The 131,064-nt window shown below is 40.1% G+C and overlaps 5 protein-coding genes across 15 annotated transcripts in view; 4 read left to right on the top strand and 1 right to left on the bottom strand.

Moving 5' to 3' along the window:
* Window positions 1-3,336, bottom strand: part of nfatc3a (nuclear factor of activated T cells 3a) — a 58,670-nt gene extending 55,334 nt beyond the window's left edge. The window contains exon 1 of the mRNA XM_005934564.3: window positions 2,724-3,336. Within this exon, the coding sequence (XP_005934626.1) occupies window positions 2,724-2,814 (91 nt within the window). The 5' untranslated portion in view covers window positions 2,815-3,336. The remainder of the gene's footprint in view (window positions 1-2,723) is intronic.
* Window positions 3,337-10,598: 7,262 nt separating this feature from the next.
* Window positions 10,599-12,677, top strand: ddx28 (DEAD (Asp-Glu-Ala-Asp) box polypeptide 28). Its single transcript, XM_005934563.3, has one exon. It carries the CDS (start codon window positions 10,776-10,778, stop codon window positions 12,459-12,461), a length of 1,686 nt encoding a protein of 561 aa, XP_005934625.1. The 5' UTR covers window positions 10,599-10,775; the 3' UTR covers window positions 12,462-12,677.
* A 2,333-nt stretch (window positions 12,678-15,010) lies between these two features.
* Window positions 15,011-112,083, top strand: tln2a (talin 2a). 4 transcript variants are annotated; one of them, XM_005934561.2, is made up of 59 exons: window positions 15,011-15,173; window positions 40,954-41,001; window positions 60,300-60,471; window positions 61,308-61,405; window positions 63,604-63,733; window positions 63,895-64,047; window positions 65,410-65,552; window positions 65,886-66,013; window positions 66,170-66,233; window positions 66,343-66,447; window positions 68,687-68,842; window positions 69,650-69,751; window positions 70,170-70,246; window positions 70,962-71,142; window positions 71,292-71,405; window positions 71,543-71,651; window positions 72,423-72,631; window positions 73,580-73,678; window positions 74,231-74,398; window positions 76,809-76,943; window positions 77,030-77,189; window positions 81,310-81,476; window positions 83,652-83,780; window positions 84,486-84,599; window positions 84,748-84,861; window positions 85,297-85,431; window positions 85,695-85,823; window positions 85,995-86,097; window positions 86,832-87,040; window positions 88,165-88,284; window positions 88,769-88,966; window positions 89,155-89,294; window positions 89,954-90,047; window positions 90,223-90,312; window positions 90,412-90,534; window positions 90,641-90,784; window positions 91,617-91,778; window positions 92,032-92,172; window positions 92,285-92,466; window positions 93,656-93,788; window positions 94,358-94,459; window positions 95,031-95,201; window positions 97,153-97,299; window positions 99,063-99,164; window positions 99,737-99,856; window positions 100,383-100,529; window positions 101,283-101,449; window positions 102,156-102,339; window positions 102,513-102,638; window positions 103,804-103,920; window positions 104,154-104,339; window positions 104,637-104,744; window positions 104,936-105,041; window positions 105,274-105,279; window positions 105,665-105,789; window positions 109,439-109,627; window positions 109,724-109,906; window positions 110,151-110,276; window positions 110,832-112,083. In XM_005934561.2, exons 3-59 carry the CDS (start codon window positions 60,336-60,338, stop codon window positions 110,958-110,960), a joined length of 7,635 nt encoding a protein of 2,544 aa, XP_005934623.1. In that variant the 5' UTR covers window positions 15,011-15,173; window positions 40,954-41,001; window positions 60,300-60,335; the 3' UTR covers window positions 110,961-112,083. The 4 variants fall into 4 exon arrangements, with proteins under 4 accessions (XP_005934623.1, XP_014193029.1, XP_014193027.1 ...); XM_014337541.2 differs by lacking the exon at window positions 15,011-15,173 and adding an exon at window positions 15,196-15,516; XM_014337542.2 differs by lacking the exon at window positions 15,011-15,173 and adding an exon at window positions 15,533-16,003.
* A 6,652-nt stretch (window positions 112,084-118,735) lies between these two features.
* LOC102299092 (tropomyosin alpha-1 chain) lies at window positions 118,736-129,666 on the top strand. Of its 8 annotated transcripts, XM_005934553.3 has the most exons (10): window positions 118,736-119,052; window positions 119,863-119,988; window positions 122,008-122,141; window positions 123,190-123,307; window positions 123,456-123,526; window positions 123,607-123,682; window positions 123,801-123,863; window positions 124,100-124,169; window positions 124,784-124,862; window positions 125,242-125,457. In XM_005934553.3, the coding sequence occupies exons 1-10, from the start codon at window positions 118,939-118,941 to the stop codon at window positions 125,243-125,245; spliced, it is 855 nt and encodes a 284-aa protein (XP_005934615.1). In that variant the 5' UTR covers window positions 118,736-118,938; the 3' UTR covers window positions 125,246-125,457. The 8 variants fall into 8 exon arrangements, with proteins under 8 accessions (XP_005934615.1, XP_005934616.1, XP_005934617.1 ...); XM_005934554.3 differs by lacking the exons at window positions 124,784-124,862; window positions 125,242-125,457 and adding an exon at window positions 128,991-129,661; XM_005934555.3 differs by lacking the exons at window positions 124,784-124,862; window positions 125,242-125,457 and adding an exon at window positions 126,872-128,953.
* A 592-nt stretch (window positions 129,667-130,258) lies between these two features.
* Window positions 130,259-131,064, top strand: part of fbxo22 (F-box protein 22) — a 7,411-nt gene continuing 6,605 nt past the window's right edge. The window contains exons 1-2 of the mRNA XM_005934551.3: window positions 130,259-130,464; window positions 130,736-130,868. Of these exons, the coding sequence (XP_005934613.1) occupies window positions 130,334-130,464; window positions 130,736-130,868 (264 nt within the window). The 5' untranslated portion in view covers window positions 130,259-130,333. The remainder of the gene's footprint in view (window positions 130,465-130,735; window positions 130,869-131,064) is intronic.

Raw genomic sequence — 131,064 nt, 5'->3', positions numbered from 1 at the left:
CCCCCCCCTCCCAACCCCATTTTTGGCCAAATCATACAGTCCAGACCAGATTAAAACCACTTGCACAGTGGTGCTTTTATTCCTACGCTTATTCCAAATGCAGTTTTTCCCCTCACACCATCTCCAAATCGAACTCCCCCCATTTTTCCCCCAAATCAAAGGAAAAATGTATTTAAGACTGCACGAGCCAAACCCTCATGGACTCATTACTTTGCCCAAGTTTCAGGCTGAACTCAAATGTGCAAGCACAACAGAAAAACCAGAAAAAACATAAATTAGCAGATTTATAGCCATCTCATAACCTTATTACATCACTTGCTCTACCTTTAAACCTCCATTTTATATGTAAATGTCCTTTTATTAACCATATAAGTAATCCATACTCAAAACTACATCAGCATGTGTCACTACACAAGTGCCAAAGCACTTTTTAGCAATATCAGATAACTGCAAATGCCACATTTGTTGGTATGTGTTTTGCTTTTTAGTTTATTTGATATTTTATTCTTCTCAAGCTATTGTAATTATTTAAAAATCCACAAATCGGGAGTTCTTTCTGTTCAGCATTGGTAAAAACATTATTCTCTCTTGGCTAGTGGTGTGACACCCTCTTGCCATTTTCCCGCTGCCAGCTGATCCTTGAAATCTTTTCTGGTACTTTGCTGCCTCAACCAAAAACAACCAAATATACAAATGGAAAAATCTGCTCTTCTGAATTCCATTAGATTACAGAAAACAACTACAGAGGGGCACAAAATGAAAACATGCAATAATCGGGCAATTTATTGTCTCAGTACATTTAGTATATTCCCATTTTACTTGTGACCTGTATATCTTAATATTTAGCAAATTTTGCAAGATAGTTATCAACTACTATGCACTGCTTCAAAGCAAAAAAATTCTCTGCTGATAGAAATCAAAGTTAGCTTGTCAGGTTTATTTCCTCTTTTTTAAGGCAATAATAATACAATAATACAAGTTGTACTACTAGATAATAAGCTTTTCAGTTGACCCATGAGTAATATATACCTAAAAGTTTAAATTAATCAAAAATGTCTGTCCCACCAGAAACAAATTCATTCCATGTACAATTATTTTCATTATTTTCTACTGCTAATCAATACAATTATGATCATATGTAATTTATTACTAATGAACAAGGCCACTGCATGAGCTATTTAATTCACCGCTTCTCTATGGGATATTTATGTCCAAGAAAGTTGGATGAAAGAAAAAAAAAAAAAGGTGTCCTCCAAGATTTGTGCTTTTTGTTAGGCATTACCTTTGCAAGCAGCAGTAAAAGAAAGAGAGTGAGGTTTTTGTTTATATTCAAATCCAAAGAATGCACTGGACACACCTGAGATCACAAGACTATTGTTTTTAACTTTCTTTTTTACCTTGCCCTGGATGTAAAAAAAAACACATGAGGAAAAAGAGGATTTTAGGAAAATGTCCTTAAATACTATCACCATGAAGCATCAATTAAAAAAAAAAAATTATCCAACATTTGTGACAACAACAACAGCTGTGATGTATGACCACAAACAGCAAACTAATTGATACACCATGAGTGTAAAAATTTCCCCGAAGCTTCGTCTTGCAACCTGTTAAACATGTGACTTTCACATATTTAAATTTGCATGTATTAGCTAGGGGCTTGTTTCAAAATATTTTTACTCCCAGAGACCCAGTATGGAATCACGTTTGTACCAAACAGGAAAACATAAGTAGTCTCCATGCCATGAGGTGATAAACGGTCCAAACAAAGTTCTTCCTGGAATTTGTCAAGTTACAAAGCTGAGGGCCACCTCATCTCTGTGTATGCCCTGTCTGCAAAAATTTATCTGCAAAGGTAGTGTTTGTATTGACTAAAGTTTGTCCCAAACTGAAACTGAAAATAAATTTTAAAATATTAAAGAAATTATTTTCACAATTTCTTCATAATTTATTTGCAAATTACAAATCTGTATAAGTTTCAAATAATTACTTTAGGTCTTTGAAGCGCACTAAGTGGACAACATAACGTCTTTGCACTTTGTATTTGAAATTTTTAATTACTGATAATGCATGTGACTAAATAACAATAATAACAACAATAATAATAAAAAGTATTTCATAATAATTGTTTGCATCAAAGCAAGATGCAGTCAGTTATTTTTCTGGATAAGCTTGCACTTCCTTCTCATTTTATCTGTAAACAATGAGTTAATAAAAGTTTTGACAACATTACCATGTGCTACTTTTGTGGATATGTACCTAGTGACATTCAAGGTGTATGACTCTCTCAGTTATACTTCACTTAAAACATAGGAACTAAGCCATAAGGCTCCCCCAGCCACCCCAGATTTCAGAGGCGGTTAACAGTTCACAGACTGTCTGTTGCAAAAAGAAAATGTAGGAGACATTTGCAAGTTCGAACTTTCGCTGTTAAATCAACCAAGGGCAATAAGAGCACTCCTGCTAACCTGCTATGTTAGCATGACAAGCTAATGACAGCTGGTGGTGTGTGTACGAGCTTGGTATAGAAAAGGCATGTAATATTTGAAAAGCTCCATTTGAGAGAGAAAAAACATTACAGATTGTATGGTATGAGGCTGCAGCTGAAAGACGGCGGGGTAACTGAAAGTAGCAGTAGATACTGACTAACTTATGTTACACGACAAGTGCCTTAAGTTTACTACTAGTATAAAACATACCACTGGGAACAGTGGAAACCCACTGACCTGCAGGGCCTAACGGTTGTTGCTGCCCTTCCTCTCCGAATATCAGTCTGAAGTCCAGCTCCTCATTCCCGGGGCAGTTTGCAGTAGTCATCGGGTTTGACAGCTCGGGTTTTACCCCGCCACTCGACCGTCGACCGCTGGAGCAATTTACGCTATATCCTAAAGTGTCACAACATTTACCGACTGCCACGGCGGACGCCAAACTTCAACTTTTTGTTCATTGAATTCGCGAGCTTTCTTCCCCCCACCCCCCGCCTCCTCCTTCGTCTGACAAATCCAAAAAAAAAAAATGCAGGTCGCTGGTCTCCTCTTCCTCCCCGGCAGTTAACGAGTGCAATTCTGGCTTCAACTTCAGAGAAAGTCGGCTGCCCCCCTCCGTCTCTACTCGTCTCACTACTTCTCTCTGTCTCCCGACCTTTCGTCAGCGGCAAAGAAGCGCTTCCCCGCGGTTAATGTTCGGTGTGGAACCGATGAACTGTCACAATAAAGTCGCCGTTCATCTACCGTTCTCTCTGTTTCCCTCTCTCTCCTCCTATCTGTTCTTGTATCTCTCCACGGAGGTCCTATCCCAACTTTTACTAACCCCGCGTGACAAGGCAGTTCCAGCGGTGACGTCAGCAGACACAACACAACACAGGGCACGCGCACGCAAGCACACACATACACACATCTCCTTGGCTGCTATAAGCCCATAGCAGCCCAATAAATAGTTATGAAATTACTAACCTGTTTGAAATACCGAAAATATATTGCCATTTTTAATTTATTTTTCTATTTTGTTTACACGTTTATTCATAATTTAACAGTTCTCTTTGCTCTTTGTTTTTGGTGAGATCTACTTATACATGTGCTGCCTTTTAAAAGGTGCTATGTAAAAAAAATGGGTAGTTGGAGTAAATTAAAGCTTCAGCCCACTCGTTTTATGATCTGTAATGCATGTGCTTAATTGTTCTTAATTGTTGTCAACATTAATTTTCATGGGAGTCGTTCATCATTATTTTCTTTGCCTTCTAAAACCAAATATACAAGCTGATGCTTGATGATATGCACATAACAGTGGAGAGATTTATCTAAAATTCAAAAATATTTACATTTTCGAACATGCACAAATTTGAAGCGGAATGTACTGTCCCTACTGACCTTGTAACAACTGGGTCTTGCAGCCACTTTGCTCTTTTTAATTGGTCCTTCAGTCTCTTCCAACCGCTACCCATTACATTACATCAATTGCACCTGCCCCCAGCCCTCCCTCTTTGTGTGGTTCTAATCCAAGCCAGGATGGGTAAGTAAGTATAATGACATCCTGCACTTTTTACCTTTAGATCCCTCGAGCCTGTCAGTACTGAAGCCCATTAATTTCTAATCAGCCAATTTAGGCTTGTGAATGGGCTATACAAAGAGGCAGACAACTTGATCGCTGCTTGTGCTGTGATTTTGCATGTAGATGGTGCTGACTGAATAGCAACTCTAACACAGATTTTTTGTTTGTTTGTTTGTTTGTTTCCGGAAGCTGTTTTATTCTATCCCCTTATCTACAGAGCCAAGAGAAGTGTTTCTCACTGGTATTTCCCAGCCTTTTTGATGGCTCTAACAGTTCATTTGGACACTGCTTTGCTCTTGGTGGGACTTGGTGGATTTTCATACTATAACACTGTAATAAGAATGCATCAAAAGAAAAGTGGTTGAAAAGGCAAGCATGGCCACTCAAAGAGAAATTATTTAGATAGGTGTTTTGTTAATGTACATCCAAATGAATGGTTTTCCTTAATGACTTAATGTCTCATTTAGTATTTAAATCACAATGTAATTCTGACTCTTTCTCACTAAAGACGAGGTAAGAGTAGATCTGCGGCTAGAATAAAGCCATAGTAAATCCATCTTTATATGGGCTGCTCCATTACCTTTAACCCTTGTGCTCTAACCCATCAATCTTTTCAGGATAATCTTTATTGGGTAAGTCACACAGAGGTTGGCATACTCTAAAACTTTAATGGGCTGCTGCTGCTTTGATGATATTTCTGGTATTTATATTAGCATTTAGGTATTTCCTGCTTTCACTCTTCTAGAAATATTTGTGCAAACCAGTTATACACAAATCTTTCTCATCTCTTGATAAAATAGGCAACAGTGGGGCGTATTCACATCTGCATTGTCACCCCTCCTACACACACACACACACACACACACACACACACACACACACACACACACACACACACACACACACACATCTGCAGCTGATCAAGAAATTACTGCAAGTTTTTAATGTTTCACCAAAGGTTTTTGCAACACTGATAAGCATAGTTATAAAGCACTTTTTTATTGCATGCATTACTGCTAGGGCACTTTTTATGATCAAGTTGCACTAAAGAGTAAATAAGACAATACATTATTGTTTGTGAGAGAAAAAAATCAAGATGGACATTTCTGAAATCTAAGCAGTTGCCAGGACAAAAAAGAGTCTTTATATTTTAAAAAACTGCTTCAGCAGCAGAACTTTTTGCTATAATTCGCCCCATCCTTCTGCATATGCAGCAGTCAACACCGTCTTATTTTTCTGACACAGACACACATATACCTATGCAAGAAGCATGTGGGCGTTCAGACAAGCACTCAGTTCTCAAATGCATCTGAAAACATCAATATCACATTTCCTGTGGTCTTTATTTCCAAGCAAAAGCACAAAATTCAACCCTTTTCTTATTATTTGACATTTTATGAAGCGTTGTCTGTAGGCAGGTGTTCTACTTAGTTTTCTACATCTGGAGGATTACAGAGTCCTCCAGAGTTCCAAATATACATTTTAAAATGTTTTTCTAAATCTTTTCACCTATTAATGTCATGCCACTTTTGCAAAGTACTTGTTAAATTATACAAATGCACAGAAAGAGAACAAATACCTGTCTCTCATAGATGCATATTGACTTAAATAAAATTACCGTAAAACTATGCCACATTCTTGTAAGTAAATTGCATTATAGATTACATTATGCATAGAAGTCACCATATGAATCTTAAGGCTTTTTCAAACTTTATCTTATCGCCTTACCACTGAAAAGAGGAACCAAGCATATTTAAAACAAACACCACATATCGTTGTTGCAGCAGTTTGTTTAGAATGATTTTTAGTAGCAGGGTTAAGAAAACAACCTGCCTTAAAAATGTAAATTAAAATTATAGTTGTATCTGACTCAATTACAAATACAACTAGGGAACTGGCTATAAAACAGAATGAGGAAGGAATGAAAAAAAGGCTTTGGCTGAAATTGATCCACGTGTATATTAGTATAATAATATTGTAGTTATAAATTATAGAATTATTATATTATCATGTTGCAATTATATAACTTGAATGAACTTTCTCCTGTGCAGAAGTCATGTCTCCAGGCCCACCCGTCTCTAATTCAGGTTACCTGCATCTCTTATCGTCGCAGATGACCTTTGAAGGGAGAAGATAAAGAAAACAAATTGTGTAGGAGGCTGTAGATGTGGTTTGTGATATTATGTTCTTGTAAAGAAAGTTATGAAGGAAAAAAAAGCAGCATCTGCCCCCACACTGGTCCTGTTTCAGAGGTGTCATTCTTTCAAGGATTGGAGTTTGCACACACTGCAGAAATGCAATGCAGCACCATGGCAGCATGTGCAATGTTCACAAAATGTCAGTGAATATCAAACTGTGTGCAACTCCATATCTGCATGTCAGCTGATAAGATTTTAAAAGCTCATGATAATGAAAGTAGTAAAAGAGAAATAAGAAACTATCTATGCTGTCAAATGTCTGAATGCAGTTAATTCTGTGTGCAAATTATACCTTTATTTTTTGTGGGGTAGATTTACAGACTAGCAGCAATATTTACCATGCAGAAAAGGTGTCTGTGTGATGCATATAGTTTACAAAACGAACAGTAATGCAGACACATTATGCTTTTGTTTGTATATGTCTATGTGAAAGAAATGGACAGACTTGAAAAACAGTGCAAGCCTTTACTGACATTTCTCCGATTAGGATTTTGGTTGGTGTGAAATCTACCTTGAAGTTGTATACTGCCCTCTTTTGGTCAATCTCTGGAACTGAATGTTGATGTCTAATACTTGAATAATTCAACAAACACGGATTGGTCATAAAGCCTTGTATGAATAGGGGACTCACGCTATTTAAAATTTGCCCTGCAGTGTTATGCTTAATTAAATAAATTCAAATGAAGTAGTACATAGACTAATACATCGTCAACTCAGCTCTTTCCTACTTTGGGTACAGCACACAGGGATTCCTACTGCCAGAGCATTTGTTTGGCCAACATGTGACAGAGTCTCTAATACTGAAAGAGTGTGTGATGTTCTGAAGCTACACTAAATCAATGAATGAGCTGATTCGTTCAGCACATGCTGAGGGTAGCTGATATACAATCAATGCTAGATCTGACAGCAGCACTGATGCAGACAGCTGATTTTTTTCACCCCTGATGTATAAATACCTTTGTCCTTTGCATAAAATAATATGCTGTGTGGGAAGATACAAAGTCCCTTATCAAAACACAGTCATAAGAGTATTTCCATTAAACAACTGAAGAGAGGCAGAGTAAAATGGCAGTAAAGCTGCTTGTTCCCCCTGTTTGGACCCTCTCTAGATGCATGCCTATGGAGATTAGTCTCCTTTTTTATAAGCTTGCACACCAGTGTTGAAGCAACAATGAATTATCCCCCTCAAGGAACTGGGCACCAGCAGGATCTACAACAGTCATACCTCTTGTGATGATATTGACAATTAAAATGTTGGAGCAAAAGCCCAACAAGAACACATCTCAGCCACGTTTTAGGTAAAAGGTTAGGCTCTAATGATTTCATTAAACTTGTGTTTAAAATCTTAAAGAAATCAGTAAATTACAACATAATCTTGGCCTCTTTTGGGTTCAGTAACGCAAACCAAAGGTGTTATTAGGTGTGTCTGTTCAACTGTCAACATGGTAGTTGATGACAGATGTTCTGGTCTGAGTACTTCAGAAAAATGCTGATTTACTGTGATTTTTCCCCACACAGTTATCTCTGAAGTTTACAGAGAATGGTGGAAAAAAGAGAAAATATCCAGTGAGTGTCAGTGAAAATGCCTTGTTGATGCCAGAGGAAAATTGCCAGACTGCTTTGAGGCAGGCAATAGTAACCTCCAATAATCAGCTGTTACAATGCAGATATGAAGAAGAACATCTCTGAGCACACAACAGTCTTGTCAAATCCTGATGTAGATGGCCTTCAGCAGCAGAAGACCATACCAAATGCCCCACACAGGGAAAACTGGACCATAGAAAATTGGATTTATTGGTTTGATGATGTTGCTAACCATGTCCACTCTTTTATGATCACAGTGTGCCCATCTAGCAGGATAGGGTTTCTATGTCCCACAGGTCAGATCCTCTCAAACTGGTTGCTTGAACATGACATGGACACATGAACACACATGAACAATAAACGTACGACTGTCCCCACCACTAACTCATGACCCTACGCTGTGTTCACTGCATCATTCCATGTTTTGGCACTGATCACCACCTGCACTCATGTATATATCTTTCTACGTAGCACTTTTAATTCTTATTCTCATGTATATATCTCATGTATATCTCATGCATATATCTTTCTACGTAGCACTTTTAATTCTTATTCTTACTTTTATTTTTTCATGTCTATTTAAGCGCAATTTATGACAGCATGTTTGCACTGAAGCACCGCAGCAATTTCCTAATGTTGTAAACCTGCTCAACATTTGGCAATAAAACCCTTTCTGATTCTGATTCTGATGACAGTGAGTTCACTGTACTCAGATCTCAGTCCAGTAGAGGACCACTGTGATTTGGTGGAACAGGAGATTCCCATCATGGATATGCAAATGACACTGCAGCAGCTGCATAGAGCTATCATGTCAATAAGAACCAACAGGCCAAAAGTTTCAACCACCTTGTTTAAGCTGTGCCATAAAATTAATTAAAGCCATTCTGAAGGCAAAAGCAGGCCCCACCCAGTGGTATCTTATGCATGTGTCATTGTACTGTTCTTTCTGTATGTTCTTGTTCAGCATGTAATTTTTTGTGTTGCATAATTGTAGGATTTTGTTTCTTACCGTGCCTGTGCCTAAGGTTATAAATGGTTTGATGCATGACATCAGTCTTGCTACATACTTGTCCTTCCACAAATAACCCATACCTTTTCTTGTCTTTTTCTTATAATGTAATGGTGGAAAAGTCAGGGGCGATCGTGGCTCAAGAGTTGGGTGTTCGTCTTGTAATCGGAAGGTTGCCGGTTCGAGCCCCGGCTCGGACAGTCTCGGTCGTTGTGTCCTTGGGCAAGACACTTCACCTACCGCCTACTGGTGTTGGCCAGAGGGGCCGATGGCGCAATATGGCAGCCTCGCCTCTGTCAGTCTGCCCCAGGGCAGCTGTGGCTACAACTGTAGCTTGCCTTCACCAGTGTATGAATGTGAGAGTGAATGAATAGTGGAATTGTAAAGCGCTTTGAGGGCCCTGAAAAGCGCTATATAAATGCAATCCATTATCATTATTGGATGTTGTCCAAAATAAAAACAATGTTGGATAACACCTCCCACCCACTCCATGACATGCTGGTCAGTCACAGGAGCACGTTCAGTGAGAGACTGAGATTACCGAAAAGCACCACTGAACGACACAGGAAATCTTTCCTGCCTGTGGCCATCTCCCTGTACAACGCATCCACTTAACACACTGTTTACTGCTACAACTACACGTTTCTTTTTCAGCTATTTATTAATAAGTGACTTTATATGTATATATTCTTAGTTAGCGTATTGTCTGTCTTGTTAATGTTCGTTTATAATGGAGCACTGTAACAAAAAAATAATTTCCCGCAGGGATCAATAAAGTATTCTGATTCTGATTATTATTATTAATGTAGTGCTAAGGCTACAACTTCTACAAATGGTATTTGTTGTTTGGTGAAGGGGATTGAGGAGAACTCAAAGTCATGTGGACTGTTATTGACAGTCACTGCTGAGTCAATGACAGTGTGCTTTCTCACCCTAGAGTAATCTATTACAGTTTCTTACATTACCATATACAGCAGGCTGTGCTGAATGCCCAAGCCAGGCAACAGATGAATGAGTTACCATTGTAACAGCCCTATGATGAATACAACTTCAAAGTGGATGCACTAATCAGGTAGAATTCTTTTCTTGGGACCCTCGATTGACTTTGTTTAATAAATGTATTCTTTTATAATGCCAGTGTGTATCTTTAAATATAATCATACCTTTAAAAATTCATTATGTTTTCTTTCCGCTCTTGCCAATTATCTCACCCTTCCTTTTTCTTCTGCATAACCAGTTCTTGGTGATTAAAGGCCAGAGCCTATTCTAGGAAGGATACACGCTAGACAGGCTGTCTGTCACAGGGCTAACACGGAGAAAGAGACAAGCTTATGGCTATCCTGAATTACAAGTTAACCTAACTCACGTGTGTCTTTGAAAGGCTGGATTACCCTGATAGAAGGCGAACGACCATAGGGGGAAACTGCAGACTCCAGACAGAGAGGCCCAGCCATTGTTTTTGAACCCAGCACCTTTTTCCTCTGAGACAACAGTGCAAACCACCACCCCACCGACTGCAAACGTTCACATCACACAAGTAGATATGATAAATATAAAATGCTAAAAAAAAAAAAATAGTGATGGCATGTTAATATAGGACGTGTAATATTATAATAAATAATAATAAATCTCTCGTAAGCTACATTTCTGTCTTTTTGGTTAAAATTTAGCTCAAACAATCAAACAACAAAACACACGAGTTGAATCAGGATTCGGCTTTTCTGTACACCTCGTCACGCCACGCCCACTGACATCATCAGCACTCGCCGGGAAAGCATGGCGACATGACTGTGTAGTATATAAATTTCTGCGCCTTTTGGACCTTTATATTGTCTTTTGTGGAATTACAGTGAATTTAATGGGCTTGATTTCCAATTTTTTTATGGTTCAGTTTTGCTGCTTTTTCCCGTCAACACTTGCGAGCCGGTTAAGTATTTAAAATGCAGGCTGTGAAGGTCGCCCATCTGGCTTTGGTAGCGTCCAGAGCTCTCGGATCAAGAAGATTGTGTTGCTGTGAGCTTTTTAAAGCGTCGGCTTGGCTTCGATCTCTCGGTCAGAGTCGCTTCTGTCAGACTGGAGGAGAGACCGCGGTCATTCGTGTTCCCCGGTACCTGCAGAGACGCGTTGAAAACGTGAAGGAAATTCGAAGCAAAAGCAAGATCAACACCATCAAAGCTGGAAAGCTCCTCATCCAGAGCAAGAACCCAGCTCTGAACCAGTCTGCCGGATACATTCTGGGAAAATTCGAGCAGCCTTCTCTTTGCTCTAAAGGATGGAAACATAACAAATCATTCGGTGACTATTTCAGCATCAACAACGTCAGGGCTGTTGCACCTTACGTTGCTGAAAACGGGAATGAGGACGCTGGACAGAAACCGCTAGCCACTTTTAATAATCTCCACATCTGCAAGGAGCTGGTGGAGACTTTAGAGACTCTCAGTATTAAACATCCCACCACTGTGCAGCTGCAGACCATCCCCAAAGTCATGAGAGGTCACAATGTACTCTGTGCTGCTGAGACTGGCAGTGGGAAGACGCTGAGTTATCTCCTACCTGTTATTCACAGACTGCAGGCTGATAGGGAGTCTGAAAGTTACTCTGAGAGTGCACACAAGATATGCACTGTGGTTCTTGTGCCTTCAAGAGAGCTGGCAGAGCAAGTGGCAGCTGTGTCCAGGACTCTGTGTGCGCCATTTGGTTTCGTTACAAGGACCGTTGGAGGAGGACGAGGTGTGGGACACATCAAGACAGTCTTCAGGAGGGATCATCCGGATATTTTAGTGGCTACGCCAGGTGCTCTGGTCAAGGCCCTGCGGAGGAGTTGTCTGGATTTGAGTGAGCTGGGGTTCTTTGTGGTCGATGAGGCTGACACAATGTTCGACCCCAGCTTTTCTGACATGCTGGAGAACATCCTGCTTCACGTCAACGTTGCTAGTGATCCCAAGGAAACACGTGGCCTGGGTCACAAAGCACAGCTCCTCGTGGTTGGGGCAACCTTCCCAGGTGGTGTGGGCGACGTGCTCAGCAAGGTGACAGATCTTGGAAAAATAGTTATTATTAGGAGCAAGATGCTGCACTTTCTTATGCCCCATGTTAAACAGACATTCCTGAAGGTAAAAGGTGCCGACAAGATCCTAGAGCTCCACCAAGCTCTGAAGCTGCTGCAGCAAGACAGAGGTGGAGGCGCAGTTCTGGTGTTCAGCAACAAGTCTTCCACCGTCAACTGGGTTGGATACTCGCTTGAAGAGATGGGGGTAAAGCATGCACGTCTCCAAGGGGAGATGCCTGCTGCTGTGCGTGCAGGAATCTTCCATTCCTTCCAGAAGGGCAACGTAGACGTGCTGATATGCACGGACATTGCCTCACGTGGCCTGGACACATCCAGAGTGCGCTTGGTGGTCAACTACGACTTCCCAGAATCCCACACGGACTATATCCACCGAGCAGGCAGAGTAGGGAGAGCAGGTGGTGTAGAGGATGGGGAGGTGCTCAGCTTTGTCACCCATCCCTGGGATGTGGAGCTGGTGCAGAAGATTGAGACAGCTGCACGCAGGAGATTGAGCTTGCCAGGCATGGAGTCCGACATACATGAACCAAAGCCCATAATGTTAAATGAAATGGAGTAGATGGTTTTGTGTGTTTGTGATTTAAATGCAAAACATGGAACAGAATAGATTTTAAGGAATGGTTATTTGAAACTAAACTGCAGTCAGAACCTATAAAGCTCACGTTTAAGAATGATTTGTGTGTGCTTCACATCTAAATGTATTTTTCTGCCATGTACAAAATATTGTCAACACCTTTATCTTTTGATTAAAGATGTTCTGCTTGTACAGATACAACATTTGTTGGGTATATTTCTGTTAACTGATGCAGTTTTTTTTCAAAATGATTTCACCTCAAAGTAAAACCTAATAGCATATTCCTCCTGTGCAGTTGCATTTACTAACATGAAGAAGCATAAAAGATTATTGGCTGTCCAAGTCTGGATTGGAAAGCGTCTAATTTTTGAATCTATGTTCAATCTTTCTTTAGGAGCAGCAACAGTTTTGATAGGTTTGTCACGAATCTTATGTTGCAGACTTAAACCTCCTCAAAACATCTAAAAAACCAAAACTTTTAGTTATTACCTCATTAAAAAGTTTTAAAATCTGTAAGAGCAATAAATTGGAGTTCGTGTTGCCCTCGTTTATGTATTGCATGTATTCTGCCACAAGGTGGCGGCATTTGGCTGATATTTGTTTGTAGAGGGTTTAAAGGTGATTACATGTGCAGGGGAAGGATTTATGCATTTCTTTATTTTGCTTTCTGCTCATTGCAATTAACTCGGCACAGTGTAAATAGCATATTATGTGCCCACCTAGTAGTTTGTGTGCTGTGGCTCCCTGCATGTTGTTTTGTGGTATAGATGTAGCTCATCAAACTAAAGCAGTAATCAAAGTGTTACAGCCGAATAGCTCTTATTGTGGTAGGTCTGCAGTACTTGAAAGGATTTCCCCCTCCTCTTTCATGTCTATGAGTACTTGTTGAAAGCAAAATGAAAAATTGCAGGCTTTTATTTTGTAATGCTCATTAATGTGCCTGGTGATTTAAGCTGGAGTCGTTGTGGAAGTATTGAGATTACAGGGGCAGACGGACCTCAGCGTGAGGCAGACAGAGTTAACGGCACTGAGGGTATCAAGGGGCTTCCATGAGAATGTTTGGTATTTAGCTGTAGTTGTCCTGCTCCAGCTGGGGTCGATATCTTTGAGCTTTCCCCCCCACGTAGGTTCACATTTCACCCCAGTTTGCCCTGACAACAAGAACCCGATATCCACTTACAACATGTGGAACAACTGCTGCCGATCCCTCAACTTATATTCTTGTTCAGTTTTAACCCAAGTGGCCCCTGTAAAGTAAAACACCTAAATACTGTGTAGAGTTTCCTTTATTTGTCTCGCTCCCACATAGTTTGCTGGGTCCCATTTCCCAAATGGCTTAAATCAGTGGTTTAAATCCATCATTTAAATCATGGAGCACATAGAGCTCCATTTGACCACTTTGATTAAGTGGGTTGAACTGGTAAAACATAATAACACACATAACTGATTGTTTTTACATTATTTCCCAGTTCTAAAGCCGTTAAGCAGTTCAGTTGGTTATTAAAAAGAAACTTACTGGCACAGCTCCTCACTTTAGTGGCGTGGCAGGCCGTGGGTGATGTGAATGTCAGTAAGAAGGCTGACAAACATTGATGATTCAGAACTGTGGCCTGGATGAAATTAGCAGTTCAGACATCCACTTTCATGACGTTGACTTAATACATAGTTCTTCATTTATTACTATTGTGACATATGTGCAGCTGTCTTCTGGGGCTTTGGGGGAACTTCACTGAGTTTAAGACAATAACTCAGTCAAGGTCAAAGGGACTGTGTGTATATAACCTGAGAGGTGATGGAGACAGTCTAAGATGCATTCTAGAAAATGTGCCAGTCCTATAAGCTCAAGCTCAATTTATTCTATCTGCTGATTTTCAGTTCAGTGTTCAGTCAAAAAAAAGTTTTTTGTTTTTTTTTAGTGTTTCCTGATATGGAAATTTGGCTCATATGGTGCAGTTTTGTACATCAGTATCAACATCTGCATATTTGTCTGCTGGAGAGAGAAAGTTTCTCTCAGTCACTGGTGTATGAACATGTTTTTGTGACCCTACAAGTGGTTTAGAGATCTTTTGCTGTCCACTATACTGCTTAGTCAGTCAGATATTTCCATTTTTTCAGTGTGGGAAGAAGCAGTAGCATTAAATATGAGAATTATCAACTAGGTACATTTCCTTCTGTGTTATAAAATCAAAGCTGAATATTTTTTCCCAAGCCCTGGACTTTCAAAATATTTGAGCAGGTGGTGATTTTTGCGTGTCTTTTTTCTTCTTCTTTTCTTTTCTTTTCTTTTCTTTTTAGTTTCTGGTTTTAGCACATCAATGCTCGTCTGTTACTAAAAAGAAGAAGAAAAAAAACAGGAAGAAAAAGAACCGTGTGAAACTAACACTACATCACCGAACCCGATCCATTTTGTAGTTTAACTGGGTACAGATATGACCAAACGGACTACAAAACGCTTGGGCCATTAATAATGACGCATTTCCTTTTTGCCCCACCGTAGGATTATCCCCCCCCCGTCCCCTCCCCTCCCCATTTACGCACACACATACACACGGTACCTCTGCTGCTCACACACTGTTGGCCACTTGGAAATTTCCCCTCAACGCGCAGGATATTTTAGTGCTGAGGAGCGGGGCTGCCGGCTAATGTGCATCTTCTCAGGGCTGACTTGCCTGAAATGCCCCAGCAGAGGATTTGAAGGTAGGTTTACACCCCCCCCCCCCTTGTAATCGGTTTAATCTGGTGACCATCTCCCCCCCTGGCAGCAGCAGATCTGCCTGACCTCTCCGACCAAGCTTTTTAATCAAACTGCATGCTGTGTGTGAGCGTGAGAGTCCCAGCCCCTCTCTCTCTGCTCTGTGACTGCGCTGCATTTTTTTTGAATGGATCTGCGGTCTTTCAGTCGCCGTGATGCTCATTTGAATTAACGAAACTTGTGGGGGTCTCTAATTGCTGACTTTTGTGGTTGCATCGCGTCGTTTTTTTGCTTTTTCTTTCTTGGGCGACTTGTACAGACCACATGGTTGCAGCAGGGGGTCGCCCGGTGAGTTTGGTTTTCTGTCTCTTATCTTTCCGTTTTCCCTTCTTTTGGCCTTTGAAGCCGCAGGATCGAGCGTGCGGTGAGTGCGGAGTCTAAAGAGTTCACGGACCGGCTGGTATACTAACTTGCATTGCACTGGCCGGAGAAAACCAACCTCCGCCATGTTTCCATGTCAGTCAAGCTGCCTCTCGTACGAGCAGGCAATTGTTTCCAACTTTTTAAATCATTGTTTTTCACGCGCTTGCGTCGGAAACGCACGCGTTAAAGGCTGCAACCTGTACGACGCCAGTTACAATCGCCCAATATCACATGGCTTGCAGGAGGAGGGGAGCACCTATGTTTGAGTTGTAGGCGTTATTGCCACCTTTTATCCGTGGCTGAGTGCACGTGATTGCCATTCTTCTGGCTAACCTGTGATGGAAAATGCGAACCGCGACATCTTGGAGTAATGTATGGCTCCACCACTGCAGCAGGTTGTATGGACTAAATGGTGAGGATGAGTGGCTCAGCTGCCACACCCCTTCATAGAAAGACGAGGCTGGTTATGTTTTTACACTGATCACATGTTGTTGTTGTTGTTGTTGTTATTAGTATAGCAGGGAATTTGGTGATGTCTTAAATGTCTCCTCTTGTTCGGCGTGGGACTGAGCTGGGAGATCACCTGTGTGTGTGTATGCTAAGTTTGTGTGTGAGGAAGGATCAGTGCAGGCCATCGCTGCTAGTATTAGAATGAATGGACCTATCAGCAGCCTGGGAATTTCAGTGAGCCTGGTGTGTAGACTGTGACAGTTCTCATGAGATCGCTGGCCAGGTATGGAGGAAGAGTTGCCTGTAATGCAAAAGTACTCTCCTGAACCCCCCCCCCCCCCCCCCCCCCCCCCCCCCCCCCCCCCCCCCTCCTGAACCCCCCTTCATACGCGCACACACACCTCCTTTGGATCCCCCCACACTTCCCTTGAATTCCTCCACCCCCAAAAGCTGCCCAGACCTTGGCTTGTCAGAAGAAGACACATGACCTTATTGGCTGCAGGCTTGAGCGTGTGTGTAGTGCCTCGGGAGAATGCTCTCCTGTGACTGTTCTTTTAGGTATGTTGAACATGAGTCTGAGCGTTGAGATCCGGCTGACAGTAAGGACAGCGTACCCTGTGGGGAATGCTCGGCAGATATCGGGTGTTTGCCCAGAAATCTATAGTTAATAAAGAGGCTTCAGCAAAAGAGAATGTCATCGCTCCACCTCAAGTTGCCCTTTGTTAAAATCTGTCCTTTCAAAATGGCAGCTCTCGTCTAATGAGCCCAGCTTCTGTTTTCGCGTGCTTATCATTTATTCTTCTGTACATCTCTGAAAATGTCATTCTCCCGAGCCCCCGTACCTAGCTGTTACTGTCTGCCGTCGCCGCTGCTTGGTATGCAGCTCTGGCACCGGCGACGACACCGATCATTTATTAAACTGGCCAAACTCACTCTGGCTTCCTTGACATAAAAGCAGCAATCAACAGCGTTTTCATTACATTAGCAACCGTGCTGACCTTTTGGAGAGTGTGTTTATGCATCCATTAGACTGTTAGTAGTTTTTCAAAGCGGAGTCCTGCACAAAAGCCCTTTTTATTTTTCTTTCTTTCTGTTTTTTCCCCCCAGTGTAACTGTTCAGTTATTTGGTGCTGAAGTCAATGGAGATGGAGTGAGAATTGCAGAGATGTTCTTGATGAAGTATTTCAATCTGCATTTCAAAGTATCACACTTTTTTTTTTTTTTTTTAAAGATTTCTCACATTAATAAATGCTGTATGTATAGGTTTAGCAGAAGTTTACAGCTGGAAGATTGCATGGATTGTGATAATCATTTAGCTTGTCGATATCTGTTGGGGATTTTAACTTTCAATGGAAATGTGCTCCTGGCTTCAAGTCCAATCTGTGGGGTTACTCATCAGCTGCACATGGCTAGTTTATTGATTTTTCTCATTGTTCTGCATGAAATCGGGCCTCTGCTGTCACCTCTGACCACAGAGAGGAAGTAATGAGCAAACTGTAATGACACTTTAATGACACTGATAATGCAGCGGATTAGTTTGCGGTTGCCATGCTCAGCCAGATATTTCTGCTGTGCTCTGTTGGCAGGGGGAAAAGGAACATACAGAAAGTGTTATTTTCATGGTCAGGGTCAGCAGTGTTGTTGTGTACAGCAAGCAAGTTCAAGTTTTCTATTGAGATTTTCTTTGAGAGACTGCAAGAGGGGGGAAAAAACACTCTGCTTGTGAACTGTTTACCCTTTAAAAAAGTATTTTATGCAAAAGCTGCAAAGTGAACAGACTATTTGTAATGCAGGTGGAGGGAAAACAGTGAAAGTTGTGCAACGAAAGCTACATTCATCAAACGTAATACAGCTTAGGTTCAAAATTCTGAAGCAGCAGCTATCCCTTGATGCTCGTTCCAGAGTCGCTCTGAGGTAAACCAGCTCTGGTTGCTTTTAATGCTGCACTGACCTCGTGAAGCTCTGTCTCTACTCTTTGTTTGTTTCCCAGGGCAGCTCCCAGCTGGTCACCTGGAATTAATTTTGTTGTTTTGTTTTTTTAACGTGGCTCTCAGGGCCTGAAACAAATGTTTGGAGCTGGTTGCCAGATTGGTAACTAAGAATTGCTGTTTGGCTGAGAAAGCTGGCAAAGATAATTGGTGTAGTTTAAACTGTTTGAGTGACAATGTTCTTGTGTGGGTATGCAATTATAGATGATCATTGTATGAATTACTTGTCAGGGTGAAAAGGGGAGTGATGACCTCAAGCATGCCTAATCACATTTGCAGTTTGACTCATGTCACATTGATGCTGTTGATTTGTTTAACGATGACATTAAAGCTTTTACTCCTGAGCATGCACTGAGCAGGCTTAGTCAGAATAGTCTCATCTATGTTCAGCGTTGGATACACGGCGCCTGCTTGCCCTTGTTTAGGGACGTCTTGTTGGGCTATTTTACATCACCTGTTCCTCTCTTTTGCTACTTTGTTAGTTCAGCCTCTGAACAACTAGACTAGCAGACTTGTTTTATCAGTCGTGAATGGTTGATGGTCTAACTTTCCGTCGCTTAAATCAGGTTTTTGTTTGACTTCAGCATGTCAGTATGTGTGGTGGGTCTCTTTGTTGAAACTAACATTTTGACATTTATCTTTGTCCTTTATGTTCTTCAGCCTCAGTGATGGAAAAAAGCATAGCTGTAACTTTGGATTCAGCTAATGAATCTTTTCAATCCATGGGTGCAAACGTGCTCTTAAATATAATCCTTGAGATTTATTTAAAAAGAGTGTTTTGTTTTTGTTAAGCAAAAGCTATTCAGTGGTTTATACTCCCTACATACCTTTCTTTGAAGCTCTTTGCACTGTTACTGGTGGAGTCCAACATTCCTGCCTTGTATTCTAACAACCTGTGTATGCATAACTGCAGTGTGAGTTTGCATGGCTGCTCTGTAAGCAAATAAATCAGTTCTTCTGCTGTGTTTATGACAAATTAAATACTCGAGGAGCGCTTGCAGCCCACATTAAACCCCACCTGATGCTGTTGTGTAAATCAAAGTGTTAAATCAGATAGGCCTGACCCAGTGACAAGATTTACAACTTTAATGTTTCATGTCAGCTCACAGAGTTCATCTGAAAAGGCTCTGTAGGGCCATTTTCATGGAGGCAAGAGCTTCAACATGGCCGTATGGCTGACCTGCACACAGTAGAGGCAGAAGTGTCTGTTCCATTGTTATATTTCTTGTTCTGCGGTTCTGGCTACAACTGCAGAATTCCCTCTATGTATAATAATTATATAATAATTTTCAGTTCAATTTAAATCAGTTTTTTTATGTGCTAAATAACAACAGCCGCCACCTTAAGGCGCTTTATATTTTAAAATAATGAACCCAAAATAATAAATAAATAAATACAATTTTATTTATATAGCACCTTTCTAGACAGAATCACAAAGTGCTGCACATAAGATAAGGAGTCATAAATTTTCTTTTTCTTTTTTTTAAAAGGGGAAAAAAAAGAAAAGACATAGGGCTGTAGCAGATCAGAGGTGTAGGCTGGTGCCAGTCCGTGCACAGCTCTGTAAGTCAAGACCAGGATCTTAAAATGGACTCTAAATTCAACAGGAAGCAGTGGAGATGAGATAGCAACGGTGTCACATGTGAATACTTAGAGGATTTTGTCAAAAGCCTAGCTGCAGACGATCCAGAGAACCTTTGCTTAGACACATAAACAGCGAGTTACAATAGTCCAAGCACGAGGAAATAAATGCATGTATAGCAATCTCCAGTTCAGAGCGAGATAAAATCGGGCTTAGCTTAGCCACATTTCTTAAATGATAAACACAAGACCGAACCAGAGATTTCACATGACCATCCAATGTGAGGCTACGTCCACACGTACCCGGGTGTTTTTGAACACGCAGATTTTTCTATGCGTTTGCACCTTTTGTCCACACGTAAATGGCGTTTTTGGTCACTGAAAACGAAGATATTTAAAAACTCCGGCCAGGGTGGATATTTTTGAAAACGCAGTTTTTGTATTTACGTGTGGACGAGGAAAACGGAAAAAACGCAGCGTCAAAGATGTGCGCCTTTTTTTTTTTTTTTGACGTCACACTGTGCGCCACGTTATTGGCCAACATTTCTACACGGTTAGGAATATATCATCACCTGTTGCTTTGGCATGTTCCTAGCAGCGTTTTCCTTCATTACTGCGTTTACGTGTGGACAGAATTATTTTTTAAAACGAAAACGGAAAATCTCCGTGGAATGTAAGCGTTTTGGGCCGTATCAATCAGGACGCACAACTCTGTGAAAACGACTGAAAACGCTAGTGTAGACGCGGAGCGTTTTCGGACAAAAAAAACGTTTTCAAATCTACCCGGGCTAGTGTGGACGTAGCCCGAGAGAGGACCAAGAGCTTTCACTATCTGCGATAAAAATCTGCCAGGAGCACATACGAGGACTTCGGTTTGCCCCTTGTTGAGTTGGAGGAAATTTTCAGCCATCCAACGTTCTAACAACCTGTGTTAGAACCGAGAAAATCTCAACAATCAGACAATCAGCAATTACTTGGCAACAGTGCAAAGGAAAAACTCCTTTTTTTAACAGGAATAAACCTCTAGCAGAACCAGGGTCAGGGATGCACATGACCGATCAGGGTGAGAGGAGGAAGGCAGGATAATAGACACTGTGGATGATTAAATGCAGAGTGGTGTATGAACATCACTGTTCAGTGGGAAACCCCCAGTAGCCTAGTCCTGCTGCAGAGTAACCTGGGTAGGATTCAGGGTCACCTGGTCCAGCCCTAACTATATGCTTTAGCAAACAGTAAAGTTTGAAGCCTAATCTTAAAAATATAGAGAGAGTCTGTCTCCATAATCCAAACTAGGAGCCATCCTATAAACCACATGTAAGCCGCATTCTGAGAGCAAAGTGCTTTGTTGGGGTGATGTGGTACTATGTAGTCTTTAAGATAAGACGGGCCTGACTATTCAAGACCTTGTATGTGAGGAGAAGGAGTTTGATTCTGGATTTAACAGGGAGAGGCAGAAAGATTCAAATACAAAGGGTTCTTTCTTTCAAACTTCAGTTTGTACAATTAAATGTCTCACATGCTGGGAAGAAAAAAACTGTGAATATTTTGGTGTTCTTTATGCCAGGATCTGACTGGAGACATTTTTAATGAGTGTCTGGCCCAGTTCAAGTTAACAAAATCAGAGAATTTTACAGTTTGTTGTGCCCAACCTAGGCATGCATGGCCTTAAACACAAGAGTGAAATCACAAGATTCCCATCAGAGAGGCTCCCTGTGCCTGCGTCCTTCTCATGTGCACTTTTTGGATAGTGTCAGATAGAGAAACGATTGGATAACTTTCGATTATTCTTCATTTATGAGGTAAGAACTGGCAGCAAGTGATTGGCTCATAACATATCGAAGTCTCAGTGCCAGGCTTTTTAATTCTTTAAAATGTCTGTGGGGGGGAAAAAAAGAATATTGTATTGCGACATTAAAAAATGAACAGTGTAACGATTAATGCCCAGATATTAAAGAATACTACCAGTTGAACAAGCAAACAAGTGCACTGATTGTGATGTGTAACTTTAGGATGATGGTTACAGTTGGATGGATGCAGCAGAGGCTGCCTTCTTGGCACATCGTATCTACTTTCTGTTTTTTCCCACCTCCCACTGAGTTCTCGTTTGCCTGCCTCCCACTCACTTCACCATCCCATGTAGATTGCATCACAAATAGAAGCCAGTACCGTGACTGCCCACTGGTAACATGAAGAGCTATTTCTGCACAACTAGCCTTTCCTAATTGATTAGTTTTAAATACTCAGCATGACTCAAGGGCAGGACATGTTCACTGTGTGTGCGCGCCGAGGGGGTGGTGGTTTCTGTTTTGTCTAAAATTAAACATGAAGTATGTTTTAGGAGGAGCAAGCAGTCTGTCTGAGCAACTGTTGCCCTGCAGCAGGCTCCATATGTGGCTCTGTACATTCTTTGATACGAGGCGGACGACCCTCAGTCTGGTTTAAAAATACAAAATTTTGGTCATGCCTTGCAGTTTAGAGCAGCGGTAGCCAGTATGGTTGTCATAGAGACGAGAGATGGAAACTCATGCTGCTTACTACGACAACAGGGTTTTAAACTGGAACAAATGAGTGCTATTGTGCCCAGAAATACATTTATATTTTGTCCCGAATCATACTTTCTAGCATTAAAGCATCTAATGCGGGCTTTTAACACAGGATATTCTTATTTGGCAACAGAGGAGCTGAGAATTTACTGTCCTGCCAAATTGATTTGTCAAATGTTCCACACCTGAAAGAACAGAGCTTCCAACCTCGACGCAGCAGTTATCTATCTCTGTCAAAACTAGAGATGGTCGATCCTTCAGCTGGAACACAGACGTTCTTATGCTGTCTGACAATCGCGTTCATAAATTCAGGAAATAATACCGTGTTGAATATGATGTAGCGCTCTCAAGGTGAAGTGTGGCAAAGTAATCCTGTTTCAGTTTAATACTTTGAAATGAACACCAGTCATTGCTGAATTCCAGTGCTGTTTTTTTGCTTTAAGTGCTTGTGATGGGGCTGTGTTGCAAGCTTTTGGATTATAATAATGAACTTTGGTTTTAGTGTGCATCTATTATGTTAATGAGCGCGACTGGTTGTCTGTCTCTGTGTGTTAGCCCTGCGACTGGATGGATGGATGTTTTTATCTCTTTATAAACCTATTTGTGCTGGCCTCCGCAATAGTCCCAGGTTTCCATGTGGTGCTTCGGGAAAATAACTTGCCTGCCCCAGGGTAGCTGTTCTGCTTGTAATCTAAACTCACTATGATGAAACACATGTCCTTTTAAGCTACATAAACATCTGTAAGACAGATCAGTGTTTCTTGGAACAAATCCAGGTTCTCTTTAAAACATCAGCTTGCAGTTTCAGGGCTTTTGGACAAAGTCAACCATCATCTCAATTTTTGGATGAAAGAGTATCTGCTCTGAAATGTGTTTCAGGTTACAGCTGAGCTCTTCAGCTATTACTGGTCTGCATCTCTGGCAGAAATCCATGCTGCCGTAGTTGCCACCTCGAGGCTCATGCCTCTTAGTCACCAGGGCAGAAATGAAACCTAATCAGGTGTGTGGTACTCCTAGTTCACTGCAAACAGTGTAGATTGGCTGTTTTGTACAAAACCACATGTGGCCAGCCACCCTTGTGAACCATGTTAGTATGTAACATGCTGTAATTTTCACATTTCTCTTCAGCAAATCTTACATTGCTTTAGGCAGTAAAATTCAATCTTCATTTACCCTCCTCTTCTCTCTGCTTGGGGGTTGTTTGATTTGGCTGAAGTAACCAGAAAACGTAGTAGTTGCCTAAAGGTTGCAGGATCTTGTCTGTTAAATAGAGAATGTAATAGAGTCAGTCTGCAGTAGAAATTAAACTATGCAGCTATCTCTGTGCTACAGCAGTGGTTTAACTTCATGAATCGACTAATGAATCTTTGAAGTCGGGAGTTGTACATGCGATGATGAATTTCTCAGAACTCTTTCAGATTATAGGGATTCTCTAAATGTTGTCTTTCTTAGTAATTGTTTTCTGATTACACATCTTATGCCTGTTTCTCTTGAATAACTTGCATGTAATAATTTAAACACTGAAAAACTCCAACTGCTGGTCAGTAAAGAGAATATTGGGCATTTACTACTTCACACTAGAAGTCTCGGTCTACTTATCAAAGGTTGTTGTCCTGTCTCTTTTAACCAACCCAAAACTTCAGATGCCAGACCATTGTCCAACAAAAAGAGCAAGAGTTTTGCTGTGGTGTAAGAAGACAACAGCATAAAGAAAGGAAAAATGTACTGCTGTGGTGGTATGCGAGCAGTATTTCCAGAATCCATTGGGAATCTAGCGAATCCACTGCCAGAAAATTAAAAATTGTGGATGAGCACATCATGATTTGATTGCTCTGCCAATGAAAACCTCAGACCCACCCTTCTATTTTAAAGATGAGGACATGTTTCTTCTGTCGCTTTGAAGCCGCCTGGGCAGCTGGGGAATAACGTCACGACGAAGTCATGGACAAATGGTGTTCTCGTTACTCGACATGAATGTTGTTTGTTGACAAATTTCAACATTCGTGTCACTCATCAAATTATTTCTGTCGCTGTGACGTAGCGCTTCGTGAAAAATAATCCTACTCTGGAATTCCCCCTGGAAGCTGTTGTGGAGCAGCTTGGAGCTTTGTTGCACAGGGGTGAGTTTTCATTCTGGGAGTACTGGAAATGTATTCCACCATCACCCGTTAGCTCCTCCCTAGCCCTCCTGCAGCCTGGGGAGGCTATTCTTGGTTTTCCCATAAGTATAAATTCTTGCTCTAAATGCTTTTCATGGGGAGTCACCTCTCTATATAAGGCCGCCCTACTGGCAGAGGGACCGAAATGGCTTCAGTGTTGCAGAGCAGAAAGAGCAAATGGTCTGGACGTGAAAATCATGAACTATGACAGTAAAACTTCACATCATTTACCTTTAACGGATCACATCAGACGTGGCTGTTTTTCTTTAGTGATGGTGAAAGGTGTATGTTTGTAGGCTGGGCACCTTTTCCAATGTAACATAATATAACATAAAATGAAACACCATATGTTCATGCAGATTTTCCCATATTAATTACTACATGGTCGCAGGCAGGCCTTAATGCTTTAAAACCATTATAGTTGCTATAAAAGAGAACTTTGAAAATCTTTGATAAAGGGCTTTGATAAAGTGTTGTTAAATGCATTTGTCTTATTTAGCCTTACATGGCTCCTTCACCACTTAGTTTATTACTATCAGTCCAAATAGAAATCAAATTACAAGGCGTTTGACTAGAAAGAACTGGATTATTCCTTTGAGCTTCTGTAGGTCAGTCTGCATTTTCTATAAAGGCTCCAAAACAGCTCCCATCAGTATCAGAGAGCAGAACACATACATTTTTAAACATCAGTTAAACACATGGTTGATTGCTAATGTGTTTTGTCAGCACTGAGTTGACTTTATCCTCTTGTTACCAACATGCCTCTCTTTAGTATGTTTATCCTTTCTTTGTCTTTTCCTTTTTTATCTTTGCAAAGTTTATGTTGTAGTATAGGTTATTTTTAAAATCTGGATGATGGGACGATGAGGTGTCTTGCTGAGGCTTCTCTCTAGCTGAATCCTTTTCTAACCTGGCCACTGCGGCCGGCATGTTGACTCATATTTGTGTCTAGAGTTGGTTGCTGGCCACTTTGGGTCACTGTGGTTTGGTTCTTTGTTTTAACTTCATGTTATTTTGTATACAAACCGAGTCCCAGCTATGTCAAAGGCATTTGCATCATCCTGTATTTTTTGCCACGATTTGCCTTATAGATTTGTTGATGTTAGTATGTTGTGGTAATTATGTTTACTGTCACTTGATATGCCAGTTGGAACCACCATCCTGCACCCTCCTGGTTCACATTAGCCCTAGACCTAACCTCTTCATCTAAAAAAAATACTACAATGAATGCTATTTTTATTTTTTAAATGTCTTGTAATATCATAAGTTTTGTGAATCCTTTATCAAGTTTAATTGTGTTGTGAAAATCCGATATTCTGCAAGTCCTTTTTTGTAAAATCTGACTGGAGGCATATTTTGTGTTCGAACATTATACTAATATTCTTTTATAATTTTTTCCCTTCTTTGCTTTCCTCTTGGTATAATGCTTTTCCCCCCCAGATACTTTTGCATAGTATGTGTCTCACTTTGCACCCCTCACAAACTTATCCAACCTGACGCTGCAAAATTCTGCAGATGGATGGCACCAGAAATAGCACTTTAAGTGGCTGTTAATGTATGAGTGTTACACAATCGCACTGTCAGTGCTCCTTTGCCCTTGGCCGAAGCCTTTCTGTCTGGAACAGGCTTGTGCTTCCCACCTCCCTGCAAACCTCTGATGTTGCATGTGGATGTTGTAGACTTTGAAAAGAGCTATATAAGGGAAACCATCCTTTGTTTATTAGTTAAAGGAGAGCACACGGGAGCGCTGCCAGGCCACTCGGTGTAGAAAATGGGGACAGTAAGAAGAAGACAAAACACCACTCAAACAGAGTGTGCTTTGCTATGTGGAGTTGTAAACATTGCCCCCCCCCCCCTCTTTTTTTTTTTTTTTTTTTTGGGCAGTGAAACGATTCAGGCAGCTGGCTTACATTACATGTGGAGAGCTCAGTGTTAATCAAGTGGCTTAAAATAGGATTTTATATGTGCAATGGGTTATGGACAGTGCACACTAATGCAGCTAGCCCCCAAGAATACCGTGGTAACATTAGCTGCCACTGACTGAGTATAGTCTGCTGGCTGCAGACGTCTCTTCTTCTGCTACAGTTTCATTGCATTTTTAAAAGTGTAATCAACAAATAAGATATGTCATATTAACATGTTACAATTTAACTCTAGGCTGCTAAATGTACTACCTGCATATGTTGAAATGTTATTCAGGCAGGAATGTCTGGAGATGCGTTTTTTTTTTTCCATTGATCCGAAGTCAAAAGTTGCTGTCGGCTTTGCGTAATCACTGCTACACCTTTAGCCTCTAAGTAACTGTATGTATGTGCACTACATGAATTGCATGTGATTCCACAAGGTCTTGACTTCATCTTGGCATTATTCTTGGTGGAGAATAAATGAAAACCATGAGATTTGATGCTTCATAATCACCGCATGCTTAATTTCAGAGGCCACTGTTTGCAAACAGCGGTATAATCACTCGTGGTCCTGGTTTGAATTTAATTTAGATAATCCAGTGTCAGTATTTTCTGCTTTGCCAATTTAAAATAAGATTGTTCCTAGTAATCTTCTGAGCTTAAAGTTGTTGCGCACTGTCTTTCATATCTACATGTCTGTGGGGAGCTTGTTCTCCAGCTGGCAAAGAGACAAATGCTCCATTGTCAGATTCCTCTATTTAGATGGACTCAGGCATTTTGTCTTTTGGAGTTGGGGTAGAATGCCAGCCTTGTCCTCAGTTGGGTTACTTATCTCCCCAGTGCAGAGCACACCCCCAGGGAAATTACTTGGGAGGCTTCCTCGCCCACTCCTTCAACTCTTTGACAACATGATTGAATGATGTCTCTCTTCAGGGTTTCTGCCAGAAAAAAGTTGTTGGACTCAGCTGAGTCTTGTCTTATTGGGGTTTTTAAGACTCATCATATCAGTGAATGCAGCATGCTTCTGTCTTATGCACTCTGCACACAGAGGCGGTCAGTTAAGGGATAAATTATTATAACAAGACATATACATACATATCAGATATAATATCTCTATAGTGTTATACTTCACAATGTTTGAGTCACACTGGCAGCTTTGCACATATAATCTTTCGCATACACAAAGGTTTTCCGCAGTTACTGTAGCACAGTCCACCTGGCATAGACGCAGGCTGCGTGGTACAAACAGAAAAACAGAACTGCGTAGGCTACGTATCGCTCTACTACTTATTCTGAGATGACTCAGTGTTGCTGATAAGACAGAAAAAGAGAGACCTGGAACCTGCTTCAGCATAAAGAGAAAGTAAGGCCTCAGTCACATAGAGGCACCGTGGCAACCTCTGATTAATAGGGAAATATGTGTATTCCCCAACTGGTTGGCGAGTGGTTCCTCCTCTCCTCAGGTTAATTTGATTGCAATGGTGTTACTGCATAAAAAGTCTCCCTGTGATTGCTTTGGTTGCTAGTAGATTGCGAGTTGCCCATAGTTTGCATGGCTAAGCGGTAGTGAAACTGAAAACCGGAAATGGAGACAATTTGTCTTCAAAGTAAAGGTTTTGCCAATTTGTCACTGGATAGTCATTTTTCCCTGTCAGCTGGAGGTTGCCAGGGGGTCACTGACCAGTTCTGTGGGCTTCAGTGATTGGGGCATAACATATAACAGCGGCAGTGCACCAAAATAGTGATCCTCATTTACATACACTAGTACTTTATTCAAAAATATAAACTAGATGTATATGAGCTGAACAACTGAAGCTAAAAGTTGTTTTAAAAACTAACTTTTAAGTTTTATAAGATTTAAATTTAAAGTCATCTTACAGTGATATATTTGGACCACATCAAGTAAAAATATAGAGAGAGGAGTGAGGTGAAAAATTAGAATGGCATGATTTGTTTTTATTTTTTAAAGGTCATCTTTATTGTAGGGGGTGGGGTGTTGAGTAAGGAAGCGCATGGGTTCCCTCTGATAAAATCTTCTTGATTTTGATCTCTCATACTACAAGCAGCAGTCTGTTCAATAGGCATTTCATAAATCTGGGCTCCGCTAGTCTCCTCAGCTTTATTTTGCTCAAATATTCTTTATTTTCATAAGGTTGGTCAGATAGCAGGTGGAAATTTGTTGCTGGCCGCTGTCAAGGAAAATGTTCATGCAGGGGCTCAGTCTGGATTTTGAACTGGCGACAGGCACTGCTACCATGCTGGGTTTATATGCCAGTTACAAGTGGCAGATGGGATTTTTTTGATCTGTTTTCCAAGATATCAAGTGCAGCTTGTTCCTTGATTAGAGTTTTGTTAAGTGTGTTGCCAAGCCTTATTTTTAATGCAGCTGTGTGAGCAGGTGAATACTCGCAAGAAACCTGGGACCCTTGCGTACTTCGGACTGCCATGCATTCCAATGATTTTCTTCACCTTGCATGGATTTACTAAGGCAGGCTGTGTTCACCTGAAACAGACATTTTTTTTTTTCTTTTTATTGGAGGGAATTTCCTTTTTAATACACAGATGGTCACTGAGACGAACAGTCTGGTACTACTTGCATTTTTATGGAGAGACAAGAACAAAAATGCACTTTTCTGTCCATTAAAATGGCTGCAATACATATTTCTATATTAACAATAAGAGACTGATAATGAGTCTACAGAGAATTATAAAATGACTGGATTTTTCCTAAGCTACATGTCGTTTTTACCAAAACCACTCCATACTATGCAGCACAAAACAGCAGGAGGAAAGTTAGCAACTACCTTGTGAACAAAGTGGAATACGTAGGAGCTAAAGGGAGATATTTCCCTTAGAAGTTGATCAACACTAATAACAGATCTGTCACAAGCACGGTTTGAATGGCATTGTCACCATGGCTGCTAATTCCTGTACTTGTGGTATGTTGCGCATGCTTTGACTTTTAGTTCCAGGTTCAAAGGAAACTTCAAAAACCCTTCCTTTAGGTTAAAGAGGCTTTTCTATCCACACCATACAAAGTACAAACATTGGACTTTTCTCATATTTCAATTCTGACGCTGGTCCATTAACATCAGAGAGCATAAAAGACAGTTCGTGTACTTAAGGCAGACAGACCTATCAGAGGATATGAATGAAATTCCCCCACGAGTATAGCCTAAACTTGATTTTTACAAAACATGAGCTGAAGTCAAATTTTTTTGCTTCCAGCAATTTCCACCCATTCTCCTACACTAGTAATAATCAAGTGATTAATGTTAGTTATTAATGTTATTAATGTTATTTTTTCCTGTTAATGAAACAAGGCCAGCTTACATTATTTATGGGACACCTGTATCATTACTGTAAGACTGGACCATAACTATTGTGACGCCCAATCATTAAACTAACAATTTAAGGCAACATGTTTCCTGATAACTCTGAAAGCAGATTTTATGGTACCATATAAGGCTGTGATTAGATAAATTATCTTTACAGTGGAACAGACTATTTAACCTTATATCAGCAACCCAGACTGCAGATTTGGAATAATAATTAGCAGTGAATTATTTATGCTGCTATTATGTTGAAGGACTTCCGTCGTCACAGATGTTTGGACCTTCTAATCTCACGGCCGAGCTCAAGGTTAAACTTCCATCACCTCTAAAACACTGTGGTAGGGATTGTATAAGTTGCTTAAATATGGATGTCGGGACTTGAAATGTTCATAATTGTCACATTGACCATATTTTATTTTTCCCGATTTGCCCCAGATCTCATCTAATAAAAACAAACAAACAAAAACCCTTTGTATCTGTCATTAATGTCATCAACTCCTCCGGGTATGTAACATGCTAAGAATTCATAGTGCTGGTTGCCTCCTTCCCTCCTGTCTCTTCCTTTGGTCTGGTTGTGGTATTCCTGCTGAAAGATAAGCTGTCCTGGAATCAGCCCCAGTCTGCTGACCTCGCAGGAAACAGTAGCCCCCCACAACCCCCCCTAACGGTTTCTCTCTTTATCTCACCTTTTCTTTTTCTTTTTTTTCTTTTTTTCCCCCCATTCGAATCTAACCCTCTCTTAATTCTTACAGCCCTATCTCTTCCCAAGCCTGTGGTTAGCGAGCATGTCAACACCTCAGCCCCGACCCAGCCACATGGATGAAATAACACAGGTTGGGCTCGCTAGGCTGTAAATCAGCACAGACATCTGGTAAACGGATGAAGTGTGGTGCATAGAGGGCCGGGATATTCACACTGCCTGTGTGACATTTTGAATTTTTAGCATTGTGTTTGTCTGGGTATCTAAAAAATTGACTCCTCTTGCATGATTTGTGATGACAGGAAATGGGTCACCGTGCCTTAACTTAGCTTGAGTTTAGTATTACTGTCACTTGCGTAGAAAACATAATACGATGAACAACCCTGCCGAGATGCTTCCTACACCACTAGAATTGTAGTGTTACTACAATGCTAAATGAGGTACTTAAGGACGATTTCCTCTTCATTTATACTTCTGTGCTTTTATACTACAAATGCTGTGAGTGCTGTAGCCAGCATTTTGTTCCATCTGTTAATTTTAATTATTTTTACATACATTAGATTATTACACTAATTAGATAATGACTTTGCATGTCGTTTTGACACAGGTGTAGTTTAGCCTATAAATCAGTTTCTAATATATTAAATGGCTGACCAAGACCTGGTTGTCAGCGTGGATTGGATAATGGATAATGTGTTCAATAATACCAAGAAGAAATTTGACACCAGTTAGATTTTAACTACAACGATTTGGTCTGTAAGCTCAAGATGGTTTAAATATGATAGAGCAACACTGATATGCTAGCTGAATGACATCAGCAGTAGGGCTGGGCCATATCATACCGTTCACGGTAATACCGGTATAATGTTAGGCAACGATAAGAAAATGAAATATCGCGATAGAATTTGGGTAAAACGCGCATGTGCAGGGCCTTTTTTTTTTTTTCATACGCACATGGTGGAAAAAGCATGGCTGCAACTTCAGTGGTGTGGAACTGGTTTAGCTTTCGTCCGTCAGATACACAACAAAGCACTATTTTTGGTAGCGCATGCACCGTGTCTTTTGGAAAATACGGCACACTTAAAATCAATCCTTTGATTTTTCTGAAAAGCGACAGTGGCCCTTATAATCCCGTGTGCCTTATGTATGAATTCTGGTTGTGTTTACTGACCTCGAAACGATTTTATGTGGTACACGGCACTCGAAGATCTGTCAAATGTTTTAGTACGACTTTGCTAAGCTACGAACCCACACCGCTTGATGGATTGTCGAAGCATTACGGCTATCGTAGGCAGGAGCCTCGAGGAGTGATACGTACTGTGCTTCAACATAATATTACCATATTGTGTGTATAACCTCTTTTTAAGTTTTGTAGATATTATACATATGTCGGCCAATTTCCACTGGAAATGCCTTTTGGTTCAACTGTCAGCAAGGAATTTGCATTTGCACTGTTAAATTTTTATATGACTTTAATGCACATAAAAGCTGCTTGTTTAAGTGAAAATTCATTGATGTTTTTTTGTTTTTTGCACTAATAAAGTTGTGGAGTTGTAAAGTATTTTGTCTATTGTCAATGATATCGTCAGTTATATCGTTATCGCAAATTGTATGTATGTCATGATAAATATTTTTGGTCATATCGCCCTGCTCTAATGTGAGTAATGTGGATATTGTATTTTAAAAACAAAGGTCAGGTCATTAGAATTAAATGCAGTCTTTGTTATAATTCCTCTGTCTTGAAACGATGGGATCTTAAAATCGAGAAGCATGTGTGCACGAGTGTGTGCACGCTCACCACCTTGTCTGCTTTCTGTTGCCAGAAACTCTCCAAACAATTCATAGCATTTAATGTAGTATGAGGTGAATTGGGAGCGGCTCTTGCCTTCTCCTAACAATAGAACTGACAAGCAAGAGGTCAGGCTTTCACTTTGCAGACGGCTCTGAAAAACTGGGCTTGGAGTAGCTGAATTGTTCACCCACAATAGGCAGTCGGAGGCCTGTAAGTCACTTTACCTCCCATGTCATGTTTTTCTTCTCCTTTGCTGTGCCTGGGCCTCAGAGCAGCCAGCAGACTGCTTTTTAATTGGTTTTCCTGCCTGTTTGTCGGCTTACCTGCCAGGAACTGTTATCACATCCACTTGTCCTGAAATTGCTGCATACACTTTTTTTGGGGGGTGGGGGTGGAGTTTGCTTTAAGAAAGTGTCACGCCTGGGGGGGAAAAAAAAACCCACTTCGAAAACCTTGACTGCAAATGCAGGTAATGAAAAAGATGAAGGGTGGCTCAGCGGTACTTTTGCTGGTTTAAACATGTCGATCCATATATTGTAGCTCATGGCCGTATTGCTTTTTGAAGGCCAAAGTGACTAGAGCTACAGCAGGAGACCGTTAAGTGTCTGTTTGCAGCTGTCCATCCAATGAGCGGATTAGAGGACTCCCATATCTGTGCGGCTGAGATGCAAAAGAAGATTAGGTCAGCAGCTCATGAGGAAGGTTGGACCATCCTAATCTGCAAGACTGCCAGACTGAGACATGGCTTTTTAAACCGGTGATTTCTTGTACCTTGTAAATAATGTACTGACCCTGGCGGCCATGTCGGTGAGCACATTTAAAGCCCGAGAGGACCAAAAGGAAAAAGAAGCCAACTATTCTGTGGTGTAATACAGCAGTCCCCAACCTTTTTTGCGCCACGAACCGGTTTGTGCCCGACAACATTTTCATGGACCGGCCTTTAAGGTGTCGCGGATAAATACAACAAAATAAAACTAGTACCTGTACCGAAAAAAAAATAAGATTTATTCATAACACACGTGAAAAGACTCAGGAAAACCTGCACGAAATGATATCGTCGTGTTGGTGTTGTTCCCAGATCAACATTGCAAGTGACCAATCAGAATGTTGTGACGTCATACTTTTGCGACTTGGGAAAAACGCCGTAAAACAAAAAACTGTACTTAAGCTGCGAGAAACCGCCTCTGTCCGCCGATCAACGGACCCTGACCCTAACCCTTTAATAAACGTAAGCAGAATTGATATTGTCCTTGCAACATTGGAATTTCATAAATGCACGAATGGCTTGGCGCGCCAAAGAATAACGTCACAACAATGTGATTGGTCACTTGCAATGTTGATCCTGAAACAACATTTACTATGTTATTCCAGGAACAACACCAACACGACGATATCAGATCATCCGGAGAACAGAGTTAACGAAAAAAAAAAAAACGATAACAAAATAACGCTAAAAACCGTGAAAACCATACATTTCACACCCGAGTCTCACTCTCGTGGCCCAGTACCAAATGACTCACGGACCGGGTCCGTGGCCCAAGGGTTGGGGACCGATGGTGTAATGTGTCAAAATAAAAAGCTCCCTCCAATCAAGGCACTCATCGATTACATTTTCTCAAGTAACTTCTGTAGCTTTCTTACTAGATTTGATGTTCACGCAGCACTGTTGGTACTGTTTTGAGCCTTTATCAGCTGTTCTGGCACATATAAGAGCTTTATTATTATTTTGCCAGCAGTGAGTGGCAACATTTTTACCGTGTATTGACCAAAGTTACAATGGATAGTAGCTCTAGATTAGTCCAGTGGTGAAGCTTTGCTATACCAAAGCAATTGGTGTTTTTCCCATCAAGATGTTAGCTCCAAAAATGCAGTACAGGATTGTGCAAAGTGATCAGAAGGTGTAACCAGAGTACAGGATGTATCACACCCTGCCAAGGAGTGCAAAAGTATGATTAGAATCAAGCTGCTCAGCTATGCTGTGACTGCTTAGCAGCTGGTATCTTTATGTCCAGCAAAACCTGCTTGAAACACTGGACCAAGGCCCAGATTTTTACCTCTGAAACTTGGTGAGCTTCTTCAGAAACCATTTTCAAGACAGATGGATAGCAAAAAAAAAGAAGGAAAAAAAAAAGTTATGACATGGTATTTATGTCGATTTAATACTGATATTATTTTTCTGCCAATTTGATTTGTGCATTTGCATTATCTAATGTTAAATGTTGCACTAAGACTTTTGTTTGACGGCTGCTCTGTTCTGTTTTATGATGGTGAAAAAGGAAGGATCTTGTTGTCTTGGCCAGTCTTTAATGTTTCAGCTTTTTCAGGGAATTCTTTTTAGGGCAGATTTACTTCTAGGGATGGATGATGGTTAATAAACAAGTGAAATGTGAAGTGAATGTAATTAACAAGAAAACTTTGTACATCCATCCATGTTTTTTTTTCTTTTTTTTTTTTTCTTCCTCTGCTCCAATTCAGGGTCACGGGGTGCTGGAGCCTATTCTGGCTAAAACAGGGCAAGAGGCTGTGTACAACCTGGACAGGTTGCCAGTTTGTTGCAGGGCTAACACAGACACCATTCACACTCACATTCACACCTTTGGGTAATTTAGAATCACCTATTAACCTAACCCGACTGACTGCATGTCTGTGGGCTGCAGATATGGTGAGAACATGCCAGCGCCACAAAGAAAGGGCCTGGCCAGATGGTGGATTCGAACCCAGGACCTTCTTGCAGTGAGGCAACAGTGCTAACCACGGCACCTGAAGATGTGCTTCATAAATGTATAAATGTATAATTTTATGATTTGTACATTCACATTATTTGAGTAGTTTTAGTTTCTTTCTGCTTCTTTTTGATAGTTTTCCTCAGGTGTGTGTGCTTTTGTCATTTCAGTTCTTATTGTTTGGCAGCTGCTCACAGAAACTTGGCAGCAGGAACTTTAAATAGGAGTATTTCATTGCACTATTGTTGGTGGATGTAGCTTTCGAAAAGCAATTACACAAATGATATTTAGATTTATTTTTAGTATATAGAGAGCAACTCGGATTTCCAGTTTGTGTTGTCTTTTACTTTTGCCTATTTTGCCTCTTGTCTAAATACACTTTAGCTTCATGGGGATAAATATCTTTCTGAGTGGATAAAGTTGAGTTTTAATAGCAACTAATTGCAGATTCTTTTTTGTCTTTTTCCCCTTTTTAGGGGGTCATTTTACATGTTTTGTCAGAAATCCTGTGAAACCCTTATTTCATAACGGGGTTTCCAGTGTTCAGCCAGAGAATAATGGCGGCCTCTCCCAAGCTAAAACAAAACCAACCAGTGTAAATCACAAATGTAAACACATTTTTGGCACTCTGCTCCCCCCCCCCCCCCCCCCACTCGGCCGGGGTGGTTTTGATTCCATTCATGGAACTGGGAGTCGGCTGAACACCGACGAGAATCTGTGTAATTGAATTAGTAGCCGTGCCTACCCTCCACCCGCACCCCCCATCCTCACCACTCCCCACTATCTGGAAAGGCAGAGCTAATCAGTGAGAATCTCTGCCCTCCCCAGAGAGGGTTGAATGGTTGCCTTGTATAGAAGAGAGATGAGAGAGGGTCTGGTGTGTGTGTCTCAGTTTTTGTCTAATTGTGGTTGTGCAGAGACTGTCTATACGTAGACCAGATTAAATGGTGTGTCTGGAGACCGGGCTTCTGACCTCCTAACCCCTGTGTAACAACTGTGTGTATGTGTGCTTGCATATGATGCAAAGCACCAGCTGTTCCCCAGATGTCATGCCAAAGAATTAAGAGGGGGGGAAAAACTCCAAACTGAAGGAAGAGTGATAAGGCCCTGTATTTATTATTATGTTTAATTTCCTAGTGAAAATGTCTTTATTCTTATAGGGGGCATGCACTGTGTTGCACCAGATGTCTTACATAATTTAATATAAGCATTTCTGCCACTGTATTACAAGTCTGGGCCTAAATTGACCACCTGGTAGGCCAAAGCACTAGGGGACTCCCCCCCCCCTCCCCCTCCTTCTCCTATATACCACAGCTCCAACTGTTGGGTTAGATAATATGTTATTAGCATGATTTTAAACAATGGCTTGTTTGAACTTAAACTGCTTTTGCCTCTTCATCTCATATCCATCACTTTTAATTCACCTCTGTCTGTCTGTCTCTCACATCACGCTGTACAGAGATAGATCTGTATTATTTTAAAAAAGGAGCTGAAGGTTTTTTTGTGGCACTTTTGAGGTCGGCAAGCAGGATACAGAGGAAATAACAGCAGATAAAAGTAGAAGCTATGAATTTCTTTAATCTATTACTGCCATTAGTTTTTTGTTTTTTTCTCCCCCTATTAGATTCATTCATAAATGTTTTCTTATCATTATCTGTCCAGGGTTTTCAGGTTAGGGACTAGTCTTTGATTTTTCTTTCAAGCAAAGCTCCCTAGTTTCTTTTTCATGGTGGGATCGAACTGTAAGCTACAAAACTTTGTTCCTTTTCAGCATTATGTTAATGGAACGCACGTCAGCAGAACAGTATGATTTGTGTTTATAAAGACTGGCATGCAGAGAAAACCAGTGCAGGTACAGGAAGAACATGCACCTTTTGCAAAGAAAGGCTTTAGAGAGCCATGCGATTCAAACGTCGAACCTTCTAACCACTGAATCACTAAATGTTTTTTGCTCTGGTTGATATTAGTGAAACGCGAGCTGGCATTTGCACCGAAAGGTCACGTTATCTGCTTCACACAGGTGGTACGGATTAAAATATATCTGTTTACTTTTACTTCATGGACTTTTTTCATCAATTAGTTCTGTTGCTGGGTTTCATCCTGTCATATCTTGAGTTCTCTAAAGGTCTATTTTTATTTTTATTTTTTTTAATTTGATTAAATTATTAGCTCTATTTTTTTTTTTTTAGTGCAGTTATAGTTCTAGTCGCTTCCAGTGAGGGTAATGGATAGAGTCTTCTCTTCACACCTCCCCCATCACATTTATCATTCCCAGATCCATGCTACCATTTAGGTCATTGCATATCAAGTTATACAAAGTGTGCTGAAAGAACACAGACGATTAGTCAGTATCTTCAATGCTGGGATGTCTTCCATGACTTAGGACTCTCAGTGCTCCCCTACTGACATATAAACAGCAGGAGCATCATCCAGAAGTTGTTTTCCCATCAGCATTGCTTCTAAAAAAACAAAAAACAAAACCCATTCTCTGCAAAGAGCTGACAATTTCAGTCTGTGGTTTATAGACGGGTTGTTTATGGAACAAAGATTATCCCTGCTATTACATCTGTGGGTTTTTTCAGGTAGTAGTGCTATGGTTTTATCGAGACACTTCTGTTTTGTGAAGCTATTTGGAGCCAGGGTTTGCTGTTGATGGTAGTGGTAGATCTGCCTGTCCGTGACGCTGAGCCACTTGTTTTGCTAATTCAATGTAATTAGAGTTGTTTGATTTATTCGATGGATTTCAAATGATAATAAGCTTCCATGTACTTGAGAAGAAAATATTTGGCCATGATTTGGGATTCAGTCTTTCTATTTGCAAGTCAATTTCAGATTGTAATACAGGACAATTGCATTGCAAGTGCATTTATTGTCATGAAGTTAAGTGTTAACTTCATATTTAAGGCGCAGAGAGCAACAAAAATGAGAATAATAAGTCTTCCAAAATGTCAAACTATTCCTTTGATCAAGACTGTTTGTGTAAATCTCTGAAGAATTTGGTAAAGATGTGAATGAGCAATGCTCCCCCTCAGTGAACAGCTGCCACTGATCTTTGAGATGACCTGGATGAAGGAACTTAGCACCCAGCCCCGAGTTTTTAGAGGAGAGCTTTAGTGGCAGCTGTGTTTGTAGTAAACTTATTTAAGGTAATTCATTTAAATTTGCTTAATGGCAAACATCATCTCCTGTTGATAGTTTGATGCTGGGGGATCATAGTGGGCAGCTTAATTAAAGGCCTCCTTTTTGGGCTTTTCCTAGGCAACACACTATCAGCTTGTCCCCACTCTGTCCTCTTCTACACAGTGTTATTAATGAAACAAGCAGCACTGAACAATGAGGTCCCCAGTGGTGCATTGTGCTTCCAAAGGTTGCCTTCAGCAATGCGCCACACCTCTGGAAACCCCAGGGATACCTTGTGAGAGTTTCCCCTACTCAGTTATAACTTCCTGCAGCCTTATTTATTTTTTGGACTAATTAAGATAGAACAAAAATATCCTAAAGTAAAGTGTGGTTTTTAAGCACATAGTTGCTACTTATGCCTGTGGTGACCCCTGGGAGTTTCCTAAATCAAGCATGTTGAGTTTTGCTCAAAGCAACTCCACTCAGACTCAGATGAAAGAATTATAGGAGTGCAAATATGTGTCTAGTTGTCTCTCTTTAAGTACCTTGTTTAATTTGTGTCCTTAATTGTTTTCCTTGAGGCATTACCAATGATTCTTTTCATGTTTTTATTTTCTTATTTTTTTTTAATTATTGTTGTTTGATCTGTGTCAAAGTTTCCTTTTCATTTTCTAATGTGTCTTTGATAGGAGACCCTGTTAAATGTCATCTAATAACCATCTATTATCACAGGGTATAAACATTGGGGAACAGTGTACTATTTTATGCAAAACTGTAATTTGAATGTTAAAATAAGACACTGTTACTTCCCCTGCTACTTTGCTAAACTGAGCAGTGTGATTCTTTGAAATGATGCTGCACATGTAGCGAGAACTAGAAAATCACTCACATCTGATGCATCTTGGAGCTAGTAATAGTAGTAGCCTACATTAGCCACTACTAGGAAAAGATGCAGTGGGGTTAACAGTGTTCCTAGATTTTGTTAAGGCAAAAGAACATGCAAATAGCCTGTCTGTGTACAGTGGTGACATTCATCTCTGCTTGAGGCTATCAGCTATAACTAGTGGCTAATTCTGCTAGCATAACACTCTGGAAATCACTGGGGGAAAAATAGCTTGTTATTGTTGAAAGCGGTGTTTCTGTTCTTGAGGCTATCAGTTTATATGCTAGTAGATGCTGATGTAGGCTACTTTAGCTACTATTAGGATAATAACCCAAAAACTAAAGTGGTTTGTGGCACCTAGCTTTTCAGTTGAAAGTAGATTTCTATCGCTGCTTAAGGCTATCAGCTTGTAAGCAAGTAGCAGCTAATGGCGCTGCTTAGCAGGAAACTCTGTAAACACCTTGAGGCAACTGTTGTTGTCATTTGGTGCTATAGAAATAAAATTAAACTGACTAACTTGCCAACAGTTATTTAACCCCCCCCAATTCTAGAGAATTAACCTATTAGTTGAGTGTATGTTCTGCTTTACAGGCATGCTTGGAACTAGTGGGTTATATGCTATTAGTATTTAATATAGGCTACTTTAGCCACTAGCATACTGGAATCTCTCAAGCTGTTGGAAGTCAAGTGGCAAGAAGTTTAATTGTTCCTGTCAAGGCAGAAGGAGCTAAATTTAAAAAAAAAAAAAGTCATCACAACATGAGTGCGTGGGTGCATGCTGCTTTCCTGGCCTTTTTTCCTCTTCGTTTCATTCTTTTAATGAACATTTGCTATCATAAAGTTTGATTTCTTATCTCCTTAGTGGGACTGGAGAAGTGAGTCATTGTGTGAATCAGTTGCCTCCCAGTAAGAAACCTAAACCCTTCTTCAACTCACTGCCAATGTCAGCGAGTCAATAATACTCAGGGGGCAGATTGCCTGAGCAAAAGCCAAGCTCCAGTGGAGTCTGATGATTAAGCAGGTAATCAGAATCATTAGCAGCACTGGCCAGTGTTTGCTTTCATCAGTATGCAGCCCTTTGGAGTTGCCTTTCCTAATATCACACTGTTTGTACCGCTTGGATGTATTAATTGACGGATAGTTCTGCCTTCCTGTGAAATGTACTTTATCTTTTCACATTTTGCTGTATGTGAAAACGAATAACTTCATTGGGGTATAGGATTACAAGGATGTCGCATTCTCACACTCAAGACGACTGTGCAGTAATGCAAGTGACGGTGTTACCGCAGTGTGTGCAGAGCCTCCCGTGGGAGAGAGGACAGGCATGACAGTGTGCCTGCAGCGTGCTGGTTTACCCTTCGATGATCCACCTTAAGAGTGTCTCTCACTTGTCCACCCATCAGTCCTCCTCCCTGTCTGGAGCCACTGCAGCCAGTTGTCATTAACTCTGGCTGTGGGCATGATATTGTACTGCCTGGGCAGGTGTAATAATCCATGCTGCCTGTTGTGAAATGTTCTGGCTGTCTTGCTGTATTGATCAGCCCTGAACATTTGGAAACTGTAGCTGTAGAAAAATACTGCATATACAGCTATAGCACAGATTAAATTTGCTGTCTTTTTTGTGGTAGATTGTTTGTAAAACCTTTGTATCCTTGGACATTATTAAGAAAATGAAAAAAAACAAAAAAAACCTCAAATGTTTTAGTCTGACATACCTGTAAAGTGCAGTCTTCACATGAAGTAGGTAATTTTAAACCACAATGTCGTTGGTTAAATATCATTTAGTCAAAATGCCTGACTGCTGTGTAATAAGCGTGCTACATAGTTGTAACTATTCATTTTTTTGACATTTAAAATATTCTAGTTAAACTGTTCTGCTTTTTTTATTGTCTCATTTCCTCTTTGTTCTTAACAGCAAGGAAGTAATTATTGTGCATATCCTAATTATGCTTTGCCTGGAGTGTATTTTATCCTTATTTGCTGTTAAATATGTCATAGCCTGTTACACATATCTAAAAGTATAGGCCTAGGTGTTTTGTTTCAGTGGAGCATGAATACTCCTGCTGTGAATCCATTGCTTTAATCACTGTATAGATTAACATTTGTAATTATCTTTTGTATACAAGTCTATATTTTTGCATTCTGCAAATGTGGCTCATAAATATCCTCCTTTCTGTTTTTCAGCTGTGAAGTTCAGCAGATATCCAGGGCTGCATTTTCCTGAGCAATAAGGTAAGAGGCTGTTAATGGAGATGTGGTGCACACATATAGTGACAGAAAAGCTTTTAAATCACATGTCTGGACTGTGGCTGGATAGATTGTGAGGGGGGAAAAAAGAAGTCATTACAGATGGTACACAACACCACTTACGGGTGAAAGAGAAGTAGCTGAAAATGTGTGATTTGGCTTTTCATTAAATTAAATTAAAGTGTGAAATCACACATTTGGATAATTGTAATGGAGGGTTTGCAGTTTTCACTTTTATGCTGTACTGAGACAGATTGGACGCCAATGAAATTTTCCCAGTGGCAAGCTCTTACTTTGCTACCAATGCTAGAGGATGAATATGAAATTCATTCACTTTAAAAGGTACAGTTTGGTAGTACTGTGTGGAACCCCGTCTTGCCTTCAGATATTGCTTAATTCTGTATGGCATAGGTGCTGGAAACGTTCTTCAGAGATTTTATTCCATATTGACACGATAGCGTCACGTAGTCGCTGCAGATTCGTCCACTCTACATCCATGATGGAAATCTGCCGTTCCAACAGTTTGAGAATCTGATAACTGTAGAGCCATTTCAGTACAGTGAACTCATTGACAAGAAATGTGTTTGAGTATTCTAGTCGTAAAGGTTGCTGATAAAGATTTAAAACAAGCTTATTTGGTATTGAGAGGCCGAAAGTATGCCAAGAAAATATCCTCCACACAGTTACATTATAGCAACCAGCCTGAACCTTTGACGCAAGGCAGGATGGATCCATGCTGTCATGTTGTTCACGCCAAATTCTGACCCTACAATCCAAATGTTGCAGCAGAATTCAAGACCGATCGCATGTGGCAATGTTTTTCCATTCATCTTTTCTTCAGTTTGATGAAGCCTCAGTTTCATGTTTTTAGCTGAAAGGACCTCAGTGTGCTCAGTCTGGTCATTGTCAAATTTCTGACCTCCACAAGGCGTTTTCACCAAGTGAACTGCTGCTCAGCAACCACGCCATTTCTTTTCCATTCTGATGCCATATCAGCTACCTGATAAAATATCCAGTTTGTGTATATTGTAGAAGACGTGCTACTTTGTGTTAATGGAACCTATACAATTAGGTTACTGCTCTGTCGCGTGCTACATGTTTGTTCTGACGAGGCTTATCGGGATGATCAGGAGTAGCTTCCAGCTGCCGGGGAGCCATATGGAAGCACACTAAATGATTTCTAGTCGTGTTGCTTTTATCTGCTGTTTGGAGTTGCAGCAGCAGCATCTTTAGTTTTACTGTATTTTCTGCCCTTTTATTTTTCAATGCGTTTTTTTCCTCTGTTTCCATTATTGTCATTCTCTTCACTTACACGATTACAGGTTCACAGTGAAAGCTTAAGCACTTCACCTGTACAGCTCACTCTAAAGCATTACACACCAGTCGAGGGAGCCGCTGAAACTAAACAGTCTACTTCTGCTCCATTTGTGTGTTTACCCAGCAAGGGGGAGAGTGTGTAAGCAAGACACACCTGGTACAATTTATCAGTTACTCTGTGATCTTTTCTGTGGACACTCGAGATTATGCCGTTTACATTCAACTAACTAATAGTCAGTAGACTTTATAATATATTAAATTGTGTTTGCCTGTATACAGACCTCTCTAACAGCACACAATAATGTACATTTTCAAGTCGACTCAATGTGCTGCTTTCTGGGGGCAATTAACTAGGCAACATCTGGTGCCCAACTCCTTTGTAACTATGCTCCACTCTGCAAATGAGTTTACAGTTTCTGTGTGTTTTAGTTTTCCAGCAATTAATGAGCTCTGATGTTGATTTGTACCAAGCTTCAATAAACAGGCAGATCTCAATGTAATCAGATGTGCTTAAAGTGTAATCCTAAATTATAATCAGGCTATAGGTTAAGAATCGGCTTTTTGAAGTGATAACATGTTAATTACGCTGCTGTTTTGTATCTTGCTGTGCCTGCTAAAAAATTGCTTCTTTTGTGTTTGGCGTTGACCGTTGTTTAACGCCCCGAGAGACACAGCTGAAAACAAATCGGTGTCCTGCAGAGTGTTTGACATTTGCATGTTTTTGTAGCGTAACCCAGATTTAAAGGGGTTTCCCCATTCATTTAACAAAGCATTACATTTGAAAATGGTAGTGTGTCTTAATTTTAATATGGTGGGATGTTCAGAATTGAGCTGCCAGTAAAGAGGGAGACAGAGAGGAGGAGGGGGACAAGGAATTTGTATCTCGGTCCAAACCTTTCCTTAAAAGTCTGTTTATATCTGTCATGGCTCAGCTAGTTTGTGTGATCCTAGCCTCCTCCAGCTGTTCAGTACTCTGTTTGCTCTCACATGATTAGTCCAGCATGAGCTCAGTTTGTGAAGCTGTGAGCAGATGAACCTTTTGATACACGGCGCATACAGTATATAGACCAGCTTTGGCTGTCTTAATGATTCCCACAAAATATATTTATAAAAATATTAGTTTGAGTTCAGGATCTTTTCTTCACATTTTGCAGGATTTAAAGGTGATGAATGTGAAATGTATAAGATTTTACTGCAGCTTGCTTTCCAGCATTGACATAAACAACAGCACTGGGTTTCCCCTGTATCTTGCATTGTGAGGGCTGTTTATCCTTATTCACATCCTAACGGCTGCCAACTAAACTACACTACACTTCCTTGGATCTCCGGCAATACACCAAAATAGGCTGAAGTAGGGTTGCTGAAAAAAGTAGACACAAAGGTGCCTTTATTTGTCAGTGACTTTATCTCAGTAGATGAGCAAAGAAGCAGTCTGAGCTAGCAGCAGGTCAGGTTTCCATAATTTATTAATTTTCCAAGGTATTGTGTGACATCCTCGCATGCTTTTTCCACATGCTGTGGAAGCACCTCTGCTCTGCTACTCATGAGACAGCAACCTTTCTAAATTATTTTTTTAATCTGTACTCTGTTTCTTTTTATCACTGCCAATTGTTTTAGTTCTGTTTCTCTGTGCATGGCCAACATATTGCATTTTAAACACGGCAACTGTTGCCGATGGTACAGCCCTGAGTGGATGTATTGTTGCACTGTCAGCCTCTTTCTTGCCAGGAAATATTCATTAATTGTAAATGGAAGTAATAATGCTGTGAAGATACAGATTTTATTTTATTATGTAGTCTTATTATGGGAACTGTTGTGCTGGATATGAAGAGCCTAATGTTTCCAGGCACATCAACCCACAATTCTGGGTTGGACTGTCTTGGTGCTCTATTCGTCCATGTTTGACCCAATGCTGGATTACTGAAATAAGTCACTTTTAACCCAGCAGCTTTGTCTTTTTCCTTGCACGTATATAATTTTGATTTATATTGTTATCGCACTCTTTTGAAACAATATACTAATGAATGAATGAATGAACTAACTTATATTATATAAATATAAATGTTTAAATTACAGATATATTTTTGTACAGTATCATGCACTAAATCTCTGTCAGTTGATCTGATACCTTGCAGCTGAGGTTGTCTGTGGTTTATCTAACAATGATGATATGGTGTGTCACTATGGTGACTGTAAAGCAGTGGTTACAACTGACTATGACCAGATGTTGTGGAATTAGTGAGTCAGAGCGGCATCATTCAACAGCAATGGCAAGTATTTCTTAAACAAGGAGCGCTGTGCTGAGGAAGAAGTGATTTCACTTTCATAGCAGAAACCTGCCTTGATGCTGTGATATTTGTAGCAATGCTATATGTACTTTCTATTTAAATAGCCTTCGTTTATTGTTGTTGTTTCCAGGACTGTCTGTGATTTCAGAGAGTAAAATGCTAGTGATGAGCAGATGTGACTATTTTTTTTTTTTTTGGTTTGTCAGCAAACAGATTAAATATTTTTTTTTTTTTTTTCATATGAGAATTGGTCTTACTCGCCCTGTGAAGTGAATGGCTCTCGGCCACATCCCACCCAGACTGTTTCAAGCTATCGCTGAATTCCTTCCACAACAAGACATTTTACTGGCAAGTAGTAGGTCATGCCTCCTGGTGGGTGAGACTGAGGCCATCGCCACACCAGCTAACTGACACCATTATAGTGAATCACCTGTTTTTCCAGTCAGAGTGACTGTGCCATTGGGAAGAGTTGTGTAATCGGAATTGCATCACTGCCAAATAGAGGGGGGCCTCAGAGTCTGGGAATCCTTTGGCCTTCTTGGCATTCAAATCAACCCGACTATCATGGGTATTCTCCCCTGGATTTCTTTTCTTTTGGGGGTTTTTGTTTTTTGTCTTTATATGTTTTTGTTATGGGTTATTAAAAAATAAGTCTGTTTTTTATAGATTTACAGTGAAATAGCTACAAATTCAATAAATGCAGCCACTTTCAGCATGCTAAAATAAAAAATGTCGCATGTACTTTGGACCTTGAATGTTAATATTGTCACTTATGTATAAATTGGCTTGATACTGATACACTGTCGTTTCTATTTGATCTCTAGTGACACTTTCATCCGTGATTATATCTTTGTTCGTCAGTGTCGGCTCTTAGTTGGAGTCGGCACTGCTACACTAATGACTTAACTACTATCTGCATTCATCCAAACAGTATTCAAACTGAAGATCTTGTGCTATTACAGATGGATGTGGAATTATTATGGAGAAAAGTGACTAATGGAAATTATCTGACATCAGGGATTATCCTCAGACTTTAACGAAACCGGTCACACGTGAAACGCAATCCATCCAATAAACATTTAAAACCATATAAAGCAGAGATTATATGAACATTTAGTGAATGGCAGAGTTTATTGGTTACAATGTCATCACTGTAAAGTGTTTTGAGAAATAAGTATGAAAATCATATTGTAAGAAATAAAATAAAAGGTTTACATTTTTTGTAGACTTGACAGCAGTGCATATGAGAATGAATGGCATATTGAGCTTTGGTTATACTTTGTTACGCACAAATATGATATCATATTGGAGACATGATAGCCAAAGAGTCATTCCTGTTATACTTCCTTGAAGTCCGCTTGTAGGCCTTTGCTGTCCGGATGCATAGTTGGTGCATTGTAATGTAAATTCTCCCATACAAATCTGCACAGTCACGTGGGGTCCACCCAGGTCCTTGCACTCACTGTCTGATGATGAAATTTAAGTCACTCGGACCTGAGCGGACTATAGCAGACAAAGCACAATCAAGGCTTTAAATCCACATGTAAAATCCAACAGCTTCCCAGTACAAAGTCTGATGTCTGATTAGACTGATTTGCACTATTGTAAGAGTAGCACAGGTAATGGGCCAGGAAGCTCCCTTAGCTAAACCAAACGGAATATTTTCAGTTGTGAAAGTGAATCTAATGTGGACTTTCTCTCGTCGTGTACTACATCTGAGAAAGGACAACTTCAGCAAACTTCTTCACCTTATTCTCCCGACATTGTCCCGAGCTCTTATGTCTTGTTGTACACTCAGCTGCGCAAACTGGCTCCATAATATCTTTGTTGGAGCACTATTTACCAGAGACTTGTTGAAAGTAGAATGTGTCATATTCTGATCCTGGTCTGGATTTAGCACGAAAAGCTCTTTGTCTTTGAAGGCAAACCTTGCAATAAATGACACCATGACTCAATTCAAAGTAAAAGCTGTGCCTCGATAAATGTTGTGTTTCTGATGCATTTGTTTACCAAAGCTGATATTCTCCAAAGTTTGTCTTACTTGTAAAAGCCAAAAGTCAGAGTACTTTTTACATGTTAAATTTGAATGTATAATATTACAGCTGATTTCTAAAGCTGCTTGCAAGTGTAAAAATTGTTAAAATCTTTTAAATATGAATTATTTCCTCGGACTTATTAAGAATAGCAGTGCAAAATGGAAATGGTTAAAATAAAAGCCCTTAGAGTAGGTTGAGCTATAACTCATCCTTTTTACTTGAGTCATTTTAAAAACGGTTCCCTATAGCAGATCTACCCCTACGCCACTGGCTTTACATAACGAGATATAGATCAGCTCGGTTCTGTTTCTAGACAAATTGCAGCCCTGTCAGAAGGAATTGGGTAAAGAAAAGTAGATGGACAAATGCACATTCATGCACAGAGATCTGTTCGTGCCTGCTTGTCTGTTCAGAACCTGCAAAGCCTGGAAGAACGACAACAAATGTGGAGTGAGTCACATTTGTGTCAAAGCTCTAACTGGCGTGGTGGTCTGTCAATGGTTTGGTGACTCTTGGATTTTTGGCTCTCTGATGGATGTTGCCCAGCTGTCCTCTGTGGTTTTCAGATGGGATGAGAGGAAGTGGTGCTGTCCACTGAGATCTGTGTTCAATTATGTCTGAGAGGAAGATGAGCTTTATAGACCCCTGACCAGTCTTTGTATTTACATTGTTCTCCATATGATGATGACCCTTCATTCATTTTATTATTATTGGGGTTTTTTATTATTATTTTTTTTAATTTATCTTTTTTTAATAGTGCTACTTCTGCTTGATGCGGCTCTTTAGACAACAGCAGCTAAAAAAGAAACGATGGCAGTGAATTGGATTTGGGTCTTTTAATAATCTGGTAACCTGGAACAACAAGGTGGGCACTGGTAGCGTGTTTGAAATGGCCTTGCTGTTGTAAAAAGATTGTGTTAGAATGAGTTTTGTCCTTCACTTTATTTCGGTACACACACATACACATTTTCTTTTTGTAATGTGTGGCTGCAGTTGTCTGTCACGATGGAGCCACGATGGGTTGAATCGTGGACTTTGGCAACATGCTACACCCAGTTTGGGATGAGAAAAATAGAATGAGGGGATGTTATTAATTAGTTTTGTGTAATTCCCAAATAAGATTTCACTCTGTGTTTAGCTTTCTGCTGTACTGTTTATGCTTTTTAGGATATCACAAAGAACTTTGATACTTATCATATTTTGAGTTTGACTTCCAAATTTGTTGGTCAAAGTAGGCTGACGAGTCTGTTTCTACCATCTATAAAAGTATGTCATTCATTATGTACTGCTTCTTCATTCTGCTTTCAAGAGCTACAAATCAAATAAAAAGAATAGAATTGGTCGTTAATAGAATGTATAGCATTTATTTAGGGTATTAAAATAGCTTTGGCTGCTTTCTTGACTGAGTTTAATCTTTGAATAATTTTTGCTTTAACAGATGAGACGCACAGACATATCGTTCGAATATTGGCATTAGCAGATACTGGCCCTTCTCACTGAAACTGACAGGTTGGAAAATAAAATCTAACATATTGCTGATATTTCTCTGGTTTCTTGAATTTGCGCTGGATAAATGTTCAAAAAATTATGTGAAAAGCTGAAAGAATTGAAACAGCAAATATTTCTTTATTAAAAAAAGGGGAACTGAATAACTGCAAATTTAAAAAAAACAAACAAACAAGAAAAGTATTTATACTTGACAAATTGTGATTTTAAACATATAATAATCAGTGCACCCTCTATGCAGAACCTCCTTACTGTCTCCATAGGAGTTAAGAGGGTAAATAGCAACTGCGTGCTATTAGTCAAGTGCACTTGATTAATTGATCATCAGCAAGTGTGAGCACTGCTATATAAGTAGAAGTTTTGGCAGTTTACTGGTCCAGAGTATTCATGTGTGTGTTAACAAAATGCCACGATGTTCAGCCCAGTGCAGTGCTCAGAAGTTGGAAAAACCCTCAAACTACATCTGAGACGCTACAGGCCTCAGTTAGTATGTTAAATGTTATCGTTCATGACAGCACAATTAGAAACGTACTGAGGGGCCGCCAGAAAAAAACCAACACACACACACACAGTGACATGTCTTAGGTCCACAAAGTTGCATCTGAACAAAGCACAAAACTTGTGAATCAACTTTGAACCAAGCATCTTCACTTTGCTCTCATTGGTCCACGGTGGAGATGATGTGGCCATCTCATGACGCACAAAGTGGTCATGATCCACAGTAGCATGTTTGTGCTGGTAAGTGGTGTTTGGGTTTTGCCAAACCCCTCATACCAAGCATGAGGTTGAGGGGTGATCACTGGGATTCATTTACAGGGCCTGGGGCGTTGCAGTCATTGAGTTGACCATGAACTCCTCTGTATTGAGGTTTCTCATGTGACATCACGCACACATTGCTCAAGAGTTGTTTGCCTTATTGGGTGTGATGCCATCACCAATTATTGGGGGAAAAATATGTATTGACTGTCAGCGGTTCGTAAAGATTGCTGACTCTGGCTACTTGCTGATTGCAGTGATTACTTGAATTTTTTGTTTGTTTGTGTTGGTCTGCAAATACTTGCTAAGCTGAGCTTGGTAGAGCATAAAAAAATTCAACACACACTAGAAATGGTTTGTCTTCAAAGTAAAAGCTGTGCCTCAGCACTACAGCCAACATGCTTCATAATGCGTAACTTTTATTTTGAAGACAAACTGTCAATTTCTGGTTTGTGCTACACTTTTCACAGTTTCATTGCAGCACAGAGAGTAGTTAGCCAGTGTTTGTAGATGGGTGTGTAATTTCCATTCAAAGTAAATGCTGTGGTAAGACCTTAAGAGAGGCTCTGGATAAACGCATGACTGCAAACATAAATGAACTGAAGCGACGCTTTAAAGAACAGCATGCCAAAATTTCTCCACATAGATGTGAAAGGTTGATAAAATTGTAAAAAAAAAAAGTAATCACTTCAAGTTATTGCCTGCTAAAGGTGGTTCAACAACTTCCTAAATCATGGGGTGTACTTAGTTTTGTTTTTTGTTTTTTTTTATAGAACCGCATAAAGTCTTGTGAAAACTTTCTTTTTCACGTGAATATCAGACAAACAGTGTTTTCTCATTTTAATGCCTTATAAAGCAGATCAGATGATAGTCGAGCCACAACCTGCCTCGGTAACCATAGCAACCTGTATTTGAACAAATCCTTGAGTAGCAATGGAGTTGTTTGAGGCTGAATCCATATTCTAAATAGAAAACAAAAGCTGTGGTCTTTACTTGAAAACTGCAGTGTGGGAGTAAGTGAGGGTTGTAATGCAAGATCAAGTCCGAGTATTGGCTCAGAAACGAGAAGTCTTACACAGCCACGTTTGTTTTCAAGTACCCGTCAAAGCTGATATCCATATGACAAATTGAGCCAAATTATGGTGGTGACTGTGGTTTGGCTTCATATTTTGAATAGATTCAAGTAGACTCCCTACTTCTAGTTAAGAGGCTGATATGGTCCAGGTTCAGGTCACTCAAGATTTTCAGTTCCCGTAAATATTAGTAACAGCTTGAGCAATTTTTTCCGTTAACTTTTATTTACTTAATGTAGGCAAACACAACAAAAAACAGGGTAATGATAATAAATGATCATGCTGACTGTGTTTCACACTGCCTCATTATGTTGAATGTGTTGCAGTTGTGGGACTGTTTGCCTCTCTTCTTCGCTTGCATGAAACTCGACACCTGCACAAGAGCCGCTGCCGACAGAGATGCATCACCTGCCTGGCTTAGCTGTTTGCCAAGCTTGCGCTCTCTCTCTCTTTCAAATGCACATGCAAAAACACACAGGCACACAAAAGACTTGGAGTTTGTGACCTGTGGCATATGCAGTCTGTCACCTAACCCCACCACCAACCAGGTGGATAATTATGCAAGCAGGGTTTTTTAACATGCAACTTTTTCCCCCCCCACGTAGAAGGGTGTGAATGTTCTATATCCTACATGCCTTTTTAAAACCAGGCAATAATGAAAAGCAGTTAAAGTATAACAATTTTTAGTTTTAGTTTTATGGATGTTAAATTATATTTATTTCAGCATTTGTAACACAGCCAAAAGCCAAAAAGAAGAAAGACTGGTTGTTTAAAGTGTTATCCGACACATGAATTTTCTTTTCCATTTTCCAATTTGGCCTTTAAAAAAAAAAAATAAAAAAAAATCTAAGATAAAAAATACAGTTGGTTGACACCTGTAAAGCCTCCCTCCCTCATTCACACTTGTTTCCAACCTGCATTTATCAAAACTTCCTCTGAGACTTAAAAAGACTAAACAGTGGAGTTTGAGTGTTTCTATCTCTCCGATACTAACAGAAGAAAACACCACAGGCCTCGTGGCACAGAGGCATAAATATTCATTAACAAGTTTACCTTGAAACCAGATGTGTTTGTATGTGCATGTGACTGTACTCCCAAAGGGTTTCATTTTTGTCTCCTATGCACTGATGCATTTGAAAGACTTCCAGCATCTGCTCAGTCCGGTGACTCTACTTTAAAAACATTTTACCCAGCGTGAGCCTGTGTGAACTGGAATGCACATGGTGAGCAGTAAGCAGGGTCACCACTTGACTCAGTTGCACTCGGAGAGAGAGAGAGAGAGCAATATTTACTCAGTTCCTCGTCCAACACTTTCCACTGACTCTTTCAACCTCCTGTCCTCTGCAGCCCCATTCATGCTGGCTGGATGATGATGATGACCTCATTTCTAACTGTGCTGGTTTGATTGTGTGTGTGACTAAGCTTGTGTGCTTTAGATCAATTTCATTTCTGCTTGATGAATAGTCAAGAGAGGGTCTAGAATGCCTTGTTTACACTGCGTTTGCCTTGGATATGAGTGGTCATAAAAATTGATTTATTGGCAGCTGAGGTTATTTAGAAGAAAAGGCTGGCTTGTTCCAGATGTACATGAAATTGGTAAACACTCTGAAACTCATTCATCATGGAATAATTGTCAGGACGACCAACCCTACTTGTGGGAGGGTGTTTGTGTAGTTGAGAAAACATTAACCGAATATATGAAACACTTGAAAGGCCAGTGGAGATGAGGAGCAATGGAAAAGGCCAGCAGGCTGTTAGCTGTGCAAGAGGTGCTAAAAATGAGCAAGACCGATTTTTACAGCGCTTGGAGGGTGGTTTCTTTTCGATTTAGGATTTTAGAACATCAGCACAGCACCGAATTATAAGGAGTTGATTAAACGGTGCCCTTTCGTTCTTCTCAAAGCTTCAAGCATTTCCTCCTGTGGTTTACCTCCAGTAGAACTCTCGCAGCCTCTGCGTTGATTATTGTGTGAGCTTACAGATCAAGTTAGAAAATGAATCCTTACATTTGTGTTAGATGATAGAACGCACTTGTTGGCCAACATCCTAATAGCTTTGTCTCACATGAATGTAACCACTGCTTGTACTCTTCTAAGTGTTTTTCTGTGTTATTTAATCAGTATATATTTTAATTCAATTTTAATTCAATTTTTATTCATAATGCTAAGCTGTAAGTTTTTTTGTTTTTTTTTCTGAACCAGTCTGCAGCATTCAGACTGAGAACCACTGACAAAGATGCTAACTTATGCCAGCGACTTTGAGTTTAAGAGCCAGTGTCAGCATGTGTCGCCTTATAATAATTCAACTAAACCCACTCAGAATTACTATGGTGAAGCCTGACAAAGTACTGCATTATACAGCATGATCATTATTCGCTAGCAGTGCATAAAAAATGGATGGATCGCAATTTGTAACATGCTCTAGGAGCACATTAGTTTTTCCACCCTGGGGGCTAGAGTGTAAGTTTTAGCTTTTGTATGTGGTTTTCACTGATTATTTTTTTTTTTTTTTTCTTTTTTTGGCTATCAGACATGGTTAATTAAAACTTTGTTATCTTGGTATTTGTTATCAAGCATTTAAAAAGGGGTTTCTTTAAAAAAAAACAAAAAAAACAACAACAGTGATTGGTCTCAATCTCCTAGGGGCATGTGCACAGTGAATGCTACTGCATGATAAATACACGCTGCCTTTGTGCAGTGCTTTGGGTCAGAGAATAAATCAACTTTTAACTTCAAATTAGAAAGTGATGTGTTCATCTGGAACAACAAGTTGCTATATGTTACTATGATAAACTGAGAGGCAGGTGGACTATGTGTACATGGGCTTTGCACTAGCCCAGTTTGGCCTTGTGTAGGGTACTAACATGCTCTGGTCAAATATCGAATTGATTGTCTGTCTGGTTCAGAAATCCTCTAGGATTGGCCTGTTTGACTTGTAAGCTGTTCTATTATTGGATTAGAGGACATGTTACTGTAATAGGGCATGGGCATTCCCAGCAGGCACTACTCTGCCTCATTGATCTATTGAGCGGTAGCTACATGTTCTCGCGCTCGTTCTAATTTTCCTTTTATCTCACGAGCTCTTTGTCTTGGAGTTCTCTACACATGAAATCAAATTCTTTGTGCACAGTTACAAAATGTAACATGCTTTCCCTTTACTCTTTCATGTTCTCTGTGAGCTGTCTGTCTCCACTGGTGTGATGCGTGTGTCAAACCCCGTTCCTCTGAGTTTCTAACTCAAATGACACAATGCTTAACACAAACCATACTGACAGCTCCCATCCTTTGGCATCTGTCAGCATTTGTTCTCTTGGATGTGCATTTACTAGCTCCAGTGGAGGTCAGTGCAGCCTAATCCTTAACCCAAAGCAAGGGCAGCAGTCTTGGCAGGTCATTTTATTATTGATAGAGTGTGTCCACAGAGTTGAGATAATGCGTTCATTTAGGACAGTCAATAGGCAACAAAGTCAATTCAGTGCAGTTGATTTGCTATAATAAGTGGTGACATACAGTTAGTTTTTATATTGGAGTTTAGGGATACCTGTAAGTCGCTATTTGAGATGTGTGGGGTTTATTTGTCTGTGCAAATACAGGGAAGACACAAGCATGCACTATTCAATTATCAGGGCTCTCTACATCTTGTTTCTCTGATAGAGATGTAGTTTTCTTAATTTACTAGAGGTGTAGTGGCAGGTGTATGGCAAAACCCCCGACTCCTGTCGGCTGGAATTACCCGGTAGTTACCAAAATATAGACACAGGTGAATCGGTGCACATCGTACAGAATAACGCTTCCATTACAACACAGCATATCCTGTAATCTGTCATCTTTACTGTGTGTAGACACTTGGTGTGTTCTGTTATTTTAGTATTTAAGCCAGTATTATCTCACAGGCAGAATACTTACCTTAAGTTAGATTGTACCAGGTCTGTTACAAAGTGCTGTCTTAGGAATAGACTGGGTTACACAGCCTGCAGGCTTCGTAACTCACATGAATGCAAACATTAAGTAAATGTATCAGTGCACTTTGAGATGGGGGACTTTTTCCATGTTGACAAAGCTTTTGTGATGAGAGATGGAGGTAGACCATTGTTTAGAAGAGACGGATAACATCAGAACACATCTTTACACCTTTGGCAATGGGATGGACGATACCTGAATCATTAGTTTAAGAGGTGTGGCTCTTGGGGGAATTGTTTTGAAACACAAATCTAAAACGGGCCAAAATAGAAATGCATGAGTAAAGCATAAGTACTACAAATTGTCACACAGTGCTACAAGTAACTACAAGCCTAGAGTAATTCCTCACTCTTCAGTACTTTAAACAGGATATAGAAGTCGTATTGTCTAGATCAGGTGGCAGGAGATCGAGGGATGCACCTGGGACGTGTCTAAGCTAACACATTCACGGCGCTTCCCTTTTGCTCATGGCAATTCTGTTGAAGGGTATTAACTTCCCTGTCGGCCTCTCGGACATAGTCTTTGGCGGCAGGTACATGTACATTGTCACCTTTATTCAGGGTAAATATGATACGTAGATAAAATGCTGAAGACCTTCAGGGCTCGCTTGTTTGAAATCTGAGCTCATTGTTGCTGGCAAAGAATTTTTCCTTACTTTAGTTTTTCTTTGTGATGGCATTCATCATAGGACAGAGAATCAAGAATAAGTATGGAGTGTCGGTGCATCACAGCTCGAATATGCTGGATTTTAACCTGCGGATTATTTGGGACATTGCTGGGTTTTCTCCTTGTTTTCCTTCCACTAACCAAAGATATAGATATTGGCTTGTTTTAATTATTTTCTAAATTGATTATGGGTGTTTGTTTCCTGTCTGTGTTAATCCCGTGGATGGATTGGCAGTTTGACCAGGATTTACCCCAGCTTCTGCTCAATAATAGAGGTGATAGTTTCCACCCACCCACAATTCTAGTTGGGTAAGAGCACAAGACTAAAATGAACTAACGTTGGATCAAGTTGTTTCTTATCAGAAATGCAGAGCATTTAACAGAAAGGTGCGGATGTTTAACCAAGTATTAGGATGACTTGGGGTTGAGCTTTTGCTGGGATCAATTTAAGGTTTTGATTTCATTTTGATGTGAACATTATTTGGGTAGGGTTAGGGTCACATTAATAGCTTGATTTTGAACTGCACGCTCTTACAGTTCCTTAAATTTTCTAAGCTATGAGGCTGCCAAGTTATGCAGGATCTAAAAGTAATGACACCAGCAGACATGTTCCACCCACATATTCAATTAGAGGGCCAAACTGTACCACGTGGCTATAGACTGTAATAACCTGCAATTTTCTGGTGAAAAACGCTCTTTGATTGTAGTGCTAATTAGTGAAGGTTAAGAAATTGAAGTAAAACAAACTGTTTTTAAATTTAGATTATTCCATCCCAAAATCCGTGCATGAAATGTACTGAGTGGTCATAAAGGGGACTTTTATAGAACATATACATAGAACAATGTATATTAGTCATCATGTTTAGTGACACTTCTCTGAAAATCCACACTTATTACTCATTCAGGGCCAGTGCACTGTGATTAAACTGGCCCTGAATGAGTTTCTTCTATGGTTGGTGTACGTCACATGAAAAATATTGTTTACAGCAAAGCGGTCCTGTTGAATATTCGTCGTTATGTGAGCCTGCAGTACATCAAAGGAGTGTAGGTGTAACTGGTGCAGTGGGTTTAAAGTCAGGAGGGGAACGGAGGCTTTGTGTTGAGTGTGGGAGTCTACAGTGTATTAATGATTAAGGATTTATACGTTCTCTGTCTGTGTTACTCTTACATGTACTGGTGGTTCGGTGTGTGAGGGCAGCGGCACCTTTTCCTCTGCTCGAGGGGCCTCCTTTCCTAAAAATTGCTAACGTTTCCTCACATTCTGGTGGTTTTAACTCCTCTTCTGCTGTTTGGTGGCAATTAGCTTTGATGTTTAGGTGTAGCTTTGAGAGGCAGGTGTATAAAATAGACAGAAAATGCTGCTAACTGACAACACCCTGATGCAGGTGGATGAATTGTACAGCCACATAAAAGCAGATGAGCAGGTAATCAAAGTGTGCAGGCAAACAGACGGGCCTGCCTCCAGATGGATTCGCCAGAATGGAGCGAAATTATGCCAAGAATGAAATAGCTGACTACTGTAGTCACCGAAAACAAAACTCCTCTTCATCGAATCAAGTGAAACTCGAGATGCAAGTCTTTGAGTTCTTTGTTTGGTTATTGCCATAAAAAATGTTTAGACCCATAGATTTTCTCTTTGCCTGTAAACTGATCAATTAATTGGTCTTTTACCTGCTGCTTTGGCTAATATACTACCAAATCTGGGAAATTAAGGGTTGTTATATTAGAATGTTTTCCCACACTCGTTTTTAATTAACATCTGGCTGACTAACAATATACCAAAATTTAAAAAAAAAAAAAATACGTTTTTAAATGCCATGCTAACAACACCAGTCTATCCATTCCAAATTACAATAACTGATTGGATTTCCTACTTGACTTGTCAACAGCTACAGGTTCATGTTAGCTGCTCACATGACTTGAGTCTCGGGTGTTTTAAAAGATTTGGTTTTGTCTTCATATTTTTCTTCAAGAAGGCTATGCATTTTTTTATTTAGTTTTATTTACAGATTAGTTTAATATCCTAATGAGGTAAAGTCTTTATATGTCATTTATGTTCCTCTTAGAATTTTTTTTTTTTTTTATGTCTGAATATTCATTTTTTCTTTTTCAAAACTAAATCAAGAGAGTTGCCACTTTAATTTAGGTGCATACACGATTACTGAGCAGGTTAGTTGGTACTGCATGCCCACTGGAGCTGTATTCCCTCATTGGATTTTGTTGCGGTCTAATGAGTTGGCTGTACTCAAGTGTTTTGGGGGCTTTACAATCACATTTGATCTCGGCAAATCCTTTCTCATCTCAGAGAAGCGAAAATGCACGATGGGACGCTTTGCCGGTAATCTGGCGTCGACAGAGACGCTGCTTTGCCTTAATGTAGGATGAACCTTTATATTTGCGTAATGGGCCTTATCGGGAGTGTCATGCTCTCAATCAAGCTCATCATTTGGTTTACCGTGCGTGATTTGGATTTTAGCAGGTAAAATGTTTGACGGCTATCATGCTCGGGATGTTTTTAGCCATGTTTGTTTACGGAAACAAATCGGTTCCTCTCGTGAATACGTTGTTTGTGTGCAGTGAAATGGAATTATAATTCACAGAGGATTCACATCTTACAGAAGCTCAAAAGGGTTTAAAGGAGGATAAGTAAAACATGCTGTGTGACAACCAATTTTCATATTACTGCTAAGGCTAAAAGGATTTTGTGTGAGCCGATTGTGTGGGTGTTGTTTTTTTTTTTTTGTTTTGTTTTTTTTAGTTTCCGATTTGACTCGGGACCCAAACAGTGTGTGGCTTTACTGTGCATTCACTGTGCTTATCCATCGCCAGGTTTGCCACCTGTATTGAAATGGGAGACTGCACAGAATAACATTTCAGCAGCATGGTTGACACTAATAAGATGTGTTATGCTACAGTTTAAATGTTCAAAACAGGGAAAATGCATAAAGTTGCAGTCAAAAATGGATTTTTGTGCTTGTGGTGCCATACCTCCTTTATTGTTAGTGATTGGCTGAATCTACTTGTTTCCCCTGTCACAGGTTTTTTGTAATATTACAAACCTTTTTACAGAAATGCTTGAATGTTGTTTAAATAAAAAGAATTTAAAAAATTCTTCAGAAAATTACAATCACTGGTGTGAAAAAGTAGCAAATGTCCAAAGAAAAACTTTGAACTATTGCTCAAGAGCACTTTAAAAGGTTGCAAGAAACTCTGGCTCCTTGGAAGCAGAAGAGGGCTGGCTCAATTGAAGGACTGGAGCGATTCCAGATATTTCATCCACTGAAAACCTTTACTGAATACATATGAAGTGAATGATATGAAGAAAGTAGTGCTGCCAGCTAATCTCGTTAAAATGACATTAATGACATCAGGGGCTGCACAGCGCTAACGTATTAACGAGCTTAAGCGCGCTGACGTCGTGCAGCACTCGCATGGGGCGATCCGCGTTAACTCGCTAACAGAGATTTGCCGCGTTAATGCGGTTATGGCGTTAACGTCATTTTAACGAGATTAACGCTGACAGCACTAGAAGAAAGAGAAACTTTTGAAATTCCATATCAAGCAGCTTAAATCCCATCACGTCAGTATAGGAATCGTTGTTCTTATGGATGCAGGTTGGTGGGAAACATGGCCATATTCCAGATCAAGATTTTAAATTATAAGCAAATCATTGGTTCCATTATTATTGTGATCGCAGCATTCCCAACTTTTTTGGAAATGGGGTTAATGTTTATCTTTTCCTCCTGTTCATCTTTCTCCACTAATGGCTGATGATTACATTTCTGAAATTCTGTAAAGTTTGTTTCTTGGCAAAAAAGATAGAAAGCACTGTAAGCTTAGCAGATAAAGGGAATATAAAAAAAGACCCCAAAACAATCATGACCGTGACTCTGAAACAGATGCTGCTGATGCTTCACGCAGCGATGCAGAATTTGTAGTATTCCAGAAATCTGTTCATGTACTTGTAAATCACCCTCAGCCCTGACAGGGTTCCCACAAGCTCACCTTGTTGGTTTTTTCATAGCTGATAACTGGTCTTTTAAGACAGATGTTTTCATATTGTTGGTTAGCGGGCGATCACCAGAATAGCAGCTCATATCTATTTTAGGATGGTGTTTTTGCTAGTGTCATGATCTGACACTCTTATATTTTGAGTAGGAGCCAGTTGTTAGCGGTTGAAGTGTTTGGATTGGCTCCAGGAACTATCAGCAGGAGGTTTGGGAAAAGGCTTGACTGACTAAGACGGAATACACAGCAATAAGGAATGTACAGGCTTGAAAGTCTGCGTAAATGGTTTGTTAATAGAACATTTTAACAAGTGCTAAACTGAGACACAACACATATTAACATAATGGATTTTTTTTTTTTTTACCCAACTTGAGATGCATATCTGAAAAATGCCTGGCTGTGTTATTACCGGCTTCAGAATACCACGGTGACATGTCAACATGGTGCAAGACGAACGCTTCACTCCTTTGTGCGCGTTAATCTCACATAGGAACCAGATTTTGAGAGTCTGAGTCAGGGTTAGAGGCCAGCGGAGCAGAGGGGAAGCTGCCTGTGTACTTCAGCTATGGCCCAGGCTAACCTCTGACCTTTGACTCTCCTGTGCCACAGGGTATTCCTATGTTCCCATTGGTGACAGACAGGATGTGCTCTGTCAGCGAGGTCACGGCTCTTTTCTCCCTTTTAGTTGTGAATCGCAGCAGTGTTGAATCTGAAAGTGTACGAGCATCCTCCTCCTCCTCGTGCATTTCTAATGACATAAAACTGTCTAAGATGGATTAAAATTGCACGTTACACACTGAAAACTATTGTTAAAGCAGGCATTTTTATAGCATCTAAGATAAAAATGCAGCAGTGTGTGAGAGGACTTTCATTATTTCATCTCAGTATTGTCTTTCTTTTCTTTTCTTTTTTAAAAAAAAATGAATGGACAGATGATTGACAGCGTGTGATTTCTTACACTGTTGGTTTGCGTGTTGCAAGAGAACATCAAGCATTCTGTTATTTCAACAATGTAGGACTCATGTTGACTTTATCTTAGATAAGTTGGAAATTGCTTTGTTTCCTTTCTGAAGAAGGAAATTTCATGCAGGCTTTTCTTGCTGATCCCCCCCCCCCCCCCCATTGACAAAGAAACATCAACAACTTAAGTGGGTTTTACCCACCTAGTATGAAAACAATTGTAGAGAGCTGCCTCTCTGCTCCCAGTTGTTGTTGTTGCTGCTTTTCTGCTTTAGTTTTAAATCTTTCACAGAGAAGAGACTTTTTCTTTGTCCCCAGCAGGGACCAGATGGGCCATTTTCAAAAAGTGACAAATTTGTTAGCTCCTTTTTGTTTTATGAAGCATGAAAATTTCATTGTTTATGATGGTGCAAGGAGATGTTTTCCTTAAGTATGTGTTATGAAAGAGTGATATACTACAAGAGCTTAGGTTATGCATTTTCCCGTGCATGAAGCACCACAGTGGTGCCACACTGGATATATTAGAAATATTAGAATATAAAAACAGCATAGAGAGAGAGAACCTTTCAGAGACCCTCCCCTCCAAAACAACTGAAGGGGCATTCTTCTTCTTCGCCATCTGGCTCTTTTATCCTGTTCAACGAGTTTCTTCCCTCTGCTCAAATTTGAGACTCGCGCCTTGTTAATAAACTCAACCTCTTTGATTTTTGCCAGGTGTAGCTGCAGCGCTCGCCCGCACCGCCTGGCAAGATGGTGGCGTTGTCACTGAAAATCTGCGTGCGGCAATGCAACGTTGTGAAGACGATGCAGTTTGAGCCCTCCACAGCTGTCTATGATGCCTGCAGGATCATCAGAGAGAGGGTCCCAGAGGCTCAAACTGGACAGGGTGAGAATTAACTCTACTTGGATGCAAAAACTTGGTTTTCTTTGTAAAGACAAAGAGAGAAGTATAAACTTTACTGGCTGTGGTGAAGACCTTTGCAGCAAAAAGCAATATGATGGAAATGTGGCTTGGATAATATTTGATTTACAAAATGTAGAGATGTTAAAGTCTCATTTTGTAGGTTTATATGTCAATTACACTGCTTTAAATTGGATTGCAGCCAATAAACTAATGCTTGGATTAGATTATGTCACAATTTTGGCTGCTTTGCTTCTGATTAAGTCAGTGGGTCTCAAACTTCTTCAGACATGAACCTTCTTTCAGACCCTCCCTCCCTCCCCCCCAAAAAAACACAACAACTTGTTTTTGTGTATCAATCACTGATTCAAGTTGACATCCAGCGACTGAAATGTCAATATGACAATTAAATTGTGTTTAATTTGCTTTACATAAATCACATTTGTGTTAAAATTAATTTCATTGGCTCATCCCCTCCGCAAAGTTAGTCTCACAGTTTAAGAACCACTGAATTAAGCAACCATGGAATCTGAAATTTTGCCATTACTTCCATGACCCCAATGCTAGCTTTCCATTTTACACAAGTAGCAGGTCTGACTTATCTGTTCCATTCAGCAGCACCAAAGTCATCATCCCTCTTTTGATTTTCCATGTTTACAGACTTGCCTTGCGCTCTTATGACCATTGTTACAGAACATGTGGTGAATGCTGTCATAGAGGGGTCATTATAGAGTTGATGTCATTTAATCTGATCCTGGCCTAGGGAGTCATTTTCAGTTCTTTAATGTCTAAAGTAGAGTTGTTTCTTCTCACTGCTACAGCTTCAGACTATGGTCTGTTTCTTTCGGATGAAGACCCCAGAAAAGGCATCTGGTTGGAATCTGGAAGGACGCTGGATTACTACATGCTCCGCAATGGGGTAAATAAATGTAACCGTGAATTATGGATAACTGGCATCATGGGGGCGACACACACACACACGCACACACACACACACACACACGCACGCATGTGAATAACGCTGTGTCATAAACAGCATAAACTGATGCTTGGTGGTCCCAGCGTCTCACACATTTTCTAATCATTGGAGGTAGCAAAATTACAAACACTCTTCACTTAAGTAGAGGTACAGATACTTGTGTTTTAGAAAAAAAAAATACAGTTGTAAAAGTTGGAAGTACTGGTTTAACTCAAATAAATAAAAGGCTAACTGAACTTCCTGCCATAATAACACCATACTAATATAAAAAATAATATTAATACAAAGGAATGTGAATCTCATTTCAACCTAAATTCGAATTCTAATGAATTTATTCAGCTTGAACATCTGTTAAGTAGAACTGAAGCGGAGAAAAACTCTCTTTGCCTTTGCCTGCATTATAGATGAGTGACTTTGCCACCACACCTGAGCAAATATACGCAGATGTTATATGAGTTATCATGGCTGATTTCCCATAAAGGTGGAATTTAGTGAGTGAATCTAATCAGCATCATCAACTTAAAAATAATTTACCCTCAATGGGACATAACATTGACTATGAACAGCACAGCTTTGCTGCACCAATCCAACATGGTGCATTACTGCAAACAGATCAGTGAAACCTTTGCACTTTAATTTGATTTGCAGAATATTTCACAATATGAAAAAAGCAAGATTATTCTATAAATCCCATATGTGTTTAAAAGGCTTTAAATTTCCACATTATCAAAAGTTCTGGAGTAGCTGCCTTCTGCCTCTGCTGTCCGGCTTTATATCTTTCCATCTCGTAGTAAAGTTAGAGCTCATTCTTTTCCCTTCCTGGGAAATACGGCAGCTGAACATTTAGTTAGCAGACACACTGTGTGACAAACTACAGACCAGCACTTTGTGTGTTTGCTGATATTTGGTGAGCTGCCAGAAATCTGAAATTACCTGTCACTTAAAAGAAAAAGAGAAGTTTACTCCCTTCATGCGCACTCCTCTTCTGCAGTGCTAGTTAGAATCAGAAGTATTGCAACCATAACCCCTGAGTGTAGTACAATAAGTCATATCATTTTGTGTGTTTTTTTTTTTTTATGTATTTTGTATTATGTATTTTTTCTTCCTGTTTTTTTGTCTCTTTCACCCTCCCCTCTTTTTTTTAAGTGCGTAACCATCGATGGATCCACCAGTATATTGTCTAGTTTTGTTTAAATGTGTGTAATGGCAGGAAATATCTCCCCTCAGATGTTACCTAATGTAATGTAACAAGCCTGTTTTCAAAATATAAGAAGTACAAAGTTAGAGGTACTTGTTTTATAATGTAGGAAGGACAAAATAATTCTACTTAAATACAATTTCAAAGTCTTGATACTTTGTTACTTCCCGCCTCTGCTAACAATACTTCTGTTACCTGGCATTAAGACTGGGAGTGGGAGTTAAAGCCTTGCAGTGTTGAATATATCAGCAAAATGCTTCATTGTTTGAGTGTATTTAAACATTTTATCTGAATTTTAAAAAAAAAACAAAACATTTTCGATCGACATAAATTCACTAAAGAGAAATTGAAACAGCTGCCAAAAATCTCATTCAGACACACATCATGCACAGGAAGACAAAACAAAGAAGCACCCCGAGAAAATAAAAGCATAAGCTAAAACTGGGAACCAAGACACTGAGAACATCAAAAGAAGATTTTAAAAGCGATCCTTAAAGAAGTGCTATAGCCAGCTTTAGATCGCTTGCCAGCTTGTTTCAGAGGCTCTGATTCTCACTGCCAAAGGCCTGATACACTCTGGTGTTCTATTTAACTGCATATCACAGCCCCTCGGTACATTTGTGCTTGTGGTTTTGCAGCTCTAAATGGTTTCTCCTCTTTAAATCTACCAAAGGCAACCCAGGTAGAAGGCATGACTGTGACCAATTATTCTGAACCAAATCTCGTCTCATTGTTGAGATTGGAGGGGAGCAGCAGGCTGTGATAGGCAGCCGTTAAATACGGTTTTCTGGCCTTTATTCTCCCCTCTCTCCACGCAACCTGGATGCTTGTGATCTTTTTCTAAGTAGTTACTTTGACTCTCTCTCTCTCTCCCTTCATTCTTCTTTCTTCATTTTACTCACATTTTCCCCCTCTCTCTACCTTTTTTGTTTTCAACCAGGATATTCTTGAATACAAGAAGAAGCAAAGACCACAGAAAATTAAAATGCTGGATGGGGCTGTCAAAACTATCATGGTGGACGACTCCAAAACAGTGGGAGAGCTGCTTGTGACTATATGCAGTAGAATAGGTACATCATATCTTTGTTTTCTTGTGCTGCCAATCCTCTCTGTGTTATAAATCTGTTGAATCTGTGCTGAACCTTTATGGACACACACACAAGAAAAGAATAATCTTTCCATGTGAAATCCTTTTCCTCCTATCTCTGATGGGAATCCTTTCTTTCCCCAGGCATTACAAACTACGAGGAATACTCTCTGATCCAGGAGACGGTGGAGGAGAAGAAGGAGGATGGCATGGGTACCCTGAAGAAAGACAGAACACTTTTGCGAGACGAGAGGAAGATGGAAAAGCTGAAAGCCAAGCTTCACACAGACGATGACTGTGAGTTCAACAAAGAAAATGAAAACACAAGTTTTCCATATAAATTTAATTATATATATATATATATTATATATATAATATTATTATATATATGATATATAAGATTATTATATATAAAATAATCCGTATTTATTTATACTAGTATATATAATCTGTATAATATATAATATATATATATTATTATTATTATTATTATTATTATTTTTTTTAAAGTGAAGGTCTTTTACCAGAAACATGTTATATATGGAAAGCGGCAGTTTAGTAGCCACGTTCACAGCTCTCTGCAATATCTACCAGCTTTCACTGGAATGTGGGAGTACTAAATCTAAACTCCTGATCCCAGGTCAAAACATCTCACTTCCTGCCTATATTGCATCCAAGATAGGAATGCAGCTGTATTCTGTGCCTGTGTGCAAAATCACTCCTTCCTTCCCTTTTTACTCCCTCACATATAGCAGAAGATTAAAGCCTTACTCTGTAATAAAGGTGAGCCTCACCTGGGAAGGACTGAATAGAGACGGGAAAGATGGACTTGCTTGTACTTCAAGAATAAGGGGATGTAGATTAGTCTGGTTGGGACCATAGTCTGTTTAATTTATGGTAATTATAGTTGATGTCAAATCCAAATAAATGTCCATAAATTCACTTTGCAGCATTTGTTGTCCCATAAGCTTATAATGTATATAAAACAAAGATGGAGCCACCATGAACAGCAGGTTTGAAGTCCCATCTTTACACCTCAATTTAGCATTTTAGCCGTCTTAGCTTTCAGAAGCCAAAAGTTACGGTATTTGGAGGAATATGCAGCCCTACCAAACCTGGGTGGCAAGGTGGATCCATAGACACAGATACCGGTTTATTAGTGCTAAGTAATATATAGGTAAATAGTTAAACTGGCTTGTAGTACAGTTAACTGCAAAGTGAGCCTCCAGCACTGCAAACACTGTTATGAGTTTAGCTACAGCGTAGCAGACAGCAGCTGCCTGTTTCAGCACCCACCTGCCACTTAAAGCAGCCACGCCCCTAACGCTGCAGAACTTTTATGCTTTCGTACAATTTAAACAGTTGAGTTATAAAAAAGGGCCACGTGCCACAAATGAGGAAATTTGCTACAGAGATGACAGGTGGCCCTTTTTTTTCTTAATCGGGCAAAATGTATTTACATTTGCTTTTTCCAGCCACTAATGTGAAGATGCAATTTGGTGTTTATCAAAAACAAATACTCGTAAAAAAAATTAATAAACAAACCACACACACAAAACAAACTTGCTATTGTATATGGTGAGCATTAAATAAAGATAATAGACCTATGCCTCTTTAACAAGAGATTTCTATGAACTTGTTATTTTTTAATTTTTTTAGTGAACTGGCTGGACCATAGCAGAACATTCAGGGAGCAGGGAGTGGATGAGAATGAGACTCTCCTCCTGAGACGCAAGTTCTTCTACTCTGACCAGAATGTAGACTCCAGAGACCCAGTTCAACTCAACCTGCTTTACGTACAGGTCTGGAACTTACTTTTAAATATGTCTTCCTCTCATTTTTCATTTCAGCAGTTCATGACTGTTGAAGCAGCAGTTTGCCAGTGTCAAAAACAGACACTCGGATAAGAGTGTCTCTCCTCTCCTGAGTAAAACAGGATGTGAGCAGACGATATGCAGTAAAATCCATTTTTCTCTTGTCTCCTAATGGTGACAAGCAGCTACAAAATGTGCACACGGCTGGCTTTTTTTGATCAATTAAGAATTATGCAAGTCTAGAAAACAGATACAGTGGAAAATAAAGTCATAAACTTGATGTCTACAGTTAATTACTGACCGTTTTAATTTGTCTTTTAGGCTCGAGATGATATCCTGAACGGTTCCCACCCGGTGTCGTTTGATAAGGCCTGCGAGTTTGGAGGGATTCAGGCACAGATCCAGTTTGGACCTCACATAGAGCATAAACACAAACCCGGATTCTTGGAGTAAGCATCTGTGTCATGACGTCTGTGGAAAAACTTGTAAAATATTAGGGTTTTTTTTTTCCTTTTTGTCAGAAATAAACAGAAAAGGAAACAACAAAAGGAGAGTTCAGACTTTTTTCATGAGTTTCAGCTTCTTATTTTTCCTTTCTTTTCTAGCCTGAAAGAGTTTCTACCCAAAGAGTACATAAAGCAGAGAGGAGCTGAAAAGAAAATATTCCAGGTGTGTTCGTGTTGTCCCTTTTGATAAATGTACACGTTGGTGCACAAGCGTGAAACGTGGGGGATTTTCAGTGTTCTGAAAATCAATACATGAAAAATCTGACCTGCAGGAGCACAAGAACTGTGGCGAGATGACCGAGATTGAGGCAAAAGTAAAGTATGTCAAATTGGCGCGGTCTCTGCGGACATACGGCGTCTCCTTCTTCCTCGTCAAGGTACGTTTTTAAAATCATCCATTTGTCCTTTTACCAAATGTTTGAAGTACCAATGCCCTATTTTATTCCTTCAAAAAGTAAAAATATAGCCTCAAGTTCTCTACTTGCCTTTTTATTTTTTTATTTATTGTAATAGGAAGCAGATTTTGGAATTAGCCGAACTGTAGTCGGAGCCTTTTATCTTCACAGCATGAAATCTGTCCTCTGGGTTTGGTGCTAACTGGATAAAGAGGCTGATGGTGGACTCGGCTTGTATAAACTGTCTGCTCCTATTTGAACTCTCGCAGCTCGTTATGTCACCTTAAACTAAGCAGAGTACCTGTTGCAAAAAACCAAAATTTCAAGATGAAAGAATGCAAAAGCAAGAACCCTTTTGTGATTTGTTTGCCATGCATTTTCCCCTTGCACACCTCTCTCGCTAACACACATACAAACACACACTGGCAGCACCTCCTCTGCAGGGAGTTCAGTGTGTTCCTGGAAGGAAACCAAATGTTGTCTGTGCAGCCGAGTGTGGCACTAAGATTATTTCAGAGTGAGTAGGGAGGAAGTGGAGTGAATGAGATATACAAGGAGACATTGCACAGGTAAACCAGCGATACTGAATCTCTTGAAGAAGTCCAGCTGCCAACAGATACGAGCTGATGGGAGCAATTTGCAGACTTCCAAATGCAGTACCTATAAAACTGTTCTGACAAGAGTATCAGAGTGACTTTCCCCCCCACGTAATTAGTCACAAAGAGGACATCCTGCAATGGAAATCTCCATTTGCATCATTTGTTCCTGTCAGCTTCGCTGCGCTCTAGTAGAAAATTGGATATTTCCTGGTATTACTGGGACAAGTCACTTGCGCTTTTCATTAATAGCTTTCATCACAAAAGGATAAAGAGCAAAGATGTATCTTGTTTTTTGTTTTTTGAAAAGGAAAAACAAAAAAACACTGTGTTGTAGGGCTGTGCGATATGACCAAAATCTCATATCCCGATGTAAGAATTCTATCGTCCCGATAACGATATAAATCACAAAAATGTAACATTTTCTGTAAATTCTGTGAATCTCGGGCAGCTCGACTTGCGGGAAGTGTTTCCAGCTGCGCGTCATGTAGCTGGAGTCGAGTGTTTTAACCGATGCATGAAACTATACATTTTTAGACATAAGTTGTAACGCCGTTTTCTTTGTGAGTATTTATTTACCTCATCCGTAAATAATCTGCTCTTTCACGTGATTCAGTTTATTTTGAAAAGTCTCAACAGGATCTTGAGCTTTATTGTGAAAGGTCTATGTGGAACATAAACAAGCAAACACGCGGTGGTTTTACCGTCGTTGTTGCTAACCAAAAATATTAAATATAAGAGAAAGAGAGAACTTTAAGAAATTAATATAGCCACTACAGTGACCATCAAAATAATGAAAAAATATTGCCGTAAACAGTTTATTTTGCGACACCACGAAACAAACGTTTTTATATCGTCATCTGATATATATTGTTATATTGAACAGCCCTACTGTGTTGTATTGGTTCAATAGCTTTTAGCGAGTGGCTTGTGTATTCCTTTATTCTATACATAAAAATATAGATCTTTAGCCATTATATCTGCTCACCTTTTGTTGTCTGTCATCATTAAGGTTAATTTTACGGAGCAGAAACATTTTAAAAACAACCGTGGGAAAAAAAAATCTGCCGATAGTCTCTAACCTATAGCCTGCAGAGGCCCCAGTGAGTTTACAGGCCCATCAGGATTTTTGCACAATTTACCTCTTTGCCCCTTGTGTCACAGTCCATCACTTTGTGTCTCTTCTCTAACTGCAGCTCCCGAACAAATGTTTGCTCTTTCCATCGAAGAGAAAAAGGGGGGGGAGAAATGTAATGCTTCATGGCTTAGGAAGCAACTTAAGTATAACATTAAAGGTTTAGTGAATACAGGAGATCTAGCAGGAGGTTGAAAGATGTTGACAGGCAGATAAAGACAAGATTTAAGATGCAACATTTTAATTGCTAACTGGGAAATGTTAACGTTTTCCCCCCACTGGTTGAACAGATAAGTACCCATCTTGACATATCATTGTGACAGAAAAATTAGACCTTTGTGCTGAGAGGAAGATAAATTTACATGATTTGCTTAACTTGTTAATCTGCCCTGTGCTTCAAATGTCTCTGATCGCACTTTATACCCTCAGTTATATTTTGTGTTTTTTGACAGTGTTGTAAAGTTTACATGGTTCAAATTTGTTTTTGCAGGAAAAGATGAAGAGCAAGAATAAACTGGTGCCGCGGCTTTTGGGTATCACAAAAGAGTCTGTGATGAGAGTGGATGAGAAGACAAAAGATGTAGTTCAAGAGTGGCCACTTACCACTGTGAAGAGGTGGGCAGCATCACCCAAGAGCTTCACCTTGGTAAGAGCCACATTTTCTACCTTTAAGCCTAAGACTTGTAGCACATTTATTACAGAAAGCAGGAGCTCTGAATACTTCAGTAATGCTGGCTCTGTTGGGGGGCGTGTTTTATCTTTTATTCATTCTGTTTGCACTGAGCATCTTGTCGCTAATGCTAAATAAGAGTGACGGGCTCACGGTAAACCCAACGATTCCTGCGGTGCTATAAAACAATCACTGTTACGCTCAGCCTGCATGGCTTTTTTTGCCCCTGGTGCACTTCAGATATTGAACAGACTTTTTCTTTTTTTTTTGTCAGTGTCAAAATCCCTTCTTTGTGTCAGCAACATGGGTCTAATCTTGCAGGTCTGGAAGACGCAACATCTTAATTAAATTAACCCAGCCTCTTTCCTGCTGTTAATTCGGCAGAGTGCTCTGCCGTTTAGTCCGTGTGTTTTTCGTGACGCTGTGATTTCAGGTTTGATTTGCAGCTTTCGGAAGATGTCATGGTGGAAAGGTTTAGCATTTTAAGTGCGCGAGTGTAAAGAACTCTTTATTTTACTTAGTCCTTTTTTTAAACAATACATGTGGAAGTAACCTTTGCAATGCTCCGCTGAAAGAAATCTTCAGTGTCCTGTAAAACGTCTACCCCAAGATTGCTGTTGGTTTAATCCAATTCTCTGTATGTTGCAGCTTTTTGATGTCAACCAGTGTTCTAATCCTTGCAGTAAATCCTTAGCCTGCACAGCGCACTCTGCAGTGGTTACTTTCCTTACAATCCACAATGAAATGCATGTATAAGGTGTGTGTGTGTGTGTGTGTGTGTAGGACTTTGGGGAATACCAAGAGAGCTACTACTCTGTACAGACCACTGAAGGGGAACAGATCTCCCAGCTCATTGCCGGTTACATCGACATCATTCTCAAAAAGGTGAGACATTTATCTCTGGAGATGCTGATGAATCCTCGCGAATCAATATCTTCCTGTGACAAATGAATTCTCACATCTGTTGATACTAGACACAGCCCAGCCACTGTGTCATACAGCTCCATTTAAATAAAAAAGAAGCACATGTGGAAAGGCGATGTGGCACCGGTATACAGCAGGAGCTGGTAATAAAGCTTAGAGTGAACAGCCGAGGTTCCATGGTTAACACAATTACCTATCACTGTTATAGGCATTAGAACTGTCGTCCCCTCCTTTTTCTGGGGGTTAGAATACCATCCATCACAGGTGTGTTCAAGGTTTAGTTGTATTCTACTCTGAATGACCTAATTTGTCATGAACCTGTGCAAGTGTGCAATTCTGTGTCACTCAAATTTTTGTTCTGTTATTTTGTTTCCTGCAGAAGCAAAGCAAGGATCGCTTTGGATTAGAAGGTGACGAGGAGTCAACAATGCTCGAGGAGTCTGTATCCCCGAAAAAGTATGTGCATTCCTGCTGAACAAAAGTGGCAATGTAGCCTCTGTTTAGCATAAATCAGCAGTCTTTATTTAAGCCCAGTTGTATTCAAATATATGTTGAGTATAAACGGTCGTATGATGATGCTTTGACTGTGAGCACAATAGCACGGTACAAGGCGTTCTCATATTATTTGAACAAAGCACAAGATTAAGTCTTTCTTTATTTCCGTCTCTCTGCCGCCTGTGACCACAGCTCAGACATCCATCTCGCAGAACCTCACTTCCTTATCCTGAAAGATAATCATTATGTGAGGAAATTTTGCTGCACCGGACAGGCAAAGGCTCTGTCTGAACATTTCCTTATTAGATGTATATTAGCTCACCGAGCCACAGTGGACTCTCGGCGTGTAACTGAAGTCCTTTTCCTTTCATGCCTCAGTTGATATTGCTTTCCTGTTTTCAACCGAGAGAGTATTTGTTGCAATTGTTATTGTATTTTTTTTCTCCTCCTTCGCCCGCTTTTATCCAGACTTGTTCACTGGCTGTAGGCAATCGTCTTTAATATTACAAAGACGTAGTAAGCCAAACTCTGGAAGGCCTTATCTGCAGAAAAACAAAACAAACCTTTGTCTGCCAGATGTACACATTGCAAAGACTTTTCAGTATCTTTCTGCTTTGTGCACAGTCACAAATGCACGTATGAGAAGACTAATGTTTTACATGCATCATATTTGCAGGTCCACCATCCTTCAGCAGCAGTTTAACCGTATGGGCCGGGTGGAGCACGGCTCTGTGGCGCTGCCAGGGGTGATCCGCTCTGGCTCAATCGGCGCAGAATCACTTAGCATGGGTACCATGCCATCCCCTCAGCAGCAGATCACAATGGGTCAGATGCACCGTGGACACATGCCACCACTGGTAATGATGCCTGTAAAGTTTTCTTCCCTGTTAAAGCCGCACGTGTAAGAGGTGGTTGTAGCGATGCTGCTGCACACATTAACTAGTGAATTTAAGAATCAGTCTAATATTCGCAGTGTAAGGTGACATGTTTTTATCTTTATGTGCAGAGCTCAGCACAACAAGCTCTGATGGGAACCATCAACACCAGCATGCAAGCTGTGCAGAAAGCCCAGATAGACCTGGGGGAGGTGGACAACCTTCCACCACTGGGACAAGACATGGTACCCTGCATTGCACTTGAACTCTAATATATATGCTGATATTGTAATAGTAGTAATATGTCTATGAGATGTGTTATTGAAAATCATGTTTGTAGTATTTTTACATGTGTCAGTGATGATTTGTGGTCTCTGTTTAGGCATCTAAGGTGTGGATCCAAAACAAGATGGATGAGTCAAAACACGAGATCCACTCCCAAGTCGACGCCATCACTGCAGGAACAGCCTCTGTTGTCAACCTCACGGCTGGTCAGTGGCTCTGGCAGGAGTCAGCACAATCTGATAATGCTTTTCTTTATTAATTTCGTCTTCAGAACATGAATCAGTTTGTCCACTAAGAAAGCGTGGATTTAGTCTAGCTTATAGGAAAAAATATAATTAATTTCAGTCTTAATAGTAGAGCGTGTCTCTGGCATACACTGTTCAGTGCTGACATTTATTTAAAATAAACACAATTAGGTATTTTGGGAATTCTACATAAGGCCTGTAAAGTAGTGGTGCTCACACTTTTACGAGGAAGTGTTAGCGGCGCTATTTTCTTGCAGTTAAAATTATTTGGCCAATTAGTGACTTTAAAGGAGACATTTTCCATCACTCTGGTGTTCATTATCATCATTGTAGAACCTGTATAAAGTCTAATAGCTCTCTCATATCCTGCTGTGGTTTGGAGAATGTGCGCTGGTGAAGGTGTCGGCTGGCTTTGTGCCAGTCTTGCCACTTCATGTTGAAAATCATTTATTGGTGTGGTTTTTTTCAGCTTAATGCTCTTGGGAATTGTTCCCAATTTCTTCACTATTTTTTAGGGTTGTTGTTGTTTTTTTTTGTGCTTATTTCTCTCAGCTGAAATAGACTTATGTGATTATGCAAAGTCTGTAATCTTGGTTAAAGGCAAATACTTTTGATAGTTAGCTGACTGACTCTGTGAATCTTTCGTTTTGGGGTACCTTTATTATAATCACTTCTCTGAGACAGTATATTTTCCTGATCTCCTCTCTTCTGTTCATTCTTAATCATATTTAGCCGATCCTACTGACACAGACTACACAGCAGTGGGCTGCGCCATCACCACCATATCCTCCAACCTGACTGAAATGTCAAAGGGTGTGAAGCTGTTGGCTGCACTCATGGAGGACGACGTAGGAGGAGGCAACGACCTGATGAAGGCCGCCAGGACACTTGCAGGGGCCGTATCTGACCTGCTGAAGGCTGTGGAGCCGGCCTCTGGAGAGGTGAGCGAAAGCACCCCAAACTCTAAGAATATAAAAATAAACCAATTTAAGCTCTTTCAGTATTTAGGCTTACTTTACATTTTAGTGCCATATCTATTACTGCGGCAAAACCGATGGCTACTAAGCTAAAAAGGAGCATTGTGTATGCATTAATATCGTCTACTGCATATGTAATATGTGGAAGGTCAGCTTTGGTTGTCGGTTTAAAGTCAAATAAGGTCTGGACATAAAGGAGGTATTAGAATAGAAGCTAAAGTATGAAGGGAGGACCAAATTTGCACACTGTGTTGAGACCAGAGGGAGGAGGGGGAGGAGGAGGGGTAGCCACATTGATAGAGGCATAAAAAATGGAGAATGTGTGAAAATGAGTCCTCACTCTGGATTCCAAGCATCAAGCAAACTTTTCACCATTTGTACTCCATTAAATGCCAGATTTTGTGTGTATGTGCCTGTGGAGCTTTTTCTTCAGTCCAAATGGGCAACCTAAAAAACGCTAATCAAATTGGTCACAGAGCAGTTCTACCATGAGACAATGGATCGTCTCTGAATAATCTATTTTCTCTCTTGGTCCTGAACTAACCTAATTATATTACCATCTTCCACTGCTTGACAGCTTTAACTAACTAAATTGTTATGGTGAATCTGAATAAAGACGGGATATTGAAGGCGAGCTGATCGGCACGTAGTTTGGAGTTAGTTTGAAGGACTTTAATGTAAGGATGTGTTGTTAATTTGTTTGAAAAAAATAATCTATGTACTGTACAGTGTTTAACTGAAAGCCATTAAGCTTTACACAGGTGTGCATCACTGTGCATGCGTATAGTTGGAAAGGTGAATTGTAGATTTGAGTTTAGATGCTACTGATCCAACGCACACAACACGCAAATCAAGATATAAAATGCTGCCGGGTGTTTAAATACAGTTTCACATCCTGTGTGTTTTCTGCAGCCAAGACAGACTGTGCTGACAGCAGCAGGCAGCATTGGTCAGGCCAGCGGAGACCTCCTGCGCCAGATTGGAGAGAACGAGACAGACGAGAGGTTTCAGGTGAGACTGCAGCCATTTATCACCTCAGTGCATTCAGAGAAAAGTCAATGCTCTGGAACTGCCACTCACTTAATCAAAATCGCTTTGTATCCAGGGGAAAAAGACCAAAATATTGTTCCATATTTTGACCACGTTTTTGGTTTGAGTTGAAGGATTTTCTAGCTTTTAATCTAGAAACAATGAAGCTTTTCTTTAGCCTGCCTTCCTAAACGCATTCCATTTTTTGCTTGTTTTGCATTTTACAACAATTCAGTTAATGAGTTGAACAGATGTGGAGTGGCTAAATGCGTATGTGTGTTTAATTGGATTATTGAGGCAGAAGCTTTGATGAGATTTATTTAGTTGCATATAACTGCAGACAATCCTGCGCTGATTTTTGCTTCACTATAGTGTTGGTTTAAATGTTCATTTCTACTGTAAGATGCTGCTGCTGCAATTTCTTCCATTTGTTTATGGCTATTATATCAAATGTTATATATGTACAGGTACATAATGTTGCTAATGAGGTGGATTTCCACGTTTTTTTTTTTTTCTATGTTTGTTGCTTTACAGGATGTCCTGATGAATCTGGCGAAAGCAGTGGCCAATGCAGCAGCCATGTTGGTGCTGAAGGCCAAGAATGTGGCCCAGGTTGCAGAGGACACCGTCCTTCAGAACCGGGTCATTGCTGCAGCCACACAGTGTGCCCTGTCCACCTCTCAGCTGGTGGCATGTGCCAAGGTACAAGAATATGATTTGTTGGATGTGATATGAAATGAAAGTGAAGAGCTCTGTTCCTTCACCAGTCGTTACAAGCATGAATCATTTTTTTTTTTTTTAAACTTGACCGATATTACATTTTTGGGCCTACACCAGTACTGGCTTTTAAGGAATACAACTTTGAAATATCATCCGCTGTTTTAATATTCCTGCATGTATTCCATAAACTAAACATAGATCTTCAATGTTAGGGGATTTAGCACGGAAGTTCCTATCTAACTCCTGGTTGAGAGATCTTTTCCATTGCTCCATCGGCCCTCTGTGACACTGACAACAATTCATTGCGTTTAGCTTAAACTGTCCACGCTCCATAATTAAAACTATGTGAGCCAAATGGGGGGAAAAAAGACAGCCTGGGGAGTTGATTGCCCCCTTACAGCCTGAAGAGAATTAATGTAGGGTATACCTGAATCAGCTGAACATCAGAAATAGTATTAATTATGATATCTTCTTGTCTGTCTCTTCTTCTTTAGACATGTGGATCAGTAACTTTTTCAGTCTTTTTGTGTGTGTGTGAAACAGATCACTTGTTTTTCCTTTACTCTTCACTGTGTTCTCCCCACACACAGCCGATGGAAGAAAATGTTTTATTTTACATCCAGCATTACTAATATTGGACCAAACCAACAGACATAAATACTCCCACTTCTTTCCTGTTTTTAGTTAATACAACAAAGTAGTGGAGGTTGTGAGTTGTAAGCGTCATTTTCTTTGACTGCAAGTGTTGGCGAAAAAGATTACATTTATTATGTTTATAATAAAGTTCATATATAGTTAATCCATTAAAAAAACAACCTAATTGGCATGTTATTGGTGACCACTCCCCATAACTCTGTCCTTAACTGAGTCAAGCAGATGCTGGATATTAAGGTCAGATTTGATGTTCTGAATGACAGTAGCTTTGGGTTTGCTAGCTAAAGGAGCTTATAACATGAGTAACAAAGGAAAGACAAAAGCATGGAAATGTTGAATGATTTACAAAGAGAGTCTGCCAGGTACAGGTTTTCCAATTTTTAGCTACTAAGATCAGATCTCTAATCCCTAAACCTAACCAAGGAAAACTGGCAGATTAGCTTGGGTAAAAGAACGAAACTTGAGGCACACAACGATGTGTGCGGCGAGTAAAGTTTCTGGGCTGCTTTTCCTCATGACACCCATCCCCCAAGATTTTCTCCATTTAAAGCAATGCTTTGTCAGGGATTGTAACATCCTAGTCCTTTTACTGGATCAGATTTTAATATACTAGTACATGCCCATGCAACAGTATTGTTTGGTTGGTGGTTGTTGGGCAACATGATGATGTAATTATTTGCACCCTATTTGAACCCTTAAGGGCCAAAGATGTACCTGTGTACTAAGTTTGGCTTAACTATTAATCATGCAGGAGGAGTTCATAAACAAGCAGATAGAGATTGTGTATATTATAGTGAAGATCCAACAAAATTCTTTGTGTGTACAATATGGAAAATTATGGGTTAATTGTTTATTTCAAAAAACTTAAGCAATGCCATCAGCAATGTTGTGATACTTCTCAGCTACATGTGCTGCAGACAGCACTCGGTGTCAGACAGCACTCGGTGTCAGTGCTTGGTTGTGTAAACTATGTACTGGATTCATTTTTAAATTGCCCTGCGGTTTTATTTTGTTTTTTCTGTAATCTTTTCAGACAGAAGTTTTCAAAGCTATACTAAATGGCTCGCATCAAGCAGTATTTCCATGAGATACATTAAATATGATGCTTGTTTTTTAGAAATAATGATTGAATAATGGGGATTTTCTTGGCGTTTATTTTGTCTTGGATGTGAATATTACACTTACAATTTTACAAGAAAAACACTTGGGAAAGACTGCATTTGGTTTCCTCTTTGTGATATAATCACCAAACCGTGTTGTAGATTTAATAAAAACTAAATGATTTCCTCAAATATTAGAATCTCCTATCATTTTTTCTGCAGCGCAAACTTCCATTTTTATAGTGGGGAAAAAAAATCAGTATACGCTAAGGCACTGATAAATACCCTGTGCCCTCATCATATTTGTGCATCTGTAATTGTACAGCCCACATGTCTCTAATTAGTTTAAATGCCCTGCCGGCTCCTAATCTGAATAGTTGCATTTACAAAGCCAATCCTCACCTCTGTTCATATCAGCGTGATGACAGCCATATGCTGAAGTCCTTTTAAATTTATGTTTTCTCTGTTCTTTGGTTTTTTGTTTAATTAATGATGAAAGAGTGTTAAAGTGGTTCATTTATTCCAGGTTCCTGTTTGTATTTGAGGCCTTTTTATTTAAAATAAAATGTTTTTGTGTTACATTTCTCACACAAAAGAGGTAATTATATATATTCTTTTTCATCTTTATGTTGACGTAGGTGGTAAGCCCAACTATCAGTTCTCCAGTTTGCCAAGAGCAGTTAATTGAAGCTGGAAAGCTTGTCGACCGCTCGGTGGAAAGCTGCGTCCAGGCCTGCCTTTCAGCCACAGAAGATGGCGAACTTCTCAAGCAGGTTAGTTTGGTTTAGTTTAGATCAACATTGCGCTAAACCTTTTGCTGCCTGGTGGAATAATAAACAATGAATCTCTTGTGTTAAAGGTGAGTGCAGCAGCCAGCGTGGTTAGCCAGGCTTTAGGAGATCTCCTGCAACACGTTCGTCAGTACACCTCAAGGGGAGAACCGATTGGGCGCTATGACCAGGCAACGGACACCATTATGACTGTCACTGAGAGTATTTTCAGCTCAATGGGAGATGCTGGTGAGTCCAATTGAGGAGAATTTTCTAGTATTTTAAAATCTGAAATATGCTGTGCATTCAGTGCATGTACAGTGCCACCCTTCCTCACTTGAAGTCAGGAAGGGTGGTAATGTATGAGGACGACAGGAGTGACGGACAAGTGCTGTATATGAGTGTGGTGTAGGGCATGTATGAGGAGGCAGTGAGACAGTGATGAGGTATGTGCTAGACGTGACAGATGGGTCCAAGGTGGTGGTGAGATTACATCAGGGATCCGCTCTGAGCCCCTTCTTGTTTGTGATGGTGATGAGCAGGTTGACAGATGAGGGCAGGCAGGAGTCTCCATGGACTCTGATGCTCACAGGTGACATTGTGCTCTGTAGTAAGAGTAGGAAGCAGGTGCAAGTATGCTCTAGATAGAAGAGGAATTAAAGTCTGTAAGAGCCAGTGTGTGAAAGAGAGGCAAGTGGACAGGTGAAGAAGCAAGTTAAATACCTGGGGTCAGTCATCCTAAGCAATGGACAGTGTGAGCGTCATGGGTGATTTGTGACAGGTGAAGGTTTACAAGGTGGTAGTGAGACCTGCTATGATGGTTTGGAGACAGTGACACTGATTTAAACAAAAAAAAAAAGGAGGCAGATTTGTGGATGCTGAGATTGTTGTTGCGATTGACCAGGATGGACAGGGTTAGAAACGGGGACATCAGAGAGACTGTGCAGGTTTAGTGGTTTGAAGACATGAGACAGTTTGGACATGTGCAGATACAATGGACAAAGGATATTGAAGATGGAGCTGTTGGGCACGAGGAAAAGAGAAAGACCACAAAGAAAATTCATGACTGATGTGACAAAAGAGGATGGAGGCAGATGAACTGGTGGGGTGACCAGATCATCTTCAACTCTGGGTCAAGTGCTCATTTAGAAAACTCAGCATGCTAATATGCTAAAACGGAGACAGTTATAAAGTAAACATGTTATGTGTCTTTGTCTTGCTGATGACCTGTTTCCATCATCCAAATTTAGAAGTATTATGAAAGTAATTGCTGATAATCTGGAGAAGGGGGGAAAATGAACACGAAGAAATGAAACAATGACTAAAACACATTCATTGGCTTGTAGGCAAAGCTCACAGCTAGTTGCTGATTGGTGTCTTCTCTGTTGTCGTGGTGTCATGTGTTGTCGTTGTTTTCTTATCACTTTTTTTCCCCGATGGGTGCTTCGTCTTGCTGCATCCTCCTCCAAACCAGCCGTCATTATTGTATTAGTTGTTACCGCCTCCTCTTGTGGTGCTAATGTTGGGCTCCTCCTGTTGTTCTTCTAAGTTTTTTTTTTTTTAGTCGACTACTTTATTACAGTGGTGGTAGTTGGTTTTTTTTTTTTTAAAAAAAACTGGCTTACCACATCTCTAAGGCTTGCAGTCCCTGAGTAGATGCTTTTGTGTATCTGTGCCTCTTCCTGTCTTCTCCTCTGACAGACTGATGTGATGCTGGGTTTGAATGGACTCCTGTCAGGCGTTGTGAGTCCACAGAGAAAAGCTGACAGTGATTTTAACAAGCCTGACAGTAGAGAAAGACCAATAGATGGATATAGATGCACTGAGAATGTCAGGGCCTAGAGGTCAGCTCTGACAAAGTGATTGGCCTGACAGTAGAAATTGCTGTTTATTCTTCTGAGAGCTAAATAAAAGAAGAACGACAGAAAACGCCGCCTTTGAACTGGTTGTCAAAGACGGTATGTTATGTCACACCCAGTATAAAAAAGATAAAGTGTGAAGAGCATTAAAAGAGTCGCTCTGTCAGTAGTGTCAGGTTGAAGGATCACCTTAGACATTCACATGAATTACAGAGGCTTATCGTAAAGTAGCTTTTAGGGTGTGTGTCTTTGGCACATAGATTATAAACAATAATTTCTTTCATCATTTTTTATTTTTTAAATATTTTAGTCTAGGGCTGTTCGATATGACGATATAAAAACGTCTATCGTCAAAAGAGCTTTTGGATAGACAAAAGAGCTTGACAAGCTCTTTTGACTACGATGACCTGGATGACTGAGAACCTTCACAGACATAAAAACGTCTATCGTTTCATTTTACGCTATCGTTTGTTTCGTGGTGTCGCAAAATAAACTGTTTACGGCAATATTTTTTCATTATTTTGATGGTCACTGTGGTGGCTATATTAATTTCTTAAAGTTCTCTCTTTCTCTTAGATTTAATATAACCACACTACAGACAGACGAGCGTTTGTTTTTATGCGTTGTCGTTAGTAACAACGACGGTAAAACCACCGCGTGTCCGCTTGTTCCACATGAACCTTTCACAATAAAGCTCAAGATCCTGTTGAGACTTTTCAAAATAAACTGAATCACGTGAAAGATGACGAGTGTTTACGGATGAGAAGCAAAAAAGAGCCGTCAGGTGCTAAAAAATAAACCTTAGACTCAAACGTTAGAACAGGCATTTTCCCCGCAGCACGCCGTGTAATAAATACTCACAAAGAAAACGGCGGCCGTTACAACTTATGTCTAAAAATGTATCGTTTCATGCATCGGTTAAAACACTCGACTCCAGGTACACGACGCCCAGCTGGAAACACTTCCCGCAAGTCGAGCTGCACGAGATTCACAGAATTTACAGAAAAAGTTACATTTTTGTGATTCATATCGTTATCGGACGATAGATGTCTTAATATCGGGATATGAGATTATAGTCATATCGCACAGCCCTATTTTAGTCTGTATTCTTAGTCTTAGTCTAGGAAAGTTTGAAATGTGCTAGTAATATTTACATTCACTTGTTTCTTTGTGTGTCACAAGGGAGATATAAAGTCCTCCAGATCTTGTTAGAATACAACTCTTCACCCACACAGAGTGAAACATGTTTGTATATTTTCTTTCTCTCCCACCAGGCTCTCTTTTAAAGGGCCCTTGTTACACCTCAGTCATATTTATTACTTCAGACCGTGGTAATACAAGTGAATGCACAATAAGGAAGCTTAAAAATTCTGTATCTTACCTTATACTTTCTTGGGTTTAAAATTTCCATCAAAAAAGGTCTTTTGATCAATGTTACATCTGTTGGGCTTTTTTCTTTCCACTTTGACACCAGAGGGATTTTATCTGATTCTTTTGAACGTTTCCCTGAGCTCACCTGAAAACATGTGTACCTGCAAGCAGGATTTCTAATATCACATGTTGTTTAAAAGCTGATGTTCACTCATCGCAGTGCTTATACCTCATATGCATCTCTTTTAATAATGTAGTTGGAGTCGTGCTTGTATTAGTGAAACTTGAATCTTTGTAAAGATTTCTGCCTTTTAGTTAATTGAGCTTTTTTGTGGCAAAACCACAGAAACAAAAAGATTGCTCAAAGCAGTGTAAATTTTATATGAGCTTAAATGTCTGAAGGGAATCTTTTATGTTGTCTTACTGATAGAAAATTAAAATATTTCAAATTAAAAACCAATACTGTCTTGTTAAAATGTTTATCTCCTCTGCTAGGGTTTGCCAGCATGGGAACATTATTGCATCATTATCACTAATCGGTACAAAAGAAAGCAGTTGTTGAAAAGGGTTTGACTAATATTGCAAGTGGTTAAAGAAATTTTAAATGCTGTTATCCAAATTGTTCATTATTCAGTAAACTTGGAAGCATTTGCAGTAAAGAGATCTAAAAGTACCCAGTACAGGTTTCTTAAAAACAAGCAACCACCCGGTCTTTTTTTGGAAGGGACTCGATTCTGTCCCAGCTGACATTGGGAGAGGCTGTGTACACCCTGGATAGATCCTTAGTCCATCACTGGGCTCCTGAAATTGAACAAAATTCCAAAGCCAGTATTATTTTTTTGTGTTATTTTATTCCTCCTAAGCCAGAATTTCATACTTTGTTGAACCATTTTTGCTTTTTTGCTTTTGCTAGTGCGTGGTTGTACATCTTGGTGTTTAAAATACCTCTTGTTCATAATTTGTAGGGTTATACATCACATTAGTGGGAAACATTCACTGACATAATTTTAATCCATTCATTGAGAAAACCACTCCACGAGGAGGGGTTTAAGGAGCCTGTTATTAGTATGACTTCTACATTTACCCATGTCTCTGTTTCCCCTCATCTCTCCTCTTTAATCCGTCGCTGCATTTCTCAGGAGAGATGGTGCGTCAGGCTCGAGTCTTGGCTCAGGCCACCTCCGATTTGGTGAATGCCATGAGGTCCGATGCAGAAGCCGAGGTCGACGTCGACAATTCTAAGAAGTTGCTGGCAGCTGCTAAATTGTTGGCTGATGCCACAGCGAGGATGGTGGAGGCAGCAAAGGTAAGAATCATATTTATTAAATGGTGAATGGACTTTTTTTTTAGTCGACTTGAGCAATCAAAACACTTTATCCTACGCACAGCACTTTTTTTTGCATCTAAGTGCTTTCCATCTAATAATCACTCTGCGATCAAGGGATCAGTGGCAACTCAGGGTTCATCATCTTGCCCCTTTAGTATGCAGAGTGGAGCAGCCAGGTATCAAACCAGCAATCTTCCAATTCTCCTTAGGCTAAAATTTCAAAAACATGCCTGTTTATCTTTTTTGGAATTTGGCTTTGATACCTATTCTGTCCCCAAAAAGACTGAACTGAGCTAAAGATTTCATTTTAATCTCAGTAATGGCATTTTTAAGATTGTGTAAAGATCCAGTGGGCTTGGCTTTGCTTCTCCGGTATGTATAAAATGACCTTTATAGTGACAGCAGAGGGGAAAGAAGCAGAACCAGAGACCCCAAGAGGGAGGTAGGTGTGTGTGTTCACACAAAGGGGAGAGAGGTTATTCTGCTTGGTCTTGTTGGCACGGTTCTAATTCTTTAATAAAAGATGACCTTAAAAACTTTTTCAATTTAAAAAGAAAAAAAGCCCTCTTGATCCTTATTTCTAGGATGCTTTTCTCAAAGTCAACATCTACAGGGTCGGTCTTCTTGTTAAGCTGCATATTGAATTGTTGTTGGTTAATGTTGTGAATTAGCGTTGGTGGTTTAGTGACACTGCTCATTCTTTTGTACTTGTAGAGTTTGTGTGTTAGAGTTATTTTATTTTAAATACTTTGAAATTACACATTAAAAATCTAGGCCTTGTTTAGTTGATTTATAGACACTTGGAGTTGTGTGAATAGTGACTTTTATATTGCTAAAATTTCTAACATTCAGGCAGTTTTGGAGCTCACTGAGTAACAAATTATACTTTGAAATGAAATGAAGAAAATCCTGCTCCCTTAAACCTTCCTCTGGTAAACAGCAATAGTTGAGATTAGGAATTACTTTGAAGTACAGAAACAATAATCAACTAAAGTGTAAAAGTCACAGAATTGGTCTGAAGCAATATATTGTTTAGTTTTCTCTCATCTACTTATTACCTCATAACTTTTTTATGAAAGCAACATTAAAATTGCCTGGACATCAAAATTCATTCTCCCCAGACTTTTGAGGTCAGGCTTAGCTTTGCCTCTTATCTCATCGTCTTCTATCCAAATTATTTATCTGCTATCTTTCTACATCGGTCCCGTTATCTTTCAACAGAATCTCACGCTGATATTAATAACTCTCAACTCCCACCATGAAAATTAAATGATGCCCTCCAGCTGGTTGGTAGAGTCTGATGCCAGACTTATCACCATCACAGCTGTATGTTTATCCGTGTGAATGGAAGCTGAGACCTTAGCCAACCATTGCCTTGGTAACGGGTTTAGCATATTTAGCTTATTTCTTTTGCTCCAAATTGTAAAATCAATGCTGATGCTTGAGCACTGTTGACTTGCTGAAACTCGCGTGCCATGCTGCTATTAAACAATCTCGGATTTTAAAGACTAGTTCCCCAGGATGAATTCTTTCTTGCAAAGTGTTGTTACACCCTGTGGAAAACATCACTTTCTAATAATTATGCAAATTGGCTGCTCTATTTAAATGGTGTCAGCAGTTGCCAACAGGCTGATGACAGCTGCAAACTGCACCGACTCGAAACCGGTTGCTAACAACATTTTAACTCTGATTAATGCTCTTGGAGCACAAAATTAGTTTTGTTTTTGTCTGTGTGCTCGTGATATATTGGGTTGCAGTGACTTCTGCCAGTAGCATCAGTGAGGTTAAATATTTCTTTAATGACATGTGTTGTCATGCACACCTTCCTCTCTGTGTAGCTGCAGGTGATGCTCCCCATTAATTAACTTAATGGCAGAAGGCTGAGCTTTCTCTCCAACAGCAGGAGACGGGAAGGTGCGAGTACCCAGTAAACATGTACTGCTGTATGTATAAACAGGAAGATGGAAAAGCTTCTTGATATGAATAAACAACAGCTCCTGACATTTAGCCGTCTACAAAGAAATGATTGTTTGCATCAGGTTGAGCAGTGGGAAAGTCATTTTCAAAGATTTCTCTGGACTGGACGTTCTAAGATTATTTCTTCCTGCCTTGCCTATCTGTCATGTATATGCTTATCTGTGTGTGTGTTCTCAGGGAGCAGCAGCCTACCCAGAAAATGAAGACCAGCAGCAGAGACTGAGGGAGGCTGCAGAGGGGCTGCGTGTGGCCACTAATGCTGCTGCTCAGAATGCCATCAAGAAGAAGCTGATCAACAGACTGGAGGTCAGCAGAGCAAAATTAGCAGTTGCACATCGACCCAAGTGAATAAGCTACCACAGACGGATGATATTTCTTCCTGAATTTAGCCTGAGAGGTGATATCGTGCTATCTCCAGCACCAATTCTAAATGTCACCATCTCTAAAGTTGTATTAGTATTAGGATACTGTGTCACCGTCTACAAAGTTCAAATGAGGCACCAAAGATTAGGGAAGATGAGATTTTGATGTTTACTAAGCTGTTTTCACCATTTAAATGTCAGGTTTTAAATATTTGCTTCAGTTTGTTTATTTCTTTCTTTTTGCCTGAAATGGGAAAAGAAGTGCAATCGAAATGGATCGAAAGTTGCTCGTATGCCTTAAGGTTGCTTGACTCACAACTCAATATCGCCTCAAATAATAATGTTGAGCTCGTTCAGAAGGATTTCTAAAATTCACCTGATTTTGTTTATTTAATTTCATTTTTTAAATGCACTTTCCTTGTACATAGTCTTTTTACATAACGCCTTTTTTTTTTTTTTTTAAATATAGGAAGAAAATGTATGGAAACACAAGTCCCACTCTTAATTATTAGTCTTTTATGCTGCATATTTAGCAGCATATTTACCATTTCAGCATCCAGAAGCAGAGGAGTGAAGAGAGTGTGACACCGTGACTGCGAAACCATATTCTACATGTGACGTTTGTGTGGGTCTTGTCATTATTCCTCAGAATGCTGCCAAGCAAGCTGCAGCTGCAGCCACACAGACAATCGCCGCTGCTCAAAACGCCGCCGCCTCCAACAAGAACACAGCTGCTCACCAGCAGCTGGTGCAGAGTTGTAAGGTGAGGGATGTTGCTAACAGCAGGGTGCCATTTATTTTTGGTGGTTTGGGCTTTTTTTTTTTAATGTGAACTGCATTGAAACTTTGTGCTTCATACTATGTTTCTTTCATATCTTTATGGTAATGTGTCTCCATGTTTGTGTGTGTAGGCAGTTGCAGATCACATCCCACAGCTTGTCCAGGGAGTCCGTGGCAGTCAGGCCAAACCTGAGGACCTGAGTGCACAGTTGGCCCTCATTATTGCCAGCCAGAACTTCTTACAGGTGCAGCCCTTTATGATCTTTTGGTTTGCCTGTTTTGCTGGTGTGGGGATTGTTAAAAGTTTATGTGCCCGCACTCGTACTGGGTAACTTCAGTCCTACATTGGAAACCAGGCTAAAAGTATAAATAGTGCTTCTGTCATGTGGGGACGTTAAAAATAGGCCGGTAACCTCTTTTTGGTGTTAGCGGGTGGTTACAGAAATGCTGGTGTGATGGTATTATGTGTTAAATACCTAGCTGGGGTTTCAGAGCCCCACATAATACCCTTTGAAGACATATCACCAAGTCTGTGAACTACACAGTGCATTGGTTGCTTGATTCTCTAAGGGAAAGCGTTCCGTTGAGCCCTATACGATTTAAATAAATACAATTTTATTAAAAATTTAAATGAATGTTTTTTTGGGGTTTTTTTCCCCCACATCTCTCTCTCTCTGCAGCCTGGCAGTAAGATGGTGACCTCGGCCAAGTCATCTGTTCCCACGGTGACTGATCAGGCTGCAGCCATGCAACTGGGTCAGTGTGCCAAGAACCTGGCCACCTGCCTGGCGGAGCTGAGGACGTCTGCACAGAAGGTAGAGCATAGACACGCACGGGAATTCTTGCATTCCCATGTGTGCATGTAGGAATTTATTCTTGCATGCATAGTATTCACAAAATGACTGGATTTTGGACATGCAGATTGCATGTGCAAGAAAATATTTTACCTTTGTGGATCATATACAAATTTTAGACCTCATAGGAACAGACAAAAAGCTTCATTTCTGTTCAAAGATCATTGCTTACAGGTGAAACAGCTGTAACTGACCATATACCATATACTTGCTTTTGTTTCTAGGCTCATGAAGCTTGTGGCCCCATGGAGATAGACTCTGCCCTTACAGCCATCCAGACCCTAAGAAGTGAGCTACAAGATGCCAAGATGACTGCTGTGAATGCCCAACTAAAACCTCTTCCTGGAGAATCGGTAAGAAACATTGTAGCCCCATAAAGCAGAGTCGGGACTCAGCTGCACTAGATTCCAGACATGCTCATGCTGCCAGTGCATGAGCATGTCAGAAGCGAGTTTGCAGACTAATATTTTGTTTTCAGTTACTAAAATACAAAGCCGCTATCTTCCCCCCCCCCCTTTCTCTAGCTGGAGAAGTGTGCTCAGGATCTGGGAAGCACCTCCAAGTCTGTGGGATCCTCTATGGCTCAGCTGCTCACCTGTGCTGCACAAGGAAATGAACACTACACAGGTTGGTACTGCTGACATCATTCTAGTAAAAAAACCGTCAAACCGAGGCAAGAGGAAGAAATCTTTATCGTTTTAGGAAACCACATACAACCTTTCATCTATTGCCTCAAGAAGGCCTACTTCTTTATTATAAACCAACTAGACCCGCAGCTTGATGTCGCACCTTAATGAGCTGAATTTATGGTCACTAGTTGTCTTGACCTTTCTCAAGTTCATCCTGTGCTATTTTCTCTTGCTTTGCTCTCCAGAATGTAGCACACACAAGGCTCGCTGGTGATTTCATTAGCTTTAACAGTATCCTCGGTTAGAGCACAGCCCAAAGAACCAGAGGAGAAATGCACCCATCACCTGGAACCCGTTTTTCCTTTTTCCTCCCCCTTGAGTAATCTTGTTATCTGAACCATAATATGGTTTCATTCCATTTGTTTTATCCTATCCAGCTAATTTGTTGTGGATGAGATGTCACATTTCTCATGAGACTCTCATTGTCGGTTCCTGTCTGTGAGGGGAAAGAGCCTCATGGCACCTTTGTTTTGTTGCTTGTTGCTTCACATTTCTCGAGACAGAAGAATTACTTTTTGTGCCTTTAACAAATGCCATTACAAATTTTTATGACTCGAAGATGACAGTGAACACTGTCTTGTCACAAAGTGTCATAGCTTTAATAACGCACTGTGATGCCTCTGTGTCAGTTACATTTGTACTCTCTCTTACCTCTGATCATCGTGCGTGTAGGAATAGCAGCCAGAGAGACAGCTCAGGCTCTAAAAACACTCGCCCAAGCAGCCCGTGGCGTTGCTGCTTCCACCACGGAGCCCAAGGGCGCGGCTGCCATGTTGGACTCGGCCCGTGACGTTATGGAGGGCTCTGCGCTTCTCATACATGAGGCTAAGCAGGCACTGATTTCCCCCGGAGACGCTGAGAGCCAGCAGAGACTGGCACAGGTGAGATGGTTCAGAATTGCTCGAGGTTATGGAGTCCAACACTGCAGATGGCAGGAAGGCTCGGTGCAGCCCTCGGCTTCCTTTCAGATTATGGCACCTGTGCCTTAAAAGTAAAGTCATCAAAATAAACTCCTGAGCAATCATGAACTAAATGAAATACACTGTTAAAAGTAATATTTTTCCCCTGGGACTCACGGAGGAATTGAACAGGAAGTTTAATAATAGATCTTACTGAATATGTTGTGAATTTACATGATGTGACTTTTAAAGATGAAACCAGGTTCTGTTTTTGTTTAATATATTTATTAATCAGCCTTTCTTTCTTTTGGTTAATATGTTTAGTTGAATATTTACGTTTAGAAGGATATCTACGTCTGCTTGGTGATGCAGTCAAGTGAACACCTGTCAAATTTAGCAAGTAGCTCTATAATAAACCAGGTGGCAATTTATTGCAAAGTATTTTAATTATTTATACCTCGTTGCCCAGGTGTTTTCCACTCAAAATGAATAAATGATGTGGTATCAATGGAGAAAAATGAATATTAGAATAACCAAATAGTGTTATCTAAGACCTTTTGGAAATGTTTAGTAAAACAAATAAATTTTGGATGTGCGAGCCTCTCTGTTATCTTTGAACTGCTTCACTGAGATGTCATGTTGTTGTGTGCTTCAGGGGTCGCTATGTGATATTTATGATGGAAAAAAATTCTGTTATTTTCCATGAAGAAACATGACAGAATGAGACAGTTTCTTAAGACTCAGGTCTATGAAAATAAGTAACGGCTTAAATAAAATATACAAATAAAAGTAGTACAACAAATGAATGTAATAAAAAAATTCTATAAACTAATCAACTATACAATAAATGAACCTTTAAAATAAAAATAATGGCCTGCTCCATAAGTCTATTAAAAAGTGCAGCAGTTTGAAGTGAAAAATGTTTGTTTTCAGAGGCGTGACAGCTGAACAGTCTCACTACATCTGACAAAAACCTTTTCAGCCTTATGGACAACTGGCACTTTTTGGGGATAATTGCTATGCTCATTAACGTTTTGAGTTTGGATTTCTAGATTAGCTTGTCCACCTGTGCCCACCCTCCTAACCCAGTTTGCTGTGTGTTTCAGGTGGCGAAGGCTGTGTCTCATTCCCTAAACAACTGCGTCAACTGTCTACCTGGCCAGAAGGATGTGGACATGGCTCTCAAGAGCATCGGAGAGGCCAGCAAGAAGCTACTGATTGAAACCGTGAGTCATCGGAGCTCTGTCGGCACAACATCGGCATCACAGATTGCTTTCCGTTCCCACGGCGGGAGGGAAAAAAAAGAAACAACCTCGAGAAATATGTGATTAATGACGCGTACAAGTTAAGAGCAGGACTGACCTTTTAAATATTATTTCAAGCATTCTTTAGTGACCACTTTTAAATCATTCAGCAGCGTTGTTCATCTGACGGGAGTGTAAACCTGATTTCATTTAAGCATGCAAGTCAGGAAAGGGGCATGATTTACATTTCTATTGCTTTTTAGACATTTGTCAAGTTTCAAATTTAAGACTGAACATGTTTTGGTTTACAGACAGTTTTCAGTTTATAGGGTTAGCACTAAAGTGACATCATTATTGCTGATACACCTGCTGTAAATGCATTGGGGAACTGTTAGATATTACTCTGACGCTTACAAATAATTGAATTTCTTTCATCTTGAATCATTCTTTTTTGTGCTGCTTTCAGATCCCACCCGCCTCAAAGTCATTTCAGGAGGCCCAGAGTGAGCTCAACCAAACAGCAGCTGAACTAAACCAGTCAGCAGGCGAGGTGGTCCACGCCTCCAGAGGCTCCAGCAGCCAGCTGGCTGTGGCCTCTGGAAAGTTCAGCCAAGACTTTGATGAGTTCCTGGATGCTGGCATTGAGATGGCTGGGCACACTCAGGTTGGTTTTGTATCTCAATTCCAACATCTGGTCATCAATATTAAGACAGTAGTAGCACGTATCACAACTCAGATATCCCAGTAAAGAGACAAAGACTTCAGACTCCTTTGAATGTATTTCACACTGGTGTGTGTGTGTGTGTGTGTGTGTGTGTGTGTGTGTGTGTGTGTGTGTGTGTGTCATTCTAGAAAAAGGACGACCAGGTGCAGGTGATTGGTAACCTGAAGAACATCTCCATGGCTTCTAGCAAACTGCTGTTGGCTGCTAAAAGTCTGTCTGTGGACCCAGCAGCAGCAAACGCCAAGAACCTGCTAGCTGCTGCAGCAAGGTACTACAACTGGCCCCTACACACACCTACAAACCATGATTTTTAATATTTACAGCAGATTTGATTGGTAGTATCTCATGATAGATCTTAAGATCAAAGAGTCGATATAAGGCTCAAGATCCAGGGTTAGGTAATAAAACTAACGGCAAATAATTAGCTGTTCAAAGCTATGAACATAATAATTCTATTTTATTGCTATTGGTTTAGATCTGTTTTTTAAACTACCACTTTACTCATTCGGTAATGAGCATATGGTAAAAGCGTCTATCAAGGCAAGTGGGCTTTGTTATGATTTTCACATTATCAGCAAAATGCACTCAGACATCTGCTTGCTATGATAACATACTCATTAATGGGTTTAATGGGGCCAATTTCAGCTGCCAACCAAAACGGGTCATTTAAAAAATTAAAAGCAAACAAAAAGAGAGATGCAAACAAAATGTTGAGACGATCAGATAAGGGGATGAAATTGATAAGCTTGCACAAACAAAAAAGACGTAGGTATTTGCAAGGGTGAGTGTATAAGCTGTGTTATTAGCACACAGAAACAAGCAGGAATAATTCTCACATTTCAAAAGCGACGCGCACAGAATAAAAGCCTGTTTCCCTCACGCTCTCGTGGACTGGAGTGTGATGTTTGTTCCTCTTCTCTATGCCAGAGCTGTGACTGACAGCATCAACCAGCTGATCACTCTGTGCACACAGCAGGCTCCAGGGCAGAAGGAGTGTGACAATGCCCTGAGAGAGTTGGAGGTAAATAAAACTTTGTCTACCTTGCGATCAAGCATTCGCAATCATCAATGGTGTCAGCGCGTTTCAATACAAGCTGTGGATTATAAGACGCCTCTCTTTTCTGGCACTGACTAATGAGAATAAAGTGAAAATAAAAGCCTCTCAAACTTCTTTAAAACCTTTATTCATCTCCCAGGCTGTCAGAGGAATGCTTGACAACCCTAATGAACCGGTCAGTGACCTCTCCTACTTTGACTGTATCGAGAGTGTGATGGAGAACTCGAAGGTAGGCTTTTGACTAAAGCAGACAGACACAAAGCACACGGCACACTTCCAATTAGGCATCTTAAGCGTACCATTTCTTCTCTGCCGACTCTCTGTTCAGGTCCTGGGAGAGTCTATGGCTGGCATTTCTCAGAACTGCAAAACCGGGGATGTGTCTGCATTTGGAGACTGTGTGGGATCAGCGTCTAAAGCCCTGTGTGGCCTCACTGAAGCCGCAGGACAGGTACAGAGTGTTAGAGCAACGATTGGCACGCTCCCTGGGCAAATAAAGAAACGGCAGTCGGGGTGATTATGGGGAATGCTGTTTGATGAGTGTTATTTTTCCACAGGCTTCTTACTTGGTGGGTGTGTCAGACCCTAACAGTCAGGCGGGACACCAGGGTTTGGTGGATCCCATACAGTTTGCTAAAGCCAACCAAGCAATCCAGATGGCCTGTCAGAATCTTGTTGACCCAGAAAGCAGCCCCTCCCAGGTATATCCACTGTTCTGCTCATATACAACCAAAGCCAGTTAATTATATAAAAGTGTAATGTACTGTGCCAACATAGCACTGTGGTTACGCTGTTCTGCAGAGATGTTATAGTATGATTCATTATCAGACCAGTGTGTTGGACTGATATGTGTTCAGAATAGCATTTCTAGAAAAGAGAATTATTGAAGCAGACGGTTATCAGTTTGCTCCGAATTGCTTAATATTCTGTGCAGAAGCATCCAACTGTTTGGTAGCCAGATGCTTTCCCTGCAGATCTGGAAGTCTAATATTAATATTTGCTCTATTATTGCCTTTATTTCCATCAACAACTGTCTGCGTTGAAGATTAACATCTTTTTGTCTAATTATGCAACTTCCTAAGCACTCTCACATAAGTCACATTTCAGCTCATCGGTCTATACCAGAGATTTTAATGAAGATCTTTTATTAGTAAATGATTTTTAGTTCAAATAAATGGAAATGGCACAAAACTGCACACATACCACATGGGCGTCTGCAGGGAGTTCCTGAGTCAATTCCCTGCTAACCAGACCTTAACTGCATTCTCCTGCTTTCTTTCATCTCATTTCTTCTTATCTCTGCGGCGACTGTCTGATGAAGCCAAAAGTTCCAGAAAACGTTCAAAACAAAAATAATAAGACTGTACATTTGCTGTACATTTGCTGTACATTTGGGCCTCTTATATCAAATCTAGTATTTCCAGTAGTCATCTTTGATGTGATCTATCGCTACAGATACTGTCCTGAATTTATGTTGTAAGATTGCCCATGCCTGCAGTATCACTGACAATTGACCATTTTACTGTTTTACAGGTTCTCTCAGCAGCCACCATCGTTGCTAAGCACACCTCGGCATTGTGCAATGCCTGTCGTCTCGCTTCTTCTAAGACAACCAATCCTGTTGCCAAGAGGCACTTTGTGCAGTCTGCCAAGGAGGTTGCCAACAGCACTGCCAACTTGGTCAAAACAATTAAGGTATGTTTCTATCTTGTCAAAAGTTTGACTCTGTGACCTGATTGTCATTGTACAGCTATAAACTTAGCTTAGACATAACATTTCTGTCTTTTCCTTGTGTGATAACCTGGAGGAATCCCTGTTTTTATGTCATATGTCTGTCTTTTTTAAAATATTTATTCTCAGCGCTTGCTTTTCATAACTTTAATACAGTCAGTTTTAATGCTATTTGTTTCATACACCCTTTTTAAAATTCCATTCTCTCACTTTCCAGGCTTTAGATGGGGATTTCTCAGAGGAAAACAGGAACAGGTGTCGAGTCGCCACGGCTCCACTAATTGAAGCTGTTGAAAACTTGACAACATTTGCTTCCAACCCAGAGTTTGCCAGCGTGCCCGCTAAAATCAGCAGTGAGGTGTGGCTCTGTTAACATTAGTGCAGGACTGTTGCGTGTTTTTACAGTTTACCGGTTGAAGAAAAATTTGGAAAATTATGCAAAATTTAGATTGAGTTTGTTTTTTCTTTAGGGCTCTGCAGCACAGGAGCCCATCCTCCAGTCGGCACGGTCTATGCTTGATAGCTCCACCCATCTGCTCAAAACTGCACGCTCATTGGTTATCAACCCAAAAGACCCGCCCACGTGGTCCGTCCTGGCCGGTCATTCTCGTACTGTCTCCGACTCCATCAAGAGTCTCATCACAGCCATCCGGTTAGTTAACAATGATTCAGTGAGACTTGCAAAAGACAAACTACAGCAGGAGTGTTTATGCAAAGGTTTAAGGAACACTGTGATATTTTGGGTGATAGGTACATTCACTTTGTTGCTGATGGTTAGGTGAGGAGATCAATACTGCTCATGTCTGTTAGATAAATATGAAGTTGGTGCCATCATCTGTTCAGATTTAGGTTTGAAAATGGGCAAACAGCTAGGGCAGCAGAATTTAAACAAAAACAAAATAATATCATGATTTGGCAGGGATTGTGAAACCCTTTCAACCCAGGAAGACTCCAAATCACCAGTTTAATAATTTATCGCACTTCAACACCACTGTAGTCTATTTCCGTGCAGTGATGAATTGTGCGTAACACAGTTTGTGCTCCCTTTTTATCTGCTTGTATTGCTGTATAAAGCACCTTGAGAGGGGGCAGCCAAAAGCTGTAACCTGGGGTTACGTACACTTGTGTTTTGTGCAGCTCACATTTTTAATCTCCTCTTTCACACAGTTTTGTACCTGACCTTGATCAGAACAAAACTGATGCCCATGAGAGGCTAATTCCCTGAGACCAAACACACTGAATGTTAAGGTTCTCATTCGTCTCAGAACATCTGCACATTAGCATTCATGCGTAGCCGGCTTAGCGTCGCTTTCAGTTCTGATGCCCTTATCTCCCGTCTTCCTTTTTAGACTGCAAATTCAGTACTGGGAGTGTAATAGAATTCAGTGATATATTTCAGGCCAAAGAATACACATAGCATCCTGCAGCAGCCGGGCTCATAACTTTGTCAGCCTCATTAAGCACAGAGATGAGGTTTTATTTTAGTCTTACTTTTGGTGTGCCACCGTGCATGGAAATGGATGTTTAACGAACTTAATCTGCCCATGAGGCCGGAGCCACAGACAAATCAAAGGCTTCAAAGCTAATTTTGCTGCCTGGCTTGATCTCCCTATGCAGAGACGAGACCCTACAGGCCACAGTTTGGCAGATGTGACCTGAGCAGCAATGAGACGAGGAAGCCAGTAGAGAAAGGGGGAGGGAGGGGGGGGGCGGGATAGAAATCCTGCAATGTGTCTGTGTTTTAATAATTCCAATGTTAACATTTCTTCTTCTGGTCTTTTCCTTTCTTCATTACTCATTTTTGTCTTTCTGGTTCCCTTTTTCTCCTCTCCTTTTTGCAGGGACAAGGCCCCAGGCCAGCGGGAGTGCGATTCGTCAATTGATAACATCAACAAATGTATCCGGGACATTGAGCAGGCCTCTCTGGCCGCTGTCAGCCAGAACTTACCCAGCAGAGACGACATCTCACTGGAGGTAAGCGGCCATCGGAAGATGGCTCCGAATCTTTGCAGACACAAACTTTGTCTGTGTTTTCATTTGTTTTTTTGTTACTTGCGTAGATATTAATCTGCTCCTTTTGCCTTTTCTTTTTTCCCACTTCCACTTTTCCCACTTTTTTTGTATGCTAAATCTGTCGGTTTTGAGTCTATTTTTAGTGGTATTAATTAGGTTTTCTGTCCTTGTCCTTCTCTCAGACCATTCAAGAGAGACTAGGGATTATTTCTTTCTTTTCCTTTTGTGTCTTTGAGTGTAACAAAACATTTGAATGGCAGTAGTTCTTCTTGCAGTAGTCCTTCAGCACAGTATGGGCAGAATGTGAGTCTTATGTTTAACACCCTGACACTGGCTTTAATGGGGAAGTTTTGGCACCTGCTAAATAAAAAGTTTAAGCTCGCATATTAAAAGTCAGAGTAGCTCAGGGCAGTTATCCTTCTGTTATGTTTCCTGCTTTTTAGCAGGTCCCAGCTGCCTTCTTTGAATGCACCTCTGTCTCCCATAAAAAGCAACACAAAAACCAATTTCTTTTTATTTCCTCTCTTCAGGCACTACAAGAGCAACTGACGTCCACCGTGCAGGAAATTGGCCACTTAATTGACCCCGTTTCCACTGCTGCCAGGGGCGAAGCTTCCCAACTAGGACACAAGGTATATAGGGCAGTGCCTTAATTATTATTATACTGCAACTGTGGAGCAACAAAGTTGTCTTTGTCAGCAGCAGGATTCAGTGGCAGGAGTGTTGCCTATATGTTTAGGTTAGCCGTGGGCTGTTATAATTATCTCAGCATTATCTATCATTAAATAATAGTGATTTTTGAAAAAAAAAGTTGATGCATTGTTCAAGCAGCAGGGTTAGTTTGACTTTTATGTGAGTAAACTTTCACCTCCCACTAGAATGCTCTGTGTCACTGTCCATCTTTGCAAACTTATCAGCATTTCTTCACGTGTTGTAAAGAAGATTATTACTGCAACATATTCCTTTTTATTCTGTCTGCACACCAAACAGTCTGCTTAATGGCCAGAAATTGTGCCCAGTAAGTGAAATGTATAAAAGGTTTAACACTTATATGACCGTACCATTTTGAAATAATTTGAGAAGCTGCTCATTTTCTGAAACCGTGCTTCTTCACGTGTGAATGTGACACTTAGCACTTCAGCCTACATATCGCTGACTCGTGCTGTTTCTCTGGACTCATTAAAAACTTTTCTTTTACCTCAGGTGACTCAGTTGGCTGGCTACTTTGAGCCACTGATCAAGGCCTCCGTGGGTGTGGCGTCCAAGCTGAAGGACCACCAGCAGCAGATGACTTTCCTGGACCAAACAAAGACGCTGGCTGAGTCGGCTCTGCAAATGCTCTATGCTGCCAAAGAGGGTGGAGGAAACCGAAAGGCACGACCATTTTATGCTTTATGCACCTTGTTTAAAGTGCTCCTTCGCTTCCTTTACACATATTGGAAAATGATCTCCATCATTAAGTTTTCCAGTGCATCAACAAGTATAATTAACTGTATTTATTGCACACTTATGATACACAATGATGTGTCAAAAGGGTGGAGCAAAGGGTGTCACCATTTAGGCCTTTTTAACTCCTGCCAAACAACGGGAGCAAAAGAGTATCACACATGCGTGACGAGGGAGAGACGGGCCTGTGTGCCACCACAGTTTTAATCAGTTGATCAAAATACGATTAAAGTGGAGACTTTCAGCTTTAATTAAAAGGGTTTTACAAAATTTCTGCATTAACCATTTTGGAATTACAGACATTTGGCAGAAAAACAAAATAAATAATCCCAGAAGAAATAATAATCTGCTAAATTCTTTAAAATAATGAATGCACACTGACCAGCTCGGCAGCACAAAAAGCTCTGATTACAGAATTATTACCATGGTTAAGTAAAACCGTTTCACAGCATCTAACCAATTCTTGAACACTTGGTAAGCACATAATTGTCTTCAAAAACCGTAATGAATGGAAATAAAGAGGGTTTACAATAAAGTGCAAACCACTGGTTACACTCGGAGACAAGATTTTGTATATCTCTAAATAAAAAAGAAAAATCTTTGGACAGATGAAACCAAATGGAGGAAAGAAACAAACTCTTATGTCAGTAACATCTGTTCCCTGAAGGGGTTGAAGAAGATATAACACATATAGGATGAGATATAACACTTCCTGGTTGAAGACACTTCTTTTCACGCCATTAATGCAAATGATATGTGACATATGTGAGGCCCTGCCTGCATATAATACACCCTTATCATCGCAGTCATCCCTCAGTTTGATTGCCGCTCTTCACCGAGCCCAGCTGCACAATGGGGCAACTGGCGGTGTATCTAATTCCTCTCCTTCAGGGAACAGAAGTTGAGGACAGAACAGTTTGTACCCTTTCAGGCAATTCACTCTGTACACACATAGTATCAAATATATATACATCTCACAAAGCAGCCGCTGAACCAGAGTCAGACCACCATCATCCGACTGCAGGGGTAGATCCAGCCGAGAGGACACAATGAACCACTGACGGGACTGCCAGGTCCAAATGATAGAACCAAACAAAAGTGTGCAGTGATGATCAAGTAACTGCAGCACAAACATCATTCACAGGAACACCTGTAAAAAGACCCCATGAGGATGCCATTCCTCTGGTGCAATGTGCTTTCACACTTTGAGGAAAAAAGAGAGTCCCTTTGTACCATATGCCAGGGAGATGGACTCCATAATCCGGTAGGAGAGCCTCTGTTTAGACGGAGATCTACCTCTGGATGGATTAACTAAGCAGACCAACAATTCATCACACTGGGTATCGTCAATATAGGTAGGAAACACTGCACCAGACATAGAGAATACAGCCTACTCTTCTCCTCAGATGGAAAAGTGGGGTGACAAAAGCTCAGATTCATAGAGCTATAAGTTGTAGGAATAACCTCAGGTAAAAACGCAGTATTTGGCCATAATATGATGGGCAAATGGCGCTCGCCTCATGCTAGTCCACATCCAACAAATCTCATGATCCAAAGCATACCACATTATCTGTCAAACATGCTAGAGGCGATGTTATGACATGGACATGCATGGGTACTAGTATGTCTTGGCTGCTAGTGTTTATAGTGTACAGAGCTATACTCTCTGCTCAGATTCAGCCAAACGCTGCAGAAGTGACTCGATTTCAGTGCAAATGGATAATGTTCCAAATACATATTGCAAAAACCTAAATGTTACTAAAGGCAAATAAATCCTGATATCCTGATGTATGGGTTAGTTTGACAAGGTCATTTTTAAACCTCTGAAAATGGGGGTGCGTATATTTCACATGTGCTTGTGCTATGTCACATTTCACAGGCATCCCATACCCATGATGCTATAGCAGAGGCAGCTCAGCTCATGAAGGAGGCGGTTGATGACATCATGGTGACACTTAATGAAGCTGCCAGTGAGGTGGGAATGGTGGGAGGAATGGTGGAGTCGATCGCAGATGCCATGGCCAAGGTGAGTGCAGCCGGTTACAGTGTGTCGTCATTTGGATCAGAAGCCACAGAATAACATCTACACCAATTTAAAGATATGTTTAGAGTTTTATTTGGTTAAATTAATTGCACTCTCTGGTTCATAAATAACAGACATTACTGCAGCTCTAAAAAAACAAACAAACCTCCACCTTTAAGCTCTTTGTCCGCATCAGCGATTGTCTGCATTTCACCATCATCTATTTCAGCTCATCACCAACTATGTGGTGATTGACAGCTCTATTCTGTCTTCATTTGTGTTGCAAGACAGCATGGCTGCTAGTCAGATAATACATCATCCAACATTATCTTACAATGAGCAAAACCACCTGCTGTCCACCCTGTTCCCAACTTCCAAAACAGGCATGGAAAATTAAACGTAGACTAAAAACTAAAAATGCAGCAACTTGATATTTTATTCCACAGTTAGAGTCCATTTTAGTATGAATTTTTAAACCTGCGTAGTGGGAAACATCCTGTTTTGAAAGATTTCCCACCTACGGAAGCCAGAATGCTATAAAGAAACTGAGTGTGTGGTTAATGGATTAAAAGTTAATAGCCATAACAGAAGTTGTCTTATGGAAGCGAATGTTACAGAGCAATCAGCATCTAATTAAAGTTTTATTCTTTTCTTGTGTTCATTTGACCCATGACTTCCCGTTGCTCTGTGTAACATCTTGATTACAACCATAATGTTTCCCAGGCGTCATTTAAAAGTCACTGATTAACATATTAATACAAATCACGAGCAACTGAAGCAAAGGAACATTGACTGTGAACGCAGCCATTCTTACTCGGAGTCAGATAATTTGACCTATCTTTCCAATTAACAGTGAAACTATTGGCTTGAAAACCAAGAAAAAGCCTTTTATCTCGAGTACAGGCAGCAGCTAGCATCAGCTAATTATATTTCTCCTTACCGTGCTGAGTGAGGAGCATTGCAAAGGTGAAGAAGCGTCTCAGGAGTGTGGCTTCACCAGAGGGAACAGCATCTTTGCATCAACTTTGTGTGGCATGTCATGAATAATTTATGAAAATGGTTCATTTTTAGTACATGTTGAGCATGCAGGTGCGTGTTTTGTCTGTGTGTCAGTCAGTGTAGTTGATTAAATGGGGATAATCCTCCCCAATAATCCCATTGGCGTAATGGTCACCCTCCATTGTGGTTTTTAGCAGCGGCGATTTAAACAGCTTTTCTGATTAACTTTGAGTCACCTAGTCGAGGCTGCAGATTTTAACGTATTATTTCTATCAGCAGGAGGTGCAAACATCATGCACTTGCAGTATTATGCTATCTTGCAGTACCAGCATGTTTTTCTGGAATCTCTTTTGTCTTCTCTGCCTTTTCCGTGATATTACAAGTAGTCTAATTTGGCAGAAATGCTAGAAACGTATAATGTTTGAACTGCAAGCTAATGATCAAATGTTTTTGGGGTTGATGCGGTTTTAAAGCTGTAATTACAGAGTGCATAATTCATAATGAGTGTTTATCATTCATACAGAGGGTTTCCCTGAATAGAAAGCTGCATTAATGTCGGTTTGCTGATGCCTGCACACCTGACAAAATTGGTATAATTGAAGGGTAGATTAGATGTAACGTGCCATTACAAGTTAAAGAGCTGAAAAATTGATTTCCTTCACGTTTGAAGATGTTTGTTCCTTTCGCGAAGGACAAACCGATCGTGCCTAAAATGAAAAAATGCAGTGGCAATTTAACTGTGTGTTGATGTGTGTGTTTTTCCTTAGCTGGATGAAGGTACACCACCCGAACCTGAGGGCTCATTTGTGGATTACCAGACCAGTATGGTGAAATACTCTAAAGCCATTGCTGTCACTGCTCAGGAAATGGTAAGCTCTCAAAATAACTCTTAAGATTTTTGTTCCTGAAGTACACCTGTGACCTACGACTGGGTTATTGTTGATTATAAACGAAATACTTTGATTTACATGTCAATTCTGAAATCAAGCTTTTTTTCTGATAATCCACAGTTTGATGTTGTAGTTTATCAGCCATCTGCGGCTAGTAGAAATTGTCCTGTCGTGTGGTCCTAATTCTCCATCTTTGTGAGATGACTAGTCGGTTAAATCGAAGCGAATCAAGCTCATTTATAATAGAAAAATTGATTTTGACTTCACAGCATTTCATAGCGTAGTTAGTAAGTGAGACAGACTTAATGATTTTATCTACCTGGGAGAATCCAAAGATCTGATTAAAATGATTTATCTACCTGCAGTCCCTCGTTTATTTTAATGTTCTCCATTTGTCACATCTCTACTTTCGTCCTCTCATTTGATCACTTTGGTAACCTTGTGATCATAGCCTTGATTTTACTATGAGTTAATGATTTTTGATAGTTTGTTGAAGAAAAGTTAATCTGGGTTTTTTTAGTGCCGAATTTCTTTTTCCCTCCATTTATCAGATGACCAAATCAGTGACTTGTCCAGATGAGCTGGGAGCCCTGGCATCACAGGTGACTGTGGACTATAGCCAGCTCGCTGTTCAGGGACGACTGGCTGCTCACACAGCTGAACCAGAGGAGGTGAGGAGGACTCTGAAAACAGTTTTTACTTGCAAAAGAGCTCTGCTCCTTCAATATGGGAATTTTCTTTTTGTGACCTTTAGGCTGCTGTGGATTTAAAGAGAACCTAATGTGCTCTTCCTTATTTTCTGTTATTCATATATAAATATATTTACTGTAGGTGAATTTTCATCAAAACTCTAGTTTCAGGCTTCTCTAAACACTCTGTTATGTTGTTTTTTTTCTTGGCTGTGTGCATTGTGAACACAGAAGCTCCATCCACCTGCTCAATTCTTATTTACAAAGGGCAGCCAGTCAGATGAAAGTTGGCTTGAAGGGCAGGGGAATGGAGCAAAAAAAGCTTGTTTCAAACAATACATGAACTGAGGGGCTGAACCATGACCTGTATAATCATGCAAAGCTTCTCTAGTCCAGGAACATAAATGTGGCATTTTTTCATACATACATACTTTTTTTAAAACCATTATTTTAATAATAATAAAAAAAAAAACCTCCTTTATGTTCTTGCTTTGGTTTGTGTTTGCAGATTGGTTTCCAGATCAAAACCCGAGTGCAGGACCTTGGTCACGGCTGCATCTTTCTGGTCCAAAAGGCCGGAGCTCTGCAGATCACCCCGTCTGACAGTTTTACTAAGCGGGAGCTCATTGATTGTGCCCGTGCAGTCACAGAGAAGGTATTGTTCTGTCAATAAAATGGGACCGCCTTATTTAATTAAAAACACACTGTGCTTTTTTAAATTTTGTTCCGGTTTTGTTACAATAGTTCTGCCCACTGCTGATCTTAGTTCCCCCATCCATTAACCCAAACCCATCGGGCTAATTGTTGTCGATTGTTTGTTTGCTTCATCTTTAGGCTGCAGATATTTCTGCTTGGCCGAGTATGTTCCGCTCTGAACTCTCTGTGTTGTTCTTTCATTGAATGTTAGAGTAAAATTGTTTTTAGCGATGTAGTTCACATGAAGTGATTCGGCTCTGGTGGGTTTTATCTGTGTGTGGTTTAATTATAGGATTCCAAAGCATGTATAATATATATGTAATATACACATCATACTTTTCTTATCAAGTTTTCTCTTGTCTGAGCTTTTCACAGCTGTTATTTCTAATAATTCAAGCGTGCCAGTGTTTTTAATACCACTTGCACATAAGAAGGAAATACTTCAAAAACATCACACATACTTATTTCAGTGACTTAGCACATTGCAATGTACTGACATTTTTTCCCGTCTTGCTCTTCTCTGTTTTGACCAGTAAAAATATACTTTACTCAAACTGAGCCAAAAGTAACACTACTTTGCTGCAAACTGCCAAACTTGTTTGTCCTTATTAATGTGCATCATAAAATTTACCAACCTATCCTAGATGGGCGAAAAAAAGCCTTCATCTGAGCATCCTCACCTGTGTGGTTAATGGTCTGCTCACGTCCCCAGGTGTCTTTGGTGCTTTCGGCCCTCCAGGCAGGCAATAAGGGCACTCAGGCTTGCATTACAGCAGCCACTGCTGTGTCTGGGATCATTGCTGATCTGGATACCACAATAATGTTTGCGTCCGCCGGCACACTCAACGCAGAGAACGAAGAGTCCTTTGCCGACCACAGGTTAGTGCTTGAAACGCACCCAGTGGTGCAAGACATTTCTACAAGACCCAACAGGAGTCTAAAATCCACCCTGTTGTTATCTTTCATCCCAGACTGACAGAGTGACATATTAGCTGCTGAACGGGGAGGAAATCTCTGCTGATAGAAACAATAAATTATCCTAAGGCTTTGAAAAATGCACAGCGTGACACTTCTCTTATTGTCCTGCTCTCACACTTGGCCGCTCTAAGGCAGCACTTCCGCTGTTAAATACTAGTGCGTGAAGAAAAATACAGCAAAACGGGTAGAGAATAGATGTGTTCCATTACTTAATTATCATTGTAGATCCTTACACATGGTTGTTTGTGACGTTTCACTGTATCTCACTGAAGAATCTTTGAAGTGTAGATAAGCAGTCTCGGGACACGATGAAAGAAAACAGAATCACTTAATCTCCGAGCATAGCTCACACAGCTACCTCAGAATAATAGAAGAAACTCTGCAGCTGCTATAATCTCTTTTGTCAATTTTAGGAAAAGAATAACTGACATGACTTGTTATATAACCTTAGCAATCCTCCTAATGTTTGCACAAGCTTTCATGAAGAAATGCCTTTAATATTAAAAGAGATGTGCAGCAATATGTGTGTCCTTTTCACAGCAGTTCTCACACAGTTTATTTTTTATGTCTTTTTCCCCCTTGTTTAATCTTTCCTTTTCTGTTTCAGGGAAAACATTTTGAAGACGGCTAAAGCTCTGGTTGAGGACACAAAGATGCTGGTGTCCGGCGCAGCTTCCGGTCAGGAGAAGTTGGCACAGGCTGCTCAGTCTTCTGCCAAGACCATTACCCAGCTCACAGATGTGGTCAAATTGGGTGCTGCCAGCATTGGCTCTGATGACCCTGAGACACAGGTTGACCATTATTGTGTTTGTAATCCTCTCATTTCTGTTTGTCCTTTGTCCAGTGTGCCTGTTTAATAGGAGGAATTATGGAATTATGAACTGCGACTGGCAATAACCTTTCAGTGTTTCTGCTTTCTTGGACTGCGCAGTGATTAGTCAGTGTCTTTCTGTCCTTTCTCTAGGTGGTGCTGATAAATGCTGTCAAAGATGTGGCCAAGGCATTGGGTGAGCTCATTAGTGCCACCAAGTGTGCCGCTGGCAAGGCAGCCGATGATCCATCTATGTACCAACTAAAGAGCGCTGCGAAGGTGAGGAGATCAGTCTGCAAGTGTTGAAACTGTCATCTAATTTAACATCCTCCAGTGGGCTCGAATATAGAAATCTGGATATTGGAATTTTCTTTATTTTACTCAACAAAAACAATCAGATCTATTTGATTTTTGTTGGTTTCTCTTATGTTCATATTTTCTGATTATACTAATGGAAAACTGGAACTGACATCAGTTTAAATTGATGACAATAATTCCACCGTCCTACATCCTGTATGCGCAGACATCCTCCCCTTACTCAGGCCGAGTCATTAATCAGTTAAATCACCCACAAGAGTTAAACTGGAGACTTGGTAATGGAAATTGTCAGGCTGTTCGGGATAGCAGGAAGCGTCTAATACTTCTAACCAAGATGATTATGCTTAGTGCTTTGCTCCGGCACACATGCGCTGTAAATTTTCAGAGTCACGGCTCATAACTCACCGATGACACTGTCGACTGCTCATTATCACCTCAACCTGTAAAGCCTGGGAAAAAAATGTCAGTTCTCAGTCAGCAACACCACAGAGTGTCATGAAGTCTCTCTGAAGATCACAACATGCCTCACATACAATTTTAGGACCGGAGGTGGGGTGGTGGTGGGGGGGGTTAACTCTGACAAATCAGTCTTTCCTTTATGGGGCTTGTGTGCCCCCTATCTTTCAGTATGGTGCATTACAGCTGATTTTAACTGGATGTGTTCTGTTTTTATGTCCTCTCATTGTTCCAACATAAGTGTGAAATTACGGAGCTATAGAAATGTCATCTGAATTAAATTAGTTCAAACTATAAATGAAGACTCGATGAGCCAAGGAAATATATATATTTAAAAAAGTGTGTCACCCATATATGATGATCGTCAGGGCTGTGTCCACCAGTGTGGTGAAATATCTTGATTGGGGATGTGTTTATATGCTCAATTACTTATAAAATAAACAGTCCTAGACGTTTTTTTTTTTTTTTAAATAAATTACAACTACATACATTTATTACAAAAACACAACCAAATACTGAACCTCCTCGTTGGTAATATTATCATAGTAATAAGACTGTTGTCTTAAATATTCCATAATGTCAGTCATTTGCGGTTTGTTCTGTTGTCCTTCCTCTATTTCTAATTCAGAGCTTGGATGTGGCTGAACACGGTGTTCTCTGTTTTCTCCAGGTGATGGTGACAAATGTGACATCCCTGCTGAAGACGGTCAAAGCTGTGGAAGACGAAGCTACTCGCGGTACCAGAGCGCTTGAGGCTACAATCGAGTGCATTAAACAGGAAATGTCGGTAAGGACGAGTCGAGAGGCTAAGCTTGTGAACGTTAGTTAGCAGTATGGTGGCATCACACATTTCAGAAAGGGGACTGATCAGTTTGCAAGTGTGATGAGTAATATTTTTGTAATTATTGAAAATGTCGCGTGAGTGACAAAGTAAACATCTTTAGTTGTTTGTTTTCCACAGTTAGGAGTTATAGATTTTAATATTCCCTGAATTAAGTTTGTGATCTGAAATGCCCACAGGTGTTTCAATCCAGGGATGCTCCCAACAAGACAACCACACCTGAGGAGTTCATTCGCATGACTAAAGGAATCACCATGGCAACTGCTAAAGCGGTGGCTGCAGGGAACTCTGGCCGACAGGAGGACATCATCCATACTGCCAACGTCAGCCGCAAAGCCATGTCAGACATGCTCACTACCTGCAAGGTGCTCTATTGCCACAAACAAGTCATGCATGTCTAAATTTGATTTATTGTGGTACTTCCAAAATGTTGCAAAAAAAAGAAAAGAAAATGTGTCCATCTACCCATTATTTCCCACTTATCTGAATTTGGTTGTGGTAGCAAAGGCTAAGCAGGGTATTCCATCTTTAAGGCTGAGCCCTGCATCATCAGCATCAATCATTTTTGCCACTACAAATGCAAACCAAAAACTGAAATTAGAATTCTGACCCACAAATGTCGTCCCCACACAAATTTATAAGTGTGTGTTTGTGTCTTTCAGCAAGCAGCCTACCATCCCGAGGTCAGTGAGGAGGTGAAGAACAGAGCACTGATGTTCGGAGCAGAGTGTACAACTGCTTACATTGACCTACTGGAACATGTACTGCTGGTAGGTTGAATACTGCACCAGCAAGTCTGTAAAAATAAAAGACTTGTACAAACGCTAATCTCATTATTTGATACTTTAAGCATCTTTAATATAAGCATCCACCATTGCAACACTATTTATGTATCTATATATAAAAAATAATAAGGAAAAGTTTCTTTTAAGTTTAAACTGTTGCACCCATGTGTTTGTAGGTCCTGCAGAAGCCTACTGCAGAGCAGAAGCAGCATCTGGCAGCTTGTTCCAAGCGAGTAGCCGGAGCAGTAACAGAGCTCATCCAGACTGCTGAGGCCATGAAAGGTAATGCACACAGTGCATCACCACATGTTACACAAGGAGTCCTTTTGAGATGTCATGCAATAAACCCAAATACATATGAGTAAAGCTTTTATTTACTTTCTAATAAAGATCCCAACAAATATTATATTGCTATTAATAGTAGAATGTATTTTTAAAAAGCTCATGTAACAGAAAAAAATATTTATTTACTCAAACATTTGGTAATATTCCTGTCCTCCTTCTCTTGCTACAGATGGAGGTAAGTTAGGGCTGTTTTCTGTACTATGCCAGTTGTGAGCTCTTAAATAATTTCTCTCCTCAGCGCTAACATCGATTTTATTTAATCTCATCAAATCCAGCTGCTCTCAGGCTTCTCAGTTACATCCATCTGCTCTATCCATCATGCTTTCTTTTATGTTCCATTACTCTGTCTCCATCGCAGTGAATGATGGTTTGTTGTCAGCTATGCATGGGATGTGAAGATACATGGCACACTTTCCTGTGTGTGGTCACGGTGTACTTGTTTTCTTTGGATCACAGCGTGAAGCATGTTCGGTCAAAACACTGCTTTGTGAAGCATTAATAAAATCCTGTTTGCAAATTCAAATTTTATTCATGAATATGGGTGTGCTTGCCTGCCTCAGGTTCAGAGTGGGTGGATCCCGAGGATCCAACAGTGATCGCAGAGACGGAGCTGCTCGGAGCAGCGGCGTCCATCGAAGCGGCAGCTAAGAAGCTCGAGCAACTCAAACCCAGAGCCAAGCCAAAGGTGGGTGACTGTATGGTGAATAAATGAGGAGAGAGGTGAAGGAGATAATCGTGTCAACATAATGTTAAAGAGAAAGACAACCTGTCAAAAGGCCTTTTTTAAAAAAATTTTACAGTTTAAAGCTTTCTAAGATATTGTTTCTGTCAGCAGTCTCTGGAAATAAAGAAGAAATATTCATCATGAAGCTCATAAAAGTCTTTCATCATGATAGATGATGTGCGGATAGAAATACTCTGTTACAAGAAAATGTCCTGACTTGAAAATTTAAAGTATGAATGGAAAATCATTCCTAAACAATCCATTTACTAATGGCTATAAGTGATGTTTATATGGAATTTTAAAGATGATGTGATGAGCAGCTAAAATACTTCAAAATAATATTTAATGATTTTAAAGATAAAGAGAGAGTTGTTTCCAAGACGCAAAAAGGGGAATAAACCGCAAAAACATTACAAAAGACCTGTAACCAAACCCCTCAGGATCCCCTGCTGCCCACATTAGTTAAATCTTTACAATTTTAGTGAATGTTAAGTCTAAAAAGAAAATGATAATCTAACTTTTCTATAATATAGATTATAGATTAGTGAGCTGGAGTACTTTGGTGCTAATTTTATCAGGTAACCAAATTAAAATTGTTTTATTAAAAAGTACCAACATAACAATGTAACTGTTAAAAGTAAAAATATACACACATTGCCTAAAAATCATAACCTCTAGAGTGTTATTATGGCCCGAGCACTAGTGTGTGAAGGACCTATTGTAATCGCTTTGTTTATCATAGCATTATTATTGACTGTGTGTGTGATTTTACTGTTACAGCTTGCTTAAATGCTTTTTATATGGTAACAATTTAATGGTGACCAATAAAAGGTCAGGTCCTCTGCAAAGAGTCACAGGAGGCATCTGAAATGTTATTGGATGTGGTTGATAATCTCACGGTAAAACACCTGATATTATGATGTTGCCCAGCAAGCACCTAACAACAAGCCAACCAGTGCTGTAATGTGGACATGTGTTAGTTTATTTAATGTAAAAACTAGTGATTTAGAGTAGAGTGCACTTTGATCGGAGCGCTAAATATTTCACCTTTTCAGATTACAGCTCATCCTTGTAACTGCCAAGTGATTTGTTGACTTTTAGATAAAACTTCTTATTTTGATCTTTGGACTGCAGAGTGTTTACAGCTCTGTACATTACATAAATGAGCTTTGTAGGAATACGTTCAAGTATATCCTAAACAGTGCTCTGTGCATGCCTGTAAACATCTTTTTGTGTGGTTTATATCCAAGTTTCAGTGTTATTATTGGAAGTTGTACAAGGAGCAATTTTACGGTAACAAAATAGCACATTTTGTTTTGTTGCATTACTGAAAGGGTGCTCTATCGCTTGTCCTGTCTGTCAAGCTGTTGTATTCAGAACTGTGCAAAAATCTTGAGCCATCCCTTATTTCTTTAAATTTTGCTTCAGAGAAGCAGCCTGGCTTATATTTTTCTTAACTGATCTTGAGCTATAGTTCTCCAGGTCTTCAAAGTTTTTCTTTGTTCATTTTCTGGCCAGTCTTGAAACCTGACAATTTTCAGAGGACTTTTTTTAAGCTGCTTAACATTAACCTATGAATTATGCAAGCATAAAAAATGAGTCCAAGTCAAATGATGAATCTGAATTGTGTCTACACATAACAGACACGAACCAATTTCTAGTTGTATCTTGAGGCACTTTATTTACCCAAACAACCCAATTTGAACAACCACTTGACAACAGTGGAAAGGAAAAACTCCCTTTTAACAGGAAGAAACCTCTGGCAGAACGAGGCTCAGAGAAGTTTTTCTGCATCACTCTCAGACAGGATGTTTCCAATTTTAAAGAGATGAGGCCTCCAATTTTCCATTTGTCCCCATTTCTTTAGTTGAATCTACAAAAATGCCAAAGACAAATTTTGACAGGTATAAAATAGCATTTTTACAGAAACGTGTTTCCCAAAACACTGGCACTGTTTTCAATTGAGGAAACTGGACAAGAGGAGGACAGAAGAATTGTCCTAAAAATTGTCTACAGCAGATGGAGAGTATCTGAAAGTAATGTCTTAAGTAATGAAGAGCAATCCAGCAAATACCTGACACAAAACCTGAGAGATGCATCTGGACCTTCAGTTGATTGATCTACTGATCACTGAAGCCTCAGCAGAAATGGTCTCAGTGGAAGGGTAGCTGTCAAGAAGCCCTTCTTAAGGAAGGGAAACCAGGATGAACGGCTGAGGTATACCAAACTATGTATGTACAGAGGTCAGGAGAGAAATTCACAACAGTAAGCCACCTTGTCAAAACTCATGGAATTATGAATGCAGAATTGTGATCCATCATGCAATACCAGGAATAAAGCATGACAATGATTCCCGAAACGATGCCAATGCAGTGAAACCATACTTGGACAGGAACCACACAATGGGAAACTGCGTCATGGACTGGCCTCCCCAGAGTCCGGACCTCAACATTTTTGGAACAGTGTTGTCTCATCTGGACAGAAAACAAAAGGCAGCCAACATCCAAAGAAGAGACTGAAGAACTTTTCTTGAAGAGAATTTAAAGAAATTACAGAAAAGCTTACCTAAGAGAGTTCCGGCTGTGCTGAAGAATAAAGGCAGTCATAACCTCATTAGAATTGTCCAAACTAAATTACATAATTCAATAACCCGTTTCCACCCATTTTCTATTTTTGTGCAATTTATGAAGAAATGAGGGATGGCTCAAGAGTCTTACACAGTACTGTGCGCATATGTGTGTGTATATATGTATATATATATATATATATATATATATATATATAATTGCATATTCATGTTCATGGAAGTATTAATGTGATCTCTGTAGCTGACACTTGTTATATTGACAAACTCACTAAAATTCATGATACTGTACATAATATTGTCTTCATTCAGATCGATTCAAACACCATCATGTTTACTGTGCCCTCCCTCCTGTTCATCCCACTCCTCCTCCACCCACCCTGCCACCGATCCAGCCACCTGTGTTAGTTCATTGTAGTTCTAGCTTAAGCCTGTCCCAGTCTGTGTCTTCTAGCTCCCAGTTAACCCCCCGCCCTCCCTATTCCTTCCCTGCCTGCCCCCACCACCGGAGGCCTTCTCTGCAGGGCTCTGTCTGATATGTTTGATATATTAGGTTGTTATTCAGTCCCAACTATATATCAAACATATTCCTACAGTGTCCCGCTCTGTCTACAGACATGTGGTGTGAATGTGTTTGTGTGAAAAGTGTGTGTGCGTATGTGTTTAAAAGAAAAAGAAAAAAAAAAGCAGATGAGTATAATAGGATGCTTTCTATAGAGTCTTGCTTGATGTTGTTGTATGTAGCTCCTTATCAGCTCTTGCAGTTTGAGAAGAAGCTCTGTATCTGGATGAATCATCATTTTGTTTCTCTTACCAAGTGTCCCAGCCTTGGTCACTGATGATCAATCAAGTCCTGTCTAAAAATGTGCATACAAAATGTTATTCAACAGAGTAATGAATCCAAAGTTCATCTGTTTCCAGTGATAAGTACTTTAGTTTGAGTAGAGGATTAATCAACTTGGATATTTCTTTAAATTTCACCCTGGCGAAAGACTTAATCATTTGAATGGTTCTCTTCTCCCTCAGCAAGCAGACGAGACCCTGAACTTTGAGGAGCAGATCCTAGAGGCAGCTAAATCCATTGCTGCAGCCACCAGTGCTTTGGTTAAATCAGCCTCAGCTGCCCAGAGAGAGCTGGTGGCTCAGGGGAAAGTGGGCTCTGTCCCTGCAAATGCTGTGGATGATGGACAGTGGTCCCAGGGGCTGATCTCTGCTGTAAGTGCTGGAGTGAAAAGTGTTGTTTTACACAGGTTACAATCACATCTGCCAGAAATTAACTTTAAATAAATTAACTTATTTTTTCATGAACAGGCACGTATGGTAGCAGCAGCAACTAGCAACCTGTGTGAGGCAGCTAATGCCTCGGTGCAGGGTCACGCCAGTGAGGAGAAACTCATCTCTTCAGCCAAACAGGTGGCAGCCTCTACTGCTCAGCTGCTGGTGGCCTGTAAGGTGAAGGCTGACCAAGACTCTGAGGCCATGAGGAGACTGCAGGTAAACACAGCAGGTTAATTTAAAAGCGTTGATATGAAGAGGATTAGCGATCATCTTCAATAGCTTTTTACTTTACAGGTGTGCATTTAATTAGAAAACGTTTATGCTCGTCTTTGCACCAGTTAAAAGGAACTGATTTCTTTTAGTCAAACACTGTAGTTTTCTCATCTTGAGCTGCTAGTACTTGTACATTTTTGTTTTTATGTTGTTGTTCTGTTCTGTAAATGATGTATTTGCCCTTTAGATCGCTGGAAATGCAGTGAAGAAAGCATCCGACAATTTGGTGCGGGCAGCTCAGAAGGCAGCATTTGAAAAATCCGATGAAGACAACGTGGTGGTGAAGACGAAGTTTGTGGGTGGAATTGCGCAGGTAATGCTTTTAAGCAGCATTTAATTTTGAAACCAGTTTCTGTTGCATTAAAAAAATAAATCTGTTCATTCTGGTGTGTTTAGCAGTTTTATTGTTAGTGAAATTTGTCCTTCATATCCACTGGTTCACACATCTCTAGTCACCAGCTTTACAAATAATTTCAGTTTCTCATTCTTCAGCACTGCTGGGCAATTATTGATTGGACGCTGCTGAAAAATGCTGACAAGCTATTGAAATGCCCTCTACTTGTTAATTATTTCACGTCTCCTGATGGTTGTCAGTGTTCTCAGAAAATATTTTTGTCTTCTTCAGTCAATACATGGAATTCAAATCCCCTGTTTTTGTACACAAGTGCATTCACACACATCTTAAGTTAGACCATACAACCAATAAACACACAGAAACATAAGGCATAAAGACACTGAGGTAGTAAATGTTCTAAAAATTGCGATTACATTGCGACAATTACATATTTTGCAGGTTTTGGTCGTGTGTGTATTAAAAAAGGTTAAAATGATATATGCTCTGACATAAGTTTCCTCACTGTCTGTGTAGATCATTGCCGCCCAGGAAGAGATGCTGAGAAAGGAGAGAGAGCTGGAAGAAGCCAGAAAGAAACTGGCCCAAATAAGGCAGCAGCAGTACAAGTTCCTGCCCAGCGAACTGCGAGAGGACAGCAACTAGTTATTCAGCCTCACCTTTGCTGCTACGTACGCTTGCACCAGTGTGAAGAGCACATCTGTTTTTGTGTGCATATTTGTATCCTGCTAATGGCACACCTGGACCGGTACGCCGTCCTCCAGTGAATCCAGATAAGTTGTGACTGATTAACAAACCTAGGTCTGCATTGAACACCACTGACAACATGTAAGGTCATCTTCTAGCACGTATTAAAAACTACTGCGTGATACTGACTACTTTGTGAAAACAACAAAAAGATTGTGGTGATCGCCTGAAGAACTCCTTCATGTCCTAACGTATAACTACTTCAAACTGATGTGATCTAAACCAGAATGTGACATGCTTAGTTCAAACAGCACATGTGCTCTCACGTTTGTTCTTAAGCGCCATTTTTGTAATGTTTAACAATTTGCAGCTCTTGTGCATAAACTTTAAAGTGAAGAACTGATTGTATTGCTGTTCACGTCACATAGCCATTTAACTGCAACGACACCCTGAAAGCAAAAACATTTCTGCTTGGTACTCTGATATTGTATGAATGTTTGCCTGTATACCCCAATCTGGCACCTTAATGTCTGTCTGAATCGTGTAAATCACTGTGGCATGACTTGACTTTAATTCAGTGGCCATAAAACCTAATATGAAGGAAGGTCAGATTTTGCGTATGGATGTTTCTTGGGCCATTTCAACAATGAAAGTGTTTTGGGGTTTGTTTGTTTTTTTTGGCAATCCTCTCTTCATGTAGAGAGTTACAGTATATAAGCGTCTTTGTTTCCTTTCTTCTCATTTTTATACTCTTTGTTTGCTCCACGTGCAAAACTTCTTTAATGCAACTTGCAGGAAATTCTACGTTTGTCACAACCCTTGACTTTAGGACCTCATGTGCAGCCTCTAAGACTCAAATAGAATGTTTTACATTATGTTACCATGTAAATGCTTTCCTACGCAGGGCATGTTACCATAAAATGGATATTTATTACTCCTGAGTATTTTTAGCAGAGAGGGGTCTCTTTCAGGGTCGCAAACGGTCTCATTTATTTACTACCACTAGCAGAGTCCTGGGTGGCTTCTTGGCAAGATATCGAATATCTTCAAAGACCTTCAAAAGTCTTTTTTTTTTTTTTTTTTTCAAATTATTTGTCATTTCAGGTAATGGGACCTATATACAGTATGAACAGAATATGATCATGATGCAATAAGATGGATGGTGCTTTAGGGGGCAGTGTTAGCTTCCCTTCTGCCATGTAAACTTATAGTAATAATCCAGAGCTCTGCCTATACTTTTCGTGCAGAATGGAAAAGTTTGCGTAACCCTGCAGGCTGACTCCTACATAATGCATGTTTGGAATAACTGGAAAGATGCCAGGGATCAGTTGAATTAGCCCAATGCCATGCAGAGTGCCACTTCTATGCATGCACTTTTTCCTGATGATTAGTCCCAACAGATTTACTTTGGTCCTTATATGTTAGTATTTTTTTTTTTTTTCTTTCATTTTTTTCCAGCAGAATTCATCACTGCCAGGGACTGATGTTATTTATCTCCACATTTCTAAATTCGGGAAACAACAAAATTCAGAATCTAAAAGATGAATGAATGAATAAATAAATACACGAATAAATCTTTAACATGAATGGCCTGAAAGTGAAGAGCCTGCAACACTAATCCTTCTCCTGTTCTGGGTGCTCCGTTACTGAACTTGCTATTCGCTGCAATAGAACAACCTGTTGTTTGTAATGCGTTTTGTTCACATGTCTTACTGTATGGACTCTGTTTCAATATTACAGTAGATTGTGAGAATAGGTCCTGCTGTGAAAATGCATGGCTTTGTGCTTCGGATGCAGATAGTTTCAGACCTCCACGTGAGACCATCACCTTTAAGTTTGTTTGTTTTGAAGCATTGGAACTGAATTCAGAGACATTTTCTGCCATTGTGTGGTTTGTTTTTTTTTGTTGTTTTTTTGTGTGAGCGTGAGAAGCGAGGGGTGGGTTCACTGCTTTATCAGTCAAGTCTGTAGTGTTTTTATTAGTGCCTTAGTCCGTAGCCCATACACTGTTTGGTCTGCTTATGTGACAGTTTCACCTCAGTGGTCAATAGAAGGTAGTGGACACGCTATTTTTTTTTTGGTTCTTTTTCTTTTAAATGTAGGTTCATGTCTGTGGATTGTTAACATTTGATTTCCCACTCGCTAGCGTACTGTTCCTCTAAGTGCTGAAAGCAACTGCACCCCCTTTATTTTCCTCTCTGCCACATGCAAGGCCTTTTAGGGATGATGGAGGAACTGTCTGCCAGTCAAAAAAAAAGTGTCGTCCTTTAAAATGTATTATCAGTATGCCGTAGATACTGAATATGTATATTACACGGATGAACACATTCCATGGGCATGTACCACAGTGCTTCTAAATGACGACAGACTGGACACGTGAGCCTGTCGACTGCTTTATTGTGTGTTATGAAGTCACTGAAATCTTATGGGTGGGCTTTCTTTCCTTGTGCTTTTAAAACTATGAACGAAACATGTGATAAGAACATTTCGATATATCTGTCACCATTAAGATGTTGTGATTCATTTTCAATGCTGTGGACTATTTGAAGTGTTCTGTATGTTTTGTTTTGATTTTCGCCCCCCTCCCTTGACAGAAATAAAATTAGGAATTCGCTACAATAAAAGTAAATGATAACATACAATATAAAAGATATTTATCTGGCCTCGATAAAAACTATTTTTTGTATTCACTGAAAATAAAGCATTTCAATGTAATAAAAATGTGTGTGGTTGTTTTACTTGTAATGTGCACGCAGTCAGATCTGCAAGTTTCTGTATAGTTGCAAAACCAAAGAGCCAATATGTAACTGAAATGCAGACTTTATATAGACTATATATATAGAGAGATGTGTATATATAGAGTGATAGATATAATAAAACTCCACAATTCATGGGAGCGTGCAGCTATATCCAGAGTGCATGAGTGATTGTTACACCATGCAGGGCTTCTGACTTTTAAAATTGCATATAATTTCCAATATTCTTGTAAATAAAAAGAAACTTTTAATACTTAGAATTAACCTCAACTGCTAAAACCTCACATTCGAAACATTTTTTTCGCTGGTATGCTGAAAGTGCAGCTTCCTGGAGACAACTGACACCAAAGTCTGTCCTCAGAAACGGTCCATTTGGGCTTTTAGTGAGGACAAAATTGAAAGAAACTAAAACATTTTGTAAAATGCACTGGATCTCTATTCTCTGACTGTTTAAAGGAAGGTTCAGTAACAATAGAAACATTTGCATTATGAAACAAAAAAATATTTTTTGTGGGCTAAAGTTTGCTCTAGTTTCAATTGTTAAGTACAAGATTATTGTGAAAAGAAACTGAAGTACTGAAGTTACTCCAATTTGTCATATAGCTTGTTGATGGTTTATCTCTGAATATATCTGAGAACTCTGATCACATGTAGGTCATTACTGGCTGCCAAGATTGCACTTCTATTCTGGCAAAACCCTCTGCCAATAATAATAATATTTATCTGGAACACACATTGAATCAAAGGCGTCATAAATTAAAATATCTTTAACCAAATTAGGTGAGAATAAGATCGTACGTGTACTTCTTGACCATTAATAATAATTATAATAATAATTTCTAATTTAAACATATCACGTTCAACTTTGACCACGCAGTGTTTAATCCTGTGTGTCAAGAACTCGTTTTAGTGTGTAGTTAAAATGCACTGAGGTTCAGTATCATGCTATATAAGGACTCTACCAGAAGTTTATTACCAGCATACTGTAAGACTTTTATGTTGGGATATCATATTTACAGAAAGCAGAATTTTACAGTCTGCTGATAATGTAGAACATCAGATTCATCATGTCTGTTGCATCCATGTGTGATGTTGGAGCTGCAGAATGTGAAACCACTCTAAGTGAATAACAAGAGGGGTAACTTCTGGCGAACAAACAAGGTCTCTTTAAGTGTCTGTGTCAGGACAAGTTGGTATTTCTGAGTCAGCACTAAACCTGACTCTATATTGAGTCTGGACTATAAAATGAAGCCTATGCTAAATTTGTCCAGCACTAAAATTTGAGGAGGCAAAGTCAATTGCAGTGACACAGCTGCTCCTGGCACTGTTTTAAAACCTGGAGTCCTTTTTTCCCTGATATTTTCTCACTAAATCAGCTTTTAAAGCAAATACCTCGTGTTTTTCTATCTGGCACAAATCTGAAACTGTGTAGCTGCTAAAACATTTCTGTTAACAGTGGGTCTGACTTGTAACAAGAGGCCCTGTTGGCTGCGGACAAGACAGCAAAAACCCTGGCTGAAAGGACGAGGGCATTGCATTTAATGTGGACAAGCAGGTGATAGAAGACAGCTCATCCATTATTTTTATGTCCTAAATCTAATTATAATTGAAGTCAGCTACAGTTACTGATGACTACAGCGTGCTATATAGCAAGTCTTGACGCTTCAGTTGTGCTCAATGTAAGATTACCCGTCGTTAGTTAGCGGTGCCTTGGGGACAAACGGCATCTTGATCTCCTTCTTCTCATCTGCTCTTTCATCCCATCTCTCTACATTCACTACCTCACGTTCACCTTTTCTTTTCAATAAAAAGATTAGGGTCAGATCAGCTGGTTTTTGTGGTGTTATTCCACCGATGCACTAAAATGGATTACCGTGATGAGAACGCTGCACACTCATACACACTCCTTCATTTGCACGGCCTCACATGTGAATCTGTCTAAACCCTTTTGATGAGCTTCATTAAGTTTGTCTCACCAGGTTTAAGTGAAACGCCAGCAGTATGTGTGGGTATCTTTTAATTATTGAGGAGGAAGTGAGAAATTCCAGTCTAGACATTCACAGTGATATCATCACCAGACTCCCATATTTTATTATTTTTGTTTGTCAGGGAGCTCCTTACACAGCCGTCTCAACAGATCTGTGACGAAGTTTATATTTGTGGTCTGACACCAAACTGTAAAAACACTGCTGAATACCTTTGGCGTTACAAAAGTACATAAATAAAAGAAGTCAATTACAAGATGGCGCATAAGCCCGGCTGATCTTTCAATCATAGTGCGTTTAGATTTATGAGCGCCTCGCAACAGCAAACAGGTCTTAAGCAATCACCACTTAATGAAATGAAATTGCAGCATTTAAAGTCAAAGGAGCTTGCAAAGAAAAGCGTCTGGACTTCTTTAAGTTGCTTGAAGACGTTTCACCTCTCATCCGAGAAGCTTCTTCAGTTCTAAGGTCAAATGGTGGAGAGTCCCAGATATAAACCTAGTGGGAGTGACCCCCCCACAGAGGGACAAAAGGACCCCCTGATGATCCTCTAATCGCCTGAGCCAAGGTGTGAAACTGGGTGTGGGTCCCAATCAGCCAGACTCTCCACCATTTGACCTTAGAACTGAAGAAGCTTCTCGGATGAGAGGTGAAACGTCTTCAAGCTAAAGAAGTCCAGACGCTTTTCTTTGCAAGCTCCTTTGACTACGATGACTTGGATGACTGAGAACCTTCACAGACATGCAGCATTTAAAGTTCACATGCGGCTCTTCACAGGACTCCGACATAATGATAACAAGGCCATGCACTTCTTTGCATGTAGGGACTTCTGGAAACACTGAGGTTTGATTCAGTTATCACACCTGTCTGCCTTAAAGATTTAACAGGTTTGACAGCACTCATTTAATATATAATTTAACTAGTGACATTTTTTTAAAGTCTTCTTTGAACTGAAACTTTTCGGATTAATTATCTATGTGTGTCCTGGACCCAGACAGGAACCATTAACTGAGCATGCATCTTTTTGTGCATACCCATGCATACATGACAGAATGTACAAACCCCCACACAGAAGGTTCAAACCCAGGAACCTCTTGCTGTGAGGGAGTAGTGCTAAACACCGAGCCATGGTGCTGCTAATTTTAGGTCTGGTGGTAAAAACAAAAGGTCAAAAGGACCCAAGTGATTAAGAAAATGATCACTTTGGCTGATAGCAAAATGGCTGAAAATGTTGTCTGTGTATCAAGGCCATGGAGGAAAATAGCTATATTTGCTAAAATCAGAAGAAATAAAAAATACATCATTCTTAATTATCAAATTAATACATTTCTGTCTCATGATTCAAATTCCCTTAACCTAACCTGAAGAAATCATTATTTGTTGGACAGGTACAATGTGACGATGTTCGTCTCTCTATCTATCCAGGGTGCTAGGGTGACATGGATTGCACCCTGAGCCTCTCTGATCTCTGTGTATGACTGGTATGCCTGCCTGGCTGCTGAACTGTCCACAAACACATGGCAGAATGACAACACAGTGACAGCTGACTTGCCTTAATAAAGCTCCACAGGAAGGATTTCAGGCCAGATCACCAACAAAATAAAATGCAAAGGTACATCACAGAGATAAAGGGAGAGAATTAAAAACATCAAGATTTTACCATAATTATTTAATGATCTTGTAATCTCTTCTTTAAGCATGTGAACTAACAATCATTCACATAATAAAATTGTGGTTTATCAAATACAGTATCAGTGAATCATTTGGTGAGCTTGTGCTTTGCTTGTTTAAAAAGTGTTTGATGCCTCTCTTCTGAAAGTCAGACTGTAAAGAGTATGGGGTCATGGACAGAGTCCAGCAGGTGCTGTCCAAGCACCAAGATTCCAAAATATGCACTCAACAAATAGCATAAGGGACAAGGCGAGTAGGAGATGACAAAATATTCTTAGAATGCTTTGTTATTTGTTACGATGTAAGACGAGGTCAATGATGTTCATACAGTATTACACAACTTTCTTTTTCGGGTCCAGTTCTTCTTACATGCAAATAATCAATCACTGTAGTCAACAGTAGGTTAAAATATCATTCCTCAACCGTCCTGACTGTATGTTGTGTGTGACAGCTGCAGCAGTGCCAGTGGCTGTGTGAACTCTCACTAAGGCGCAGGGAGGGGGTGATGTTGAAATTCCAGAGCTTCTGTATGTGCACACCACTGTACCCACTGTGGCAAATCTGAGCTGGAATTATCTTGCATGTATTAGCTCAGAGAAGAGTTGGACAGGCTTGATGATAGAACTCTACCGAAAGCAAAGCCTATCTGGTTGCTGCTTGGATGTTGAACTATGTTGTAAGGGAGCTGCTGAAATGATCCCTGAGCAGCAAACAAGCCATACTGGCTAATATGACAGCCCTCCAGGGGAGAAAAACTTTCGCAGGGGCTTAACCAATCAGATATATTTGTTTTGTGGGAATAGCTTTGATGCAAGAACTGGTACCATAATTCTTTAAGTGTTTATTTCTGGATACAGAACAAAATGTTTGATTAAGTAAGCAAGTAAGCAAAATTTATTTATATAGCAAATTTTAAGGCAAAAACAACCAAAAAGTGCTTTGGAAAGGTATTAAAAATGTTTGGTGGATGCAGTTTGGCTCTGTTGTGTAAAAAGGTAGGTTTTAAAATAATTATAGGATAAACGTCAGTTGATGTCTTAAATGTACATTTTCTCACATGTATTGTAGTTTGTGGCTTATCCTTCTGGGTGCTAACTGAGTCGTCATTACCAACGCATTTATTCCAAATAACCCCCCTCAGAGAACTACTCTTTGAGTCCTGACACTTTACTTCCACTTGGAAGGTGTTAGAAACAGGAGTGGACGTCTTGCTGTGAGAGGGTAGTGCCTTCCTGACGTCTGTACCCCATGTATAGTCATAGAAGTGGTCAAATGTCTCGGAAGAGCGAATCAGTGAAGAGATTTAGGAAAAAAAGAAGGGTCTCCACGTTGGCAAACAGCTGTAGTTCATTCCGAAACTGTATTCGGTATCCAGTAACTGCCCAGCCAAAATACATATTTGACTCACTACAGACTAACCGAGCTCGCACTCCAGCTTGGCGTTCAGAGTGGTTCAGACGCTCCGATCCCTTCATTCAGTTTCTTTTGTTTGGTTTACGCAGAGACCGCCGACACTAACCAGCCATGGATGCCATCAAGAAGAAGATGCAGATGCTCAAGCTCGACAAGGAGAATGCCTTGGACAGAGCTGAGCAGGCCGAGTCAGATAAGAAAGCATCTGAGGACAGAAGCAAACAGGTCGGCATCCAGTGTGAAACTCGCTCTGATGCTTTTACGCAGCAGTGCCATTGGCACGTTGTGCAAGGCGCTGCATGATTCTTTCCGATGATCTCCCACTGAGGATTATTATTTGATTAAAAAAATCACTTTTAAATTATAACCTTAAAAATAACTTTTCTTTTAGCGTTTCTTTACTCCATATGTTGACTGCATGAGGTTGGCACGATTGGAAATTGCACATTTCTAGTTGGATCCTTTATTCATTAGTTATGCTGTTAAGCAATGAGATAAATATTAATTTCAAGGGCGACCTTGGCTCAGGGGGTTGGGAATCGCATCTGTAACCGGAAGGTCGCCGGTTCGATCCCTGGGCTCTCTGTCCTGGTCGTTGTGTCCTTGGGCAAGACACTTTACCCTACCGCCTACTGGTGTTGGCCAGAGGGGCCGATGGCGCGATATGGCAGGCTCGCTTCTGTCAGTCTGCCCCAGGGCAGCTGTGGCTACAACTGTAGCTGCCTCCACCAGTGTATGAATGGGAGAGTGAATGAATAGTGTTATTGTAAAGCGCTTTGGGTGCCTTGAAAAGCGCTATATCAATCCATTATTATTATCATTTAAGAAATCCTTAAATAATAGTAATTAATATAATTAATAGAAATAATAGTCTTTTAATAGAAATTCATTCGTTTAGTAACAAATATATATGTGTGTGTGTCCCTTTTTTAATTAATAAAAGCGTGTTTTGATTCCGCGTTGTTTGTGTTGCGAATTAATCTGAGAAAATCATCCTCACATAAATGAAAATCTTCTCGTTTCTCTGCGTACCAGCTTGAGGATGACCTGGTAGCACTGCAGAAGAAGCTGAAGGCAACTGAGGATGAGTTGGACAAATACTCTGAAGCCCTGAAGGAGGCCCAGGAGAAATTGGAGCTCGCAGAGAAGAAAGCCACAGATGTGAGTTTGGGCCGAAGGAACCCATTTGGCGCACCCACTGCCTAATGATATGACCTTGATACACTCCTTTTGAGTCCCGTCTGGAAACTAAGATCACCAGCCATGAAACAGACACCCTAATGCTTAAGTTATGCATTAATCAATTATAAGAGAGTTGTGGGCTTCATAAGAATATATGGATAGTTAAATTTAGCTCTTGTGCTGTATAAGGTAAAGTCACAGCTCACTGGCTTACCGTTGCGTTCCACCACCATTTGGACGAATCTGAGGGCCAGTGTCTGATTTCAGTCGTGTATTTTACAAGCATATTATGAAGTGCATTTTGACAGATTTGTGGCCCTGTTGGCCACAGAACGTACTCCGCGGTTATACTCAACCCAGATGAAATTACCAGTTTATTGGCAGCGTTCATTCTTACGCCAATAAAGCCTAATTGATGACGTCAGGAGCAGAGACGACGTCAGCAGCAGCAACAAAATTTTTAACATCCGTGAGATAGACTCATGTTGACTGATTTAATGACAGGGTATAAACATAGCAATATATTTGAATATTATAGACTACAATAGAGCATAGGTGTCTTCTGTGCTCTTTAAGCCAGTTTAGTGCAGGAAGACAAAGTTCTGCAGGTCTAATTAGCACAATTATGAATATCGAGAACATTAATAACACTGTCCGAATAATTAAACTTATAATGTGTGTATTATGTGTGTATAAGTGATTTAAGGCACTCTCTTGCTGTCTTTAGATTAAGTTGATGTTTGGAACTGTGATTTTGAAAGGCTTAGCTCAAATTAGCAGTAGGGGACGCACTTAAACTAACTGGTTCATAATGTAGTTTTGTCGTAGCCAAAAAGCATTAAAATGGCTTGATAAATATTTTAAAAGACCATTACTAATAATTATGATCCACATATTCAGTTCACTAAATTTATTCAACTATTTTCGAGTCAAATGAGTTACTTCCGGGGTTGGTGGCACGTCCCAATCCTCATCAGCGGTTGATTAAAGGCGGTGGGGGCAGGGATCAAACGCGCCGCATCTCCAAGTGTGCTTGTGTCTGCGTGTGGGGAAGCACGCAAAAAACGGAGAGAAAACTAGCTTAGCTGAGACAAACAGAGCAAAAAAATGGCCGGTGGGAGCTCCCTGGAAGCGGTGAAAAAGAAAATCAAGTCATTGCAGGAGCAGGCCGATGCGGCGGAGGACCGGGCGGCGTTACTACAGCGGGACCTGAACCAGGAGAGGAGTGCGAGGGAAGCAGTAAGCGGCTAATGACTCTATAAGGCAATTAGTCCCCGGGGAGCCCAGAGCATTAGGAGTAAATCTGGTCAAAAAGCATGGTTGCTAAGTAGGCCCAGACCGCCTCGGTATATGGTCGAAAACAGGTAGCAGGTTGGCGAGTTTGAAATTAGCCCACCGATGGATGTGAGTAAGGGATGGGTGGATGCGAAAGGACTCCACCCGGTAGATCCCGAATAAACAAAACAGCCCTTTTCAAGTAAGCTAACGGCACAGCAGCCCCGCAACACCGCAGGTCCAGTGAGATAAAGCCCTCCCTTGTGTGACTGGCTAGTTTAGGCACAGGGACCTCCATTTATCCACCTTGCGACATAACAAAACGTAGCCGTTTAGCTAATTTGTTTAAGACTAAATCACAGCGAGCCACGAAATTACAGGTTTGGCTGGGAAAACGCCAGAGAGGGTGGATAAGTTTGTCTCCTTTAAGAAATCCTGTTGTATTCTAACCAAAAAAAAAAAAAAAAAAAAGAATAAAATGTGTTAGAAAAAGAGAAATGACGCACACTCTTTAACTGGTGTTGGAAAATGTACATAAACAACCTGCATCCCTCTATTGGACAAGCTGACCCAGGCCAATCTCTCCAGGGAGAGCATGAGTTATTTTATCTGCCTAAGATCTCACAGCAGCTGAAAGCCTGCAGAGCCAAACATAACACACGAATTTCAGTTAAATGAATAAACTTGTTGTGCCTGTAGATGACTGGTGTTGTGCTCTCCTAGGCTGAGGGTGATGTAGCTTCCCTGAACAGACGTATCCAGCTGGTTGAGGAGGAGTTGGACCGTGCTCAGGAGCGTCTGGCCACAGCTCTGACCAAGCTGGAGGAGGCTGAGAAGGCTGCTGATGAGAGCGAGAGGTGGGTATTTTGCATCTGGAAAACTGGCACTAAACGGCCACCCCTCTTATATTATTCATACTCATTTGCAGAGTACTGTAATGGAAAAAGGGTGACAAAGAAGGGTTAAGACAAGCTCGGAAAAGAAAATCCTGCGTTGAGTCTCTTGTTGTTGCTAACTTTTAAAAGGCAAGGCAAGTTTATTTATATAGCACAATTCAACAGCAAGGTGATTCAAAGTGCTTTACAGAGACATTAAAAAACAGAAAGCATGATTTAAACTGGAAAAAAGAGGAAGGAAAGGTAGATAAAATCAGTAGTTAAAATGTAAGTTCTGAAATTTAAGCTTAAAAGTTAAACAGTGTGGATTTGGTGCTTTATTCAAATGCAGCTGAGAACAGGTGAGTTAAAAGCATTAAACATAAATGGAAATTTAAGTTCTATCAAGTGCTTTAATACTGGATTTTGCTAAACTTTATTATATTATAAAACCAAACATTTGCACATGACATATGCTCTTTGAGTGTCACTTAAGATTGGGCTCACTGCTGCCACCGGTGGCTTGAAGTTGTATTGTATCACTCTTCACAAATGTGCAGGTATTTAAATAATTGCATTTAATTTAATTGTTGCTTTGTGTAATATTATAATATTGAGATGGTTACGGTTTCTTTATGATTGAAAATGCATAGCTCCTGATCAGTGGCTAATCCACACCTGTGGAAATTTAATAGAACGTTATTCCGGTTCATGCCCATGATTTTGTGTTGTGCTTCATTTGGTATTCAATTCATCCTTATCCTCTCAGACAGTTGCCATGTGCTTGGCACAACATGACAGATGAGGATGTGTGTTAGGTATTTAGACACTTTGTCCATATAGTCATGTAGTGGTCTCTCTCTCTCTCTCTCTCTCTCTAATTTTATCTCTACTTCACTAATACAAGGTATTGGTATGATCCATATGCTTTGCACTAAATGTTTCTTTTAAGAGTGGAATTTCCTGTTCCTCTATGACGCATAGTGTAAACATTACTAAGACTCACCTTATACCACTTCCCTTCCCTCAGAGGCATGAAGGTCATTGAGAACAGGGCAATGAAGGATGAGGAGAAGATGGAGCTGCAGGAGATCCAGCTGAAGGAGGCCAAACACATCGCTGAGGAGGCTGACCGCAAATATGAGGAGGCGAGTTTCTCAGCTGTTCAGTGCACCCTGAACTTTGACAATTGTTCAGTTATTTACTTTGATGCAATGCTTGACATGTCTGACCAGTATAGGATGCACTAATGTGTTAAGCTAGTGTGGGACTAAACTTAAGGAGTTGTGACTTCAGGTTGCCCGTAAGCTGGTGATCATTGAGGGTGACTTGGAACGTACAGAAGAGCGTGCTGAGCTGTCTGAGAGGTAATGATCACATTTTCCTCACACCTCTCTTGCTTTCTGTGGTTTTTCTCTACGTGTTTAATCACACCATAACTCTGCAGCAAATGCTCTGAGCTTGAGGAGGAGCTGAAAACTGTGCAGAACAACCTGAAGTCTCTGGAGGCCCAGGCAGAAAAGGTAAGATTATTGACAAATATTCATATTATAAACCTATAAAGTTTGTTTGAAACTTATTTTTGTTGCATTTTCATGTTTTGTATATTTGAGTGACTCTGCCCTGTGTATGTAACCACAGTACTCGCAGAAGGAGGACAAGTACGAGGAGGAGATCAAGGTCCTGACAGACAAGCTAAAGGAGGTGAGTTAGAGTTATCAGTGAGTCATACGTTTATGTATCCTAAATTAAATTTTAAATAGAAGCTTCTCTTGAAACTGAAGATTGAATCGATTGCATTACTTAATTGAATAAATATGCTGTGTGTGTGTATATATTTTTTACTCATACTTAAGGGCTTCCTTTCCTCTGGGGCTGTGGTTATTAATTTCCATTAGGAGGTTTACATTACCAATGTTTTATTGCTGTCCTCCACATAGGCTGAGACCCGTGCCGAGTTCGCTGAGAGATCAGTTGCCAAGCTGGAGAAGACCATTGATGACCTTGAGGGTATGAATGTTTTACACTTGGTTTTTAGTCTTTGGTGCAGCATTTCATGTTCATTTTCCATATAAGCAAACATCTGTTACTCTTATTACAAAATGTATTGATGCAAAAAGCAACCCAGTGACAAGTCTTCGTCTAAAGTAGAGTCCTGGTTTCTGAAAGGGAAACTAATAAAAGGCAAATCTCTCATGTGGGGCTGTTTGAGGTATTTATCTGGTCAGCAGGTTGTTAAATAATCCCCAGGACAAATATCTACACTGTCAGTTGTCTGCCAGAAGAAAAACAAAACTAATAAGCAGAACCTGCCATATATGATTCATGTTGGCATCAATATTTCTCACTGCAGTGCAGTTTGGCATGGTGGTGTATTGAGCGTTCAAGGCCAGCTAGCCCCGAGAAGTGTTCACAGGGTCACGGAACATGTGAGGCAGTTTCTCGGTGACTCCTCAGGAATTTGACACTGTGTCAGCAGCTGTTCATGTTCCTTCCTATTTCTGTCCTGCCTTTTTATTTCAGTTCCTCAGTTTGCATTTTCTTTTGGCTTTCATTTCTTGACGCTGTTATTTTTCTGTTCACTGCCCCCTCACTGCCACTCTATAATAATTACAACTCTATAGATGAGCTGTATGCCCAGAAACTGAAGTACAAGGCCATCAGCGAGGAGCTGGACCACGCCCTCAACGACATGACTTCCATGTAATTCACAACACGCTTGTTTCCGTACTGTCTTAGAGCTTTATCTCCTTAACCACAGCGACAACATACAGTAGCGCCCTCTTGTGGCATGTTTGAGTGCCGTGACTTTTTAACTTTGCTAAACTACAACTTTAAATCCTTCCGTGCTTGTCTAACACTAATTTATGAGTGACCTAATCATGTTTGATTTCTTTTTTTTTTTAAAAATATATTTTAATACAATTTTTTTGCAGACCTTTTAACATGAGTGCTTACTTAGTAGAGCTTGTTCCCTGTCTCAGTTCTCTTAGTTCTGCATCCATTTTTTTCTCTCATGTCATATGTTTTCATTCTTTTATTTCTCCCTCCAACATTTTTGTTCTTTTGTTTTTGTTCACAGCTAAATTCTCACACTCTTCACTCCAGAAGCTGCTTGAGCATCATCCTTTCTCTCCTGTGCAGCACAGCCCTACTTTCTGTCTCCTTTGTCTATTTATTTCTTTACTGCCCTGGCAGTACTGCACATTGGGCCTTGGCTGCTGGAGTACATTTGTCCATCTGTCTTTCAGACCTTTGAGCCACATTGCTTTATATAAAATAAACATTTTTCCATCTATGTCATCCTTTTCTTTTTCTCTTGCAATGCTTCATTTCCATTTGTCCTTTTTTGTTATTGTTTTACCTTCTTTGTGTTTTAATTTATACTGTTTAGTAGCTTTTGAATAAACTCCTGAGTTACTTGTAGTGGCAGTGAATTGTATTCAATTTTTTAGTTAGCTGATTGGGGATTTTATATACTTTTTTTTAAAAATATTTTTTTTATATCTTTAGTTATATTTTATTGTTTTAAGGCTTCCTCACACCTTCAGATTCAGCTGTAGTTAAATGCAGTTGATGTACTTTAGAAATGGCAAGTTAACATTTTCAATACTCATTGAGTGTTTGCAGATGTGAACGTAGCCAAAAAAATAAAACCAAAAAATAAACACTCCTCATATTGTAGGTCTAAATAGCAAATCAACTAGACTCCAAGCCAGTATTGGCAGACATGGTCACTAAAACTACTACTATAGATTTTTTATTTTATTTTATTTTATTTTATTTATTTATTTTATTTATTTTTAATTCTTTAATTTAAAGAATGCTAATACAGTCACAGGGGCTATAGCAGAGAAATGCGACTGTAAATTATAAACAATTGAGTAGGATAAGATTTGTTTAGTTTCACTTGCTAAATTAAATCTATTGAAACTCGAATGGGATTGACCACAAAATTGTAAGGCTGTTTGGGGTGGCCCAAATGTCTTATGTCATAGTCACAGTAGTTCACATGAACTAATTGCATGCAGATCAAACCTCATAGATTTAAAGTAGAAATAGAAAATTCCCCACAAATGGTGACATAGTTGCTACAGAATGGCAATTTAACTGTAGAATTACATGCTCTGCAATGTTCCCTTTTTATATAGGAATATACAGAGTTCAACTAGGTGCCAACCGGTTGAGTCAAGTCCACTGCTTCAATGAGGTGACATTGTTGCGCAGATAAGATGTGTTCATTGGTACAGGCTGCACAAACTGTCTGCAGTCAGTTGGACCAGGTTAACTCCCATCAGGTGACCTCTGCAGTTCTCTGGTGATTGAAAGTGGCTGCTGCAGCTAGATGCAAAAAGATCCAGTACAAACATGTGCATCATCATTATTTTTCTATTTGTGAGTGTGTGTTGTTTTGTCCCCTAACTAATCCCAAGGTGGTTGCAGTCTTATCATTCTAGTCTAAGTAATTAATAAGCAGTGAAAAGGAAACGGTGTTTGTAAAACCAGTAGTGTGTGAGTTTTCTGTGGTTAGCCAAGATGGCAGGCTTATGACTGTCTTTAAAAAAACCAAAACACATTTCTTGAGCCTTCTGTGTTCATTAGGTCAGGAAATCAACAAACTTATTTTGTGATTACCTTCAAAGCGTCACTCTTTATACTAACCTCCTTTCTTTGTCTTTCCTTTTTCTCCTACCTGCTTTCTGACTGTCAAGACCACCTATACAAGCAGCTTGAGAAAAATCGTCTTCTCACCAATGAACTGAGAGTAGCTCTAAACGAGGCATAAACTGGAAGGGAATCTTGTATGCTTTAATGTTTCTGAAATTCCAGTCACCAGGAATGTTGTTGTACTGTTTATTTAAATAACTATACACAGCAGCAGTTATGTCTTAAAAACAAAACAAGTTACACTTTCAAAAAAGTGGGAATACAAGTGAGAGATTTTCACATGCATGTTCCAATAACTGCTTCAAGTGGAAGGTTACACAGGTTCAGGAGAGGGACGAAATTCAGTTGATATATTTTCTCAGTTATTGTCAGGGCTACATAATTGAAATCTGGTCTGCAATATGTGCTTCTATCCATGAAAAGGAGGCCTTGGAATATTGCAATGGACTGAACAAATATCATCACTTTTAAAATTACTTGGATTATACCCAGATTTTCCTTTTTGTACTTGGGTGAGATGGATGGTTGGACAGGTGTGTAGTTTTTACTTGTAGCATTTCAGCGAAGCATTCACATTTTAATTATGAATTGCAATAATTTAATAAATTCAATTATGTAGCACTAGTTTACAGCAGCAGTCACCTAAAGCACTAAATATTATAATGTAAAGGCCCTGAAGATTAGAGGGAAACCCCAACAATCAAACAATTCCCTTTGAGGAAGCACTCTGTGACAATAGGGAAAAGGAACTGTCTTTTAACAGGGAGATCTTGGGGAGGATGGCAGCATACTGTGATTGGTTGGGGTGTGAGGAGAAAGATGACTAAACGCACCAAGAGAGACTAAATGGAAAAATAATGGTATACAATAGTGGCATGTAAATGCATCAGGGGTGAAGAGGGAAGTGAAGAAATCCTGAGTGCGTCATTGGACGTCCTCCAGCAGCCTTAACTTGTAGCAGTATAAATAACTAAAGCTTTATTCAAAATAATTTTGTTTTTCAAATGTAATCTTAAAAGTAAAGAGTTTTTTTTCCCAAACTTCAACTGGGAGCTCATTTGATAGGAAAGGAGCCAGATATCTGAAGGCTCTGTCTCCCATTCTACTTTTAGAAATTCTAGGAACAACAAGTAAGCCTGCAGTCTGAGAGCGAAGTGCTTTGTTGGGAACTGTTCCCACAAACCTCATAGTTATCTGTAGAGATGTCTGCCTTCTCCAAGAATATAATAAAACTACATGGTGCTCACCTTGCGATGCTAAAAGTGCCAAATAATTGGGTTGTGACTTCAGGAAAGAAACATTCCAGCTGAATTTTTCCCAATGTTTATTTTGGGGCGCTTTAAGCATCACAAGGCAAGATGTTGCTTGCCTTGTGATGCTTAAAGCAAGGCAAGCAACATTTAGTTTCATTATATATCCTCAGGACATAGCAGCTTAAGCCAAAACAGTGTAGCTGGATAAAGAGAACTTCAAAGAAAAGGTGTGCAGTTTTATTTAGCGGCGAACTGTTTGTTAATCGTAGCACAGGAGGAGATTGATCATATGATTCACCTGTAGCAACAAGGAAGTGTTGGCGGTAAGGAAGATGTGAATAACAGATTGCACAGTATTCCTGTATGATCTGTCAGTAATTTGTCTAAGTGAATGGGGAAGAAAAAAGGACGTGGAGTGTGCATATACAATAAAAGTAAAGTGATACTGGTCCAATAGTAAAAGGAGACAATTATTAGTGCTTAGAAGAGTTTTCAGTTTTTTCCTCAAAAGTGCTAGGGTTTTATACTTTGGTCAATTCCACTGCCAAATCATATATTACAAAAAAGGAAAGCTTTTTTTTTTTCCCCCCCTTGCATAAACTCACCACGTCCATTCTTGACCACAGCCCTGTCAATAGTGTGAGTTTTTACTATTTCTAGTATACTTTAAATAAAAGTTCAAATCTGATTAGTTATATCAGAAAATCTAAATAACTTGAGGATATCGACTCCGCTAATAAGTGCTGACCTCTTACTGGAAAAAAATATATATACTGGGGTATGTAACGATATCCAGCATATGTTTGTCACTGTACCTGAGGTAAACCTTTGTCTGACTATATTCTGTGTCTCTTGCAACTGTTTTTCTTTCTTTTTTTGGATTTTAACTGATGCAATGCTATATTAACAGATAAACTCACACGTGCTAAAGAAGAGGGCCTGAGCATAAAGCAGATGCTGGATCATACTCTAATGGAGATGGTTAACATTTGACCTAGCTCTGTTCCCCTCCTCACATTGCCTCATCTGCTCTGAATATGGCTGGCTCCCATATGACTGACTGCTACACGCAAAGCTGGAGCTTGTGTTTGTCTCCTCTGACCGTGGCATCTTGAAGACACAAGCTCTGCGCAAGTTAGAAGCTCATCTACAGTTTCCTTTACGCACTGTAGTCAAAGGTCATTTAAAGTTTACTGTACATCTTTAATTGTTTACATGTACGTGTGGGGAATTTGCACTTTTTTGGGGAATATACTGCACATGATCGTCATGAATGAAGCCATAATTTAAGCCAAGGTTATGAAAGGGACTTTTATTATGTGTACTTTTGTAAAGTTGCTTATGTGTTAGTTTCTTTTTGTATTGTAAAAATGTATTCACTGTCAGTGATATTCTCTTCCAGTTTAGCAAGGAAGGAATTCTTAGCACAGTAGCGAAACTCATTATATTGTTTCAACTAAGCAAACTAAATAGTTGTGGCGTACTTATCTATGTAGGTGTTTTCTTTTTGAAACACTGATTTTTGTTTTTTATCTTGGAGATGTACAAATCATAAATAAATATGCGAATCAACCTGGCTGTTGCAATTGTTAATTGTTCTTGGAAGAAAGAAGCTTGAGTTTCCCCCAAGACCTTGACTGCCTGCTTCCAAGGAGTCAAGGTCTTGGGGAGTGATGAATCCTCAGAACCTGGACTTGAACATTATTGAAGAAGTGTGGGATCATCAAGAAACCTGGAGAACTCTGAAAACCACTTCAAGAAAGTTTACATACAAGAGTTCAGACTGTTTCTCATTTTCCTAGCAAAATTTAAAGAAATAAAGGGTTACTCAAGAAATTTGCATAGTAGTGTTAAAAAAAATTTTTTTTCTTGATGCCATCTCAACATCCAAAGACAAACACAAGATTAAACTTTTCTAGCTTGGGGGGGGGGAAAGGCAACTGGACCTCCCTAAACTTGTTGTTGCAGCTCTCATCCAAAGGCATATGGGTCTAGAGATGAAAATGCCCGAATTGTACCTTTAATAAAAATAAATTAAATCATCTTTATCATCCAATTATTTAAGGTTTGATTATGTGTTGGATCAAAGTGAAAGATTTTCACGTGCCTGTAGGGGTGCCTTAACTGCTATAGTTCCTCCTCGCCGCAGGGAGGCGCCAATAAACAGGCTATCCCTCTGCAGCGGTGGGAGTGCAGGGGTCGAAGTTCGTAGTTGGAGTCTGTGTTGTGAGTCTCACGACTACAGAGCGAAACATGAGCGAGAACTCAGATTTTGTTGATTTTTTTCCGGATTCTAAGGCTGAGTACGTACTCAGCAATGTTGCGGAAGTGGTTGAGAGGATTCTTACGTTCATACCAACCAAATCGCTTCTCCAGCTCGCGAGGTAGGTGGCTGATCTTTGTACGCATCACTGTGAGCTAACGCTAATGGCCGCCGATAGAAGTGAAACTCCGACGCAAAAACTTACGGAAGAGCTAAAGCAGCAGCTAGCCTAGCGGTTGTTATTGTCTGTTGGACTGTAATCAAGGGCTTGCTTTCAGCTACTCTGCCTGGATATAAAGACGAGCTGAGTCTTTCTTTTCTGTTTTTCTTTTTTAACTAAGCGATTGTACCTGGTCAGCAAGTGAGACTGAGTTTATCTTTTACCCTTTCAGTGTGTGCAGACTCTGGAGAAACTGTGCTCGCAGAGTGCTTAGGACTCAGCAACAGCTGACCTGGGTGTCGGCCTCTGGACATCCCAGCACAGAGTCCCATGCCCTCAATAGCATCTTGGCCGAAGAAGTGGAGGTAAACTTTAAAACTCTCATAGAATGGTATTTAAATAATTAGTGACACTAAATGAAAACGTTAAAGATAAATGTGAGTAGACAGCTCTTGGTTAATAGTTTTAAAACAGCATACCAGTACCCTATATGCTACCCACTCCTTGAGTAAGCTATCCATCGCGCAAAAAATTTGCCAGCTATCCACTGCAAAGCTGTTC

The sequence above is a fragment of the Haplochromis burtoni genome, unplaced genomic scaffold (assembly GCF_018398535.1).
Source record: "Haplochromis burtoni strain Fernald_Lab_line unplaced genomic scaffold, NCSU_Asbu1 Contig_187, whole genome shotgun sequence".
Classification (NCBI taxonomy): domain Eukaryota; kingdom Metazoa; phylum Chordata; class Actinopteri; order Cichliformes; family Cichlidae; genus Haplochromis; species Haplochromis burtoni.
Note: the sequence above shows the minus strand (reverse complement) of the source record. Positions and strands in the feature narration are given on the sequence as shown.

What these genes read in the sequence shown, in the direction of transcription:
- ddx28 (XM_005934563.3), top strand. Translation starts at nt 10,776, where the DNA reads ATGCAGGCTGTGAAGGTCGCCCATCTGGCTTTGGTAGCGTCCAGAGCT.
- tln2a (XM_005934561.2), top strand. Translation starts at nt 60,336, where the DNA reads ATGGTGGCGTTGTCACTGAAAATCTGCGTGCGGCAATGCAACGTTGTG. An exon ending in CCGCTAAAATCAGCAGTGAG is followed by an intron (nt 92,173 to 92,284) that starts GTGTGGCTCTGT and finishes TTTTTTCTTTAG; the next exon opens with GGCTCTGCAGCACAGGAGCC. An exon ending in AGTCTCATCACAGCCATCCG is followed by an intron (nt 92,467 to 93,655) that starts GTTAGTTAACAA and finishes TCCTTTTTGCAG; the next exon opens with GGACAAGGCCCCAGGCCAGC.
- LOC102299092 (XM_042225889.1), top strand. Translation starts at nt 118,939, where the DNA reads ATGGATGCCATCAAGAAGAAGATGCAGATGCTCAAGCTCGACAAGGAG. An exon ending in CTGAGGACAGAAGCAAACAG is followed by an intron (nt 119,053 to 119,862) that starts GTCGGCATCCAG and finishes TCTGCGTACCAG; the next exon opens with CTTGAGGATGACCTGGTAGC. An exon ending in GACCATTGATGACCTTGAGG is followed by an intron (nt 124,170 to 125,241) that starts GTATGAATGTTT and finishes TTTTGTTCACAG; the next exon opens with CTAAATTCTCACACTCTTCA.